This window comes from Protopterus annectens, chromosome 6.part0, assembly GCF_019279795.1.
Source record: "Protopterus annectens isolate FY-2018-M chromosome 6.part0, PAN1.0, whole genome shotgun sequence".
Taxonomy (NCBI): Eukaryota; Metazoa; Chordata; order Ceratodontiformes; family Protopteridae; genus Protopterus; species Protopterus annectens.
Window position 1 is genome coordinate 1,312,688,895 of NC_056737.1, and position 144,179 is coordinate 1,312,833,073.

At 39.4% G+C, this 144,179-nt stretch overlaps 1 protein-coding gene across 1 annotated transcript; it reads right to left on the reverse strand.

The window, feature by feature from the left end:
* Nucleotides 1-895: 895 nt before the first annotated feature.
* RND3 (Rho family GTPase 3) lies at nt 896-99,879 on the reverse strand. Its single transcript, XM_044074879.1, has 5 exons — nt 99,489-99,879; nt 99,088-99,175; nt 19,055-19,164; nt 16,352-16,486; nt 896-2,954 (listed from the first exon to the last, which is right to left on the reverse strand). Exons 1-5 carry the CDS (start codon nt 99,636-99,638, stop codon nt 2,703-2,705), a joined length of 735 nt encoding a protein of 244 aa, XP_043930814.1. The 5' UTR covers nt 99,639-99,879; the 3' UTR covers nt 896-2,702.
* Between the last annotated feature and the right edge of the window lie 44,300 nt (nt 99,880-144,179).

The window sequence follows — 144,179 nt, forward strand, 5'->3', positions numbered from 1 at the left end:
TTCATTCTCAGTTTCTTGTATTCATTAGTACAAATCCCAGGACACCAGCACTGTTAACCCACATCTTTCTTATATTCAAAGCAAAGTTTTAAAATGGTTTACCAACAAGACGGACTAAAATTCTACTTTTGTTTGCTGTGCTCTCTCAATATCCATTACCATCATCTGTGAAACATTGCTGTAGGCAGTTGCATTGCTTACATGATGCCATAAATCATTATTACCTTTCCAGTTGCATCTTGTCAGTTGACTAAGCACTTGTGAATATTCAAAAAAAATTACAAGTTGAGGCAACTCCTGCTGAAACTGTTCACATTCCATTCAGAGTTTGCGTGTAGCTATAGAATTACAATTTGTGACCACCATTCCCATAATTTAGGAGTCTCCCTATTGAAATTCCAAAGCCTATAACTGCATGCTCTGGAACAATGAAAATAATAATAATAAAACACCAAAATGAAAGGGGACCAGTAAATGCTGACAATGACTGTTTTTCTTTAATGTTATTTGTTTACATAGGGGTACTCCCCTCCGCATCCCCAATGTGAGAAGTTGCACCATACACATATCCACTACTACCGTAACTTGGAGAAAAAGGGATACTCAGAGACATATCAGTCTCAGAATTTAAAGTGGTTACCGTAAACAATGGCTCATGTTACCTACTAAAACACATAGTTGCTCAATTTGGACTGCTTATGAATGCAAGCGTTGAAGACCTACGAAGTTTGCTTACTGTCACCTTCCTACAAAAACAAAGAAATTGATTCAGCCACAACTTTAGAAAAGCACAAGTGGGAAAACAGCCATACATAAGAGGATTAAAAGCACTTGGAGTACTTAAATCCATGTAACAAAGGGTGCAACTAACTGTTACACACAAAAAACTATAGCATAACTTGTTTAAAATCTTTATTTCAAAGAAAAAATAAACTTCAATAAATACTGCTGAAACAATGACCAGACATACAAACAAGACATTACATTCTGAAAAAATAATAAAATGATAACCTACAGTTTTATAACAATTTTATAACTTAAATTTTTACAATATTTAAATACAGAAAGCACTTATCAGGGATTCTGTAATGCTGGCTGAAGCATACCTATAAACCAGTCTTAAAGGCATAGCTTAGTGTAGGTTGTGAATGGCTACTGAGATGGTATCTTTTTCAGCAAGCACCGGAGTATGATAGTGGTATCTGGTGCTTGCAAGCAGTTCTGGTTATGTTTCTTTTTTGTTCCAAGTTTTTAGTAGAACTTTAGCTTTAAAAACTGAAAATATTTTCTTCCTTACTGAAAAAAGGTTATTAGATGTGCAACAGGTATGTCTGATAAAGAATGAAATGTCTGAACAGGCTAGTTTTCACAGTAAGATTTAGAATGTGAATTTATAGCTCGGCTAAAATATTTGTTCCACTCCAGCAGAATACAATAAAATTGCTTTAAAATGTACGTTATAATATATGTTGTAACCATTTAACCCACATTACTTTTAATAGAGCTAAAGCCAGTAAGAAATAGATAACACAAAGCAATTTCGTGGAGACTGGTATTCTTTCAAATGCAGAGCCAGAGAGAGTTTAACTGGAAATGTAAAAGGAGCCAGTATAAATTTTGTATGTAGTCCTCTGAATAAACACAGTCTGTTGACATTGACTCCAGTGGGAACAAGCCAAATCAAATATGCATTTCTTTTTCAAAATACACCACTACTCAAACACTCGGCTGATTTGTATGCAAAAATCTCTTCCTAACATCAGGTACAAACTGTGCAGTTTAATAAAAATGAAACACGTTTTCCAAGGGTGTACAATACAGCCATCAAGAGCAAACTATCCTACTTTGAAGCATTGCTTTAATAAGTTTCCGTTTCTGAAGCATTGCTTTAATAATGAATTTAAAGATGCTTTATAACATTTTGTGTGCCAATTTTCTGTCATGAGAAGTACCTGCTTCAATTAATTTCATTAATTCAACTGGGTTAATTTTGTTTGCCATTCCAAAATGCACAGCAACGACAGTCCTTCACAACAAGCATAAATTACATATCTGTAGAGTTTTCAGTAATTTTATCTCACTATATTCTGACAGCTCTGCACTGTACCCCTTCCAGTCATGAAACAAAAATCCATCAGTTTAGTTTTCCTGTCATTTACATACTTAAACCCATCTACTAACTGATTTTTTAATTACTTGAACTTTCAGATTACTATGCAGTTTTTCAATAATTTAGGAGTCCCTTGACCATGGCATTTGGAAATAAGTCCGGTACAAAGTAATGCCTCAACAAATGGCTAAAAAAAATCACTGAACAAGAATCGCACATAAATGACTAGCTCTGACAGACAGCAACATAGCTTTTGCAGACTTCTTTATAGAAGCAGATATATCTTTTCACATTAGATGTATTTGTGTGTTTACTTTTGACCCTTTCGGTTCTTTTTCTCCTTCTAGTATCCTGCAAATATTCTGGTCACAGATGTTTTACTTCAAGACCATTTCAAGCCGTGCTCACCCTATGACATGACCCTCAAGGAGATCTCTCAAGTCCGTATACAAGGTAAAGCAAGTCCTTTATAATGTACTCTCAGTGCATACTGTGCCTACGTATGACTGTGAACATGTCGCTAGTCTTCAACTTCCTTTAATCTAGTTTCATGTTCGACACCTAAAAATTATTTTAACACCAGTTTTCAGCTTCACATCACTACACAGCTCTTTGCTTTATCCTTCCGTAAGTCTGATGTAACTGCGGAGAGTTCCGGCCTTCCAGGCATGTGTGAAATTCTCTTTGTACCCCTTTGTGACTTGTTGCGTTTAACGTGTTTGTTTGATTTGTTTACACATGCCAGTGTGGCCACATGAAAAATGTCCCTCACACTGTTCTCAGACTGTAAAGATGAGCATTCTATATAGGTGGCTGCTCCAACTTGTTTGGACATATTTGCGCCCTGTGGAAAGAATAAAAGAGGTAATTAATAATAATGAAATCATATTAGTGTTAGTATGTTAGTAAAGAATGCACTGGTTTGTGGAAATCATCATGTAAAAGCATACCTACAGTAGTTACTGAACTGTAAATATTGGTTTTAAAATAACCCAAATGTAAATTTAGTTTGAAATGCAAGTTGGAACGTAATCAGCTTTGTGAAGTTGCTTTGAAAAGTTGTTACTGTCTTCTGGTCCTGGTCGTCACTGAAAATGTATTTGGACCAATTTACATACTCAGTGAAAGCTAAGCTAAAATAAATAAATAAATCAAAAACACAGCAATACACAATGGCAATGCAACAGTAATATCACATAATCTGAAGCTGCAAACAATTAGAGGCATTATACTTATAATACCTACAACCCCATCCACGCATGACATGACGCAGTAAACACTATATACATAGAAAAGTAGAAAAGCAATGAAGGAACTGTGTATTACATATCATTACCTCTACAGAAACAGTGCCAAACGTGATACAAATAGGATCATAGGAGGTTACTAGACCAATTGCCTCAGCCTAGCCAAGTTCACCCCATGTTCCCAAGGGTGTCTGGTTCAAGCTGACACTAAAATCAGCACCTATTGCCCCTGTGCAAGAAGGACATAGCTGGAACACCTGGGATGAATTTCAAGCTACCCATCCAATCATCTGCTTTGAAATAGGGCCAATGAGGGGCTTTGTTTAACATGAATAGGAAGCTTGTTCCAAAGGTGGGGCAACATCTTTGAGACAAATCTGTCTCTTCAACAAGTTCTGATGTCACATACCAGGTTAAGATCCTTTGAGAGAGAGTGAAAAGTGTGCCATTTGACTTGCGAATGTGCAGCATTTCCATCAAAGCTGAGTCACTGATTCCTCTGTATGCAAGGCACTGGTTGCCTCTGAGCAGTCTGTATGACACAGAGTAAAGTGACAGTGATTTCAGTCTGTCCACATAAGACAGATCTTGAAGACCCTGAATTTTCTTGTTAACACACCTTTGCTGTCTCTCCAATTGCTACAGGTGTTTGGAGAGGAACATACCAAAGGGAGAGTTGTACTCTATTATTGACCTGATGAGGGAGAGTATGGGGGGGGGGGTTACAATCACTTTTTTTTCTGGAGACAATGCTTTTACTTATGAGATGAGCAATATAAAATGCCCTTCTTACCACTGTGGAGACATGGTGACTGAAAGTTAAGGTTGCTGTCAACCTGTGTGCCCAGATCTCTAACCACTGACTGTGTGCTTAGGACATTGCTATTGATGTGGTAGTTTGCAGAAAGATCACCCTTGCTGAAGGGGATGATAAACTTAAGACCATGACTTTGGCACCAGTCATTACTCTGTGTAAGACCTTCTTGCAGGATGTCAACATTGCTACAGGTTTCAATGATTGCTCCCAGTTTGCAGTCATCAGCAAACTTTGTCAGTCACAGTCCTTTAGAAAAGCCTGTACTTTGGAGAAGTAGATTCCAAACAACAAGGGTCCCAGAACCGATCCCTATGGAACACCACTGGTTACCGGTCTGCTGGAGGAGGTGGAGTCCCTTATTTTACTGTATGAGTTCTATCAGTGAGCCAGTTTGTGACCCACCTGACAATACATGGGTTGCTACCCAGCTGGGTGAGTTTATCAATGATGCCTGAGTGGGGGATTGTGTCAAAGAACTTGGCTAAGACTAGGTAGGCCATATGCCCAGATTTGCCCTCGTCTAGGGCTTTAGTGACTGTCTCGAAGAAATCTACTAAGCTTAACAGGCATGATCTCCCCTTGACAAAGCCAAACTGGATGGGGTTGAGCATTTGCTGATTTCCTATATCTTTGTTAATAAGATCCATGATGACTCATTTCATGGCCTTGCACATAAGGCTGGTCAAGCTAATGGGTCTATAGTTCCCCAGGTCCATGGATGCACCCCCTTTGTGCAAAGGGATGACAGTAGCTGTTTTCCATTCCAGTGGGATGAAACAGCTCAGGCTGTTATTGAAAAGCATGCTCAATGGTGATGCAAATTCCTGTTTTAACCCATGTAGAACACAACCTGGGATGTTGCCTGATCTCACAGAGGGTGTGCTTTTGGCCTTGGAGAGGGCATTTACAACCTGCTCCTCTGAGATAGTAGGTGGGGGTCAGATGTTTGTGATGCTTTAGGGCATATATGGCAGGGACATGGGAGTGAAGTTTTCACTGAACCCATCAGACAGCAGATTTGCTATATCCACAGGTTCTATGTAGTACCACTAACTACGAGTTCAGTGCACATCTGGGCCTTACCTTTGGGGTTACAGATGTAACTAAAGAACACCTTGTGGTTAGCCCTAGTTAGGGAAGCTAATTTGGATTCATAGTTAGCTTTGGAGGACTTCACTGGGAGTCTTATTTGGTTGTTTAATTTGAGTTGGGAGTGTTTCCAGTTTTCCTTCCTGCTCTTAGACAGCAGTTTTCTCCTATTGTATAGCCTATTAATGGCAGTTGTCCACTAGGCAGGCTTTTTTTTTCCTTGAAGATCTTGCTTTGGTTCTATCAGGCATGGCAGAGTCAATACAATTTTGCAGGTGCTTGTATAAAGCATTGTGTGAATAACTAAGCATAGGTGTCTTTTCCATCAGTGGGGGAAGGGGCTATAAAGCTATTTATGTCATCATGTAAGAGGTTGTAATTGGCCTTGGAGAAATTTTTAGTGTAATTGTTGCTAAGGGGGGGGGGGGTCTTGTGTTATAGTTACTTTTAGTGAGAGACTGATTTGTGGTCAGATCTCACCAGGGATGGCCACACACTGGGGGTGGTGCAGCAATGTTGGTGAGCACCAGATCCAGGATGTTTGAGCCCCTTATGGTTGTGTCAACCAGCTGGTGCAGAGCACTGGAGTTGAAGTCCAGGAACATTTGGGCAGGTGAGTTAGAACACATAATTTACCCAATCTATGGACAGGTAATTAAAGTCACCCAAAACCAGGGCGTATGGTTGTATCTTGACTGACTCAAGTAGATTCAAGTAGGCTGAGTGGATGTCCTAATTCATGGAGGGGGTCTTACAGCTTGCAATGACTTGAAGAGGGGTCTTACCTATAGTCAATTGCACCTGAAGTAGTTCAAGGGAATCGTGCTGTTTAACCAATCTAGAGGGGTATTTATCTTTAATGAATATTGATACACCACCTATTTAGTTCTTGGTCTGAATGTTTGGAAGGAAATATAACCTGGTATAGCCAGGGTCCTCTCTGCAGCCTTAAACCAGGTCTCAGTGACTGCACAGATGTCAGCATCTTCCAGGGTGAAGACTGCCCCTAATGAGTGCAGTTTCTGGTTTAGACTCCTAGCGTTTAGCAGTATAATCTTAGGGTTGTTTTTAGAGGGTATTTTTACATCGGGAATTTTGTCTTGTCACATTGCCTAAAAAAGGCACTAAGGGGATGGCAAGAGCCTTAGCCAGTAACCTAAATCCCAAGGGTGACAGATGAAGACCATCTCTGGCAAAGCATCGAGGTCTGTCGAGCATGTCATCCCAGGGTGACAGACACAGGATTCCCTTTGAATGACACCAGAAACTAAGCCAATTGTTGAAGTCAATCATGTTTTGTATGTACTGAGGTATCATCCTAGGCGAAGGTAAAATGCTGCTTAAGGCTAAGTCCATATCAACCTGAGACACATAATCTGAGAGCTCAGTGTTGTCTCTCTTCATATAGTCCAGTGAGGTACGTCTCATGTCATTCACAGCAACATGGACTATGACAGAGCCATAACAGTGCCTGTTGTTGAGAGACATGTGTGATGTGGCAGATCCTGGCATCTGAGAGACATCTGACCATGACCTTTTCCTTATCCAGCCTGGTGAGAGGGACATCTGCGTGTCTCACAACTGAGACACATATGACTGAGATGTTTGTTTTTGTGTTATGCCTTAGGGGCTTGACTGGTGAGACACTGGTGTATGATATATTATGCATACTACATTCTGCAGAGGATGTATTGTGTGAATTGTGCTTGAGTTTGTGTTTGGGAGGCCTCTGATGTTTAGGTAAGCTTTTTGTAAGGACCTCCCATATGTAGGTTTATGCATTTTTGGTTTGAAAGGTGGAGGAGGTTAGGTGTGCATGATGACAACCTGCTTAGTATCAGATGTACTGACTGACTGGTGAGCTACAGAGCCTAGATGCTAGGTTCTTGATATAGATGCATCTCTCATAATGAATTTGTGTAGACTAGAAGAAGTGGGTTGTCAGTGTACATTAAGCAATTTCTACATTACCTCATGATGCCATGTCTACCAAGCTGGCTGGAGAAACTGTGGAAAATTGTTCATCCATAATGCTAGGTAAGTTGATGTGGTCAGAAAACAGGGAGAGGACAGGAAGGATCAGGTAAAATAGAGGACAGGACAAGTGGACTAAAAATATGAAGGACTAATGGGTAGGATCTGTGTTGGTACCTCAGGAACTTTGCTGAGTGTATTACCTGTCAGTGAAGGACAATTACAAGAACTCACTGATGGAGCACCAGCAGAACACTAATGGAAAAATTTCAGGCAAAAATGTTTGAATCTATAATCAACAGTGCCCATTGCTATGCAGCAGGGCATGACGCACAAACACGGTGCTATGTAGTAAATAAGCACAACTGATCTAAACAAATTAACCAATAAAAAGCTCAAAACTGAGCCGTGTTCCAGCAACCTTCAATCAGACAAGTTCTAACTGCACACTCCTGCCACTAGGGTGCAGTAGAACCCTCTCCAAATAAAGATGGCCTGATTTAGTGTTCACATTATACAAACAGAGTTAGATTCAGCAGGCCTGAATCTAGTCTATGTTACAGCAAACAAAGTTACCAATTTCAGTGAAAAAATTTCAAATAAGCAGGCACAATAAGCCTCCAGCCAGCAATTCTCAGCTCAGAAGGGCAGACGCTACCCTCTCCTCCCACATAACTGGTCTGAAGCTCAAGTGCTTAAACCAGAACTAAGACACTTTTAGAATAACAGACACATTAAGCCTTCAACCAGCAACTCCCAGCTTATAATGTAAGCTACCTCTCCTGCTACAAGAGTGTAGACCACAAACCTTCCTAATGTAAAACAACTGTCATGAAGCCCAAGTGCTTAAACCAAAAGGCTCTTAAAACTCCAACTAATCAGTATGAATTTTCATAAGTGATTCAATTCCCTACAACAGAGCAGATCTTTTTTTTGTGTTGGTGCAAAACCAATTACTTCGTTCATGACTTTTCTTTCTACTTCTCCAGCCGCATTGCAATGACAGCACACAGAGTAGGTCAGCTGGAACTTTTCTCCAGCCACAACTTGCAAGCTCTCCTGTGGAATTCCCAAGTTCCTCCAGGCCACAGGAAAATATAACAGGATCATAGGTAAATATTAGGCTTTTATTCTGCCAACTATTACAAGCCTAGCCAATAACTAGAGGCCAGAATCAAACCCTGTAACTTGTATCGGAGAGGCAAAAACCCTAACAGTTATACCAACACCACCACCTATGCCAACTTTGCCCCTCCTTAATCCTTATGTGTTTTATGGCCCCTTTCAACAAAACTTGTAAAATATACATATTACAGACAGTGGCAACACAATTTTACTCTATAATGCTTGCCTTAAGTTTACGCATTACAGGCTTTTGAGTACAGGGACTATAGCTGTTGTGGAGGCAACTTAATGTGATTAACATGCCACAGATAAAAAATATGGAATTTGCTACAGAGAAAATTAGCAAACAAATTTAAGATGCTCTAAAGCTGCACACCAAACACGCACAACAATCACAGAGTTTTGAATACGTACATACAAATAGATCAGCCATGGCAAAAATGCCCTTCCAGCCTGCCAATATACCAAAACAGTTATTCTCAACGTTCAGGTTATTTTTTGAAGAAGCACTACTTTAGACATTTTTAAGTAATTCTGTAATCTATTCCATGTAACAGCTACTGTCTCAGAGAACTAATTAGTACACCTCTCATTCCTATTTAGTCTTCTACATAGGCTCTCTGATGATTACCTTCTACTTTTAGATAACCTCATACATTCCCAGAGAAATGCCTTTAAATGCGCTATACACCTGAATAAGGTCTCCTCTTAAATATCTATATGAGTCACTGTACAAGTTCAGATATTTTAATTTTTCATAAAAAACTTAAATTCTGTAACTGCCTTTAACCAGTTGGTTAATATGATTAGAAGGATATGCAGTGTGGGTGTTGCTTCTATGCTCAGAATGGTGTCTTGCCTCCCCTACCTTTACTATTAGTCTAAATACACCGAGTTGTAAATCTTTTTCCAATATTGTGTAGATTTTATTTTTATTTTATTTATTTATTTATTTAACATCTGTTGACCGGGAATGTCCGACTAGGTTCCACAGAGCCTGTTTTCAGCGGAGGCCCGGGGAGAAATGCTCCAGATGCATGTCTTTGGAATGTGGGAGGAAACCGGAGTACCCGGAGGAAACCCACACGGACACAGGGAGAACATGCAAATTCCACACAGAAGGCACCCCAGCCGAGAATCGAACCGGAGAACCTCTTGCTGTGAGGCGACAACGTTAACCGCTGCACCACTGTGCCGCCCATATTAAGCCCAGATTAAGGCTTGCACTCTAATTCCCAGTGCAGTGTCTGCACTTCACAGTCATGGAAAGGTACTTACTGTCTGCCATTAAGAATGTCTCACTTGCAATCCCCAATCAGTAACTTTTAACACAAATTAGCAACAGTAGTGGTTATTCCATTTGCAAAATCTATAAAACATAACAAAACATGGTAGCTGAGCAAAAGTTGCAACTATACAGAACAGCTACTGGAGGTAACCATTCCACAAAGAGAAGGTGTTAAAAACTACTTACTCCAACATACTTTACCTGGCATAGCATAGCTTTCACTTCAGTTGACACTAAAAACCTCTGACTTACTGTCTGCATAATCACTTTGCTACACATTGCGTAATTAAGAGCTTCATAGGCATTTCAAATTAATCTGGTCTAACCATCAATGCCTTGTCAATGCCCCCTCTTTCTCAAGAAAGGCTAGGCCAATTACTTCTGCTGTAAAATTTGAAGGTATCCATCCAGTCATCACGGTTCTGTTAGAAGGATACCACACTGCATTACTTTACCTACAGGGGCAGTTTATTCCTGAAAAAGGGGTAGGTGCTGCACAATGAATCTTTCTGTCTTCAGCACATTCTAGTTATCTGCTACTGAATCTATATCTGCTACTGAATCTATAGGCCTCTCGTGCTGGTGTTTGCTAAGCTATTAGATTTGGAGATACAGTGCAAAGAAAAATATGGTCTCAAATGTCACATCATATGAAGCACAAATTGCCCCTCAAGAGTCTATAAGATATTGAGAAAGGAGATATAGTTTCTATCCCTTCTTGACAGCTCTGGGTCTTTAAACCAGAAATTATCTTGCATAGGAATTGACGGGGCTTCTCTAGTTGTTTGATATGCTGAGTGTAGTATATCCTGCATTGAATATACCCTACATTTCATCTAATCAGTGCTTAAAATAAGGGAATGAGAACATCTTTAGATCTGGCTGACAGACTCTTGGCTATTAGTTTTGCCAAGTAAAATTTTCTGACTACAGTTGTCACATGAGCGAAGGACTGGGAACTGTCAGCCTAAAGACCCATGTCCCAACTACAGTTTCATTTAGTAGTGGAAGTATTGTCTATGCTACATGTTTAAAGGTTGTTTACCAGACAAAATGGTACCACAATTGTTCACATTTAATTTGAGCACATTTTCAGTACACCAGCTATTAAACAAGGTTTGAACTTTCAGAAGTGTGCAGGCGTCAGAGGAGTCTTGACAATAATGCACACACTTAGTCATTAAGGACTTAGTCAACCAGCGGAACTGGTACTCAAGTTTGCAGATCAGGAAAAGTAAATGCTGAAAAAGAGGGTCCCAGTACAGAGCCCTGGGGGAGGGGACACTGTTGGTTACCTTTCAATCCTTCAGATGAGGTACCTGTCACATGAACTACATATAGCTTTTGTCTTTCAGCAAGTCTGCTAGCCATCATTTTGCCACAGGAGGATTTATATTTAAAGCATTTAGCTAACTCACAATACCTATACTGGGTATGATGTCAAAAACTTTGGCAGGGTCATGATATGCTGTCTGAACAGCATGACTACTGTCAGTAGCCAGTGTGACACTGTCAAGGAAGTTAACTAAATTTAGTAGGCGAAATATCCCTTTGATAAAGCTAAACTGTTGAGGGTCTAAGCCAAGCGATATGTAATATGCAATATGTACTCCACTGCACCGACGAATACTTGTTTATGAATTTCATTTTGATCACTGTGGGCTAGCATCTTGGTTTTCTTTCGTTCTTTGTTTTTGATGAAATGTATGGTGCTTCTGCATCTGACACTTGTACTCCATTACTTAGTACTACAACAGTGAAGACAGTGTGCTTCTCAGTTACTTAGTACTACAACAGTGAAGACAGTGTGCTCCTCCATTACTTAGTTCTACAACAGAGAAGGCAGTGTGCTCCTCCATTACTTAGTACTGCAACAGTGAATACAGTGTGCTCCTCAGTTATTAGTACTACAATAGTGAAAACAGTGTGCTCTTTCAGATGCTGCTGGTATCTGTGCTTCTGCTATTTTTCTGCTCTACCATGATTTGTTTAGCTTTGAAGTGATTTGCAAGGTAAGGATGGTTAGAGAAAGTAGAGGGGTTCACTTATGTGTACCGAGATAAGTATGTTAAAAATATATTAACATTAATTGTAGACATGTCTTTCGTGTCTATCATAGTCCATGTGGGTGTAAATGACCTGAGATGTACCTCAACGGACTATATCAAGACAGAAAGCATGGATTATCTGAATCTGTACCTCAGACAGGTGTGTGCTTTGCACTGAGCAGCATTCTACCTTCACTAAGGATGATGTCACAGCATGAACAAAAAAAAAAGATCAACTTTTACAACTGGCTTGGTTTTTGATGTTATTCCATAGAGATTCAATATCTGTCAGCATGGAAGACATGGTTAACAGAACACATTACTTTGACAAGGAGAGTCTGCACCCGTACCCCCACACACACACACACAGGGCTTCTGGATACTGGCTAAAATGTTATCCACTCCCTTAGAGCATTTTTTAAGCAATGACAAATTGACAAACCTACCGACATAGCAAATACAACCCAAAGGAACGTAGAGGTACTACTGCTCAATGCTTATGAGCCTTAACAAGAAACTCCACACCCTACAAGTTCTCCTCACTCAGGAGAATATAGACATCTGTGCCATTACAGTGACATGGTTTAAAGCCACAGAAACAACTGTGGCAGTGCACGGCTTTAGTGCCTTCCACACATTAGACTATCAATTGCACAGACACGGATTAAAGGTGGAGGAGTCTTGATCTACATTATCAACAAGTACACCTCTAGAGTGGTAAAACAGGGTGATCTTGGAGCTCGTCCATGTGCAAACCACCATAGATAAAGTCCCTTACCATAGCCTAGCAATCTGTGCTCCACTGAACCCCAAGTTTACAGCAAACTATGCAGAATTGCTCACAGAAACAATGTACAACCATGTACATGGCTGAATAGAGACTGCTATACATACCACAATTAAGCCCACAAACAAACCACAAAAACAAATTACACTGGTAAAATCCTAACCATAACAGGGTATACAACCAAAGGAAAAAGTCATGGCCAAAATCAGAAAGAGCAATTCTAATAGCGACAAGAGCTCACTTATTAAACTAAACAGTAAACTAAGTGGACTAATTAAATCCAACAAGGTCAGTTATGAGGTCAACATTGCCTCTCAGGTTAAAGGCAACCACAAGAACTTCTACAGCCATGTCCAGTACCTTTAAGGTAACACAACAGTGTGCTGAACCACCTTCACTGAGCCAGGCGATATAGTGAATCTGCTGGAAATTGAGATCAAAGTTCAACCCCACTGTCCCTGCCACCACCTGTGAAATCCCTAGTAGCATAACCCCCCTTCAAGTATTAGCAGTGGGTAGGTCATGGTGGTGCTCACTAAGGTAAAACAAAAAAACACAGCTTTAATGGGCCCCCACAATATCCTGTCTAGCCTACTAAATAGCTTGAAACATGGCCTCAATGGGCCCCCACAATATCCTGACTAGCTTACTAAATAGCTTGAAACACTGCCTCAATGGACCCTCACAATATCTTGCCTAGCCTAAAACACAGCCTCCATGGGCTCCCACAATATCCTGCCTAGCCTAAAACACAGCCTCCATGGGCCCCTACAATATCCTGCCTAGCCTACTAAACAGCTTGAAACATGGCCTCAATGGTCCCCCACAATATCCTGCATAGCCTACTAAATTGCTTGAAACATGGCCTCATTGGGCCCCCACAATATTCTGGCTAGCCTACTAAACAGTTTGAATCATGACTTATCAGGATCACTTGAGAAACTTACAGCCTCAAAACAAGCTACATACCATGCGACTGGAGGACTTTAACAGTTACACTTCTTCATAAAGGTGGACCATTAACTGACACCAGGACTACAGACCTATTAGTCCTACTAGTCTAATATGCAAAGCAATGGAACAAACTATCATGGAAATGATCAACAAAGACAATGGGAATCTACAAATATTGGACCCATTCCAGTTTGGTTTTGTCAAATGAAGGTCATGCCTACTTAACCTGGTAGACTTCTCTGAGAGGGTCATCAAGGCAGTGGATGAGGTGAAAATGTTGCATGCTGACTACATAGACCTGGCTAAGCCATTTGATACAGTACTCCACTCAAGTATTGTTGACAAACTCACTGAATTAGGCATAAATCTCTACATAACACACTGGACTGCCAGTTGGCTCACAGAGAAGACCCAAGAAGTCAGGATTGGTGAGACCACCTCCACCACGAGACCAGTCACCAGCGGAGAACCTCAGGGCTCCATGTTGGACCCGCTCCAATTTGGCATCTCTTTCTTGGTGGTCAAGGCTAATATTAATGGTGTCTGGCTCACCAAGTTCACAGATGTCAGCAAATTGGGAGGTATCAGACTCACCCACAACATTAACATTCTGCAAGAGGGGCAAACACAAAAATGACTGGTGCCAAAGCCATGGATTAAAACTCAATGCCAAGATGTGCATTATAGTTCCTTTTTGGAAAGCATCCACCCAGGTTAATTACTCCACTTATAAAACACCAGTAAGAGTTGACTGGTAGTTAGAGATCTGGGAACATCTGTAAACAGTAATCTGACCTTTGACCAGCAGTTAGTTAAGGCAGAAAGAAAATCATTCTATGTCATCAAACTTACACTTAAAGGCATGGCATCATAATCCATGGAAGTTATGGTAGAACGTTAACTTGACCCTTATCAGAGCCATCATTGATTACAATGACCCTTCTACCTGTACATGACCAGGCATATGCAACAGTTGGAAAATCCATAGAAATGACTCACCAAGAGAATCCTAGGTATTAATACACTGTCCTATACAGAACACCTTAAAGCTATTTCTCTATACCAAGTATCCTACAGGTTAATGAGAGGTGATCTATGCCTGGTATACAATTCATCCTTAGATTCAGTCCTGATGGACCTTTTGCACATCTACAAAATGAACAGTATCTGAAACACCATACCCAAGGATTTAAACTTTTGCTTTTGACAAAAATAGAACATGCTGGTGAGACAGATGTGTGTCAAAGGATCCCTACACTCTGGAATAAGCACTTCATCCATGTGAAGCAGAATCCATCCCTAACCCTATTCAAGTGTACCTTTTGATGACTGGATGGGAAAAATCAAAACTGCACCTCCGATTTATCCCCCATCATCTCTGACAGAGAATTCTTACTGGTGGCCTCTGTCTAATGGACACACTCTCCCCAAAACCTTTAGCAACCTCCTAATTAACATACCCCGCCAAAAAGACAACCATGTTACACAGGGAGACAACTAGGTTGGGTTGCACGGCTAGGCTTATAAAGGCCCTGCTGGTCATTAAACTAGTAACCTTGCTGGTCATTAGACTAGTATATACCTATGAATAGCAATCAGAAGACTGCATGAATAATTTGCAGTTCCCAGACATTTTATTTTATCCTAAACTGAACATAAGAAATGAACTGGTGCAACAAGTAAAGTAGAAGTAAGCAAACGCTCTATGTCCTGTTATCTGTTACAGCAGAAGGACTGAATGCAGAGTATTTTTACATTAAAATATTTACTTCTTAAACTTTTAAAACCAACTGGCTGAAAGTGCATACCGTTCTGTAAAGATGTCTGGTCTAAAACATAACTTTTAAAGTAGTATATCTAAAAATGACATTGTACTCACTTCAGTTATGCTGCAATGAGTATGCTTTGTTTATAAGATATGTTGTAATAAGTTATAATCTAGGCATCCTTGGTGGTGGGTTATTAGGGATTGTTCTACCAATAAAAATATTCACAAACTGTGCCTCTTTCAGCCACTTCCAATACAAATGTAAAAAAAAAATTAGAGGAAAGGACATTTACAGAACTTAGCACCAACTGTATGTTCTGATGATAATATCTAAAACTGAGACAGTTTAGAAGTTGCTTTGTTTCTAATTCTAAGAGGCAGTGGAAAAGCTAAGGAATTCTGATTAGATGCAGATATGACGTTTCAGCCACAGCATACATGCATACTTTATAAAGAGAGAGTATTAATAGGAAAATGAAATGAAAGGGTCACATTTTGATGGCAACATTTGAGTGGTGTTTCAAAAACTTCTGTTTAACAACTTCAGTTTAACTGTTAGTACACAGTATTGTTACCCTTGTTACCCATACTAAAAAAAGATAGAAAAAATGCACATAATTTCTGTTTCATCAGTTGCCATCTATATTGACGGTAAGTGTTTGTACCTGGCAGCTGATGAATGTAATAGAAGTGGGAGAAACCACACTAAATTAATATGCAAATATGCATATTAATAAGCGTCCATGAAATATTGGGAGTGGAGAGATGCCTCTGAATTTCAGGAGTTTCGAACCTGATTTCTGCATCTGATGTTGGGCGGTATGCCGAGTACTATGCATTTTTACTAACTGCGGAGTGACTGAGGCTTAGCAGTCAAAACCATAACTTACAGTATGCTAAACATCTTCTCTATACTCATACAATGACTGGTGCTCCAGTCTGTAGAAAAACTCACAAATGGTTGACAAACCTGATCAGTATACTTTACTACTTTGACAGACTGTTGCACAAATGAATGACTAGATTCCTTAAAAATCAGCAGGCCCAATGTATAAAACATATAAGCTTGAATGACACCTGGTTGCCTGCATTACTAAAACGAACAAAATTATGAATAAAACTGAATGATATATACGCTACATACCTGGTCGTATGACACCGGTGTTTGTCTGTGATTAGAAAGTTCAACTAGCGTACTCAGATCTGTACGAAGGTCAGACTTGCATCCAACTAATATTGTCTTTGTGTTTGGGCAGAACTCCTGGATCTCACCTTTCCACTGTCAAAAGAAATAAAAGTAATTAGCTGAAGAATTTGTCCGCAGTTGTACTGCATATTTAGAGGGTGTCCTCCATTTTCATGTAGCTTCACAAGTGCCAGAAACAAAATCATACTAAGATTATATAATTAAATCTGTTACTTGCATCATCACGTTTAGAATAATGCCAAGCTATTTGTTTTTCATGTTAAGTGCAGTAAGCAAAGCATTTGTACAAGATAATTTATTTTGGAATGCTTTCCATGGACTCTGGAGGCAGCAGAGGCAGGCTGTTGTTTCTAATATGAAGACATAAGACAACCAGAACTAGAAAAGCATATATTTTGAGAAAATAAAATACATGTCATAAGCAAGAAAGCAATTTGTGGGGTTAAATCTTGGCTTCAGAACTGGCCATTATGGAAAATACAGTGAGAAGCCAGACAAACCACAACAAAACTAAATATTTTAGGTTTTTGTGGCACAATACAATTTCTTAAAATTCCTAAAATACTCTATCAACATACATTTTACACACACACACACACACACACACACACACACACACACACACACACACACACACACACACACACACACACACACACACAATTCTCTGCAATTACCAACATACAAACCAACAAGGTCACACAGACAAACCAATCAGTAAACACTAAAAGAAAAATCTAGCCAAGCTAGGCCTTCTACTGTGTGATTCCTTAAAACGAATTGCATTAGAGGTAAAATGGGATACAGTAGACAGTCTATTATCCAAATGTCAACTATCCGAAATGTCAGTTATCCGAACCAGCCTTCCAAAGTTTTCGAGTAGGAAAAATCATAAAGTCTGAATATGCAAACATTATACATATTCACTTGAGCATATTTTGAGCTTTTAGCCAGCATATGTGTGAAAAATAATTTTATTGTCCACTAGAATCTCTGAATAGTTGAAAAGTGTATTCCTGCATGCAGAAAGAACAAGATGAACAAGATTTTTGACATTTTTATATGCTTCAATTATATGTTTGATTATCCGAACAGTTTGCTTATCTGAACTACCATAGATCCCAATTAGTTCGGATAACAGACTCTCTACTGTAAAAGCAAATGACCCCTTAAGAACATCAGGTGTTACAGATATATGGCAGTTCTGAATGTCCATGGCTTTTCTTCCTTTTTAAGTCTGTTATGGATAAATTCAGGGTTTAAAAGAATTTATACATAACAGACTAAAAAGGAAAAAATTCATGGACATTCACAACTGCTGAAACAGCTGAACATACAGCTAAAACTCCCGATGTCCTTGAGGGGCCATTTGCATACATCCCATGTTACCTCTAATGCAAAAGGTTTTAAGGAATCACACAGTGGAAAGTCTAGCTTGGCTAGACTGAATATAAAACTAGAACAAAACATACAAACAAAAACATATAACCAATTTTTGAACATTAACTATATCCGCCTGTGCAAAGGAGTTCTTTCTTGAAAAGCGTTCACTCTTTTATTTACCAAAACAAGCATTTAGCTCTATAGGAATAGCTCTCAAAATTCAACTGCTATAACAGTTTTTCTTTCTCTTTCTCCAGTTTAGCTATTCTCACTTTGAGTGGGTAGAAAACCACAAATTTGTTCCAGGGGGTTCCACCTTTGCCCCTCATTGACAGAGGAGACAGGTGCTAACTGAGGGTTCTTTTTTGGGGATAAAGTTTTGGCTAGGCTTGTAAGGGCCCCAGGGCCATTAGCCTAGTAACCTCCTGTGATCCTGTGAGTCAGCTCAGAGCCAGTGACTGACTCACGGATATAATTTATACTGCCTAGAAGTGACTGCATATTGGTTTGTGTGACTATATGTAGGATGTTATCTTGGCAGCTCTGATACCAGTTTAGGGCTCCTTCTTCCTCCTGCCCTATCCTGTCTAACTGCTCTCTACACTCTCCATTCATACCTACTTGAAGTAAAGAATAAACATTTTAAGAGTGAGAAAGGTTGGGATGTGTACACAGGTGTTCACGGATAACAATGGCTCAGAATGCTCATCTGTATAGGTCTTTCTTTGTAGATAGAGAAACATTCCTCTGTGGAATTACACATTCTAAATACTTCAGGATTTTACAGAAACATTAAAGAATAAACTCGACTCATTTTCATGGATGGCATATTTCAAATCAAGAAATGCAATCAAATGCATTGCATTACTTTCCAGAAATCTGACACAAAGAAGCTAAAATAAAAATTGATGGATATGGACACAGACAAATATGAACATTAAGTCATCTATACAGCTGCTTTTATTTGTTACCCAGTCAATAAATAAGTTAAAGAAGTTCTACTGAGTTTATTAATTGAATAAACAAGAAATTTCTTCCAAAGGCATACATGATTTTTAAATCAGTTCCACTTAAGCTACACACTAACATTCACTGTTGCTCATTTCACGGTCTTGGGAATCATGTCAAAACAGATGGCAGTTTTGCCATTAACTAATATGAACAGAATTCCATACACGCTGCAGTAGCTGGCATATTCTTATCCAGAAATACAGAACACATGACTAACATGCTCAAATTTATTCGGAAATTACTCACTTTTTTCAGCACGCTGTCAAGGGTCTCTGGTCGACTGATGTCAAAGCATATCAGGACTGCATCAGAATCAGGATAGGACAATGGACGGACATTGTCATAATATGGTGATCCTGCAAAACAAAATGTCTATGAGATATAAACAGTTGAAAACTATTTTTACATCAATAGCTTCAGTGCACTACAGTTTTATAACTTATTTAAAGATCACATTTTTTTTAGCAGTGTCCTGAATGTAACAGAATGGAATTTTAGCTTTGTGTTCTAATGTAAACTCAGCGGTAAGGCAGAGGGGGTACCAGGCAGACAAACAGTGCATGAAATGAATACTTCATATCAACAAGTTCTCACAATCAGGAATTAAATTAGCCATTTATAAGTCAACCTTCAATTATTTATGGCCATTCAATACAACCATGAATGTAAATCACACAAGCCTGTGTCCTTGAATTTTATTCACAAATGTTAAATAGTCATCCTACTGACAACAGCTCATCTGCATACACACCACTCACTGTATAGCTGCAGTCTTCCAGGTAAATACTGGTAGTTGACTACATTCAGAGGTGTCCAATACACTGTTATGAATTGCATAAAGCTTGTTATATGGGTTTTGCTTTAGTTCACACCTACACAACTAACATGTTTTTGAATACCCATCATCTAGAAAGACCAAAATAAAGCTGATGTCCTCTCACAGTCCTAAATCCTTACACAGAGAGAAACACCTTGTGCAAATCATAAGCATGTTCTCACTTACAGGGCAGCTTTGCTTTCATACTCTCAGATTTTAGTGAGCTAAAGGTAAATATTGAAAAGAGTGCAAGCGAGTAAACCCAAAACAGACAGTGAACGGCAAGAGGTCATGACTGAATCCCGGACCATGAGCTGCAAGGTTCTGATATGCAGATTTTACAGTTGGAATATAAAAAAAGACTGACAAATACGCAGTGATTGTTTACAGTGGACTACAGATACTAGTTGGAAATATATTTTACTCTGACTACCTTTTTTCAGCAGAAAGGTGCAACAATGTATTTATAGTATGGAAAATACTAGATGAGGCGCAAAATAGGATTTGGCTTTAATGTCAGAACAGAAGCTTATGTCACCATAGGTTGCCAATGCAGAACAAATGAGGACGTGGGAGGATGGAGTAAAACCTGCAAAATATAAGCTTACTATAATGTTTTTGTAAGGCAATATATAGTTAAACTAAAGCAGAGGTTAGATGATGAAAGCTGTAGGTGCACACAGAAAAAATAGGACTACCTGAATAATTACATAAAGAAGTGCAAGATGTTCCCAAAACAAAACAGAAACAGGTCTGCTGAGTCCCTATAGTTTGGACAACTAAAATGAACACAACAGTTATGAGACTGCATATTTCAGATTTGTAGCTTTTGAGTACTGCTTATTTCATATTTGTGGCTCTTGAGTATTTTGAAATATGTCAAAGGAAAAAATATAAGAAAAGAAAGGACAGAGAGTTTGCAATGAATAGATTAAAATTGCTGTGGATAGCTGCAGGAAAAACATCATGAAAGTCCAGCAGTAAAACATTCTGCAAGCTACCACATCAAAAAAGGTGACAAAGATGAAGAAAGGATAAGCCATGGCAGACAGCATGGGCTGTCACTACTGCATTTAAACTTCCCCTGACTTGCATTTAAATACAACAGCAACCAGCAACATTTGAAAAGCATTTGTAAAAAGATTGCCATGATATCCAGGAAGAAAGTAAAGAGAGAAACAATCACCACACAGTAAAAATGTACATGAACTAGGTAATTATTTCAGGATCAACTCAGCGCTGTTAGCAAGGAAACATCTAGCTTTAAGTCTCCTGCCAAAATGCCTTAAAAGTATATAGCAGTGAACTCATATCAGGTCATGTACTTAAATAGGAAGCCAAGGATTTTCCGACTGCAATATTCACAGGAACCTGTCTATATTATAACTCCGAATGATTAAAAAAGAGAGAACGCTCTTTAATCGACCCCTTAAAACTGAAAGCACTAAATCCCGAACACAAGGAACTGCAATTTTTTTTCCCAGGGAAAAAAATCACTGGGCCGTTTTTGGGACTTTGACATTGTGTGATCTCAGAGTTGGTATATTTAAGTAGGGGGATTTATTTTGTGCTTGGATTTTTTTTTTCCCTGGGGAAAAAAAATAGTTATTCCATGTCTTTGGGATTTAGTGCTTTCGATTTTAAGGTGTCGATTGAAGAGCGTTCACTCTTTTAATCATTCAAAGTTATAATATTGACCCCATAGGAACATACTACGCAAGCAACCATGGGGACCATAAGATGCCTAGCCATACAAACATATAAGCAGACCCTTTTCAACAACTTAACAGTGCTCACCTCCCAAATCAAGCAGTGCTTTCGACACATGATAACCCTGGTGTTAAAATGAAAGCAGCTGCAAAACTGCCATGGATTAGCTTAGAGGCTTCTCTAATGAATAAACTATAAAACCCAGTTATGAACCAAACACGTTTTAATTATTGTAAATGTTTTGCATTGTACAATTGTGAGTTGGTTCAGTGGAGCAAATTACATGAATTTCAGTCTACAAAGAAGTGAGTACAAAAGCCAGAAAATGTTATCTGTAGCCAGCATGCTTGAGCAAATAAGGACTGACCCTGGGAGATCCAGTGTCTATTTTGAAAGCATGACCTATTATTTCTATGATTTTAAAGAATATTCGTACACATCATATACAAAAACAAATGCACTGTTGAAAATGCACACTGGCAAGAAATTAATTCCTATGGGTATGATTAAAGTTCTAGTAATGTATGAGGACATCATAAATCTAGGACACGTATGTATGTATGTATGTATGTATGTATGTAAGGAGTCAAGTAAAAGACAACCTTCCAGATGGAATGAATATGGAAATATGTCACACTGCTCTGGTTATGGCTGCATTATTCTAAAATGAGGGCAGTGAAATTTTCACCAAAATGTAGCTGTTAACAAACCACACAATTACTCTCTAAACAGGTAAATGGCTTCAGCTATAAAATAGCAAAAACAAAACAAACAAAAAAAGTGAGATTCGTAACAAAATTGTCTGACAGTTGGCACAGAGGACTAAAGCTCTGATATTTTAATGAGTTGCTTCCTGTGCCAACAGCACAGGGTTTGAATCTTTCCACCAATATGTGTGCTGGTGACCACAGGTATGCACTACAGATGGACAAGTTTGTATCCAATAAAGAAAGGATTCTGGAGTCATGTTCCATGGAGACAAGACAGTTCTGATGTTCACCAGCCAAGACAATGAACCATGCCTCCAGACAGAGGGGGGACCCCAGTATTTCACTGAGGCAGAAAATGTACAGTTTTGTACCTATCATAAATGTAGATGTTAGAGTGTATTCACTGCTGCAGTCATTACACTTGGGTTATCCTGCCGTCAGGCGGTCCCGCAGTCGGCCAGAGTTCCAAAGTCTTGGTCCGGCGTCGGTTGCTGTCGCTTCTTCCTTGATGTCAGTGCGCCAGGGGTATATAAGATGCAACCGACGCCATTTTCTTCAGTTTTTCTTGCCCAAGATGTCAGATGCCCCCAAATAGGTAGGCAATACATATTGCTAATAAAACATACATAAAAAATAAAAGCAATACCTTCAGTTACAAGCAAATACACCACATAGGTTGTATAGGGTAGAAAAGGTATAGATAAGTCCCAGCTAAGAAGTGGGGATGGAGGGAGGATAACCTGGACTGCAGCAGTGAATACACTCGAACATCTACATTTATGGTAGGTAAAAAACTGTACTATGTTCATCATGTTTCACTGCTGCAGTCATTACACTTGGGTTGAATCCCAAAGCTGAGGTATAGTGGCTGGGTCTATATAGGATTTGGGGTGGCTATGAGGCCCTGCAGAACTGCAGTGGCAAAGCCAGCTCTGGATTTAGAGTAAATAGGCAAGTGGTAATGCTTGGTAAAGGTGTGCACTGAACTCCAAGTTGCAGCTTCCAAGATACCCTTGGTAGGTACTCCTCTAAGGTAGGCAGTTGAAGTGGCTGTTGCCCTGGTGAAATGTGGCCTAATGTTGTTAGGTACAGTTTTTCCATGCTATGTGTAGCAGAAATGGATACAGTGTCCTATCCACTTTGAAATGGTCTGCTTTGAAATAGCCTTTCCCTGTGATCCTGCAGCATATGCTACAAACAATTGTTCAGTTTTCCTGAAAGCTTTTGTTTTGTCCAAGTAGAAGCATAACTGCCTGTGTATGTCCAATGAGTGCAGAAGTCTCTCCCCTTTATTCTGGGGATTTGGATAAAATGTTGGCAAGTGAATAGTTTGGTTAAGAGCCACACTGGATACCACCTTTGGCATAAATGTAGGGTTTGTTCTTAAGGAAACCCTGTCCTGATGAAAAATGATGAAAAGGTTCCACTACCATTAGTGCCTGTAACTGAGACTCTTTGTGCTGAGGTTATTGCCAGAAGCAGAGCAGTTTTCCATGACACATATTTTAATTCTGCTGGATTGGCTGGCTCAAAAGGAGGTAAAGTTAGCTTTTCCAAGACAAAGTTGAGGTCCCAAGTTGGTGTTGGTGCTCTCCGGGGTGGTCTTATGGTTTTAGCCCCTCTAAGGTACTGTTTTAATAATGGATGAGAGAAAATAGGAGGATCCATGTTGTAATGAGCTGAGAGGGCAGAGGCGTGGATCTTAATGGATGAAAAGGATAGGCCTTTGTTCAGCATCTCAGTTAAGTATTGTAATATCTGAGGAATATTTGGAACAAGAGGTCAAAGCTTTGAGCCTGGTTCCAAGCGCAGAATCTCTTCCACTTTTCTGAATAGGATTTCCCGGTGCTGGGCCTCCTGGCATCCAAAATGACATCCATAACAGCTTTAGAGAGAGGTGTTGGTTGCTTGGCTAAGTAATCTGCCATGCAGCCAGGTTTAAGGTTTTGAGCTGGCTGTGCAGGATCTGATTGTTTTGTTGAGTCAGAAGATGAGGAATTGGAGGTAAAATCCATGCTGGGCCTTGAGCCAAGTTCTTTAAAATTGGGTACCAGTGCTGGCGTGGCCCGTCTGGGGCAATCAGGATCATTTTTAGCCTTTCTTGTCTGGCTTTTAGGAGTACCTTTGAAAGGAGAGGCAGTGGTGGGAAGGCATAAACTGTTAGGGTTTTCCAGCTGAACGAGAGAGCATCCACTTTCCATGCTTATGTGTGGTAAATCCTTGTGCAGAATTTCTGTAGTTGGCAGTTCAGAGGGGAGGCAAAAAGATCTATGTCTGGGCACCCCCATTTTTGTGTTATCATGCTGAATACTTGTGGATTTAATTTCCACTCGTGAGGATCCATGATGTTTATGCTTAAGTCATCTGCCAGAGTATTTTTCTTTCCTGGCAGGAATTGTGCTTACAGATGAAGTTGATAGGTCAGTGCTGTGTTCCACAAAGTCATGGCTTGTCTGCAGAGGGGATAGGAATGAGTGCCCTCTTGCCTGTTTATGTACCACATAACTGTGGTGTTGTCCATCTTTAGTAATAGTTGTCCTGGATGCAGAAGGTCCTTGAAAGCTGTTAGGGCATTTTGTACAGCTAGCATCTCTTTTTGATTGATGTGAAGATGCATTTGGTCTGCGGCCCACTTGCCCTGAATACATTTTCCTGCCATGTGTGCTCCCCAGGCGTAATCTGAAGCATCTGTTGTTAGTGTCTGCCTGGCTGTGGGTAAAGTGAAAGGCTGTCCCTTGTTGTGGTGACATGCCTGTGCCCACCATCGAAACTCCTGTTGTAGGCAGGGAATAAGTGGTATTACTGTTTCCAAACTGTGACAGTGTTTGAGTCCAAACACTTTTTAGGTACTATTGTAATTTCCTCATATGCAGTCTGGCATATGGTATTAGTAGTATGCAGGACGCCATGAACCCCAAGGCCTGCAGAATTTTTCTTGCAGGGAGTTGGGTTTTTGTTGCCATCACTTGAAAGTACTGAGTCAGTTGTCTTTGCTTGTCTGGCATGAGATAAGCCATCTGGACCATTGTATTTAAGCTGGCACCCAGGAATATTATCTCTTGTGAGGGCACTAGTTTTGACTTCTTTTCGTTTACTGTGCACCCTAGGCAAATTAGCAATCTTTTTACAAACGTCAGATGCTTTAGAAGAATGTCCTTGCTCTCTGCTTGAGTATGACAGTCATCCAAGTAGGGATATATTTGAATTCCTTTTTGTCTTCAAAATGCAATTACTGGTGCCAGGCATTTTGTGAAGACCCTGGGCACAGTAGATAAGCCAAAGGGCAGTGCAACGAATTGGTAATGCATTGTGCCAGCTATGAATCTGAGGTATTTTCTGCAATTTTGTCTGATTGGGACATGCAGGTATGCCTCTTTGAGGTCCAAAGTAACAAGCCAAGCCTTCTTGCCCAGCATGGGAAGAAGTTGCTGTAGTGTCAACATTTTGAATTTTGGAACATCCAGGTAAGTATTTAGAGTAGATAGGTCCAGTATGGGTCTCCAGGCTTTGTCCTTTCTGGGGACCAAGAAAAGTCTTGAGTAAAATCCTTGTCCCTGTTGTGGCACTTTTTGAATAGCTCTTATGCCCATGAGGGCTGTAATTTGTTTTTGTGCCTCTGCCCATTGATTTTGTGGCAGGTCTGGCATTCTTTTTGGCCTTGGTAGAGTGTGAAAGTGGAACCTGTAACCTTGAGACACAGTAATCAGAACCCATTTGTCTTGGGTGATTATATACCAATTTTGTGGAAAAAGTGGGAGCTGCCAAAAGGTAAGTGCTTGGCATTTGAAGTGGGAAGTCGTTTCCTGTAAGGTTGTGACTTGTCTTCTCCTCCTTTTGGGGTAGAAGCACCCCACTGTCGTGGTCTGTAAGAGCCTTGGGGCTGAGATCCGCCTCTTGGGCGTCTGTATCTGTCTCTTTGTGGTCTGTCTGACACTGGAAAGGACCAATTTTTAGAAGGCCAATTTCTGTTAAATCGAGGTGGCTGTACCTGTAAGAAGTCCTTCACTGTTTGCATAGATTTTGCCTTATCCTCCATTTTCTTTAATACCTCTTCTGCCTTAACACCAAACAAGATATCATGCTGTAAAGGAGCATCCAATAATTTTGCCTTAACATGATCAGGTAAACCTTGTTCTTTTAACCAAGCATGCCTTCGAATCACAGATCCTGTAACTGCGGCTCTAGAAGAAGCCTCTAGTGAATCAAAACCACATTGCACAGTATGTTTTCCCACTTGTTCAGCTGCATGCAACAAATCCTGCATTTCCTTATAGTCAGGACTTTCTGAGCTTGTAGGCATTTTCTGTTTTAACAGAGACATTAAATATTGTTGCTATTTAAGCATGTGGAACTGGCAATTTAAAGCCCTTACTGCTAACATTGCAGAAGTGTAAACTTTCTTCCCCCATCTATCTAATGCTCTAGAATCCCTGTCAGAGGGAACTGGATTTTTAGCAGTGGAAGCTTTTACCCCTTTGGGACCCTGGGAAATAGTTTCTGGGTCAGCAGCAGGGTTTTTATAAAGAAATGTGAGAGACTCAGGGACTCTGTAGTACCTATCTGGCTTGACTGGTGCTGGGGGCAAAAAGTCAGGGGTTAAACTGGATTCAGAGAACACATCATCCACAATATCTAACACAGGCGGAATAGCAAGGGGCCTGTGCTGAGGCAATAAAAGAAAATCTCTGAGCCTTTTCTTGGATTCTGAATAATCCTGGCTCTCCCAATGGAAATGCTTCCTCATGGTATGTAAAGTTTCCACAAAAGAGTAATCCTTAGGAGGAAAGGCAGAAGGGATTGATTCTTCAGCATCAGAGTCCTCATAGGGGGTAAAGAGCATCCCTGGTCTGAAGAGGAATCAGAAGAAATGGAAACCTGGTCAGAGGAATCCTAGTCTGTATCCTGCCTAGGCCTTTTATCACGAGGGGGATGGGAACCCCTGATCAGAGTAATTAGGTCTTTGGCCATTTTGAGCATCTGTTTTTTAGGCATGGAGGCCTGTCCAGGTGAATGCTGTATTTGTTTCTTTGTCTTTAATGGAGTTTTAGACTTGGTTATTGTTTTGATGGTAAGCTGTGAAGGTCTGAAAACACCCTCAGAAGCCGATGCCTGCTCAGCGGCTCTGGACCCATCTGAGGGGTTAATTTCCATAGGCCCAGTACCTTGAGTTTCCAGAGGCCTAGTAATCTCTACGTGGGAGTTGGAGGCAGCCTGTGGCTCTGAGGTAGCGGGTGTCAGGGGCTGTGAAAGCGACTCTCTGAGAACTGGCGACTGGCCTAGAAGAGGCTTCATCGTCAGTTTTGGACCTCGGATGCCTATCCTTATCTTTGTCTTTGCGTTTTTTGTGTATTTCGGTCGTCAGCTGTTCCGACGGCATATCATAATTGAACCTTCGGCCAAAATAATGGCGAGCAAAATAAAACCGACGTTTAATAGTGCGCTTGTTAAATCTAGCACAAAACCGACAACTAGTGACATCGTGGTCTGGGCCTAGGCATGGAATACACTAAGAATGAAAATCTTTGTGAGGTATTTGCTTCCCACAAGAAATGCAATTAACTTTTACTGACATCAGTCTGAGGCAAGAAAATGTTTCCCCAACGGGGTACTTAGCTTTATTGAAGACTTCGGTTCTGAAATTCAAAAATCTCAGAAGTCGGCCGACCGGCACTTGGGAACTGCTTTTGCTTCGGGCACCGCACAGCTAGAAAGACTGAAGAAAATGGCGTTGGCTGCATCTTATATACCACTGACACACTGATGTCAGGGAAGAATTGACAGCAACTGACGCCGGACCAAGACTTTGGAACTCTGGCCGACTGCGGGACCGCCTGACGGCAAGATAACCCAAGTGTAATGACTGCAGCAGTGAAACACGAACATCCAGTGGACTTTGTTAGGGAAACATGATGCTAGCAAAAACAATTTGCAACTACTGACAGAAGACATGAGGCTGAAGTATTGTTTCCCTGGTTTGCATGGAAGATAAGACCAGCTAGGCTTTGAAGACGTTCTACCGAGAAGCTGAGGTACATTTAAGCAAAAAAAGTGTGCATGAGCACCCTAAGTATCTTCCTACAGTTCAAACAGCAGTATCTTTCTGTTCTGATATACCTGCAGTTAACATTGTGTAGTCCATCTACAATGTACAAACTACAGTTTGTGGGTAATCTTTTGAAGAACTAAGGGAAACAGGAGACAGAGTCGTTTAAGCATCTTATAAGAAATGAAGTCCATCTGGTCAGATCTTGCCCAGAAGGATGTAAACCAGAATAAACAGACACAATACAGTGAGAAAATGATACTGATTCAAACTGACATCAGGATGTTTTTTTTTTTCCTTTTTTTTTTTACTGCAGGAAGGACTGTTAGAACTTACTACACCCAAAGTAGCTAGAAAAAGAAATGCACAGAATAAACAATGCAAGAAAAATATTTTCTAATAAGGACCTGCAGTTTATCTGTGTAAGAGACTGGATAATCTTAGACCAGTTGCAGGGCCCTTACCCTTTATCAAATTCTAGGTTTCACACATAAAATGCTGGAGCCATTCCATGAAATTATAACACATAAAAATGGGAAAAACAGTACTTTGCAAACCTCTACAGAACTATTTGATGTAAGTGAATACCTATCTTTCAACAGAGAAATCCAGCAGATATCAGAACTAATTTGTCCCCTGTGGACATATTGGCTGCAATCAGTAATACCTACCACAGTTAAATGGTCCACAGAGTACCACCCAAATACAGGATGTGCCCTGGCACTGCAGACAGCTGGCCTCTTAACCCCCAAGTAACCCAATATTCCCTCATATCACCAATGCTGGAGGGTGATTTAAGATAAGGAAATACATACCCACGGAAACAAAGATAATACAATAAAGTAACATGAACTCTTTCATCTTAGGTATTGTAAAGGATTCATCTCGTTAGGCATATGGGCTAACTTATTAGGGGAACCCAGACTTCAAGTCAAACTCCAGAAAAGACTAGGCAGGCCATTCATCTGTGTTCTAGAAAGTGATCTAAAGACTTTTCATTTTATAGCTACTTGTGTGGAGGAAACACATTTTAGTAACCAAGACAGACGGAAAAAATAAGAAAACAACAACCAGTAGTAATGACCAGTCATTACACTTAACTATTAATAAAGCATTATACCTGTAGACCAACTCCTTATGTCCTTTTACAGTACCAATATTTCATATATCTTGCAAAATTATGTAAGGACCACGGCAGCTTAGAGCAAGTGCAGTTACTGACACTTCAAAAAAAAAAAATAAAAATTAAAAAAAAAAAAAAAGAAACCATAAAATGAACCTGTCAAAGTTATGTAATAAATGGCCTGTTCGACTTTACACATATTCATAGGTAAGACATTAGCTGCAAATATCTCTCTAGGACATAGAATATCGATACAAAAGTAAGTGACTTAATAACAGTCACCAGGGATGCAAATGGAAACATCTGCACTAAAAAAGTAGAAAAATCTTCATTGGCATTTTGTAATTTCACAATGTTAAAATCTTAACCTGAGTAACAGTGTCAAATTCCCTACCTGAAAAGTGCATAACATATTTCTCATTATGTTTGTCCCCCACGCATAAACAATTCTCACTTATTTGCTATTTGTTTTAAATCAGTTTTCATTATTTTCTTCTTGTACACAATCAGCTATTTTCCCTTATTAAAACCTTGTGTAAACCTCTATCTGGTAGCTAGAAATCTCTTAGTAATCTGGAGAATGTTTCATAGTTTTATGTACCGTCCCACATTCTTCACTGCTCAACTTCAACTCTATGGAATATTAACTTTTCTGAACCCTTATTTGCTCTTTAACCTCTAAAGTCATCCATCTGGAAATTCACATCCTCTTTATTTATTTGATGGCTTGCAATACTGCCTCTACTACATATTAGCCCTTTTGTATGCCTTTAGACATCTGTTTTGTTTCAGCTGCACGGCATTGCCTTGATTCCTATCCAAATTTTGCTCACTTTTTGGATTTTCTTTTTGTCCAATATTAACTCAGTATCACCCTGCAGAAATCTTAATAGTTTAAACTAAAATATTCCTTTTGCCTCATGTTAAGAAACAAAGAAAACCCTGATGAAAAAATTAAAATAACCTCACACTGTTATTACTTACCACACAAGATCAGACACCAGCCATTACCTGACAGCTAATCAGATTTCTTACAAACAACCCCAAAGTATAAAACACAAAGTCAGTTTTCCAAATTGACTTATCCAATTAGGTGCATTACCACAAAAGGACGAGAGTATTTACTCTGTCTCCCCTGGAATCTTGCTAAGATAGTGGTAAGTATTAGTTAATGATTTGTAATAACAGAATATTAACAGTCAATTTCTTTACTGAAATTTCCTGTAAATTAGTGCTTTAAAAACATAGATACACATATTTTTATTTAGGTAATCTGTAAAATAATCTGTATAACCATTCTTATTATTCAAAATTTATACCCGCATCATTTGATACCTCAAAGGTAACATATTTATTTATTTACTGGGAAATTTTGACTTGACACAGGTCCTTTTTCAGTGGAGGCCCAGGGAGAAAAATCTCCACAAGTAAGTGCCAAATTGAGTTATAGTACTGATCATGTCATACAATAATGACAGAACAAAAGATACATAGTAATAACAAACATTAAAACAGCATTAGATACTAGTAGCAATTTGGAGAAAACAGAGTAAATAAAACTTATGTAATCAAGCTGTAGTGGCAGTAGTACCAAGGTCTAACATGTTCACTAGCAGATAATTAAAGGAGTAGTATATTATTTGCGTAATCTGTATGATCATTGGTATCTGTATATATATCTGTATAACCATTCTTATTATCCAAAATTTATACCCACATCATTTTATACCTCAAAGTGTGTTACAATGTTTTTAACTTTTAATTTTAAGAGAATTATACTTTAATGCAACAAATATAAACCTGACAGAAAAAAAAAAACACATTGAATTACATACAACATTTCTGAAATAGCTCACTGATTTTAGGGGGGAGTCTTAAGAAAGTTGTACACAGGAGAATCCTATGACTGATTTACACACAGTATACATGCATGTATAAATATGTGAAGTCAGAAAATCTCTGCTCTTGTGTTTACAGTTTCTTTGTACAGAATATTGTCAATAAAGAGAGAATTAATTATGTTTGTAGCAGCTTCCTGAGAGGCTTCTTTTTCTGTGCTTGCAACTTGATCGCTCACTTCGCCTTTGCTTGACAACCTGTGCTCAATTCATTTGTTCATTTCCCACCTTAGATCACTATTTGTTGTGATAATATGGGCTCAAAATTAAGGTCTCAAAGTGTATTCGGAATTGTATTAGCAGCATCTTAGAGAAACGGCAAAAGATAATACGTTAAGTGAATGATCTTTTTCCAACATGTTTTTCCAAGATTTGATGATCTCAGAAGGGGAATAAGGTGGATTCTGGACTCTGGGCTTATTGTGATTTTGTCAGTGTCAGGATGGTATAAGATTTCTGAAAATAGTTTAGCTGTAATGTGTACTCAATGTACTACTTTTCTGGAACTGTTACCATACAAATCAGTTTAGATAATTAGATTATTTGTCAGACTAACATTATCAGTGACTAAATGACAAATGATGTATCATTTGTTACATTAATCACACTGCCAGTGGCAGAACCATACAAGTGGAATGTATATGCAGGTAGTGACGTCATTATGGTCACATTTAGTGAACCAAGTTAAGCAACAATACAAGATAATACACTGAATTCAGACATGGGCTACAGCGGCAGTTTTCAAAATAAGATTTTTCATATGATAACACATCATGCATCTATAATATTAATAAGGGCATGACTTAATGGCATCTTCACATACTTCACCCAAAAATGTATCTCATGGAAGAATTTATTGAGACAGTACTGAATCTAAAGATAGTTCAGATTTTTCAGCATCTCACTTTAGAAATTCCAAACAATATTTTAGGATTCCTGTCTGAAAAAACAAATACTTGCTACAGGAAAATTCTACACATTAATTAAATCTAAAACACTGAAAAAAATAGGAAAACCTTTGTTAAGTCCCATAAAAAGTGATGCCTACAACAACAAACAACTCACATTAAAAATGAGCAATTAAGTGGCTATATCTCCAAACTGTAATAAATATTCTTCCCAAAAATCTAAAAGCTTAATTTTCTTTATGAAGCTTAAAACAATATTTTTTCTATCCCTCCCATTTACCGTACTCCTTTACAGAATTACAGTACCCAGCTCTCGCAGCTCAGTGCAGTTAATATCATCATCGCCATTGTCATGTATCTTACCATACTTCATTCTTCAGGCCGTTGGGAAAACAACCCAGAAACAAAAAACATATTACAGCCACAACCAGGGTGAGATGAAGGGAGCGAGCTGCTGGGGAAGTGATCAGCTGCTGCCAATAGGACGTGAAAGCAGAAAACAAGTCGCAGGCGATATTGCAGCTTGTTAATGAATGCCGATAGTGCAGTAGCAAGTTACAAGCAGCTATCATCTTGTGTTTAGTAACCATAGCAAAGACCTTAGATAAGCTTTATTCCTAGATATAACTTTGAGATGTGTTTGTTATCTCTACATGGAATTAATTTTGTTAATTTTTGAATAAGGTATGCATTTTGGTAGCATCAGTAAAAGAATGAACCAAGTGTGATCATAATTGGTATAGGCAAACATATTAAGTTGACAACAGCAAAATGAACTCTTGAACTCTACTATTTAATACTTACAAATATCTGCATAAACTCTCCTCTTAAAAGAGACTCTACAAGTTCAGATATTTTAGTCTTTAACTCTCCACAATCCTACATCTCTTTTTTGTTGTGTCTTTCGGCTTTTCCCGGTTAGGGGTCGCCACAGCAGAACTCCGGTCCGCTAATGATTGGCAGTGGATTTTTTACATGCAGAGTTGCCAGCCCTGACACACAACCTTCAATGAAGGTATGCCCATTCACGCATGTCTCCACATAGAAGACGCTCTAGCTGAGAATCGAACAGGACGTCTTACTGTAAGGCGACAAAGCTACCGCAGCACTACCACCGCTAAGTAAATCTCCTAATACTGAAACCGTGTTACCTGTAGGAAGCAAAAACTTTCTTACCCCCACATTTACATAATCTCTGAATTCAATAGGCTGCTACACTGGTTGAGTTAAACACTTTATCCTTTTTTAAATGTTACGTCTAACCATGCTGTGATAAAATACATCTATTCTTGTTACGTCTTACAGCTCTGCAACATTCACAGTGAGTCCCATTTTGTTAAGAATTGAAGCCTTTGACTTGGGGACAAGTAAATTCAGAACCCCCCCCTCCCACACACACACACACACACACACACACACACACACACACACACACACACACACACACACACACACACACAACCATACACATAATCAGAAAGTTATCACAGTGCAAAAGAATAAAAATAAATAAACTGAAGACGCCAGTTAAATTAAGCAGAGTACAAGAAATAACCTAATTATGGAAGGCAACTGAAACCCTAAATAGTGCTAAAATAAAACAAGTCCAAAATGAACTTTCTACACATAAAAACTGAAATGGATACATACAAAATTATTATAAGGATTATCAGAAGAGAAATAACATCTAGAGCTGATCAGTTTAAGACAGCTCAAGTGAACCTGACAGACCAAATAGGACTTTAGGGAAACTTCAAATGAGTCCTTCTTTTGAGGCAAAGCCCCAAACATCTACATCTGCATCCACAATACCTGCTTCTACTTATCTATGCAATGGGTTGCCAAACTTTGAACAGATTATATAAAACCCAAAATACTGCAAATTTTGCCAACACTATATCTCAGTCACCTTCATCACAATGTCCTTCATCTAAAGAGTAATCAGATATTTTATTCCTTCAGACAAGAAGGAAGGAAGCGAGGGAAAGCATGTCACTCACAAATGATAAAAAACATGTTACATGTTCTTAGAAGAATCTTTGAATTAGAAAAAAAGTACAACACCTAGTTCTCCAGTTCAATTCTTGACTTGTGTGCTTTCTCTCCATTGCTCTGTCAATTTTTTTTTTTTTTTTTTGCTGAGTGCTCCGGGTTCACCTCATATCCCAAAGATGTACTGTAATTGAAAAGGCACTCCTCTAATTTGTCTGTAGGTGTTACCGCATGTGAAAACGTGTGTGTGTTTTCAGAATGCATTGCGATTGGTTTGAGCCTTGTTCAGGACAAGTGTATACAACTTACATCTACTGAATGTTGGGATAGGCCTTGGCTCCCTCACCACCCAGTAACAAATGAAGTGAACAAATTAATGAATGGCTATAACTCAGCTTGGCACTTGAACAGATGGCCAGCTAAACTGCAGTACCATATGATGCCAACAGTTTCCAGTATAAGAATTTTGTGGTAACGTGCCACTGTTCATTTATCTTTAGGATTAGGAGACCATCCAATCAGCCATCCCAAGAAATGACAAATGCTACCAAGTCAATGTTAGTCAACTGGTCCTGGGTCCTATACTTCTATTCACTGTTTAGCAATTTTAGTGCAATCCCAATGAAGGTAACCATTACATAACTGTACCAGAGCAGCAGATTGCAACACTACACAGCATCAAGTGCTTGTGTTGGACCTTAAATAAAAAAATAGATAATAATAATGCCTTTAGCTACCATTAATATCCTGTAAGGACTAAACCACAATACTAGTATTTATAGTATTTATAGTACAACCATTATAACACAGAAAACTGCATCTTAAAAGCAAAGATGGTGATGAAAGCTGTGCCAGTTCCCAAACCCGGATCCCTGGATCAGAAGAGGGGTATGATAGTAAAGAGCTACAAGATCCATATAAGATCCAGATGAAAACCCATATACTTGTGATGTTTATACAGTTAACCAGCAACAGACCTGGTCAGGCAATTCCTGGAGTGGCTGAAAGATTTAAGCAAATGCACTAGCAATTAATCAAGAACAATGTTAAGAAAGCAGTTACATCTGACAAACTTTGAATATTGACAGAATTTTTAACAGTAACATTGGGATTGTTAATCGGATACCACAATTGTAAGTATTTAGAAATTATTTTTGAAAGCAAATAACCTAGCCACATGGTGACAAAATGACACCAACTTCATTACCTTCTGTTAGTGAGCAATGATGAATTCTATCTTGTATGCTCTACAAATTCAACTAGCACATCTATATAGTTTTTTTTGACATTACACAGCATAAATTTACATTTTCTGCTTATTACATAATGCAATGTAAATTGCTGCCACATGACATTAAGGCAACATTTATTTGGTTAGAAGCAAATAGCTACATAGGATCATATGATTGCTTCTGTCCAAGAGGAACACAGGTGGAACCCCTGGGGTGAATTTATGGTTACCCATCCAATTGTCCAGATTGTATTTGAAGAGGGCCAATGAGGTGCTCTGTTTGACATGAAGTGCAAGTCCATTCCAAAGATGTGGTAACCTCTGTCCCTCCAGCAGGTTCTATTAATGCCACATATGTTAAGGTCTTCAGAGCGAGTTACCCGTGTACCATTTGACTTGCGGATATGCAGCATTTCTAATAAAGCAGAGACAAAGACTGCCTTATATGCAAGGCATAGATAATCTCTGAATAGTCTGTATGAAATTGAATAAAGTGACAGTGATTTCAGACGACCCACATAAGAAAGATGCTGAAGACCTTGAATATTCCTTGTGAGGAACCTCTGGTTTCTCCAATTGCTGCAGGTACTTGGAAAGGTACATACTAAAAGGGGTATTTTACTCAATCATTGGCCTGATAAGGGAAGAGTACAGAGAGGTTGTAACTTCTTTTTTTCTGGATGCAATGCCCTTACTTATGAGATCAGCAGTATGGAATGCCCTTCTTACCGCTGCGGGACATGGTGTTCAAAGGTAAGGCTGCTGTCAACCTGTGTGCCCAGGTCACTCACCACTGAGTGGGTACTTAGGGTGTTGTTAATGATGTGGTAGTTAGCTGAAGCATCAGATTACAGAAAGGAATGATAATACATTTTTTTGCATTAAGATTAAGGCCATGACTTTTGCACCAATCACTTGTTTGTGTAAGACTCTCTTGTAGGATGTTGACATCTTCTGGATATTTTATGACCACTCCCAGTTTGCAGTCATCGGCAAACTTTGTCAGCCACAGACCTTTAGTTTTAGCTTGTACAAAGTAAATAAAATGGATTAAAACTATTATCACGAAGTAGTGAGATGCTCTGTTTTTTGGGACTATGCTACTGCTGGGTAGGAGGCATATGTGCACCACGCTATGTACACAATGACTAAAAGGAATACAGACCCATTTGTGCTAACAGTACTTTAGGCAGGATGGGAAACTCCACACAATAAATACAAAAGGAATAAAATGGCTTAATAACAAATCTACACATTAGAAGTTTTTTATGCGTACATTGTTCTGCTCTAGCCACAGTCTGAAATGTGTTTGTGTGCTAGAGTTTACATTTATGCTGCTCTGTCAGATGCTCTGCCTTCAATAATGATACTAGCTCATTATGTTCCCTTTAAGTTTAAACTAAGATATAACAAATGGGTTACTAGAAAACAGAATAATAATGGAAACTTTGTACACAGTCACATCATATTATGATCTCAAAATTGGTTTCAATTATCTTCTCTGGCAAGACTCTAGGTAAGAAAAACATATGGATTTGTTTAGTGGAAGAGGTCTATGCACTAGGAGTTGTTTTTGCAACAGCTAACATATTTAATTCCCTTGACAGCCACTTTACTGAACGATTTTAATCTGACCAGCAAAAGTAAGGCCAGTTTAAGTAAAATGTTCATGATGGTCCATAAAAAGTAGAAGGCAACAGATTTATGACAGCTAGTTTTTGGTAAAAAGGACTCTACATCAAGCTTTTCTTCTAACTTCTCAGCTATTTTTAATTAAAGAATGAGTACTCTTTTAGAAAGAAAGCCAGATGCATATTAAGGAAACTCACACCATATTTCCTTCTTTAACCTCACCCTGATGGTTTACAGATGTGCGTAACCATAAAACGAGGCAAGCTCTACACAGCAAGATGCTGATGCTTTCATGGCTCCAGCTGTCTTCTGCAGAATGGAATTAAGGCTCTCACAATGAAAAATTATTTAATCTGAAGATACGCTGACTACTTTAAAAGCATTTAGATTCGAGTAATACAAGAGATTGATAGCAATTGAAAAGCTTAACCTCATGCATTACAATCAATATAATTACTCAAAATTGCTTTAGACAGGATTCTTGATGCAAGATGAACTATTTCATGTTAGCGCACTTGAGAAAGCAATTGTGTCCAGCTTGTCAATATAGTCCATAATAAACAGTTATACAGCAAGTTAATGTCTCCTGTGTGCATCTGTACAAGACAGACACAGTGCAATCCCCTGAAGACTTGAACAAGTGTTTTTTTTTTATTTATTTAAAATGACTAAGAATATGATAAGATGAACAGACACTGATACTAGACTGGCAACTGATAATGCTTGTTACCATTTTCTGCAGTTCTTAAATATCCTGAAGCCATTTTTTGCTATATTTTCAAATGCAAATCCAATGGACCTTCACACAAGCAAAATAATGCACCATAGTTGAAATGCAGACAGTAAGAAGACTTTCCAATGGAAATAATACATCTCTGAAAGACAAAGGAGTGAGCAGATAATTTAGCAGACAATAGAATAGCAAGTCATTCAAAAAAGTAGGAATGTTTGTTCAACTGTAACATAAAACAGAAAAGACCACTATTCAACAGAAACACAAAACACATTACTAGATGCATCATAATTCTCAGTGATGAAATTCAGGAAGCATTAATTTTACAATTCCATCCATTTCTATATGGGAAGTTTAGCTTTGGGAAGTCTACCTGAAGGTATGACCCCCCCACCCCCATAAACAGAGAATCACACTCAAGATTCTCTAAAGCAGCAGTTCTCAGAAAACTTTAACATTGTTTTGATTTGTGGATGCATTCCATGCTATCCATCCACGGAAAGATCTTAACCTGTCACTTTTTTGAGATCAATAACCTAAAGATCACCAAAAGTTCTGGTGACATTAGCATGGGAATAGAATATATGGAAACATTTAGAAAAATGGGTCAGCTATATTGGCTGATGGCATAAATGCTTTGAAATGCCAGAGATGTCACATGTAATAAGATTTGGATATACAGCAGAAGAGACATTTAGCTACAGTATATTTTTTGCATGTAGCATTGGGGGAAAAAAGACAAGTGGAAATCTGAATGACATAAGACAATAACACCACAAATTAAATCATAACTATTTTACACATGTAAAGACAAGAACATAGATATTACACAGAGAAATTCACAGAAAGACTGCAACAAGGAATTTGAAACTGACAAATCCTGGTCATCCATTCTTTAAATGTCACCTGCCTAAGTGTTTGTGTGAGTCTGAATGGAAACTTTGAAATTTGTGAGGAAGCAAAAATAAAACATGTCAAGGAAAACTATGTACACCTTTAGTGGTATGGTGCAAAAGTTATTTATTAGAATTTCCGAAAAGACAGTGGATGCAGATAGGTCAAAAACAGAATACAGATAGAGTAATACATAGCGTGAAGATAAAAAGGACAATTACAAAAGGGAACAGAGAAGTTTAGGAGACAGGCGGAGAACAAACCCAGGAACCGCATATAAAACACACAAAAAAAAAAAACACGTTTTTCAGAAAAACTTGACCATTCTGCATTGCTAATGCCTCTGTATCAAAGTAAATGGTTATTAGTTTAAATTGTTATACCCCAAAATGCTCTGAAGGAGGCTGCCATGGCCAGGAGCAGCTTTAGGTCAACTGGCAAAAGGGCTCCATGGTGCCCCCCACCACACCACTCGGTGCCCCCATCCTGGTCTACCTACACCAAATAAACACTGAAAAAGTGTCCCTGCTAGAGTGGCACTCTAGGCAGCCTCCTAGTTGGCCTATGCCTTAGGCCAGCTATGGCCATGGCCAGCATTATTTTGGTTTACAGTCAATGCATTTGCCTTCCTGATGTCACATGAGAGGGACAGAAAGAAATCCTCAAGATAAGGGTATCATTTACTATAGTTTTCTCTTGTCAGTTGACAACATTGCTGTGACTGCTTAGTTTTCACTTTTAGCACCATCTCTGTTGCATCATTTTAAGGAATGTTTGAATGACAAGCTTTAAAATGTAGCTGAGTTGTTTGTTTCAAAGTAACAACTGCAGTTCAGTGTGAAAAATCTGACCCCTGAGGTGTTACTTGGGCTGATTTGGTTTGTGCTGCATTTACAGTTTTAAATATTGTAGTTGGAATCAAAGTCTTTGATGTTAATCTTCTTTCCCCAACCCCAGAAGAAACACACTTTTTTAGAAATTACAGTGCAGAAAAAATGCAAAATCATATAGTGACAGAAAGTTAGAAGAGTTAGAATAACACTTGCAAAGGCTCCAGGACCATTAGTCTAGTAGACACCTATGAACCTATATTTGCTTTCTTTCTTTGTGGCAGTGAGTTTTATTATAGGGAATGAAATTTGCATATGAAAACTAAGCTTGAAAGCCCTGCTTTGTTCAGATTCTGGGCTACACTACTTATCTGAGGTGTGACACTAGAAATTTGCAACTGATAAGGCACATTTGAATGTCACGGTTTTCTTAATGGCAGTGTTATTGGGATAAATTACCTAACTTAATTACTATGCCACTCTTAGTAGCTGTTGTGATCTAACATATGAGACAAATGCAGGAAAGAAAGGCAAACATAATTAATAAATTATGTTTTTTCTGTATGTGAAGTGTTTAATCTTGGACTACAGGGAAGGAAAAACAATTTTTGGAAAGAAAAATGGACATTTGGGTGGAGTTCTCTTTTAAGAAAACAGTGAAACAAAGTTGCAAAAAAAGAAGAGGTACAGTGCAACATAACAGGCTTAGGAAACAGCAGAAGGAATATAAAGATATAGAAATGCATAAATGTGTGATATATGGAAGGTAAACAATAAATATACAGTATCAAATTTCTGCAACAGTAAAGGATGAGGGACTGAATGACTCAGAGAGAGAGAGAGATCAAGAAATGGAGGAAAAGCAGCAAGTTTTACAATAATGTGAAGTATCCTCCAATTCATAAGAGGAGATGAAAAGATCATAGTGTAACCCATGTTAGATGGTGTGCACAGAACACCTAATAGTGGTGACTGTGAAAGCAGTACAGCTAATAACAGGAAGTTTCAAAGACATGTGTCTGGGGGGTTTCTTTCCGGGCCTCCGCTGAAAATTGGCGAACTTCCAAGCTGGACTTTCCCGGTAAACAAATGTTAAATAAATAAACAGTGGTCCTTGGCACTTAGCAAGGTCACAACAGTTTGAGGGCAAGGCTTCCAGATGATTGTAGAGTCCTAACAGATTCACACAGGATTCAGGAAGACCTTCATTTGGTAAAAGCATGCTTGGGCAAGGAAGGATTGGGTGCCAGGTAGAATCACAATGGAAGAAGACCTCCATACTGCACCCTGTTAAGACTCTTACCACGCTATGACTTGCAAAGAACATGCAACAGTCTAGTCAGCAGTTTACAGTTTAATTACCATTAACAGACTGTATAGTGGTGTATAAAAAGGAAACAGAATAATAGAGACACTGTGCACCTGATTTCTTATCTCATTGCTCCCCAAGTCTACACTACTTGGGAGTTCCACTACACTTACACACTCACACACACTCACACACACTCACACACACTCACACACACTCACACACACTCACACACACTCACACTCACACACACTCACACACACTCACACACACTCACACACTCACACACTCACACACTCACACACTCACACACTCACACACTCACACACTCACACACTCACACACAAACACACAAACAAACACACTCACACACAAACACTCACACACAAACACACAAACAAACACTCACACACAAACACTCACACACAAACACACTCACACACAAACACACAAACACACAGAACCCAGCAACAAGTGGTTTTGCCTGAAACCCTTCTTCCCTAACCCATCTGGGATACATGTCCACTGACCCCACCAACAAATATATGCTCTAAGAAAACTGTAGTCTTTGATGACACCTAATGAACTAAAGACTTGAGTGTTATGCCCTCCTCAGTCTGGTAAGCAGTGCAGATCCCACTAGCCCTTGTTCATCCTGCTTTCAGCCTTTATTCGTGTTTTTTTTTTCCACACAGTGTTAACTCACCTATCTCCCCATCTGGCCATCAAAGACTGGTGTCTCTAACCAAGCCCAATGAACCCCATCATTTATGCAAGTGTAGATGTGGTAAAACATATGCCTAACCCTTCTTTCAGTGAGTCATTACTGAAGACCAGTCCTAATGCCGTCTGTACCTCAAAGACCAGTGACTTCAGACAAAACCAAAGGCCAGTAAAACAGAACATCCAACTTCCTGTGGGTGAAGTACTAGCTATACAGGCTCCAAAACCTTAGTATATTGAGCCACGTCACAACATTAGCAATTTTTTTGCAACACATTTCTATATCACACTATAGAGTCATTTGTAGGGATGCTACATAATGTCACTTACACTACTCTATGCTTCACTTAACTGCACCCTCCCCTTCTTGGTACCAGACACCACTGCCCTCCAGTGTCTGAGACCACTACCATCCAGTGGCAACATCTAGACTAGCAAATGGTCTCTACAACCGGCTTTCAATCGATGAGCAACAGCAGAACTTGAATTTGTGGGAAAGAGCCAGTTTACTACTGAATAAAGTTGAAAGCCATGAGTTAGTAAAGGTCAACAACATTAAAATAAAAGAGGCTGTCTATAGAAACATTTTCCTTAGAAGACAGAGTATATGAAGCACCACAGGGTATACAAGCATTAAGAGAATGAGGATATTTTATGGCAATTCAACCATTTCAACAGACTGGATTGGCACTGATTAAGTTAAATTTTGCAAAAGGTGGCAAAGTCCTACATAAACTTGTTTAGAAAGTGTGCTACCCTTCTTCCCCCCAAAACTAAATATTACAAACTACCACTGGGGTCTCCAAATCTGAAGTAGAAATTTTAAATCCTTTGATGGATGCTCACTGAATCTGTTATTTGTAATCAAAGAACTATCCATGAGACGGATACTGTTAACTCAAAGCAATACCTGAAAATGGAATTTGAGACTGTTAAACAGGTGTTAATATAGATCAATAATGAATCCCCTTCAATATAGTACATATTCTGCAAATGACTCAGATACAAATATCTGTAAATGTTCATGTTACGACTACAAACACAGGAATTATGAAATGTGAGGGGTGACCAATAAAGCTTAATATGTAGAGAACATCCATTAATATGATCATGACGAGATTTGTGATTAGTCTTTTTTTTCTGAAACCCTTACCTGAACTGAGAAAAATCACCGTGTTCATTAGAGAGGGGTGGAGTTAAATAATACCTTCAGCACATAAGAAAGTTTTGTATAAACCAGTTATAGAGCACCTCATCATAAAAAAGTAAAAGAAAGAAAATGGCCAGTGAATGAGCACCAGGTGCTTCCATGTCAGTAGGAAAGGACAGGCTTAAATTAAAGTGTCTCTAAGGCTGTTTCTCCAACAGGCAAATCCCTACCTTAAAGTTACACCAGTAAGTAAACCCTAGACAGTGACACTGTTTACATTTGTCCAGTGAAGGACACTGACAGCAGGACTAAAAATGCAGAAGAAAATTTGGTAGACAAATGTGTAAGGATGAAGGCAGCGATCTGCATATTAAACATACTCTGGCCAGTCTGCACATGCACAATGGCAGCGATCTGCATATTAAACATACTCTGGCCAGTCTGCACATGCACAATGGCAGCGATCTGCATATTAAACATACTCTGTTCAGTCTGCACATGCACAATGGCAGCGATCTGCATATTAAACATACTCGGTTCAGTCTGCACATGCACAATGGCAGCAATCTGCATATTAAACATACTCTGTTCAGTCTGCACATGCACAATGGCAGTGATCTGCATATTAAACATACTCTATTCAGTTTGCACATACACAATGGCAGCGATCTGCATATTAAACATACTATATTCAGTTTGCACATACACAATGGCAGCAATCTGCATATTAAACATACCTTTAGGGGGTGAAAAGGGGGTAAAGTTCGCACTGAACCTGTTGGCTAATATGTTGCCGATATCAGTTGGTTCTTCTTTTACTCACTGGTTTACTTGAGGAATATGAGTAATTAGCTACAGTTCTGAGTGTTATCTGCTCACTTTCATTATTTTGGGAATCTATCTGCGATACCACAGGGAAGAAAGACATTTGTGAAATTTGCTGGCTCGTGCTGCAAAGAGATAATGCCCTGCGACCTGGATGACTTAGAACTGACTACTGACCCTTGTGGTGGACAAAAGGAAATGCTCCAAGTGTATTGGCTAATGTTCTTCCCATTAGACTACAAGTGCCATCTCAGGTCTTCACTAAAAATATGCCTCAGGCCAAGATGGATCTAAATGTAAATGAATTGACAAACACACATCACAACGCTGATATCAAAATGGAGCTTCATGTAAATTACTTGACAAACACATCACAACGCTGATACCAAGATGTATCTAAATGTAAATGACTTGACAAACACACATCACAATGCTGATATCGAGATGGATCTAAATGTAAACGACTTGACAAACACACATAACAATGCTGATATCAAGACGGAGCTTCATATAATAGAAAAAGACAAAGTTGAAGTGGTATAGAAGAAGAGCAAAGTATGTAATAATGGTTTTCTCTACATATGCTTTCAAACTGTGTACAAACCATTATCATTTCTAGGAAAGGAATTAAACATGGATAAGGCAAACAAAACTCAAATCATTATCCATTTTTTGACTGAACAGCTATGTTCAGTGGAAGAGGAATCCCTTCATAAAATGTGATCCAGAAATAACTTTTGAGAACATAAAGACTGCCACTCAGTCTCACATACTGCAGATGGTAGAGGCTGCCATCAAAGAGGAACAAGGTCAGTAATCATTATCCAGTATGGTTACAATGTTTCATTCATAAATATAGTACCTTTTCTGACTTAAATGTGTGTATGTGGACCACTATCTTACCTAAGCTTTGAATCCTATCCATATGATAAAAAGTACTGCTTGGGTTAACTTGTGAGCATCTGCCAAATAAATAAATAAATAAATATAGAAGAAGCATACAGCATCAGATACATACAGTTTTGTCTTCTTGTGATGAAGTGAGTTTTTAACAACTTAAATTTCTGGTTGTATAATCAGGAAGGAAATGTATTAAGCTGCATTTTATTCAAGAAGCCTTCATCACCTGCTATATATTGCTCTTACATCAGAGTCATATAAAGCAACAAGGAAACCAGGCTTTTCCTACAGGAAAAAAATAAAAAGACCACCGAGCTTCACAGTCCAGAATTAGACATTAAGAGGAAAAAACCCTGGTGTGAACTTTCAGATAGTTCCTGAGAAGGAAACGTATTTCAAGTGATAATTACAATAAAACTATGAATAGAAAGGTATCCTCAGAACTTGGCCTACAACATTTGTTCCCATAATGCAGCACTTATGAGTCATTTAAACAGGAAGCCTATGATTTAAGCACAACCCAAACTCGCTAAAAATACCATCACCGGGAAATTACTGTGTCATCATTGCTTTAATGACATCAATGAACAGAAAATAAAAACGTGGATCACCATTTTCATTCATACATTCCCAGTTCTGCACAGTACCTGAATTATAAAAACGTCCACTGTATATGTCAAGGTAGGCACTCAAGTGTACAAGATTGCCTTGTTGTTATAAAAGTAATATGTACAGCAGTCATCTTCATGTAGTTCAGAGACACTTCTATCTGAAATATTTCAATACATTATTGCAGTATCCCTCTGTAACTCAGATCCCAGAGGTCCAGTTATATAATTCCCAAAGTAGCTACTTATGTTGCACTAGGATTAGTTATACCTTTCTAGCCACCCATGCACATAAAAACAACTGGGCTAAAGTCATATCAAGCTTCAGAAGGTTGACTAGTGTGCACTTCAACTTAAATATGATGAAAGAAAAGCAAAAATGTTATGTCCCCTCCATCTAGATCTGCTTGGGGCAGGGGGGGGTGTTCTGTGTCTACAGCAGATATGAAACCATATGATTTCTTTGATGGTATCCGGAGTATGGAAAGTAATCTGGGTCAGCAAACAACCACCTGGCATGAAAAACATCTGGAAACCAATCTTCCATTTGCTAAACTGCATTGTCACATTTAGTCTTAGTTTAAAGTCAAAAGGAATGTACTTCCACATTTCTACCTGCCATTTTACAAAATCTGTACAAGATCAAACTATCATGATTTAAAAATCCTGCCCGGCTTAATACGACAGGGAAGAAAAGGAGGGCCCCCTTCTCTAGCCAATGGTGTGTTCATTTTGAAATGCTTGCATAAATAATTTAAAATGCCAAAGTGCTTTATTTGAATTTGTTTGCCATAGTAAAACTGTGAAATGGGCTTAGTGACGTCAATCTCAACCCAAAAGCTTAGTTCCTAAATTTGCACATTAACAGCTTGTTGCTAATTGCTCCTATAATGGGCCCAATTCCAAAACACTTGCTCTCAGTGTAAGTGACCACTTACACTGACAGCAGGCTGAGAACAAATCTTTTGGAATCTAGCCCCCAGTGTAAGCCTGTTTATACATAGGTCACTTACACTGAGAGCAATTCTTTTGGACTCTGACCCAGTATGTTTGTATCTCTCTCATTTAGTGATGTGCATGTACACTTGCACACTCAGTGTTTGTAGACGTGGTTCTGTGAGCATATACTATACATAATGCACACACACACACACACACACACACACACACACACACACACACACACACATTAAACACCAAATACCAAACTACACACACCAAACCGCACACATCACACACCAAATGCCAAAAAACACACACCAAACACCGCACCACGCACCAACACTTTGTAGGACATCAATGGCACAAGTTTCTTACACTGCATACAGAAAAACAAAAAACAATTAAAGACAGGGTTATGTTTAAGAACATATATGTACAGAGCATCTGTGAGCCTAGACCAGCAAAATACATGAAATGCACACAGCAGTTAAGACAATCACAAATTTCCCATCTTCAGTCCTTAAGCTGACAAGCACTTATATGTACTCAGACATCTCTGAACACTAATGAAAGGCACTTAGCTGTGGAGTATCATTACATTGTTCACGCAGTGTATGCTAGCAAGCAATTTTACTTAACAAAAAAAAAATACATATATGGGTCTACTTCAAAACATCTAAAACCCATAACATCTAATTTCATAACATTGAGACCAGAACATCTAAAACCCAAAACATCTAAAACCCATAACATTGAATTTCAAAACATCTAACACTACAAATCACAAGTAAATAACATCCCCTCCACATATAACGACACCAAACTACCAAAGACACTTGTGGGGGGCTCTGCCCCTACACCCCCCAAAAATTAAATATACCAACTCCAACATCACACTACAGTGGGAAAAAGTTAATTTCCTAGCACCACTGTATCAAGCTCCCTGTAGAAACATAGTAAAAGTGTGTTTGGTAGTTTGGTGTCGTTATATGGGGAGGGGATGTTATTTTCATGTGATTTGTACTGTTAGATGTTATGAAATTCAATGTTATGGGTTTTAGATGTTTGGGGTTTTAGATGTTCTGGTCTCAATGTCATGAAATTAGATGTTATGGGTTTTAGATGTTTTGAAGGAGACCCATATATATATATATATATGTATGGTTCTACCTGACTTCGTCGACAGCGCAGAAGACCGACATCGGAATCCGGAGCTCCAGAAGATCGAAAGTGAAGAAGACCGACGCGAATCGCGAGTGGCAGAACATCGACAATGCAGAAGACCGACACCACGGATGACAACACCAACGCCGAGGATGCCGACATGGGGAAAGGCTGTGTGAGTATGCGGTAGTGACGGACGTTAGGGTGCGAGGCAGGTAAGTGTGGAGATTGACGGTCTGTGGGGATAGGGGTGGGTTAAGTGAGTTAGGGTTAGGGAGCGATAGGGGTGGGTTAAGTGAGTTAGGGTTAGGGAGCGATAGGGTGGGTTAAGTGAGTTAGGGTTAGGGAGCGATAGGGGTGGGTTAAGTGAGTTAGGGTTAGGGCGATAGGGGCGGGTTAAGTGAGTTAGGGTTAGGAGCGGGTAGGTAAGTGTGATAGTGACGGACCTTAGGGTTAGGGTAAGGTTTAGTGTGGGCTTGTAAGGATTTTGGTGTGCTTGTGTTGTGTGTGTGGTTTGTGGAATGGGGATGTGTTTTGTTTTTAATTGTTATTGTGGTGTGTGCAGTGTATGGGGTTTCGTGTTTGTGTACCGTCGGTTATTTCGTTGTCGGTTATGTGTGGTTTCGTGTTTATGGACTGTCGAATATGTGGTGTCGGTGATGTGGTTGTCGGTGTTGTGTGGTTTCGACTATGTCAGGTAGAACCATATGTATATATAAAATAAATAAAAAAAACAGCAGTTCTACAAAGAACACTGAACACAAATTTCTTAAGAAAATCTTTAGGTTTGCCAGCTGCTTCAAACACAATGTACAATAAAATTAAACAGTCAATGTTACAAACAGCAGGTGTCAGCAATCAGCCACCTGGCATATGCTGTTTTCTTTCCTATTGTATATACTAATTACTACATGTCAGGAAGCAAGAAACCACACTTCCTTCTTCAGATTAAACTAGATCAGTTTATGTTTTATTATAATACGTAGATTTTATTAGAGACTTTGCAGGAGGAATATCATATGTCTGCAAACCCATGGTACTCCTTGCGTCCATAAGTCCAACATTGTCAACTACAATAGGCTATGATTATTTAAAACATAATAATTTTCATATACTATAATTCTACAAGGATTTCCAGTGTAACTTTCAGTGATTAAAGTGATTCTGTTGTCATTTCTAGTGCCTCTGTATTTAAGCAAAATTAACAGTTTCTAAATACAGAGCACAGAATAAAAACAAATGGCTTGCTTTATTTGTAAAATAAGTTATGATAAATGAGTGTGCTATCCTAAAATGCCAAATGAAATCCTGCGTTTTTCCTACAGGTCTCTGTTGGACCACTTATGAGTTGGGCAGCTCTACATATTGGGAAGACAACACAGTATGCTATGTGAGATGCCTGCCCTGGGCAAAGTTCCAAACTGATCCTTATTAAAGCCCCACATGTAAGAGAATAATGTTATGTCCAGGTTCAAGGAGCTGAAGACATTGTATTGGTAATGGGATTGTTTCTTCACTTCATAAGCAGCAGGCTGGCAAAAAGTATGGCTGGAGGTATGGAACTACACTCAGAAAGGTATTATGCTATTAGCTAGAAGTAACTCTGACAGTTCGAAACCCAGCATGTAGATAATGAAGTCTTGTTCTGTTTCAGAGGTTTAGAAGGATGGCACCGAGATTTTTTCAGAGATGACACTGTATAATTACCTACATCAAACCCAGTGAGGATAAGTACCCATATCAAACCAAATGGGGACAACTACCTATATCAAACAGAGAGGGATAACTACCTATATCAAACTGAGAGAGGATAACTACCTATATCAAATCCACTGGGGAAAACTACCCATATCAAACCGAGTGGGGATAACTATCTATATCAAACTGAGTGGGGATAACTACCTATATCAAACTGAGAGAGGATAACTACCTATATCAAACTGAGAAGGGATAACTACCTATATCAAACTGAGAGGGGATAACTACCTATATCAAACTGAGAGAGGATAACTACCTATTTCAAACTGAGTGGGGATAACTACCTATATCAAACTGAGCAGGGATAACTACCTATATCAAACTGAGTGGGGATAACTACCTATATCAAACCGAGTGGGGATGGCAAAATTACTAATATTTCTAACTTTACAGTGAAGTGAGGTGAACGGAATCTGTAACTATTTAATGTTCTGGATCAGTTCCTATTGTGTGAAACCTCGAGCATACACACAAAAAATGTTAGAAGATGTGCCTTCTGGTTTGGAGCTATAACCATCAGAATTTAGCACTCCATGCTCTGTGCACATTGAGGAGCTGAATGAGATGGACATGGCTTTACTCTAGGACCGATTACTAGAGTCTCAAGAAGGGCTAAAGGGAGCAGTAGGGACCGAGATTCTGTTGGACCACTTACAAGTCTTTTTGAAACAGCTACACCCAAATCAATTGCACCAATTAGTGTAAGAACAGACCTGTAAAGTTTTGATCAGTGCATTACTGGATAATGCTTATGCTGAATGGAAGCACACATTACACTGAGGCCACAGCTGAAGCTGCAGAAGCTATGTAAATAGAGACTGCATCCTTAACAGAAAGAACTAATACCACAATGGAGGGATTCTTACTGGGGAAATATATTTCACTAAAGACATTGAATATACACAGGGTAGCCACACTGCAGGGGTCAATTTGAGATTAACACAAGATAAACCTGATTAAAGGGCAGACTTTATGATGGGTGGCTAAGAGGGAGATATCAGGCAAACAACAACTCTGCATCTCAAGCAAGTGGAAGGAGGGTGGATAGAGTTTTTGATTCAAGAAAAAGTACAGTTTTGTACCTACCATAAATGTAGATGTTCGAGGATCCCCATTGCTGCAGTCCTTACTATTGGGGTATAGTCCGCATCCAGTCGGCCCGAATACCAGAGTATAAGGCTGACGTCGGTCAGGGCGCATTAGACTGACGTCAGGGTACTAATGCGCATGACCGACGTCATATCCTCAGTCTTTTCTTGCCCCAGATGTCAGAAGACCCTAAAAAGACAAGGCCCAAAATACCTGCACCAAAAATATGTACAATATATACAAGAATATATACAACAAATATCAGCATGTAACCTCACCTACACAACCACCCCTAAACACAGAGGGGAAGGAGGGAGGGTAAATTGGACTGCAGCAATGGGGATCCTCGAACATCTACATTTATGGTAGGTACAAAACTGTACTATGTTCTTCGTTCCCCATTGCTGCAGTCCTTACTATTGGGTAGAATCCCAAAGCAGAGGTAAGGGAGGCTGGCTAATCATAGAGAAGCAGGAGCTGACAACATGCCTTGCAAAACAGCTGTGGCAAAACCAGCCCTAGACTTAGAGTAGATAGGAAGGTGATAATGCTTAGAGAAAGTATGCACTGAACTCCAAGTAGCTGCTTCCAAAATATCCTTAGTTGCCACCCCCCTTAGAAATGCTGTTGAAGTGGCAGTAGCCCTAGTGGAATGAGGCCTAATCCCAGCAGGAATCTCCTTGCCATGATGGGAATAACAAAATGCAATGCAAAAGCCAATCCACCTAGAAATAGTTTGTTTTGACACAGGCTTGCCCTGAACTCAAAGCAAAAGAAACAAACAACTGCTGAGACTGCCTGAAATCCTTAGTCCTGCTTAAATAATAACGCAATTGCCTGTGTACATCTAAAGTGTGCAAAATCTTTTCCCCTTTATTTTGGGGGTCTGCATAAAAAGTAGGCAAATGAATAGCTTGGTTTAAAGTCACACTAGAAACCACCTTAGGCATAAAGGAAGGATTAGTACGTAATGATACCCTATCCTTATGGAAAATCAAAAATGGCTCTACTGCCATAAGGGCCTGCAACTCAGACACCCTTCTTGCAGAAGTAATAGCCAACAGAAAAGCAGTCTTCCATGACAAATATTTCAATTCAGCAGTAGCCGCAGGCTCAAAAGGTTGTAGAGTAAGTTTTTCCAACACAAAATTGAGATCCCAAGCAGGAGTAGGAGCTCTACGTGGGGTCTTATATTCTTTGCCCTCTAAGAAACTGCTTGAACAAAGGATGCGAAAACAATGGTGGGTCACAATCATAATGAGCTGAAATTGCTGCAGCATGAATCTTAATGGAAGAGAAGGACAAACCTTTGTCCAATAACTCAGTAAGGTATTGAAGAGCCACACTCAAATTAGGCTCAGAAACCTGCACATTCTTTGCTGTACTCCAAAATAAAAATCTCTTCCATTTTTCTCGTACACTTTCCTTGTACTAGGTCTTCTAGCTTCCATAATCACATTTAAAACTTGTTGAGGAAGTTGAGACCTGCTGTGTTTCAACACAGAATATGCCAGGCTGTTAGATGAAGAGAGTGAAGCTTGACATTGAGCAGATGACCATCCTTCTGAGATAACAGATGAGGAATCAGAGGTAAAGGCCATGGAGGCTTCCTTACCAGACTCCGTAGTAGTGGGTACCAGTGTTGCCGAGGCCAATCTGGAGCTATCAAAATCATCCTTGGCCTGTCTTGTCTGACCTTTAAAAGTACCTTTGGAAGAAGAGGCAGAGGAGGAAAGGCATACACATGAAGGTTTTTCCAACTGAAAGACAGAGCATCCACTTTCCAAGCTGTGTGATGAAACCCCTTTGTGCAATACTGTGGCAGCTGGTGGTTTAGTGGAGAAGCGAACAGATCTATGTCTGGAGTTCCCCATGACACTGTCAATTTTGAAATACATGAAGATCCAGTTTCCACTCGTGGGGATCCATGATTTGTCTGCTTAACACATCTGCTAAGGAGTTCTGTGCTCCCGGCAGAAACCTTGCCTGAAGAGTTAGTTGCAAGCTTAGCGCAGTCTCCCATAAAATCATTGCTTGCCTGCATAGAGGATAAGAATGTGTTCCCCCTTGCTTGTTGATGTACCACATGACAGTTGTGTTGTCTGTTAGAATCAACACCTGCCCTGGAAGAAGTAACTCCTTGAAAGCCATTAATGCAAACTGGACTGCTAACATCTCCTTCATGTTGATATGTAGATGCTGTAGTCTGGCAGGCCACTTGTCTTGTATCCACTTTCCATTTAGATGAGCTCCCAAGCAATGTCCGAGGCATCTGTCGTTAAAATCTGACTGCCTCTCTGGCGGTCACAGAGAGTCCCTTGTTTAGGTGACATTCCTGAGCCCACCACAAAAATTCTTTTTGAAGGCAAGGTATTATTTGAATGACAGTGTCCAAATCCTGGCAGTGCTGTGTCCATACATTTTGAGATACCATTGTAGCTTCCTCATATGCAGTTTGGCATTGGGAAGCACCAGAATACAAGATGCCATGAACCCTAATGCTTGAAGGACTGTCCTTGCAGTCAGCACGGACTGATGAGATAGTTGATGGAAGTAAAGTGATAGACTCTTTTGTTTGTCCGGGGTTAAAAAGGCCATCTGGGCTGCTGTATTCAGTCTCACACCCAGAAAGCACATGTCTTGAGAGGGTACTAGACTGGACTTTATTTCGTTCACAGAATACCCTAGGCATCTTAGCACTGCTATGACATATTCCAGATGCTGTAGAAGGTCTTCCTTTTCTTGAGCCAGAATCAGGCAGTCGTCCAAGTAAGGATAGATTTGAATTCCTTGAAGCCTGAAGTAAGCTATCACTGGAGCCAGAACCTTTGTGAATACTCTGGGCGCAGTAGATAAGCCAAAGGGCAATGCAGAGAACTGATAATGAGAATTTCCAGCTCGAAACCGCAGATACTTCCTGCAACTTAGCCTTATAGGCACATGAAGGTAAGCTTCCTTGAGATCTAAAGTTACCATCCAGTGATCTTTGCCCAGCAGAGGTAAAAGCTGTTGTAACGTCAACATCTTGAACTTTGGAATGTCCAGAAAAGTGTTGAGGAGAGATAAATCCAAAATTGGTCTCCACGTGTTCCCCTTCTTTGGTACTAGGAACAGGCGAGAATAAAATCCTAGGCCCCTTTCTGATACAGGGACTGGCTGAATGGCCCCCATCTGGAGTAACTGAGAAACTTGCTTGTGAGCCTCTTTTCTTTGTGGAGGAGGAACGTCTGGCATGCCTTTGAAAGGGGGCATTGTATGGAAATAAAATCTGTAACCGTGGTGAATGATATCCAACACCCATTTGTCTTGAGTAATTAAATCCCAATTCTCTTTGAAAAGAGACAGTCTTCCTCCCAAAGGAGCTGCCAGGCGAGAATCTACTGGCAGCTGAAAAGACAGGTCATTGGGTCTGTTTACGAAAGGACTGACCCCTGCCCTCACCAGAAGTCTGAGCAGGTGAACTCCTGTTCTAGGCCTAAAGAACCCTGAGCCCTGCCCCTACCACGTCTAGACCTACCCCTAGACTGGGAATCATAAGCAGGATATGTCCACCCCTTAGCAGGCCAATTTCTACTAAACTTCGGTGGCTGTACCTGCAAAAATCTTTAACAGTTTGCATAGACTTAGCTTTGTCCTCCATTTTCTTTAAAACTGCTTCCACAGGCGATCCAAACAACACATCAGACTGTAAAGGAGCATCCAAAATCCTTGTCTTAACATGCTCAGCTAAATTCTGATCCTTCAACCAGGCATGCCTGCGAAGAACAGAACTAGTAGCAGCCACCCTCGAGGAGGCCTGTACAGCATCAAAACCACATTGCAAAGAATGCTTACCCACTTGTTCAGACACATGAACCAAATCCAGCAATTCTTTACACTCAATACCTTCCGCCAAAGCATCCACCTTAGATTTTAATTGTGAAAGGAGATAATTCTGATATTTTAGCATGTGAAACTGACAATTCAATGCTCTCATGGCTAGAGTGGAAGAAGTATACACTTTCTTTCCCCACCTATCCAAAGCCCTTGCCTCTTTATCAGTGGGAACAGGATTTTTAATCACAGAAGCTTTAACACCTTTAGGCCCTTGAGAAATAGTTTCTGGGTCCGCCCTAGGACTCTTAAACAAATACTTATGAGCTTCGGGCACCCTATAATACCTATCAGGCTTAACAGGAGCAGGAGGCAAAGAGTCTGGATTTAGGGAAGCCTCTGCAAAAACATCTTCCACCACATTCAACACAGGAGGAATAGCTAAGGGCCTATGCTGGGGTAAAAACAAGAATTCCCTAAGCCTTTTCCTGGAATCAGAGTAATCCTGGCCTTCCCATTTAAAGTGCTCCCTCATGGAATGCAGAGTCTCTGAAAATGAGAAATCCTCAGGAGGAGAAGCTGTAGGAGTGGAATCATCCACATCAGAATCAAAATAAGTAGGATACTCCTGCAAGTCTTCCGCAGAAGACTCTGAAGCCTCTGAACACTGTTCAAAACTATCAAACTCGGTTCCACCCTAGGCCTCTTATCAGGCGGGGCATAGAACCTCTAATCATAGTAATCAAATCTTCTGCCATTTTAAGCATATGTTTCTTAGGTACAGAACCCGAAATGCTAGGAGAAGCCCCCACTGAAGCTGAACTAGGCCTACCTCTCAAAGAAGTTTTGGCAACAGAAGGAGAGGCTCTAACTACCTTGGGAAGAGAGGGAAGAACAGTTACCTGAGAAGCCCCTCAGCCTGGCCTACCTCCTGAGAAGGCACATCCTGTAACAGTAAAGTTTCTGCCTGAGACTCCATGGAAACTCCTGGCAAAACCTCTGGCTCCACTGAGCCTTCTAAAGAACCGGCGTCCGGGACTGCCGGTTCATCAACCCTAGGCTTCGCTGTTTGTCCTTGCGCTTCTTGGCGGGCGCCGGAGCATCCGGCGGCATTTTATAATTGCAACGCTTCCCAAACACTAACCTGGCACAGTCTAACCTCCTCTTAATAGTGCGTTTGTTAAACCTAGCACAAGAGCGGCAACCAACAACGTCGTGCTCAGGCCCTAAACAAGGTATACACAAGGTATGGTAATCCCTATGAGGTATCTGTTTCCCACAAGAAATACAGTTATTCACTTTTTCTGACATCCGGTTAAATACTGAGGCAAGAAAAAACCAAAATGTTCCCCAACGGGGTACTTAGCCAACTCTGTTTCGGTCTGAAACTCCGGTTTCGGAAATATTTCAGAACGCCAACCTGCACTCGCAAAATTGCTTCTGCATCGGACCATGCGGCAAAAAAGACTGAGGATATGACGCCGGTCATGCGCATTAGTACCCTGACGTACTGACGTCAGTCTAATGCGCCCTGACCGACGTCAGCCTTATACTCTGGTATTCGGGCCGACTGGATGCGGACTATACCCCAATAGTAAGGACTGCAGCAATGGGGAACGAAGAACATTCAGCATTCAATAAAATGACATGCACCCATATATGTGTATGTGTGTATTCACACACACATATATATATATATATATATATATATATATATATATATATACATATACATATACATATACACACACACACACACACACACACACACACACACACACACACACACACACACACACACACACACACACACACACACACACACACACACACATCAATACTCTCTAGATCAAGAGAGGTCATTGTGCCCCTGTACTCTTCTCTTATCAGGCCCATGATTGAGTACAATGCCCCATTTGGGATGTATCTTACCCGACACCTGCAGCAGTTGGAAAGACCCCAAAAGTTCCTCACCAAGAGGATAAAGGGTCTCAAACATATGTCATATGCTGCCCGGCTGAAGAAACTCCAGCTCTATTCAGTCGCATACTGCCTACTCAGAGGTGATCTGTGCCTGACGTACAAGGCCATGTCCAATCCGGAATTAATGGACATGCTCCACCTCAGAAAATCCAAATCCATCAGACCCATGAGAGCAAGAGATTTGAACCTCAACACAGAAATAAATAGGACGTGCTGGAGGGACAGATTCATAACCCAGAGGCTCCCTACACTCTAGAACAGAATCCCAGTCCATGTTAGGCAGAGCCCCTCACTAACTCTCTTCAAGAGAAATCTTGATGAGTGGATGGGAGATCGTAGGTTTACCCCGGGGGTCATCTCTGTGTCATTACTAGACAGAGGCACAGTAAACTAAACCCTAAATGGGCCTAGTATTCTCATCCTAAGGGGTGGTGAAAGCCACACACACACTCTGGCTAGGCTTATAAATGCCCTAGGGCAGATAGCCTAGTACAAACCTATGAACCTATGACTTACACACACATACGCATACACACATAGGAATACATGATTTAATTGGTTATATTGTTTGGTATGAAAGTTAAAATCAAGCTAAAAAATTAAATCAAATGTTATCACAGTCAAAGAAGTAAAACAGGTTCCTTTTCAGATTACTAACCCAAAACTGCAAGATCTTCATATCAAATTCATCTGAAAGGTGATACTGTTAAAATATTTCTATAAGTTAATTTGTAGAGTGAGCATGCATCAATTAGGTAGTCAGGTGACGGGTTCGCCCACCTGCCTCACCTTACTCATGCATGCTAACCCTAACCCTGAACATTAACTTACAAAAACCCTTTCCCTAACAGTGCACTACACAATACAAGGTTTAAGCATGCAAAACAGTACATCTATTTCTATAACATAACCCTTACTCTAAACATAAAACCTAAAACACAGACACACACACACACACACACACACACACATTTATCTTTTTACAGAGGCTTAACACAGAATGTCACACATTGCTTTTGACATAACACACAAAAATATATATGTGAATACACATATATATGTATATTCACATCAAGAGACATTCTTACTAACTCTCATACAACATGCTCTCCTAACCTTTACTAACACACTAAATCAATTCAGGAATGAAGGCAAACTTGTCTCCATCTTCACAGACATGTCAAAAGCCTTCGATACTGTGTCCCATCACAAACTCCTCAGAGAGCTATCCACATACAAAGTCAGTCTCTCATCACTTGCATGGTTTCACAGCTACCTTACCAGTCAGCAGGCTGTTTAATGGCAGCAAGATCTGACACCCCTCCTTGTTGTCACCATGGTGGTACCACAGGGTTCAATTCTTGGACCTCTACTCTTCACTATTTTTACAAATACGCTTCACACTGCTACATATCTTGCCTCCATTATTCAGTATGTTGACGACTGCACACTAATCTGTGCAGCTCCCACATTGCAAGAACTCAAAGTAGCCACACACCAGTCCTTTACTGCTGTCAAATCTTGGTTAAAGTACAGTTTTGTACCTACCATAAATGTAGATGTTCGAGGATCCACATTGCTGCAGTCCTAACAATTGGGTAGTCCGCTGTCCAGTCGGCCCGAATACCAAAGTATATGGCTGACGTCGGTCACGGCGCATTAGACTGACGTCAGTACGTCAGGGTACTAATGCGCATGACCGACGCCATATCCTCAGTCTTTTCTTGCCCCAGATGTCAGAAGACCCTAAAAAGACAAGGCCAATACCAAAACACACCAAACATACCTGCACCAAAAATATATACAATATATACAAAAGGTACCAGAATATAATCTCACCTACACAACCACCCCTAAACACAGAAGGGAAGGAGGGAGGGTAAATTGGACTGCAGCAATGTGGATCCTCGAACATCTACATTTATGGTAGGTACAAAACTGTACTATGTTCTTCATTCCACATTGCTGCAGTCCTAACAATTGGGTAGAATCCCAAAGCAGAGGTAAGGGAGGCTGGCAAATCATAAGGAAGCAGGAGCTGATAACATGCCTTGCAAAATAGCTGTGGCAAAACCAGCCCTAGACTTAGAGTAGAGAGGAAGGTGGTAATGCTTAGAGAAAGTATGCACTGAACTCCAAGTAGCTGCCTCCAAAATATCCTTAGTTGCCACCCCCCTTAGAAATGCTGTTGAAGTGGCAGTAGCCCTAGTGGAATGAGGCCTAATCCCAGCTGGAATCTCTTTGCCATGATGGGAATAACAAAATGCAATGCAAAACCCAATCCACCTAGAAATAGTTTGTTTTGACACAGGCTTGCCCTGCGAACTCAAAGCAAAAGAAACAAACAACTGCTGAGACTGCCTAAAATCCTTAGTCCTGCTTAAATAACAACGCAATTGCCTGTGTACATCTAAAGTGTGCAAAATCTTTTCCCCTTTATTTTGGGGATCTGCATAGAAAGTAGGCAAATGAATAGTTTGGTTTAAAGCCACACTAGAAACCACCTTAGGCATAAAGGAAGGATTAGTACGTAATGATACCCTATCCTTATGAAAAATCAAAAAAGGCTCAACCGCCATAAGGGCCTGTAACTCAGAAACCCTTCTTGCAGAAGTAATGGCCAACAAAAAAGCAGTCTTCCATGACAAGCATTTCAGTTCAGCAGTAGCCGCAGGCTCAAAAGGTTGTAGAGTAAGTTTCTCCAACACAAAGTTGAGATCCCAAGCAGGAGTAGGAGCTCTACGTGGGGGTCTTATATTCTTTGCCCCTCTAAGAAATTGCTTGAACAAAGGATTTGAAAACAATGGTGGGTCACAATCATAGTGAGCTGATATTGCTGCAGCATGAATCTTAATGGAAGAGAAAGACAAACCTTTGTCCAATAACTCAGTAAGATATTGAAGAGCCACACTCAAATTAGGCTCAGAAATCTCCAAATTGTTTGCTGCACTCCAAAACAAAAATCTCTTCCATTTTTCTGCGTACACTTTCCTTGTACTAGGTCTCCTGGCATCCATAATCACATTTAAAACTTGCTGAGGAAGTTGAGACCTGCTGTCGTTCAAAACAGAATATGCCAGGCTGTTAGATGAAGAGTTTGAATCTTGACATTGATCAGATGACCGTCCCTCTGAGACAATAGGTGTGGAATCAAGGGTAAAGGCCATGGAGGCTTCCTTACCAGACTCCTCAGTAATGGGTACCAGTGCTGCCGAGGCCAATCTGGAGCTATTAAAATCATCCTTGGCTTGTCTTGTCTGACCTTTAGAAGCACCTTTGGGAGAAGAGGCAGAGGTGGAAAAGCATACACATGAAGATTTTTCCAACTGAAAGAAAGAGCATCCACTTTCCAAGCTGTGTGATGAAATTCCTTCGTGCAAAACTTTGGCAGCTGGTGGTTTAGTGGAGAAGCGAACAGATCTATGTCTGGAGTTCCCCATGACACTGTCAATTTTTGAAATACATGAAGATCCAGTTTCCACTCGTGGGGATCCATGATTTGTCTGCTTAACACATCTGCTAAGGAGTTCTGTGCTCGGCAGAAACCTTGCCTGAAGAGTTAGTTGCAAGCTGAGCGCAGTCTCCCCATAAAATCATTGCTTGCCTGCACAATGGGTAAGAATGTGTTCCCCTTGTTTGTTGATGTACCACATGACAGTTGTGTTGTCTGTTAGAATCAACACCTGCCCTGGAAGAAGTAACTCCTTGAAAGCCATTAATGCAAACTGGACTGCTAACATCTCTTTCATGTTGATATGTAGATGCTGTAGTCTGGCAGGCCACTTGTCTTGTATCCACTTTCCATCTAGATGAGCTCCCCAAGCAATGTCTGAGGCATCTGTCGTTAGAATCTGACTTGCCTCTGGCGGGTCACAGAGAGTCCCTTGTTTAGGTGACATTCCTGAGCCCACCACAAAAATTCCTTTTGAATGCAAGGTATTATTTGAATGACAGTGTCCAAATCCTGGCAGTGCTGTGTCCATAGATTTTTGAGATACCATTGCAGCTTCCTCATATGCAGTTTGGCATTGGGAAGCACCAGAATACAAGATGCCATGAACCCTAAGGCTTGAAGGACTGTCCTTGCAGTCAGCCCGGACTGAAGAGATAATTGATGGAAGTAACTGGAAAGATTCTTTTGTTTGTCCGGGGTTAGAAAGGCCATCTGGGCTGCTGTATTCAGTCTCACACCCAGAAAGCACATGTCTTGAGAGGGTACTAGACTGGACTTTATTTCATTCACAGAATACCCTAGGCATCTTAGCACTGCTATGACATATTCCAAATGCTGTAGAAGGTCTTCCTTTTCTTGAGCCAGAATCAGGCAATCGTCCAAGTAAGGATAGATTTGAATTCGTTTTAGCCTGAAGTAAGCTATCACTGGAGCCAGAACCTTTGTGAATACTCTGGGCGCAGTAGATAAGCCAAAGGGCAATGCAGAGAACTGATAATGAGAATTTCCAGTTCGAAAATGCAGATACTTTCTGCAATTTAGTCTTATAGGCACATGAAGGTAAGCTTCCTTGAGATCTAAAGTTACCATCCAGTGATCTTTGCCCAGTAGAGGTAAAAGCTGTTGTAACGTCAACATTTTGAACTTTGGAATGTCCAGATAAGTGTTGAGGATAGATAAATCCAAAATTGGTCTCCACGTGTTCCCCTTCTTTGGTACTAGGAACAGGCGAGAATAAAATCCTAGGCCCCTTTCTGGCACAGGAACTGACTGAATGGCTCCTATTTGGAGTAACAGAGAAATTTGTTTGCGAGCCTCTGTTCTTTGTAGAGGAGGAATGTCTGGCATGCCTTTGAAAGGAGGCAAGGTATGGAAATAAAACCTGTAACCGTGGTGAATGATATCCAGAACCCATTTGTCTTGGGTAATTAAATCCCAATTTTCTTTGAAAAGAGACAGTCTTCCTCCTAGAGGTGCCGCCAGGCGAGAAGGAACTGGCAGCTGAAAAGGCAGGTCATTGAGTCTGCTTACGAAAGGACTGACCCCTGCCCTCACCAGAAGTCTGAGCAGGTGAACTCCCTGTCCTAGGCCTAAAAGAACCTTGAGCTCTGCCCCTACCACGTCTAGACCTACCCCTAGACTGGGAATCATAAGTAGGATAAGTCCACCCCTTAGTAGGCCAATTTCTACTAAACTTTGGAGGCTGCACCTGCAAAAAATCCTTAACAGTTTGCATAGACTTAGCCTTGTCCTCCATTTTCTTTAAAACTGCTTCCACAGGCGAACCAAACAACACATCCGACTGTAAAGGAGCATCCAAAATCCTTGTCTTAACATGCTCAGCTAAGTTCTGATCTCTCAACCAGGCATGCCTACGAAGAACAGAACCAGTGGCAGCCACCCTGGAGGAGGCCTGCACAGCATCAAAACCACATTGCAAGGAATGTTTACCCACTTGTTCAGACACATGAACTAAATCCTGCAACTCTTTACACTCAATACCTTCCAGAGCATCCACCTTAGATTTCAACTGTGAAAGAAGATAATTCTGATATTTTAACATGTGAAACTGACAATTCAACGCCCTCATGGCTAAAGTGGAAGAAGTATACACTTTCTTTCCCCATCTATCCAAAGCCCTTGTCTCTTTATCAGGAGGGACAGGATTTTTAACAACTGAGGCCTTCACACCTTTAGGCCCCTGAGAGACAGTTTCGGGTCTGCCCTAGGACTCTTAAAAAGATACTTATGAGCGTCAGGCACCCTATAATACCTATCCGGTTTAACTGGGGCAGGAGGCAAAGAATCAGGATTCAGGGAAGCCTCTGCAAAACATCTTCCACCACATTCAAAACAGGAGGTATAGCTAAAGGCCTATGCTGGGGTAAAACAAGAATTCCCTAAGCCTTTTCCTGGAATCAGAGAAATCTTGACCTTCCCATTTAAAATGCTCCCTCATGGAATGCAGAGTCTCAAAATGAAAAATCCTCAGGAGGAGAAGCTGAAGGAGTAGAATCATCCACATCCGAATCAGAATAAGGAGGGTACTCCTGCAAGTCTTCAGTCAAGACTCAGAAGCCTCCGAGCATTGCTCAAAACTCTCAAACTCAGGTTCCACCCTAGGCCTCTTATCAGGAGGGCATAGAACCCCTTATCATAGTAATCAAATCCTCTGCCATTTTAAGCATATGTTTCTTAGGCAAAGACCCTGAAGCACTAGGAGAAACTCCCACTGAAGCAAAACTTGGCCTGCCCCTCAAAGAAGCCTTGGAAACAGAAGGGGAGGCTCTAACCACCTTAGGAAGAGAGGGAAGAACAGCCACCTGAGAAGCCCCCTCAGCCTGGCCTACTTCCTGAGAGGATACATCCTGTAACAGTAAAGTCTCTCCCTGAGACTCCAAAGAAACACCTGGCAAAACCTCCGGCTCCACTGAGCCCTCTAAAGAACCGGCGTCAGGGACTGTCGGTTCTTCCCTCTAGGCTTTGCTGCTTTGTCCTTCGCTTTTTAGCGAAGCGGCGCGGAGCATCCGCCGGCATTTTATAATTACAACGCTTCCCAAACACTAACCTGGCACAGTCTAACCTTCTCTTAATAGTGCGTTTGTTAAATCTAGCACAAGAGCGGCATCCAACAACGTCGTGCTCAGGCCCTAAACAAGGTATACACAAAGTATGGTAATCCCTATGAGGTATCTGTTTCCCACAAGAAATACAGTTATTCACTTTTTCTGACATCCGGTTAAATACTGAGGCAAGAAAAAACCAAAATATTCCCCAACGGGGGTACTTAGCCAACTTTGATTCGGTGTGAAACTCTGGCTTCAGAAACTTTCAGAACGCCAACTTGCACTCGCAAAATTGCTTCTGCATCGGACCATGCGGCAAAAAAGACTGAGGATATGGCGTCGGTCATGCGCATTAGTACCCTGACGTACTGACGTCAGTCTAATGCGCCGTGACCGACGTCAGCCATATACTTTGGTATTCGGGCCGACTGGACAGCGGACTACCCAATTGTTAGGACTGCAGCAATGTGGAATGAAGAACATCAGACTCAACTAATACTTCACCCAAGTAAAACAAAAATTATGTTTTTTTCTCCTGGTAAACCAGTCGACTCTTCATCTTTGTTCCAAGTATATTCCTCCAACAACACCACAATAGCTACTGTATCACATGCAAAATTACTGGGAGTTATCATAGACAATACAATGAAATCTGACATACACCTAGCTCAGATAATAAGGAAAGACACATATGAAGCTAGGCTCACTGTACAGAAACAATTTCTAACTGACAATACAGGACAGGTTATTGCTAGAACTTCTGATTTCTACCTTTCTATATGATTCCCCAATTTTCACCAACTTAAATAAAACAGATCTAGTAAGACTCAAAATCTGCTACAATAAAATATAATTGCTACCCATGTTAGAACCTGTTCCTAGGCTTGCTTTTAAAGTTTGACATTGCCGTGTTCGACTTTCCGTTGAACATAGTGCAGTCGACCGAGTGCCATTCGAAATAATGATAGTAAACCGGCAATATACATACATATGTATGTATACACACACAGACACACCTATGTGGGAAATGAATAAGGATGAATCTCCCTTTGGCCAACATTTGACAACATTTAGTCTGCTGCACAAATGATTATCAGGTGTGCAAGATCAACAATCTAAGGGTAATATTCTAGACTGTGCAATCTTGGGAATTAGTATACATATTTAGCAGGGGAAGGGGTGGGGGACAATGATGTTTTACTCTTTTTTTTTTTACACTTTGTTTTGCATGCGCAGTAGCTTGTCGACATTTGCAAAGTCAGTCTTTTGTGGTTGATCTTGTAAATGTCAACATCTGAGTCATTCTTTCTTCTTCAGTAAACCCATGCATTTATATCACTATGTAATCTGTACAAGATTTCACTACCGTTGAAAAGGTTTCTTTACTTAAACTGAAAAAATATATTCTGTCCAATTCTTAGTAACATCTACATGAGTAAAAGTAAAACACTGTAATAATGACTCACGTTTCTGGAAGAAAATGAAATCACACAGATCACAGCACAGAGAAAACCTGAACTAAATAAAATGCAGGATTCTAAATATGGAATACTCCATGTCATATTGCCCATCTGACATCTCATGCTGTTTACTTGTCTGGGATTCGGTCATTGTGTATCCATACAGCCCTTTTATGATTAATGATTCCCTAATTTCACCCATTCCAAAGATGGAGTGAAGGTGTCTGGGTTTCTTTGTTTCTCCATGCCCTTTCTTTCTTGCATGCTGATATGCATCTGCTGCTCCTCCACCCCAAATCAGCATTCACTGCTTTATTTCAAATCTCCTATTGATAGGGAGGGGCTCAGGCAATCCTGCAACTAACATAAGTACCCCAAGCTGAATACCATTTGGCATTAGGGAATTTCCCTTCCTTTAGGGCTTCAGAAATGCTTTTATAATGTCTCATCTCACTAAACAGTCTGCTTTATTAAGAACAACCCATTCGCCTGCTATGCTGCCGAATGCAAGCTGGGCCCTGTGTCCTCGATTAGGGGCTTGCTAAAGCCAAAGACAATGCTATACCATGGATTTTTTTTTTTTTTTTTTTTTTTTTTTTTAGCAGTCATAGTTTTTTTTTTTTTTAACTAAAAATGCAACCTAAAACTACTTGGCCTCAACATTAAGCAGCTTATTTAAAATACTATCAATCTGAAGAATTGGTATCGCATGCCACAGTCTCCTGTTTTTAGTCAAATAATAAAAAAATCCTTCAATTTTCACAGAACAATCCTACTAGAATTGGGAAAAGAGCCAGATGGGAAACTAATGAAGCTTGTGTATCAGCAGATGCAGCATGAATAATTTGATTGCAGGTTTTTTTTTCTTTATAATTTCAGCCTGGTTTTAGCCACCAGAATTTAAAAACATAAGTAAAGAGCTGTGCAAAAAAGAAAAGCAAGTGGCCATAAGCATCTGAACAAGTGTCTTAGTGAAAACGTACTGCCCACTCGGCCAACAGAGATGTTACCAGAAGTAAATTCTCAGGCTTTTGGACTCGTGATCAAATCATTTTATCTGTCACTTTGCTATTATATTATTCATTCAGCCATGGTACTAGTACAGAAACATTATTTGTTCTGTCTCTTTATGAAAAAGGTCCCATGTTTTCCATTTATGGATGCTCTAAATAAAAAGTAACAAAAATTCTACCTTTTGTCTATAAAATGTTCAGTCCCTCTCGCTACTGTAGCCACAAGTAAGCTATACCTCCACCAGTCTGTAGTTCACTAAAGTCAATGATTAAAGCTACTTCAAGAGCAGGAGTGGTAACAGTTAGCCAGATCAGGTTTACTCACAAACCCAAAGCTTTTAGCACTTAAAGGCTAGCACAAGTTCTATAAAACTACATGTGAATCACCAAAACTTTTCAAAGTTCTTTGAAGTGCTTAATACTGAAGTTATTATTAATATACTATTCAGCATTTCTGGTCTCCGTTTCTTTTAATGCACTCAAATCAACAAAATATCAGCAAATCTTGTAAAGATCTATTAAAGACTCAGAAGTTAAATTACATACTAGATTTGTATGTGTGTAGATACGCAAGGAGGACACAGACAGAAAAAAACCCTTTAAGCACAGCGCAAGACAATTCATATTTTCCTGGCTCTTATCATCAGAGCTGAAGCTATATCACCTAATGCCCAAGTGTCCATTCCCACTTTAGTGTCCTAATCCCTCAGCTCCTCAAGTGAAGAGTAGAGAAAAAAAATTGGTTTACTACACCTGTGGCAGCTGCCCCTTTCACCCAGCCTTGTTATGTTACTCTTTTTTTTATCACACTCTTGTCAAAACAAGTATCAGAAAAGATGATTAAGTTAACGGCAGTGGGACAGTACTTAAAAACTCTTAAGATAACATGCTTGATAATATAAGGGCAAAAAGTATTTTCCTCATCACTGCTTTTCATTGTTTTGTGGACTTTCTCCTTTCCCCGCATTATGCATACCAACTCCACTGTTGTACAGGGAGGGGTATCAACCCCCCTCCAACACAAACCCATGAGGCACCTTCTGCAGGAAGCAACTTCTTTTAAATGTTTGTATTTTACCCGGTGATTTCCATGTGTTTGCACTTGGACTTGTGATCCTAGTACCTCTGCTACAATGTTTCACACAGGCAATTTTAGGGACAGTCACATCCTGGATCGGTTATGTAAACAGTACAGCTGTCAGCAAGTTGCAGAATAGCAGGACAAGGGCAAATAAAGTACGCATTTTTATTTCAGTAAACTGCCACTATATCAGCTGCATATTACTGCTGTCTTAACTCCAGGTGGACTTTCATAGTTCACAAAACAGCAGCTTGCAATGAGATTATGGCACAAAATGTAGAAAGCTTTGCCTCTGTTCACTTAGCTCCCAGGTGATCCTACTTGCTTTATAACACAACTCTCATTTCATGGCTTTTGTATACTGCCTAAAGCCTTTCTTATTGCCATGCTGTGTTTTTTTAGACAGAGTCCAGATAATGAACAACCCAAAGTAACAAATATATCAAATCCAAAACAGGACCATATTAAGGTGGCACAGCAAACTGCCAGACCTTTATGCACTCCTGCATTTGGAACATATCCATATCTGTATAATTAATGAAACCTGGTTTAAATGTTCAGAGAGTACTCCCTACACAGCTGGATTTTGCACTTACCATGCATTCAGCACTGGTGGCAACTGTAATGGCATTTATATATTTGTTAGGGACCACGCCGACTCTAGACAAATTTCTAGAGTCCAACAAATGGAACTCATTGACCTCAAAAATCAGACTAAACAGGAATATCTATCAGTTTGTAGCCTTTTACAGGACATCTGTGTCTCCTGAAAATTATACAAGGTTCCTAAATGTACTGAATGAACTCTCTATAAATAAGATGTCCATTATTTTGGGAAACTTTAACTACCCCTCAAATAAACTGGAGAACCTATACCTCCAATGTTGGATATGCACACAAGTTCTTAGACTTTTGGAACAAAAACTTCCTGGACCAGATGCTCAACAACCCCACTAGAGGATTCTCATAGTATTTTTCCCTGGTTAAGTCCTATCCTAAATTAGTTACTTTCACATTATAAAGTTCTAAACTTACTGAAACAAATCTCAGAATTCATGAATTTGAAATGTACTAATCTCAAATGTTATGATGAAGTTTCAGGACTGAGATAAAACGGCATCACTCCAACCCTTGACACAGCAGTCAGCTTCATCAAGGAATTCTACTTCCATTTAGGTAAATGTATAATAATGGCAGTCACAAACAAATAAACATAATGGGAATTTTAAAAATAATCACCCTGTTGGTCCCCAATGTAAATTTTCTCTACAATAAAAGAAAATAGCATTCATTAAAGTATACAGCAGATCAAGACCCAAATGTCAAGGAAAACATCAGAAAACTAAACATGAAAAACAGTAGTGGGTCTACTAATGTAGTCAATGAAATTAGATTAGCATTTGAAGCTAAGGGAAAAAAAAAAAAAAACTTCTTTAGCTATGTTAGAAAACAATCTACCCAGTAGAGACATTACCAGTACATTAGAATATCTAGTCTACAATTCATGGGATGAAGTAATGGCCAGAGAAATAAAAACAAAATTAAGAAAACCTCCTAACTGGAAAGCCGCAGGCTCAGATGCAATACCTAACTTCTGGCTAACAGTATTTATACATCTTTACACAAAGATTTAGTCTAGAGTAACTATTTACATGTACATTCCAAAACAGTTATCAGGCTAGTTAACTGGAAAAATTATGCTACTCCTTAACAGTAAGCCTACAAGCCATGCTACAAACTATAGACTAATGAACTGTCTTCCTACGATGTACAAACAATATATACTGCAATCAATACTGGGAGCTTATAATCATTAAGAGAACTTGATCATGGCAACAGAACAAAAAAGAGAAACAAAATAAATCCATATGAAACAAAGGATCAATTTGCTGCTAAAAAAGTCATAATGGAGAAATGTAAAAAGGGGAAAAATCCAAATATGGCATGGACAAACAAAAAAAATTGATAGCATCTCACATTCATGGATAAAAAAAGTGCTTAAAGATGTACAACCTACAGTATATCCTACATTCATATAATGCATTACAGTAACCATGAAACAGTGGCAAACCACTTTGTAATTTAGTCATGACAGAGGGCAAATTATTATCCAGGGACCTTTGATATTGCAGGGCAATTCTTTGTCGCCACTGCTGTTTTGTCTTGCCCTTAACCCATTAAGCTGTCTACTAAAACAGATTAGGTCTTGATTATAAATTGACTCTCAGAAAACATCCAAGTGTAAAAATGAACTGCTTTTTTGTGGATGACTGAACTGTATGATTAATCAGATAAGAGTTAAAAGCACAACTGCAGGTGGTTAGAACTTTCTCTGATGATATAGCATCACTTTGTCTTGATAATATATTGTGCAAAACCAAAATTTAAAGCAAGAAAGTTACAGTACCAAAAGAATATCAGTCTGGGCCAGGAAGCTGATATAAAGGAACTTGAGCAGGAAGGAGTGTATTCATATTTGGGAATGGATAAATGATCAGCTAAAAAGCACAAACAAATGTGAATAAAACTCAGTAAGGAATACCAGAAGGATAAAACTAATATTGAAAACAGCCTTGACATCTTGGAGCACAGTCCAAGCTATAAATTTGCTCTTCCTGTTTTAACTTGCAGTTCTGGTGTGATTGACTGGTCCCAAAAGGTATTGAACCAGTTGGACAAAAACAAGAAAAAATGCTTCACGCTTGGCAAATGATGTATAAATATCAGTGCATAAAGTACAGTTTTGTACCTACCATAAATGTAGATGTTCGAGTGTATACCCTACTGCAGTCATCACACTTGGGTTATCCTGCCGTCAGGCGGTCCCGCAGTCGGCCAGAATTCCAAAGTCTTGGTCCGGCATCGGTTGCTGTCGCTTCTTCCCTGATGTCAGAGTTCCAGGGGTATATCAGAGGCATTCAACGCCATTTTCTTCAGTTTTTCTTGACCCAGATGTCAGGTGGCCCTAATAGTTGTATATATATATATATATATATATATATATATATATATATATATATACATATATATATATATATATATATATATGTATATATCTATAGCTATCTTGAAAAAGGTAAAACAAAACCCTTAGGCACACCACAGAGGTTGTATAGAATAGAGATAAGTTCAGCTAGTTTTAGAGGGGATGGAGGGAGGGCTACCTGGACTGCAGCAGGGTATACACTCGAACATCTACATTTATGGTAGGTACAAAACTGTACTATGTTCATCGTGTTACCCTGCTGCAGTCATCACACTTGGGTAGAATCTCAAAGCTAAGGATGGGTGGAGGAGTCAAACAGGGTTAGAGGGGGCTAGAAGGCCCTGCAAAACTGCAGTGGCGAAGCCCGCCCTGGTCTTAGAGTAAAGTGGTAAGTGATAATGTTTGGTGAAGGTGTGTACTGAACTCCAAGTTGCAGCTTCCAGAATATCCTTGGTTGGTACCCCCCTGAAGAAGGCTGTAGATGTAGCTGCTGCCCTGGTAGAGTGTGGCCTTATGGTAGCAGGAACTGGTTTTCCATGTTGGGTGTAGCAAAAACGTATGCAATGTCCTATCCATTTGGAAATGGTTAATTTTGAGATGGCCTTTCCTTGTGATGCTGTAGTATAGGATACAAGAAGCTGGTCAGATTTTCTGAAAACCTTAGTTTTATCCAAGTAGTAACGTAGCTGTCCGTGAATGTCCAAGAAATGCAGGAGTCTTTCTCCTTTGTTCTGTGGATTTGGAAAGAAGGTGGGAAAATGGATGGTTTGATTTAGGGCCACACTGGATACCACCTTAGGCATAAAGGAGGGGTTAGTTCATAGAGAAACCCTGTCTTGATGAAAAATGAGGAAAGGCCCTACTGCCATTAGTGCCTGAAGCTCTGAAACTCATCTAGCTGAAGTGATTGCTAGCAGCAGGGCAGTCTTCCATGAAATAAACTTTAGGTCAGCTGAGAAAGCTGGTTCAAACGGAGGTATCGTGAGTTTTTCCAGAACAAAAATGAGGTCCCAAGTAGGTGTTGGTGCTCTCCTGGGAGGCCTAATGTTCTTGGCCCCTCTGAGAAACTACCTTAAGAGTGGATGTGAAAATAAGGGAGGATCCGTGTTGTAGAGAGCAATAATAGCTGAGGCGTGGATTTTAACAGATGAAAAAGAAAGCCCTTTGTGTAACATCTCGGTTAGATATTGCAGAATCTGAGGTATGTCAGGCTGAAGGATATTTTGGCCTTTAGTTTGGTTCCAGGTGCAAAACCATTTCCATTTGTCTGAGTAGGCTCTCTTGGTGCTGGGTCTCCTGGCCCCCAGAATAACTTCCATAACAGCTTGTGAGAGAGGAGCTGGCTGGTTACCTAGGTGATTTGCCATGCAGCCAAGTTTAAGGTTTTGAGCTGGCTGTGTAGAATCTGATTGTCTTGCTGTGTGAGCAAGTGGGTAATTTGTGGTAGAATCCATGGTAGGCCATGGGCCATATTCCTTAATAGTAGGTAACAGTGCTGGCGTGGCCAGTCTGGAGCAATGAGTATCATTCGGGGTCTCTCCATCCTGACTTTCAGTAGCACCTTTGTGAGAAGGGGTAGTGGAGGAAAGGCATATACTGTTAGTATTTTCCAACTGAATGAAAGAGCGTCCACTTTCCAAGCTTGTTGGTGAAAAATCTTTGTGCAAAACTTTGTTAGCTGATAGTTTTGAGGGATGGCAAACAGGTCTATGTCTGGGAGCCCCCTTATCATTGTGAATACTTGTGGATCCAATTTCCATTTGTGGGGATCCATGATGTTTCTGCTTAGGTCGTCTGCCAATATGTTCTTTTTTCCTGGCAGGAATTGAGCTTGTAATTGAACTTGAGGGCTGGCAAACAGGTCTATGTCTGGGAGCCCCCACTTTTGAGTTATCATTGAGAATACTTGTGGATCCAGTTTCCATTCGTGGGGATCCATGATGTTTCTGCTTAGGTCGTCTGCCAATATGTTCTTTTTTCCTGGCAGGAATTGAGCTTGTAATTGAACTTGGTAAGCCAGTGCTGTGTTCCACAAGGTCATTGCTTGCCTGCATAGAGGGTAGGTGTGTGTGCCCCCTTGTTTGTTTATGTACCACATTACTGTGGTGTTGTCGGTCCTTATGATAAGCTGTCCTGGATGCAAGAGGTCCTTGAAGGCTGTCAGAGCATTTTGTACAGCTAGCATTTCTTTTTGATTGATGTGCAGATTCCTTTGATCTGCTGTCTATAAGCCTTGAACGCACCATCCTGCCATGTGTGCCCCCCAGGCATAGTCCGATGCATCTGTTGTCATAGTTTGCCTGGCTGGGGGTAGGGTGAAAGGCTGACCCTTGTTGAGGTGACAAGATTGTGACCACCATAGAAATTCCTGTTGAAGGCAGGGAATGAGAGTTATCATTGTTTCCAAGCTGTGACTGTGTTGAGTCCATACACTTTTTAGGTACCATTGTAATTTCCTCATATGCAGTTTTGCAAATGGTATTAGTAGTATGCAAGATGCCATGAAGCCCAAGGCCTGCAGAATTTTTCTTGCAGGGAGTTGGGTCTTTGTTGCTATTGTTCTGAAGTATTGAGTTAATTGTAGTTGTTTGTCTGGTGTCAGATAAGCCATCTGTGCCATTGTATTCAAGCTGGCAACCAAGAATGTCATAGTTTGTGAGGACACTAGTTTTGATTTCTGTTTGTTTACTGTGTACCCTAGGCAACTTAGAAGATGTCTTACAAAAGCCAGTTGTTGTTAAGAGAATGTCCTTCCTTTCTGCTTGTATGAGACAGTCATCCAGGTATGGGTATATTTGAATTCCCCTCTGTCTGCAGTATGCAATTACTGGTGCCAGGCATTTTGTGAAGACCCTGGGTGCAGTAGATAAGCCAAAGGGCAGTGCAGAGAATTGGTAATGGGTTGAACCTGCAATGAAACGGAGGTATCTTCTGCAATTTTGTCTCATAGGGACATGCAGGTATGCCTCCTTGAGGTCCAACGTTACTAGCCAAGCTTTCTTGCCCAACATGGGAAGAAGCTGCTGTAGTGTTAGCATCTTGAATTTGGGTACTTGCAAGAAAGTGTTTAAAATTGAAAAGTCCAGAATGGGTCTCCAAGCATTGTCCTTTCTGAGGACTAGAAAGAGCCTTGAGTAAAATCATTGGCCTTGCTCCTGTGAAGGTACCAGTTGGATGGCTTTCATGTCCATGAGAGCTGTAATTTGTTTTTGTGCCTCTGCCCATTGATTTTGTGGCAGGTTTGGCATTCCTTTTATCCTTGGCAAGGTGTGGAAATGGAATCTGTATCTGTGTGAGATAATGTCTAGGACCCATTTGTCCTTTGTGACGATGCGCCAGTTGTCTGCAAAAAGTGTTAATTTTCCTCCCAAGGGAGCTGCCAAGAGGGTCATTGTGTTTGCCTTCTAGTGGCTTGGGACCTGTCTTCTCCTCCCTTCTGTGTTGAAGTGCCCCATTGGCGTGGTTTGTAAGGGGTTTGTGCTTGTCCTCTGCCCCTTGGGCGCCTGTATTTACCCCTCTGTGGCCTGTCAGAAGCGGGAAAGGACCAATTTTTTGTTGGCCAATTTCTGCTGAAGCGTGGTGGCTGTACCTGTACGAAATCTTTGACCGTCTGCATAGATTTTTTCTTATCCTCCATTTTCTTTAAAACCTCCTCTGCTTTAACCCCAAATAAAACATCCTGCTGTAGGGGTGCATCCAGTAACTTTGCTTTAACATGATCAGGCAGAGATTGTTCCTTTAATCATGCATGCCTACGTATAACAGACCCAGTAACAGCTGCTCTGGAGGAAGCTTCCAAGGCATCAAAACCACATTGTAAAGTATGTTTGCCCACCTGTTCAGCTGCATGCAACAGAACTTGCATTTCCTTGAGTTCAGACTGTTGAGGGAGCATGCCCATCTTTTGTTTTATTGGAGACATAAGGAATTGCTGGTATTTAAGCATGTGAAATTGACAATTTAGTGCTCTCATAGCTAGAGTGGTAGAGGTGTAAACCTTCTTCCCCCACCTGTCTAGTGCTCTGGAGTCCCCTTCTGAAGGTGCAGGATTTTTAGCCATAGAAGCCTTAGCCCCTTTGGGACCCTGGGAGATTGTCTCTGGATCAGCAGCAGAGTTTTTATAAAGGAATTTGTGAAAGTCAGGCACTCTATGGTATCTATGTGGTTTGGCTGGAGCAGGAGGCAGAGAATCTGGATTTAAACTAGATTCTAAGAAATCATCTACTATGTCCAAAGCAGGGGGGATAGCAAGAGGTCTGTGCTGGGGAAGTAAAGAAACTCCCGGAGCCTTTTCTTTGAGTCAGAGTAGTCCTGACCTTCCCAGTGGAAATGTTCCCTCATGGTGTGTAAGGTTTCCCCCAAGGAGTAGTCTTCAGGGGGTGAAGCTGAGGGAATTGAGTCTTCAGCATCAGAATCTTCATAAGGGGGAAAAGAGTAATCCTGTTCCTCAGGAGGAGCCTGAGGAAACAGACACCTAATCAGAGGAGGCATAATCCTCCTCTTGTCTAGGCCTTTTGTCGGGGGGGGGGGGGTTGGGAACCCCTGATCAAAGAAATCAAATCTTCAGCCATTTTAAGCATCTGTTTCTTAGGCATAGGGCCTTGACCTGGAGACTGAAGTGTAGGCTTTTTTGGTTTTAGAGGAGTCTTGAGCTTAGCATAACATTTAATGGTGAGGGTAGTCGGTCTGAATACACCTTCAGAAACCGAAGGGGTTTCTGCAGCACCGGCTTCCCCTACTGCGATGTCGCAGTAGAAGCTACAGCTGATGTCAACGTAGTATAATTTAACCGTGGACTCAGACATATGCCAGGATGATAAAGGCAGTTATTGCAATAACAGCCATTTACTCCTTGACATAAAGTTAATTTGTTTCCTAAAACCATATTCACTCTAGGATATTTTCATAATCCTATGCATCCTGGGCATACGTATGCAACAGGCCAGAAGGAAAGATTGCTTTAACCAGTATCCCAAATCTTCTCTGAAGAAAGTCCAGAGCAAAAATAAATACAGATGACTTACTCACTGCATCTCTGACATGTCACAGCGTGATTGCCACATACAAAGGGCCAAGAGCTCATCCATATCAGCCTATCTCCTATCACTCTGTTCAGCAGTTCATGCTATACATGTTTAAAGCTGCTCCTATATTTACTCCACAAAAACTTCTCAAGCAAGTGTAAGGTTATTATACCCTTCCATAAGGCAAGGCCCTGTTCTAATTTTTCTGGCCCCATCCTCTCATATCACTGCCTCTTTATGTATGGTTATCTAATAGCAGAGATTTCTGCCAAGCACATTTATCCTGTTACTGCATCAGAACATTTCTTTCATGCACTTTTCTTTACTCTAACATGCTAGTTGCACACATCAGCAGCATTCTCAACATCATCTTCATACTTCTCTTCAATCTTGTCATCCACGATTGTTTTTAAACAAGGTTTTCATTTCATTAAAAGATTCATCATTCTAGTGCAAGAATCTGGATACAGGATGACAAACTGAATCTTCCTCAAAGCTTTGCCACCGTGCCCAACTGCAAAACTGTAGCTATTCTATCAGGTACCCTGGGACTCCACTATTTCATACCCCTAAGCCAGGGTGAATGACAAAAAAAAAAAAAGAGACCACAAATACAGCTGAAGAAAAAAGCTCCTCTACTTCTCAAACTCATGTTGAAAGTAAATGAAACATACTGGTTCTGAAAATGTATCAAGATTTCCTAAAGCACAGCAAGGAGTTTCTGCATTTAAGCATGCTGGTGATCAGCTACTATGGCTACTTAGAATAGTTTTACTGCTACTGGCAATGCCACTTCAAGGACAAATGGGGAGATGATTGCTCAAATGCTTGTATCCAGGACAACTGCCCCTCTCCCCCCGCACTTGCTGCTTGCTGCAGTTGAGATTCAAGGGATTCTATACAGATGCAAAGGTGCACAAAAAGTCACATTTTAAGGCAATGCAATTAGCACGGCTCTGTGAGACAAACCAGAAATATGAGTACCAACACTACACAGAGTCTACACTATGAATTTGTTTTACCAGCTAAAATGTTTAACTCAAGTGTGCCAGATCACCTTTTCACATTTACCTAACCCTTGGTAATAGGTCATACCCTGTGAAAACCTTTGAATAATTATACATACAATGAAACTACACAATATCTGTGCCATCACACACGTTTGATAATTTCTTTACGATTATGTTAGATGAGCATATGGCTGCAAATGAATCATGCCCTCATGTTTAATATACCAATAATTTCATAGCAACAAAAGTGGCAAACATTGGGAACAAAAATGCATGACTCACAATCATTTTGAGATACAGCTGTCCCTGAAATCAGACATCCAGAAACAGCATAATTAATTGCTATCTGCTGAAAGCAGAAAGACAACTCCCTAACTAGTAGGTTACCAGAGTACACATTCCACTCCACCCACATCCGCCATGTCTGGGCAGAATTCTCATGTCTGATGTTTTGTTGATCAGCGAATGTCTGTCTACAGCACAGTAAATCATGACTGCCAGAAATATAAAGTGTATGTATATATATATATATATATATACATACATATATATATATATATATATATATATATATATATATATATATATATATATATATATATATACATACATACATATATATATATATATATATATATATATATATACATATATATATATATATATATATATATATATATATATATATATATACATACATACATACATACACACACACACACACACATGCGCGAAAGAGGGAAAGAAAAAAGTTCTTTAGGCATAGAACACAACACACACAACACATACTCTGCTCATGTGGAGCCTCTTAATAAGTATTTCTGTTGCACATAAATCAGTGCAAATACATGATCAAAACTTGACTGAACTAAGAGGAAAAATATTGTCTCTGAATCTTTTTCATAATTCACCCTTTTGCACTGCTTAGTGCCTTAGAACATACCTGGGGCATCTGTAAGCTACCTATACTAAATACAATCTAACAAATCTTAAAAGAAAAAAAAAAAGAAAATGCAAAGTTATAATGAATGAAAATGCAATAATTTATTTCAGAAATGTTACTTATATAACAGTTTTACAAGTAGCCTTTCAGGTAGACCCTGGCCTGAGGCAAAAGTCATAAAGTACCTGGGTACAAATAGCAAACATTACTGGTTGAAAGCATGTACCAGTTAATTGCTTAGCAAGTTGAAATATGTTCTGGTGTACAACAGATAAGACAGTTACAGAATTTCTGATCGAGTAACAATGGAAACATCAGTACATCTTCTTCAAAAGAAAAACAAATGAGAGTATTTCTGTTTAGCATTTTCTGGTTACTGTCCTTATGACAGCAGTTTTACAGAAGACACTTATCTTTGTCTCCCTTTCTGCATGGAGACTTGCTTTGAGATACCTCATGTTATGTGCCAGTAGCAGCTGTTTGTGCGGCATCAATTTTGGGTGTGTGCCAAGTACTGACTGCATTTTGATGAGCTGTGTATACAACAAAACCCATCTGTCTAGTATTCTATCTGCCTGGCAATGCTAAAGAGCTTTGTTGGTATCCACATTGCCTTAGCTATTGAATTCACAAACTGTCATCACTTTCCATGGGAAGTCTGTGTAATTAGAAAGATGGGGTTACAATAGCAACAAATGCAGATGCTTTGTTTATCTAACACTGTTAAAGCATCCAAGCACAGACCTCCTGCATCTGTTAGCTGTCTGAAGCCAAATTTGCAACACTACTAGACTGTTAACTCCCTCTAACGAAGCAAGCTACCCTCTCTGTGAATATCTGTGAAATTTCCTTATTAAATACATTTTGCTGAGTGAACATTCTGTTAAGGATATCACTAGCATTCAGGAGGTAAGGAGAGCATATGTATCACATTCATGCTAACATGCTGAAGACTGTCAAATTGGCAGCAACTGCCAAAAGGAAAAGGAACATCTAGTTAATTATTAGTAGGTTGGAACCCCAATTTCAATACTCATCTTATTAGATTTTATGAGGTGGGTTGTTGTCCACAAACTGAGAGAACAGAAATATGAACAATTTCATAACAAGTGATCCTACAAATAACATAACTAAAGGCTGGTGTCATAAGTTATGATTAGATGTTGAGAGGTTGAAAGAAAAATATTTAACTGGTCACTTCAAATGACAATATTGTCTCTACTTATGTCCTGCTACTACAAGGTAAGAACTTGCATTTCCACTCATGAAGTCATCTTGCTGATCTAAATGGCAAAATTGTGTGATGGAGAAGAGGGGGTTCTGGGCTGTCTGACGAACTGAATGAAAGGGGTATATCAGATTACTTTTCTTTTCATAGTGCAAGAACTGAAGCAAAGGGAGAGAATGACACAAACTGGGCAAGGTTCGATTTGGCATGCGTCACTCCACTATGGGAGGAGTATTAACCTCACTGGGACAGGCACCTCTAAGCCCTTTATGTGAAGAGCTAGGTAGAACTTGGAGCCAAATGTTGTTTTCACTCATAAGAAAACCCCAGTAGATAATGACTTGTATACTCTGGCTAATTAGGCACCCAGCAGTCTCACCCGTGTCTATGAGAATGGGCATTCCAGCCTCCTTCTATAGGAAGGGACACGATACTGGGAATTGTATGAAAACTGTAAACAGAAAACTAAAGAGAAGACAAACACTGCATTATACCTTTTATTTTGTTGTGGAGTTATTTTTTATATCTATATACATATATATCTATATATATATATATATCTATATATATCTATATCTATACATCTATATCTATATATCTATATATATCTATATATCTACATCTATATCTATATATCTATATATATATCTATATCTATATATCTATCTATATATATATATATCTATATATATATATATATATGTTGCTGTTGTTTGTCTTTCGGCTTTTCCTGGTAAGGGGTCGCCACAGCGGAACTCTGGTCCTCTAATGATTAGCAGTAGATTTTTATGAAATGCCGAGGTGCCAGCTCCATGCCCTACCTTCAATGAAGGCATGCCCATTTACACACGCATGTCTTTCGAATGCTACCCAACCGCGGGGAGGACATGCAGACTCCACACAGAAGGCACTCCCAAGCCCAGCCGAGAATCGAAGGGGAGAACCTCTTGCTGTGAGGTAACAATGCTACCGTATATATATATATATATATATATATATATATATATATATATATATATAGAGCCCATTAGACCCAAGTGTCATACTTCAGGGGTGACCAGGTAGCACCATTTGGTTAAGTAAATTGCCCAGAGTGACAGTGGGCAAACTGGTGGCATCAAGCTGTATAACACTTGAACAGGAAGCAGCTTGTAATAGTTCACAGCCTTCATTCTCTGAACAGTCAGTGACAGACGAATGACAAGCATTCAACGTTTTTAGCTCCATACTTTTACTGTAGCAGGGATACTGTTGCAGAATTGTTTTTCTACAATACAAACTTAAATTGTTTCATCTTTCTGTTATGATGAAAGACTTGGTGTGAAAGAAGTTTAGTGGCTCATTAAGACTCTTTAGTGAGTCTGTGGTGCAACAGAATAAAGCCCTCACTGCACCCTTAGACAAACAGTGTTTGATTAGTGGCATGGCCACTGGAAGGGCCACAGGTGAGGATGGGATTGGGCAGCTAACAGCTTTCCCATCCTGAAGCAAGATGCAGCCTAGGTTCACTGCATTAAGCAGCATTAACACACTGAAAAGCTTTGTGCCACAGAAGTCAGGAATTTTCTTAGTCAAGAGGTCATGCATTCATGGAAGCCAGTTTGCACCTCCCGATGACAGTGACTGTGAAGTTGGCCAAGCTGCTGTTAGGTGAGAGGAGTTTGGGCACACTCCCTGGTTGCAATATTATGCTGCATCAGTATTCGCAATCTCATCATCAGCCTTGGACATGTGCCGGGCAACCCTGGAGGAGGCTAAGATGGTGCCATTAGACCAGATGAATGAGAGGACCTTGTGGCAGCTGATAGGGGGAGTCATGTCCACCTGCATTCCATATTGCAAAAAATCATAGCAATATCAAACTGCAATGACTTTGCCAAGATGCTGACTGACTAGATGCCAGTGTCAGACTGTAGAAATACCAACAAGATGTGAAAGCAGGTACCCTTACTGACATAGTGTTGCCAGAAAAAATGGACAACAAATGTGTAGTAAGGAAATTCAGTTCCTTAAATAGCATAGCCATTTGATGCCCCCTATGGCAGAACAAATTAAAGAATCATTTGATAGCTTACTAGCAGTCAATAAGTGATCACAACTGCAGTCACCCAACCTGTCCAATTGTACAGTTCACTCACTTATTCACACATGTAGTGCCGACTGCACTTTGATTCCTCTTGCATGCAGCATTAATTGCGTCCTTTCCGTCATTCAAGCTGACCCTTCTTGAAACGTAAACCACACGGTGCTGTTGTTTCAGGCAACTTAATCAAATTTGCAGTATTCAGTGCAGTGAGTATGCTTTTCAAGACTGAGAAAATATTTTTAACTGAAAGAGCAAGGCAGAAATCTGCTATACTTATTCCACTGAAAAGATATTTTTCACTTTTATTTATGTTTCACCACATGATCCAGGCAATTGTTGTCCAGCCTGCTCAGGAATGTGTACCCCATTAACTGACTGCTGGCAGATGTTAATGATTTTAAAAAGGAAAGTTAGACATCCTTCAATATGTCTGTTAGCTGTTCACCTAATAACAGCTTATAAGCTGTCAAACTTCTTTTTAAATGTTTGTCCCCCATACAAGTTGGTTCCTGTGGTAGGTGCCCTACTGAACCTCTCCCCTTGCTATAGCTCTTGTAGAAAACATACATACCATGACAGACAAAGATTAGTAATGAAAATACAGATGATGAACAGAAGACTGAAATACTACTCAGTTAAAATAAACTGGAAATAAAAATAGCATATAAAAGAAAATTGCCTCGAAAAACAAAACACAGTAAGCAAAATGCAGATAATTATGAATTAAGACAGAAAATCTTCACAAACAATGAACTTTAAACTCACTGTTAGTCAGGACTGGTGCTGTACAATCAAATTACTAGTTATGTTATGACACCTCACAATGACATTAAGATATCTGGACAACAGACAGATTCAGAAAAAGAAAGTGGACACTGGACATGCCTCTTAAGTTGATACATTTACATGGTTAGGTCTCTGTAATATTCAAACTCTTCTACAACTCTTATAATGACTTCAAGCTTGTTTCAGTTTTCAGTAAGCATACTAATAAAATAAATAACTAAAATGAAATAAACTGTTACAAAAAATACTCGAGCCATTGAAAGTGTTCAGTGTCCATATAAACACAATGTGCAGTACACATGACAGTATAGAAGGGCATTGTTAAGGATGCACAGGTGATGGTACATGTGCATTCCTGACTATGTGACATCAACTTCCCTCTTCTAATAATGTTCTCATGTTTAGTGTCACTATCAGCCAATTACATAAGACTCGTGGCAAGGAATGTCATCACTGCTGTTCCCAGATAAACATGTATAAAATGCGACATTCTACAATGTAACTTGTCCAGGATTTCCATTCTGAAACCACAAAGTAAGACTTCTTGACAGACACAAATAACTGCATATCCCATTAGCTAAACAACCTAATATAATCTATATATGATCTATTTTCAGGAGAGACCTGATGTTATTATTATTTTTATAGGAGAATTTGGCCAGGCTGCGGGGGTGGGAGGGTCACCTGATAAGCACCAATGGCTCTTTAACCTCCACCTAGATTACCTCAAAATCAGGTGGATAGGACCTTGATTTATGGTCTCATTCAAGGGAGGGCACCTCAGAAGTAGCACACATCCCACCGAAGCCCTGCGTGGGGAAATGAAACATGAAGTGAAACACCAGTTTATTGAACAGAAACTCTGCAGCGCAAGTGGCTGAGACATTGACAGTGATATATATAATTGTAATAGTATTCAGTCATTTATGGTTTTCTTGCGCATTTTTGCGCAACAAAAGATTAGAAATGGACATATAATAGTAGCCAGAGGAATGTCAACAAGTCACTCAGAAATATGCTGTAATGATTTATCTTTCCTAAATACAAGTTCAAGGGGAACAAATTCTGAGGCTTGGCATAAAATGAACCTTATCTTGTGACTAGTGTAGCCTTTGTTGTGACTGACATGCCCGCATCTGCATCCACTTATCCTAAGTCAATTCAATTTTTAGTATCTTATAACTTTCTTTTAAGTTTTCCAGATTATTATTCTCTAACACCAAAACACCAAGACTAAAGTCTTGGTAATAGTGCCAGTTAAGAATTCTGCCACTTCAAAGCTCAGTTTACAGCATCAGAAAACTACTCTGTATTCTGAAGAGAATGTCGATTTTCAGTTAATCATCTAAATGGTATGTAGTACAGTGCTTCTGAAAACTGCATCCCCAACAGGAGTGTGAAAATATCTGATACTGTTAGTAAGGGGATACTGTACTGCTTTTAAATACTGCACAGATCATAACCTGGAAACTTCCATACGTAAATTTTGTTAAACTTGTGTTTCTTTAATATTGACATTAATAGTATAGAATATTCACCGTTCTTTACTTTATTAGCCATAGCAGCAGATAAAGCTTCCTCAGTTCACTTTCTACTTTAACTTAAGACACAAGCAAATCCCTGTGCAACTGTGAATTTTAGTTTAATACTTAGTTATAGCTTAACTCTAACATTTATGTCCAATTGCTTTCCTATTTTGCATGAACATCTGATTGATCATAGGTTTCAAATGCAGTGTATTTTTTTCATTGGCTACCAGGTAAATTAACTGGTCAGGAGATGCTTTAAGCCACAATCCGCTTCCAAAGAAGTAACAGGATATACAGATTACAGCCAAACTATTATGCAAATATTTTCAGATACAGTTATAGACAATTATAATAAAGACTCTCCAATGCAGTCACACAAAGTAGTATACTAAAACAGAAAATTAACAACTTATAAGCAGCTGTCATAAGAAAAACATACTAACTTAAATGACACAAGAGAAATTCATTTCTTGTCTCAATGTACTTGGACTACTTTAAAGACTAAGAATTAATTTTAATTTTACAATTGCGAAATAAAAAAAATAAATAACCACAATCGAAGTATCCAGTTTGTCAGATCAGAAAGATATTGTTTAAACCTATTTTAAGAGTTGGTACACCTAGGTTTCTGAATGACAACTGCTTAGACCTCTAAAATGATAACCTTAATGATGAAAAAAGATTTTTTTCAGCATTGAGAGAGTTAAGGTTTAACTTTTTTTTAGCATTGAGAGAGTTACAGTTTAACTATTTTTGTGTATGGGCCTGTGTTTTTGTTACTCAAACACTTACTGTCTAACTTATATTATAGATGACCTGTACTTAAAGTGAACAGTTGAATGTCTGACTCCCCCCTCCAAACCCCATTTTACCATCCTAGTGTAATTCAAGGCAGCCAAACTCCACCCTATTTGATTCACGCATTCACTTTATTTGTGTTATTCTTCCGGTCAGATTCTGTCACTTTGGTCCTTTTATACCATTTTCTGCAGTCTTCTTTTGCTTAAACTAATGTGTCAGGCTTGCCAGACAGCCTGACATGGAAAAAAAAACATGCCCACTCCTTAGGGGAATAGTGTAACACATCCTTCTGGGTTTCTATAGCATCTCTGGCTGCTACTTCCTTCAATATTGCATTTAGTGCTTGTTCAGCAGTAAAATATCCTTTACAGAGTAGCCTGTATTACACTTTAACAGCATATAATGCAAAGATCCTCACTCTATATGTCTAATTACATATTACGCAAATACAGACAAAGCCCTCTGCTTAGGCACTGTTCAAATCATAGAAGTAACTCAATAACATTAGTGCTTATTCAGGACTAAATACTTCCAGCATACCATGGAGAAAATAAACCTTGGAGGTATAATGGTGATGATCCAGACTTATATTCACCTGCTGTAAAAATGCAAAAGGCAGCCTCATGGGCCTTAAGGAAATACACCTCTACCTTTTCCCAAAGATACAAGGTTCTAGTCCTTGGGGATGACAACTGGAGACCACATCCTTACTCAAGCAGAAACAAGTTGTAGTAATCATTCTAACAACATCAGCCATGATTTTAAACACTGGGAATGGCTAGAAAAAAAGACATTACTCCAGATCTGTGCAGCTACATTTAAGTATTAACACTCAAATTCCATTTTTACTGAAGTTAAAATTGGTTGGATATATACAGCAAAAACATCTTGTTATTTGTTAAATAATGGATAAAAGTTTTACAAAAATTATGTATGGTGCACCAACAATTTATATATACTTTCACCAAACAAAATAATTGCTCATTAAGAAACAAAAAAGGTTGATTGTGCATGTCCCTAAGCATGACCAGAACAAATCATATTAGCATGTTAATATAAAACATAATCGTTATTGACATCATTGTGTTATCACTTTATTTTATTTTATTTTACATTTGTTAACCCGGAGAGTCCAACTGGATTACAAGTCCATTTTCAGTGGAGGCCCAGAGAGAAAAGCTCCAAGAGAACAATTTTTTTACAAAACATAGTTTTAAGGACAGACTTTTGACGTACAATTTCCATAGAAGAGACTTTGACATACATATTAACTAACAGATAGGATACATCCTATTAAATTTTAGAAGATATTCCTAAGTTTAGGATTCCTGTGATAGATTTACTATCAGAGTTAATGCAGAGAGATGTAGAATAAGGCTCCGAGAGAGCAGATGATGCTTGCTATAGTTGAGAAGGATAACAAATTCACTTACAATATGTCTTCTCCTGGTTTTAGTTGCTTATGGAAAGCACAACATTGCTGGGGTAGTTTTCCCTAACTCCTGGAGAGATGGGGTGAACAGTATTAGATTAACAGTTCTAAGTGGGTACAGTACTATGACTGGTTGGCTTAGCAGAGTTACTTAAGTTAGCTGAAGTGTTCTAATGAGACATTAGCCAGGGGGGATATCAATGCCCTGAAAGACATTTTTTCAAATATATATTTTTTATCCATTCTATAAAAATAGACTACATTTAAAAATTACTGCTATTATAAACCATAAACTGAAACAATATAAACATAACTTAAATAGGACAAACATTTAGAACTTTCTCCACCAGCATGAGGATGGCCCTCCATCACAGACACATCCCTACCCAAATTACAGGCAACACAATTTGCCTGTACCTTAATCAGATAACACACATGGTGGGTGTCGCTCTCCAAAATGCTCCTTTTTTTTTCCCTTCAATCATTTACTGACAGACTTAAAATACATACATACGTGTATATTTATATATAGAAAGAGAGAGCTATGCACATATCTAATAAAAGAAATTACATGGAACAGAATAACCCTAACCAAGGTACATTGGTCAACATGTGACTATTTTTAGACACAGTCCAAATGATGTAATTCACACTTTATATATAAAATACAAAAGTTTTAGAGAATTACATGAAGATTAACATATAAATGTTAACATTTCTTCCTTCCCATAATTTGACCTCTTTGCCAGGATAAAGCGATATTTCTGAGTCAGGACACTACTTTATCCTGGAAAAAGCACCTACTATAACCAAGGTCTAATTTCCTTCATGTGGTACGTCTGAAAAAGTATGTCAGCAAACAAAAACATTAAAATGGCAAAAAATAAAAAGACAAAGTATTATGTTTTCTAGCACCATAGCTACAATTATACATTTGTAAAGACACTTAGCTAACGTTTATCAAGTCTGGCATTGCCCTGACGGTTCTTCTGTAACCACACTGTCACAAACATCCTTCAACTATTTCTCACTCACTTTCTTACCCTGCCTTTGTACATGTCCTGGTACAGTTTCTCAATTACTTCCTGTACATGCTTCTGCAGCTCATTTCTGGTAGCCCCAACGCAGTCCATTGCTTACCATGATCTGGTTATACTCTACAGCCAACTCATGCTGACCACTCACTTGTAAGTGCAGTACTTTATATGCCCTGAAACTGTTCCGCAAGTGTATTCTTTCGTGACTGTTGAGCAATGTGTTCACTCTACTTAATACAGAGAGAACATTTAAGAATGCCAACCCACTTAGGTTATTAACCCTGATTTTTTCTTCTGCTCCTCATGCCTCTCTCCTTGCGCTTTTTTGCTTTTGCTTCTTCTTAAAAGTACTCAGTTGCATTTATACTGCTGCAATTATTACTGCTTGGTAGTAGCCTGATTAAATTGTAACTGCTATTCTAAGCCTTTTGGTTTAAGCACTGGGATTCAGACCAGTTATTTTACATTAAGAAGGTTTGTGGTCTCCACTCTTGTGGCAGGAGAGGTAGCTTACATCCTTCTAAGTTCGGAGTTGCTGATTGAAGGCTCAGTGTCTTGTTATTCTAAAAGTGTATTAGTTCTGGTTTAAGCACTTGGGCTTCAGGCCAGTTATTTTACATTAAGGTTTGTGGTCTGCACTGTTGTGGCAGGACAGGTAGCTTACATCTTTCTAAGTAGGGAATTGCTGACTAAAGGCCCAGTGTCTGATATTCTAAAAGTGTATTAGTCCGGGTTTAAGCACTTGGGCTTCAGGCCAGATATTTTACATTAAGAATGTTTGTGGTCTGCACGTGGGAGGAGAGACTAGATTCTGCCCTTCTGAGCTGGGAATTTCTGGTTAAAGGATTATTGTGCCTGCTTATTTGAACGGTTTCTTTCTGAAATCGGTGCACCTTGTTTGCTGTAGCATAGACTAGATTCAGGCATGCTGAATCTAGCTTTGTTTGTATAACTTGAGCACTAATCCAGGCCATCTTTTTGGAGAAGGTTCCCCTGCACCCTAGTGGCAGGAGTGTGCAGTTAGAACTTGTCTGATTGAAGACTGCTGGAACAGGGCTCAGTTTTGAGCTTTTTTACTGGTTAATTGGGTAATTTCTTTAAATTCATTTGCTCGTTTTCTATTGTTATATAAAAAATTGCACTTTATTAATCTGCTTTTACTGTATTTGTGTTTCTATTTGCTACTGTTATATTAAAAAAATACACTTTATGCATCGCCACTTAGCTGGGGCACCATAAAGTCTGCTCTTCAAAATTTCCCTTAGAACTAGCCAGTTGTTTTTTTTTTTTAGTTTTAGCACACAAATCAGTTTCTTTGAGCTCAGCACTTGTTCAGAACTCGTAAGCACTAAATAAGCTACAAATTACTACAGCACTCAACTTTCCTCACTTGTCTAGAGGAAAACAGTTTTTAGTACTTAATAAATAAGCACCTATCCATGCATGTCTAAGGGTCAGCTCCCAGTGTTTTCTCCTGTGAATGAATCTGGGCATCTTGGGGCAATGCAGCAATTACCTCATGTACACAGACAACCCTCTCCTCCCACCACCCAACACTACAACCTGTGAGAGATGCACTTATATAGCCAAACTGGAAGCAAAGCTTTCTTTACCCAAGACTGGACTAGACAGTCAAGAGGAGAAGGTAAACACTTGCACCACACCACACATCACATAGTCCCTCAAATCCTACACCACCAAAACAAACACATAGCAACACAAAATGCACCTACATTCACAGAGGCTCTCAATAAAAATCTGCTCAAGCAACAGAGACCTCCAAAGCAGAAATGCAAGCAGCCTCCACCCCCCCCCAACACAACCCAAATGACACATAACCCACAAACTCAGTGTGCCACTCAACCACAGCCCATAAAGCATAACAATGTACCCAATACTCTAGTCATAGGTGACTCCATAGTCTGGCAAACTGATGTTCCACTCACCAGGCTAAACAAGGAGAAAATTACTGTCAGCTGCCTGTCGGGTGCCAGGATCCACCACATAATGCACGCACTCAGGTCACTCCACAACAAGTACAAATATGACTCGGTCATTGTCCATGTTGGAGTGAATGACCTGAGACATACCTCCCTGCACTACATGAAAAGTGACATGGAGGAGCTCTCCGATTTTGTAGCCCAGGCAGGTATGACCCTAGCCCTGAGTAGCATCCTGCTATCACCCAGAATGATACCACAGTACAAGGACAAAATTACTGACTTCAACAACTGGCTAAGCTTCTGGTGTCATTCTAAGGTGATCTAGTATCTGTCTGCCTGGGATGACATGATCGACAGACCACGATGCTTTGCCAGAGATGGCCTGCACCTGTTGCCCTTGGGATTTCAGATACTGGCTAAGGCTCTTGCCACACCTATGCTGCCTTTTTAGGCAAGGTTCAAATGAGAAATTCACCACTGTAACAGGTACAAGCAAGCAAAATATGAGGGTAATGCTACTCAATGATAGAAGTCTAAACCTCAAAATGCATTCACTCGAGGCACTCCTTAAAATGGAGAACATCGCCATCTGTGCAGTGACAAGAGACCTGGTTCAAGGCTCCAGAGAGCACCCCTGCATTACCAGGCTATAATCCATACCACACCTTTTGGACATCTAACCTGGACCGAAACACTAAAGGTGGAGGCGTGCCCATATTCATTAAGGATATCCACAGCTCCAGGCTAGTTGCTCAGCATAATGCATCTGAGATTATCCAAGTGCAACTAACTCAGGGCAAGACCGCAATCCAAATTGTAACTTGCTACAGATCCTTCACCATGCCTCAGGATTCCCAGTCCTCATTTCTTGATACATTGGAAAATATTAGGGTACAACCCAACATCATAACAATGGGCGATTTCAACTACCCCATCATTAACTGGGAAAACTACTCATGTACCAACTCTTTTGATCAACATTTTCTGGAATTCATAAATTCCAACGCCTTGGCTCAACTTATCCACACCTCCACCAGGGGCAGCAATATCCTAGACTGGTCATTACCAACATGGGCGACCAGTGTTCCACACCAGAGGTCAATTCCTAGTTGGTCAGATCAGACCACAAGCTAATCACCCTAGACATCCACATCCCACTCTAACCACCCATTAGGGAAACCACCGTAAAAAAATTCTCCAAAGCCAACTTTGCACCAAGACAGAAATGGCAAACTTTACAACACCCATGCAGACGGACAATAGAGGTACGACTGCTGAGTCCTACACAAATGCACTTTATAAGCACTTACACGAGTGCATGGATCATGCTATCTCTAACAGAACCAAGATGCAATCCTCCAAAAAAAGGAAGCCAATCTGGTAGTCCCCTGCCATAAACAAACTCTACAACTGTTGCAAAAAAAGAGCAAAATCCCATGACTGGAGGAACTCCCTGGTCAGCCTCAGTAAGACGCTGAGATCCCTCATAAAATCCTCCAAAGCTAGTTACGAAAACTAAATTGACAGTGATTATAAAGACAACAACAAAGCATGCTATAGCTATGTCAAGAATTTCAATGGCAACACTCAGATCTGCTGAGTTACAGCACAATGGCACTAAATATACAGAACCAACTAATATTGCCAAAATCCTGGCAGATAGGTTCAGTGCTAACTTTACCACCCTCTCACCCCCTAAAGGGCCCACCTCTACACTGGAAGAATGCAAAGTTCCTGTAATTACTGCTGCACAGGTAAAAAACACACTCTCCAAAGCAAAGAACACAGCATCCATGGCACCTGACAACATCCCAGGCTGCGTTCTACATGAACTACAGAATGAACTGGCACCCCTCTAAGCACCAGGTTCAATCACAGCCTCACCTCAGGCTTTGTGTCCACTAAATGGCGTACAGTGACAGTTATCCCACTCTACAAAGGGGGAGCCACCACGGACCCCGGGAACTACCACCCCATTAGCCCAACAAGCCTGGTCTGCAAGGCCATGGAACGTTCATCACAGAACTTATAAACAAAGACATTGGTAATCTCCAAACTCTGGACCCCACCCGGTTTGGGTTTGTAAAAGGCAGATCATGTCTCCTAAACCTGACAGACTTCTTTGAAGCAGTCACCAAAGCGGTAGAAGAGGGTAAGGTGGTTCAGATAGCCTATCTAGATCTTGCCAAGGGTTCTGACACTATCCCCCACGCTGGAATTATAGAAAAACTCACTACACTAGGTATAAATCCAGCTGGCAACCCATCTTGTGACATATGGCTCACTGATAGAACCCACACTGTGAAAGAGCAGACTCCAAATCCGACTTCAGACCACTGACAAGTGGAGTACCACAAGGTTTAGTCCTGGATCCTCTCATGTTTGGTATCTACTTTTCTGATGTACAGGCTAACACAGAAGGTCTTTGGCTAATGAAGTTTGCAGATGACTGAAAACAAAGAACCATAATCAAAACTCCTAAAGATGTGGACATCCTACAAAAGGGCCTCACTAAGACAGATGCCTGGTGTCAAAGCCATGGCCTCAAGCTCAATGCCAAAAAGTGCATTGTCATCCCCTTTGGTAAAAACTCTGTACCCATGAGCTACCACATAGGTGGTAGTCTACTTAACACCAAAAGTGTGATAAGAGACCTTGGGACACAAGTGGACAGTAGTCTCTCCTATGATAATCACATTGCCACAGTAGTCAGGAAATCCTTCTACATGGCACACCTCATCACAAAAGGCTTCTCATCCAGGAAAAAAGAGGTCATTGTTCCCCTCTACTCGTCACTCAGACCCATTATAGAGTACAACGCCCCTTTTGGTATGTACCTCACAAGACATCTACAACAACTGGAAAGGCCAAAGAAATACCTCACAAAGAGGATTACTGGCTTCAAACAAATGCCCTATGCAGACTGTATCAAAAAACTCCAGCTTTACTCCGTCGCATATCACCTACTCAGAGGCAATCTCTGCCTAACATACAAAGCTATGTCAAACCCAGAGCTGTTGGATATGCTCCACTTAAAGAAATCCCAATCCCTCTGAGCTACACGCTGTAGGGACCTAAACCTTGTCACCACAATAAATAGAACATGCTGGAGGGATAGATTCCTGTCACATAGACTTCCCATACTCTGGAACAAACTATCTATATCAAACAAAGCTCCTCATTAGCACCCTTCAAGAAAAATCTTGATGATTGTATGGGAAATAGGAAATTCACCACGGGGATCACCTCTGTGGCTCTGCCTGACAGGGGCACAGGAAAATAAAGCCAGGGTACCCTATTGGCTAGGCTTATATAGGCCCTAGGGCCAATAGCCTAGTACCTACCTATGAATGTATGAATGTATACAGGCACCTCTTGGACAGATGGGTATACATGTCCACTTCTTTTCATTCATACTGATGTTGCCGCTATAGGGAAATGATTTTTTAATGGACCCTATTGCATCAAGTTTAAAACTGAAAGTTCGTGAGGTGGTATTCATGCATGACTACTATAAATGGAGCCTGGTGCCGATTTATTTGTAAAGTAGTCATTTAGTGACTCTCTATCCAGCTGTACAACATCTGTATTGTTGCCAAACCTAGACAATGCATGTTCCTTGATGTACCAAGACCTAAACCAGGCTCACATTTCAACAATTCTCTGCTGCAAGGTCAGATACCAGTAAAGGAAACTGCTAGGCTCTCACTACATCAGAGCTACTTAGTACAAATCCAGACCAATGCACCAAACCTCTCCTTTTTGTGGGCCACAGAGCCCAAATCTTCTAGTCTAATCAGTATACCAACTGCAGAGTCGTCCACACTAGCATTACCTTCTTGTTAAATCACCTTTGAAATAAATATTGCGCACTACTCCTGGAAATCAGTTTTTATGTGCTAGCTCAAATTTAGCACTTTCTTTATCATAAAACACCTTCACATCCTTCATATTAATTTCACCAATGAGATCTGAGGATCTGTCATTAAGGTTTTTTTTCAGTTCAGTGAACATAGTCTAATGACACATGTATAGCTGCCATAAAGTCAGTGGCATCCAGTACCCTCTTGGCACCAGTGGCGTCTGTTTTCTTTAACCAGATAATTGCCAATGCATCCACAGACCTCGATGCATTTTGGAAGCTATTACAATGTTTTAATTTATCTTACAGAAACTATATCACCTAACTACACAGCAGGTAGAGAAAAAGTGCTCATCTCTTAAAAGGGCTGTGACATGTCCACCACATTCATGGACCACTGACTAAAAACTTCAAACAACCAACAGACAGCAAATAACTGCTCAGGACACATTGTTATTTTGTTTTAGAAGTGAGAATCACGCATTTTATACAGCAATAGGTAGCAAGTCACTAACAAGTTAACAGGTATGTGAAGTAATCAACTGCTTAATATTATAATGCAACGTGCTACCATGGATGCCAGCACAGTTCTTCAAAACTCTACTAATGATACAAGTAATCACATAGTAGCACTCTGTTTATGTCATCTCACATTAATAGTTTCAAAGACTGTGGAAAGATTGAGGGCCTTTGTGAAATATCAAAGTATTCAAAACCAAGAATTTTGGTGGATTCAGAACTAGAGCTAGCATCATTTCTTCTCACCCTCAAGGTTATGATGACTTGTTCAGGGACTGTTTACAGATGATGCTTCAGTCTCCATTTAACACAAAACATCAAAAAGTCACCAGAAGAAGGTTTGTAGCTAGCAGTCACAGTAAACTGTTTATAAAGCTGACCGCAACCTACTTCAAGTGGACAACAGCGTACAGCTAAGATCTCAGAACTAGCCACACCTCACCATTAATACCATGAATGAAATTACCCTGACTCTTCAGATCACAAAAAAAAAACAAACAAAAAAAAAACACGGATTTGTCTAGGTCGTATGATTTTTGTTTTTCTACACCAAAAGCCGAAAAAAGCCCATAGGCACTATTACCATAGGAACACAGATTAGGCTTCCTAAGATCCTCACAGATCAAAAGTCAATCGGCTGCACAAACAAAATTAAGCTTTTTACATACATACTATTTATTGCATGTTATACTGTACACTGGAAGCACATCTCTGAATAGTTTGCAGGCTGGATGACGAAGCCAGAATGTCTATTGTGCGAGAAAGTGCAGGTAAACAGACTTAAAAAAATAAATAAATCAATAAAAAAAGAAAAGTATGCTTTTGCGCATACGTGCTTACATGCGAGTATGCATTACTGCTCATTTGGAGGGAATCATTTCAGAGATGCAGATGTGTTTAATGCACTTCAATGTGGATCAGGCTCAGTGAGTGATCATCTAATGGGTCTATATTAGAACACTGAACATTCAAAATGTCAAGTGTTCTAATATCAACCCGTTTTCAGCTGAAAATATCAAAGAAACAGAAAACCAAATTTTTTCCTAGGTAAAGAATTTGGTTGTCCATTTCTGTTGCTTCGGTATTTTCAGCGTTCTGGTGGAAAGTTACTGGTCGGGTTCAGGTACGTGTGAGATTGTGTGGACGTGAGGGTTAGGGTGGGTTAGGTGAGTTAGGGTTAGGGCACGGGTGAAGTGACTGTGCGATAGTGACAGACGTTAGGGTTTGGGGTTAAGGTAAGTGGATAGTTAGTGGTGTATGTATAGTTTAGTGTAGGGTTAGGTGTATGTGTGTGGATTGCTGTTTGTTTGGTGTGCTTGTGCTGTATGTGTTTTGGAACAGCAAATTTTTTCCCTAGGAAAAATATTTGCCGTTCTGAATGTTCAATGTTTTGAATTTTCGATTGATAAGGTTCAATATTAGAACACTCGACATTTTGAATGGTCAGTGTTCTAATATAGTCCCCATCTAATGACCAAAGAGGATGCTACTTTTAGTTTATGGACTGGAAGCATTTTTCCGAAACAGCAAAACAGGCTACTGAGGGGAAACCTCTGCCATGAATACAGAGACTCGACAGACCCTTTTCTGTCAAACCTATTACACATTCACAAGTCCAATGAGTGTTGGAAACCCCTACTCAAGGTATCCAAATCTTATTTTATTATTATTATTATTATTATTATTAATTATTTAACATCTGTTGACTGGGAAAGTCTAACTAGGACAGATCCTATTTTCAGTGGAGGCCCAGGAAGAAATGCTCCAGACTGTGGGAGGAAATGAGAATACCTAGAGGAAACCCATGCAAATACAGGGAGGACACGCAGAGTCTACACACAAAGCACTCCAGCCAGGAATCAAACAGAAGAACCTCTTGCCATGAGACAAAAATGTTAACCACTGCACCGCCCAAATGATGGTTCTATTGGGGACTGAACCCAGGCCCTTCTGCATGTTAGGCAGATGCGATTACCACTACACTACAGAATTATCAGAATATGCTAGAGGGATAGGTACATATCACAGAGATTACCACTCCTTTGAAACCTTAGAAAGCTAAGTATGACTTCACACATCTGGATTGATAGAAGTTTTTACTGCTGTTGACTTATCAATAGAAAAAACAAATTAATCATTCTTAATTTAAAGCAGGAACAGCTTTATTACGTACTTCTGAACTGTTCACAAAAGCCTGGGGAATACTTAAAAGGAAGGTGTAAAAGCACAGTTGGATGATAGAGATCATCACAGGGCACACACCACAAAAGTTTAGAGACTACAGTTTAAACATCCTTAATACTAGAGCCAACTAGCATAAAAATTGTACAGCATCCAACAGCATTATACATTTCTAATAACTTGAAGGGTACCCATGTCTGACATTTGCCCTTGCACTTCTTTGACAGACCAGTAAAATGAGAAGTATGAGAAGTAAGGCCCGTTATGTACTTACTCAGGGATGCCCTCCACCACTGTTATGTACTTATTCGGGGATGCCCTCCACCACTCTCTGCATAAATACCATGTTAAAGAGAAGCAGCCTTCAGCAGTTGATGCCATGAACATGGGAATTCCAGGTTTATACTAGGGGTGCTATAGAAGAACAGAATTAAAATACGCATCATGGCTGGGAGTATTCACGACTATATGCAATTCTCAACTAGTAATTGTATCTAATCCTTTTAATCCCTATGGTTATTATTAGAAATCATAGTGCTTTACTTCAAATTCATTCCCTAAAGACTGTGCTTCCCTTTGTTCTGGGGGCAGACTATGACGTTAAAGTTTGTGGAGAAGAATGTTCCAGATTAGTGATTCAGAGAATGAGCCTTTGCAGATTATATTTTATACCTAGCTCAACATTCCTACAAAGGGTGAACCTGACAGGAGAGAAAGCTGTGCTAAGAGAAAGATTAACTCTTTTCTGCCAAAGATGCAGACAGGCTGTCACCTAAATTCACAAGAGTTGTGTAAAGTAGTCAAGAAATCAGCAACCTTACTGGCAATTTTGCAGCAGTTAATATTAGCAGAACATCCTTCTACATGACTGCTCAGGACTCGAGCTGATGACCTACTACACTAGGTCAACACACAACCTACTGACACTTAATGAAAGTGCAGTACGCCAAGGAACTGTCAGTCATCTGAGGCCTACATATTCAGGCTGCAACCAGTCCCTGTTTATTTTTTTTTTGGGGGGGGGGGTGCAGCACAATGTATCTTTTCACTGATCCATTTTTTTTAAAAATTACTATTGAAGCTCTACAGTCTTCATTAAGAGCACATGGAAAACTCAAATACTCTGTGGAGAAATGCTTTTGTAACTAGTATCCAGTATTTGATTACAATATAAACAATAAAAATTGCAAGGAAAATGATATATAATATGCTGGATTAATTTTAGTGACAAACAAGTAGCTCTTCAGGACAAGACATAGAAAACAGTAGTCACGTCTTGTTATCGATCCATCAGATTCAGTTTAGCTGCATGCTAGAAGTCATGCCTGGTTCCCACTGAATCTGTGTCTGATCTTACTGAGAACAGAAGATTGCTGCTTCTTTCACAGTTGATAGCTGGAGCCTGTGACACACAATAGTTTGCATGCCTCTGCAGGTTTACCTCAGGTTTTTCATTTTCTAAAGGCTGCCTCTAGTGGCATTATATAGTACAACCTAGATTTTGTACTACAGTGTTTGATTCTGTACGTCTGCATTCACATTTGACCCACAAATCAAATGCAGCCGCAATTCTGCTTTGATTCTTTGAGATTAACAGCTACATTAAATCAAACGTGGTAAAGCTCAGTCACAGTTGCACGAAAGTATAACCAACTTATTATATAGTTTAAAGAGAACGAAAGGCTTGGCACAGGATCTGGGCTATGTCTTTCCGATTTCCAGCTTACATGTTCAACAACTTCTACGTATTTCCTTCAACAGCAAACTTACTCTTGAGTTTCAGGACCTGGCTACATGCCAAAGGAATTCTTGCCACTTAAATAATAATGCAATGATTAAGACTTTTATTCGTACTGAAGTACTGCTGTGGAAAGTTTGCATGCCTTTCCATGTAATGGTTCAACTTTTGTCGTGTTTACTGGATTGTTACAGTTTGGTTTACAAAAAAAGGTGCCGCAAACGTGGAATGCCTGCCACTGGATTTTTAAGGCCATTATTTAAAGTGTCTATGTTGTACTCATTCCATTTCTCTCCCATGTGCTGCTAAATCCTGTGCACTACAGTTATGTAATCATGTTTAATGTTGAGACAAGACGATTTAGGTGTGCACAAGACATCCCTTGGCAGTCTTTCCTCCTTTGAGATGCAACACTAAGGATGAATTTTCCAGAGTCATTTGAAGTATTGTAGTTCTTATTTGAGTTTTATTATCATACCAAAGTTAGTGCCTTAATATGAAATTCAGTTTTGTTCCTGTCTAGTTCCGATAGTTGAGAGGAAGTGCTTCACAGCAACCATGAAGATAATTCTGTGCTCTCCTTAACTTCTGCCAGCTTGCTCTCTGAATCATTATGCAATGCTCATATCAGAGGCTAGCAGGATAAGGTATAAAACACACTCCATATCTCTATTTAATAAGAAAGCCGTCTCTGTCCCAGGCCAGCAATGAAAAGGGAGATATTCAAACGGATACTTCAGGCTAACAGCATTTGCAACTATAAATATATACAACCTGAATTTTAGAAAAGAGAAACAGAGACAAGTAAATGAAATAAAAAGTCAGAGGGGCAGAAATGTCATACTGTAGCCACTGCATGAAGATACCCTTGTATATGTAGCCAATGAACAATGACAGAACCAAGGAAGATACTGAACTCAGTGTTTCCAAGTAGTTGGTGATTTTTGGTGATTTTGTTAGTGCTGATTGAGGGACAAAAACACTGGTGGTTATTCAAGAAAGTCATTAACATTTCTAAAGGCACAGACTTTATATTGTTTATTTTTTCATTTATGCACATTTTGTTGACCAGTTTAACCCTGTCAAACTTGTAGTCTCTTTTCAGTGCAGACCAGAGGTGATACTTGTAACGACTGGGGGAATTCCTCACTCTTTGATAAGTGCCACAGGTGTTTCTACATCCATTTGAGTTACATTTAACTCCAGCAAATGGACCTTTGGTTTAATGTCTCATCAAAAGGACAGCACACTGAGGAGTACAGCACCCCCGTGCTACACTGCACTACCAATACTGAAACCCGTCCGTGCTACAACACTGCAGTATAAACACTGAAAAATGAATCAAAACACCTGGTGTGGTAATATCCACAACCTTCAGACCCTCCAGCACCTAAGAAAAGTGTGCTACACTTACACAGGGCCAGCCAATGTGCAAAAACACATATTCTTGGAAAGTTTAAACTAACAATTTTTAAGTGACACCATAACTTGCACTATATCTTGTAAGATTAAACTGCAAGTGGTTTTGTCAGCAATCCTAGTGTTGCTTCAAACAGTAAAGTCAGTATACTTTGTAAGAAAGAATAACTAATTATCTGTCAGACTTCAGCAAGCCTTGCTTTCTTTCACACACAGGTTCTTTGCAGGACATGCCCAAGCAAAGTCAAGTTTGTAACATGCTTCAGGAATGTGATTGAGATGCAAAATAACTTAGCAACTTTTAAGTACTTCCACACCCATACAGAAAATTCTGACAGCTTCTGAGAATGCCTAAGGACATCATAAAATACCTTACATGCACTCCAAGAGAAAATGACTGTCCTGTTTACACTTGTCTGAGTATTGATGACTGTACTAATGTCCCCCTCATATCATTTGACTTTATTATTTGCATTCCAGCAAAACAATCTAAAGGACTTCAACTGCGCAACATAAGCTCTTCTCACAGGCCACAGATAATACAGCAATTCAGTTCAGTTACAAGAAAATAAAAACACAGAGAATCAAGAAGGATTTTATTTTGAGCAGAAATGAAGACATACAAAAGGTATCATGAATAAAGTATATCAAAATCCTGAGCAGGGATGTAATGAACAATGTCACAGTAAAACACACATACACACACACACACACACACACACACACACAATTACAGCTTACTCATACTTTATATATTGCTTCCCAAAAGCTGAATGGAATACATGACACACAAGAAACATGGTTGGGCTACCACTGAAAAGGGATTTTAAAAATAAAACTTATTGGTTTTAATTTGTTGGTTATAATTCTAAGGCTTTGAAAACCTGAATATGCTTCCCACTCATGACACTTGGATACTGCTAACGCTGCATGGGATATGGTGTGGAAGGAAATACAAGCTTTACTTTTTTTTATTTCAGTACAGCTGTTCCAACATAAAAATTTTACAACTACATAAACTTTGTTTTGTAAATCTATGTGATACCATTAAAATATCGTCAAATTTCAGGTGTAGTTTATAATAGGCAAAATGATAAATTACAACAGTAAGTTTTACTAGGCATCACACACACACACACACACACACACGTGCATAGATAACAAACAAGCAAACACACACACATAATTTTCATTAGCCAAGCAAATGAAAACTGTGGCAGCCAGGAAACACACCCAGGCCTCTGGAATGTATGTGTGTGTTGTACATGAATGTGTACATGTGTGTCCAGTGACTGCAACAGCTGCAGCCATCTTCACACCTCAATAACCAACCTTTCAAAGAAAGGCTATTTAAAGAAATTACAGACCACTTGCGATCTAGGAAGCAAAAGTGGGGGGAAAAAAAGAAACATGCAATGTAAACAAAAATAAAAATAAGCAAACCAAGAATTCAGGCTTCTGAAAGACAACCCACTGAAATATCAGTTAACTCTACATAAATAGGGTTCAAAATGCCATTTAATTTCTTACACATCTGCCTAAACTTAATGTGAAGCTGCATTCCATGCTCAGTACCATGAACAATTAAAAACTCTATAAAGGCGACAGAAATGCATTTAGCTACACATCAACTGTTAAGAGGAGTCTCTACTAGGAAATGTACATATGATTGTGAACACACCCTAACAAAGCACACAAAAACATAAAAGATTAACATTACACAGGATAAGAACAAAGAACTGTTATTCTTGTATTAGCCATGAAAATGTGAAGGATGTACAACTGACATCAGTATTCCCATGTAACCATCTACAGGTTAAGAAATGTGCTTACACCTCACTTATCTCCCAGAACTTCTGGACTAATCAAGCTGGAAAATTTGCGTTGCATAAAACACAAAATGACTTACCAACCCAAACAAAGGGCAGGCAGGTTCACATAAACAAGCTATACAAGAAGGGTACGGATCTCCCCAGCCTACAAGAATTCAGCAAAGTGGTACATCTTGCGCAGCCTTTCTTTACCCACGTTAGGTGTGCAGTGCATAATTATTTCTGTTGCGGCTGGAATGCTTCCGTTTGTCAGTTAACCCTGCACTAATGCCAGAAATGAGGGGTACATTCAAAGACAGTTTTCAGAAGTGTGTGCACACATATATACTAATTGTAAGTCATCATAAAATCTTACAGAACAAAGTTTAGTTTTGAACAGACTTCCATCCACAGCGCCGTCTCCGTCTCTCTCACACACACACACACACACTATCTTCATGTCCACCTGCATTCCATCGGGGCAGCCATGAAGTTTGTTCATTAACAGTACAGTGCAGGTCAGGTTTCTAGCCAAGATTAAGTTGCAATTCAGCTGCTAAGGTCCCCGACACTAGCTCTATAACTAGCAACCTCAACCCTTTTAAGTACTAAGGAAGCCCGTATCACACGAATAAATCACCGCCGTGTCAGGGCATAACCTACTGGGTGGCCATCAGTCAGTGTATAGGCAGAGCGCAAATCACGCAAATATGGGCATGCAAGGCAAAGGCGCAGGAGTGAATGCTACAATCTGCTGAAGCACAAGCGTAATCAGATGGCTTTATTCTACGGAAGTCTCTATCATTCACAGTCGTGATCCAGAAGCAGAATCCGGTTCACAGCCATGGGGTCATTACGGATTTTCACTTTTACTTACAGCCCAGAAAGATGCTGAACATCAAAATGGGATTCGTGGTATGTACAAAGAACTAGGTAGATTTGCATAACAAACACTGGGCTAACAGCCCAGTTATTAGACTCAGTCACACCCGTGTTGCTGTATCTCAAGTACGATGTCCTTGCAAGTTTCACATCTGTGTACCAAAGTGCATCCCTTAATTTCACAAGCCCGTTTTACTTTCTTACCTGATGTGTCCCACAGACTCAGCTCTATCCTCTGCGTATCGATTTCAAAGCTGGCTGTGTAATTCTCAAACACAGTGGGTACGTAATTCTGAATAGGAAAGAAAAAGGCTACGGTCAACCTCCACATACATATATGCATGAAGCTATCAAGTAATAGAAACTAACCCATAAGAAGTATTAGCGACTTCGAGAAACATTTGAAACAAAATTTCAAACTGGGCATATATGTAAAGGTCCATCAGCAGTACAACTTAGAACTCGAAAGAAACCCAAATGGAGCTAACGGATAAAAATCAAATTAAACAACACACCAACGGGCAAGAAGACCCCACAAATCAGAAACCTGACTCTTTAGTTCCCAAGTCTCAAATCCAGTTAAGTCCAAGACTCCAGCAACATACCTCTGGGAAGCAGTCCTTAGCAAATACATGCAGCAGAGCCGTTTTTCCACACTGACTATCTCCAACAACCACGATCTTGCATTTCACATTCATATTAGAATCCATCACAGATTTACTTGACAGTTTCTGACTCGGTCCCCTCTCCTTCATTGATAAGATTAACAAAAATTAAGTCCTGTAAAGTACACACAAGAGTGAAGAAACTTAGGTATCTCCAGACCCCCTCAGAAAATAAAGTACTAGGGAGGCTTCCAATCTCCAACTTTGCCTTAATTCCCCGCTGGCTTTGCAGTCTGTGCGTAGCGCTTATCCCAGCCCAGTACCTTCTCAGCTCCGCTCGGCTCCAGCTGCATTGTTTGCAAGTCTCGCTACAGCGCTATTATATACTTCAAGTATACGCCAATCCCCTGCTTCCTTTGTGGGGAAAGGATCCGCCCCATCTCTTACTGAAAAGAACGTTCCTACACGAGCTCATCACTTTGTCTATATTGTTACAAGGTGCGCCCTCTAGGGGAGCTTGCTACGTTCGTAGGGTGTATCGCTTTTCTGATACAAGAATGTACCTAGTAGGAATTCCCATTGTTTAGATGCATGTATCTAGGACTCTTTCTGTCGTTTTCCCCGTTTTCTTTCTGGTTACTGACACCGAGAGTCTAGCAACAAAATCTCTTTTTCTACGAGCTAGTAAAATTTTTCTTATTGCTCATGCACTTTTGAAGGAAATGTTTACCAAATGATATTTCCGACGCACTTTGCTATCATTAAAAAAGCTGCGGATGCTGCTTTCCTGTGGAAATGCTATTTGCGCATGCAGTTTGCTTGCGGGTTGTGCTGCTGAAGCCATTACTAGACCACAGATAAGTCAACCCTTTATAGCCTGCGCGCTGCGTTGAGAAAACTGAGTAAAAGCCTGAACAGAATACGTGCAACTTTTCTAGTTTCATTGCTTGCCAACCCCCCACCCACACCCATTCATGAAGGATAGGGCTTATTTGTAAAGGGAATGTTCAGTGTGCTAGGCTTGAAGGATACTCAAATGGTAGTCTAGCAAGTAAGTGGCGGCTGGCAACAGTTATCTGTGGAGGGCTACGTCCCAAAGTGTTTGTGTGTGTGTGTGTGTGGGGGTGGCAGTAAGGGGCAGATACAGATAAGTGCATAAGGCAGAACCAGCATGGGGAAGGGTAGGGAAAGTAGAGGTGCTGCCTGTACGTGGGATTCTGCAGTGAAGGGGCTGGACTGTCATTACTGTAGGAAAGCAATGCAGAATGTTAGTGCAACATACCTCTCACTCTTAGAACAAAAAATCTGGACAAAGCCTAAAGTAATGCGGGCACAAAGGCTCAAAAAATGGGACAAAATTTAAATATTTCTATTATAAACTTAGAAAGTTGCTAGAGTAACATGATTTGTATTAGTATGCATTTCTGAAGGATATGAAGTCTGAAACTCAAATGCATGTTATTCAGTGAACTCATTCCTCAATGATTTGCCAGTAAAACAAAATTTTATGAGGAAGAGGCCAACAGTATGAGGTAAAAATCTTGACAATTTAATCGAGAGATCTGCACGATGCTTACATTAAATAAAGTGCATTATGTATAAGTAGAGGTGAAGAAAAGTGGATTTTCAAAGTACTGTATTCCAAAGGACACTGACCTCCATGGTGGGGCAGACAAGCAGTACTTGCTTTCTTATCTGTGAGCCCAGTATACCTCTCAACTGTACACATTTTCACAGAATGCCCAGATTTTTGCCTCATATTTTTGTGTGTTCTTCCCAAAATCTGTACTTTTCTGGCAAATATCTGAGGATTTAAATAATTAAATAATGACAAACATTTGAGTTTAAGATTTCACATCCTTCAGAAAATTCATGCTAATGCTAAACCTATTATTCTATCAACTTTCTAAGTTTGTAAGGGCAATATTTAAAATCTGTCCCTATTTGTCCCCCCATTATTTTAGGCTTTGTCCAGATTTTTTGTTCTAATAGGTTGAGAGATATGGCCCAGCTACCTCAAGGCCTACATGTTCATGCCACAATGCCACTCTTTGGGGAGAGATAAGCTTGTACTCAATGGATAGCTGCCTGCTTCTGCTTTGCTTCACTACCTGAGAGCAGATAGGTAGCGTGTGTGTGTGTGCACGCGAGTGCGCGTGCGCGCGTGTGTGTGTGTGTGTGTGTTCAGCACATGGAGGTAGCTGATTGTATAATCAAAGAGTATTGGTCTTTCTGTGGTCATTTACCATCACTTAGACCAAGTGATAGGGTTTATGAAGTAATGATTAAGCAGACTTTTCTGAAGCTGCAGAATGATTGCTATGAACTTTGAAGTCTCGCCAGAACAGTTTTTATTTTTGGCTTATTTTAGATTACGTAGTAAAATGAACTGTGATACTTGTAGAATTTAATAATTTAGAATATGCATGATAACTTTTGTAGTCTGCTGGGCAGGATATCTTTCATGTTGATAGGATTAGTGACTATAGCATTTTTTATTTTTTACTGATAAAGGTTTTGAATGATTGGGAGGATTTGTCATGCTTGTGCACTCACAGGGGTGCACACTTTATTCGAGCAGCTTGCTGATTCCCTGAGACCTTCCACCATGGTAACTGTAAGGTACTGAGAGAGAGCACATTTAAACAAAAAGGTAGTTGTAAATGAACACTGACCCACTGTCCACAACTATGAATGCAGAACAATAACATGTGATAATCCCTGCCTGTGCATTTTATTTAGTTAACATTTGTTGACCAGAAAAGTCCGACTAGGCTCCACAGAGCCTGTTTTCAGTGGAGGCCCAGGGAGAAATGCTCCAGACGCATGTCTTTAGAATGTGGGAGGAAACCCACGCAAATGCAGGGAGAACATGCAAACTCCTCACAGAAGGCACACCAGCCAAGAATCAAACCGGAGAACCTATTGCTGTGAAACGACAAAGTTAACCGCTACACCACTGCACCACCCATTTGTTTTTTTTTTTTTTTGTTTTTTGTTGAAGTATTGCAATGCAGTAGACAATATTGATGATAGACTAATCTAAATTAGGATTTTTGCAGTTTCTGGTATTGCCAAAACTGTAAAATCAGACCCAGATTTGTTATTTGAGGGGTTGAGCATGTTTCCTTACATTACACATTTGTTTACTTTATATATTTCCAGCAGGGGTAGCCAAAACATTCAATTTTGTGCTCACAATTTCTTTTTACTGCACCCAACCCACATGACATTAAAAATAATGTACATATCTTTCATTATGTTGCCACCCCTCACGTACACATCATTTTCTGTGTTTCCCTTCTAAAACTATTTTTTTTTTAATTAGCAATACTCTCTATAAGTAAGTTATGTACCTACTGTTAGACACATTACTTTAGATATTTGTAAACATAATATAGCCTGATGAAAGATAAAATGTTGGAGTAATGCAAAGAAAAAATGTGCTTTGTCAAGTACAAAGAGTATCCCTAGCTACACCCTTAACTTCCAGGGGTGGTGGGTGTGGATAAATGCATGTAGGACATAGAAGAACCTAAATATACCTGGTAAATACAAAGCCTTCCAGTTTAGCAGAAATTTATTTCTTTAGTTGTCCCTTGGTAACCAGGAAAGTCCGACTGAGACTATGGCCTGTTTTCAGTGGGGGCCCAGGGAGAAAATCTCTACAAGTTCAAAAACATTTAAACAGTAGTCGATGAGTAATTATAAACAAGTGGAGAAAAGCTCTGCAACAGATTAAATATTTTACAATGAGCTGTGGAGAAAGGCTCCACAAAACAAACATAAATTTTACAGTAGCTGATAAGTAAATTATATACAAGAGGAGAAAATTCCTACAAGACACTTTGCAGAAGTGAATACCATATGTCAAATAAACTGATATATAGCTTTTCAAAATATTGACTATATTTGTAATAATATATGGAGGTGAGAAATAACAGAGTGTTCCGCTGACAAAATAGGTAGAATAATAGAATGAGATGCGGAGGAGTAAGGAGCAGGAGGGAAAATGACAGACATGGAAACAGAGCTTATTATTAGAGAGATGAGAATGTCATGGTAGGACATTAGGAAAATAAATAGTAGAAAGCGTCAGCTGAAGAGGTGGGAGAGCGTACATTAGTAGTTTGGTGTTATTAAAATGAGGCCTTCTTTTGTTGTTGGACCATTACTACCTGGTCAGATTTGAAGGTGTTAGTGAATAAGAATAAGGATAGCTATGTTGAGTTGGCGGTCATGCATGTGTTTTGAGGGTAATGCAGGTACATGCCCAGGTGTCAGATAGATATATATTTTAATCCTAATGCAGCAACAGCTGTGGAACAGATTACAATATTGCTGAGTAAGTTAGAAAAAAGTATTGACTTAGGACCAGTGTCAGCAGGGACTACTGCCTGAACTAGAAAACATGGGCTGTAGAAAACATATGGAAAAAAAAAACATGTTGGCAGTACTGGATATGCGTCAGTGGCCAGTTGAGTTGTAACTTACCAAGAGGGCAGCAAGACAGATATCTAAGGGTTAATATATGGATATTTTCTCAGTGTTCACTAGGTAAGAAATCATCAAGACTACAAATCAGATCACCCATCTACTCCTTCCAAACCAAGAACAAAGGACTACTCATTCATTCTGGCAAAATTGCCTTAGTTATTGGGGAAAAAACAAAGTATTTTCCAGACAGGGGTTAAATATTGAAATCAGCTACATGCACAGAGTCACAATGAGCATATCACTGTAGACTTTGAAGCAAAACTTAAAAATATGATTCTTTATATGCATGCAGTTGCTTCAAAGGACTGTGAATAATACATAAATGCAACCTTTTCATGACAATTTTCGTACTTTATGTAACATGTTAATGCTGTTTAAACTGAAATCCTAATATGTCCTGTTGTCTTATTTTATGTCCACATATAATTTAAAACTCATCTAACTAACTGCATAGTATGCTATGTGTAACTCTGTCATGGGATAAAACACATTAACATGACTCTGTCACAGGCCCAGGTAGCCACTGACAAGTGCTCATTGACCAGACTACATACCCAGCTCACAAACAATAAATAAATGAATAACCACAGAAAGGACAATAAGCAAAATGCTAGGAGAGAGCAAAGCAGGAAGGCACTGAGAAGGAAAACATAAGATAACGGGGTACAGATTTTTTCTCTCTGCACAGTAGCATTGGAAGAACAGTCTCCAAAGTGATGTGAATGCAGTTTTATTTATTTACTGTAATTCTTGCTTTGATTACCAGGAAAGTCGGGCTGGGCACAGTTCCCATTTTCAGAAGAGAGCCAGGAAGAAGTACTCTATTTTACAAAATGAGTAGCCGACACATAACACGAGTTACATAATAAATGTACATACACAGAACAGCAGCGATAAAGTGCACAACTAATCAAAGCATGATTCTGTAGACAGAGATACAAAAAATATTAATTAATATCAAACACATAACAGTCAACAGTTATTTCACAACAAAATCAAGCTGAATTCAAATATTAAGTAGGATTCATTGAGATGTACAAGGCTAATGAGGAAGGTCCAGGTGATAGAAGTGACTATGAGAGACAGAGATATTAGCAAAGGAGGTGAAGGGATATTAAAAAGAGAATGTGACAGTATTTGTTTTATTATGGACAGTTGGACTCAGAGGAGATAGAAAAGGCCAGTTTCCTGTTTTTTTTTAAGACATTTCCCATTTCACTGAGTCCATGCAACTTTGGATATAGCAAATACAGAAAAAAACAAGGGGGCAGGAGAAGCCCTTACATTGCTTGTGCAGTAGCACACATCTAAACTAGCAAAATAATTGCATTATAGTCTTTTGAATAGCTTTATACTGCACTTTGTTAATCTGATGATTTTCCATACATTAAATATTTATGTTATATGTTTATCGACTAATTTGAAGGGGATATTTCATTATAGAAGTAGTTGGACATGAAATTTCTCAGGCTAGTTGAGTTAAGAATGATGAAGGGGTTATTGCAGTTTGTGGTTTCATTGTTTGAGCATAGTCATGGATATGCAGAGTCAAGGGACATGGTGGACAGGCAGGGAAATCAAAGGACAATTGCTTCACCTGCAATATTGGACACTATTTGTATATTAGGTGTAAATACAGACATGGTTGCTTGGTATGTGGGAAGGTTATTCATATGATCGAGGTATATTTTAGGCTTGATTGCAACACAGCAAAGGAGAGTTGACTTTTCAAGGAAATAAGCAAAATATAATTTTCCTGGCCTACCCAATAAGAAATGAAATTATAATCAAGTGGTTAGATAAATATCCAGACAAGAAGATAGCTGCCTTTATGTTGGAGGAGTTTTTATAGAGTTTCACAATTCCAGCTAAGACGCTGAATGGTAGTGGTATTGGAGAGTGATGCAAGGGAATATTTGAAATAGTAAGGGCATGGCTGGAAAATAAGAGATGTCCAGGAAGACTGTTAGGACCTTTCAACAAGCTACTTTGGCAGAACATTAAAGAATCCATGATACATTTGCCTTACTTGGCAAATCCAAATTAATACACAACTTTCACATCCTGAAAGACAGCCAGTAAAATATATTAAAAAGGAGAAAGATGTATCTGTAACTTATTCATCTTTTGATGATGCAGTGGAGAAAGTGAAGGCAAAATGAAGAGCAGCCTCACTGCCTAAGGCCAACACAGAGTTGAGTTTTATGATCTTATACATGCATATAAAAGATCAGGGCTTTTTGGGTTGCATTTGAAGGTTCTGATACATGGACAGATGTTTGTCAGTACTGTGCTCTGTAGCCTGTGCAGATTTAGGAGATTCAACGCATCCTTTCACTGGATTATGGCCTAAATTACAAGCACCAATGGCAAAGTGAATTATGGGATTCAGTAGAGGAAGTAAGTAGTATTTCTACCAGAGGTCAGTCAGAAGGGCCTTTGACGTAGAATTTATTTCTGAGCATAGCAGTTGACAGTGTAGCATGACACTGACATCTTCTGAGGGGAGAAAGTGAGGAAACTGGAAAGGACTTTGCTGGACATAGCGAGAGCCCAAAAACTTACAAATAGCTGCAGTCACTAACTGAGTTGCTGAATCCTGTCTGTAGGGTAATACGAGTGGGGAGCTCCTTCACAAGTTTGTTACCAAAGGAGGCGAGCTCTGCCAGGTCACAGCAAAGGATGTGGGTAATAGAAAGAATTAGGAAAACTGGAAGTAGTAAATAATCATTTGCAGGTTTAAGAGCATAAGTCTGTTACAGAAATAAGCATGAAGCAAGGAAAAGGCGCTACTTCCAAATGTTTTAGGAAGACTTTGTTTCAAAGAGTAGCATAAGGAGTGCCTATTCTGAGGGAAATGGCTACAAGGCATGGTGAGCAGGAGGTTAGTCAGTATTAGTGATATGGCATTCTTCCCAGTAGTCGGTTTGGAATTTTGGATTCAAAAGTTGAGAAATCACGTAGTTCTACTTGGATTAGACAACATGAGGTTGATATATACAGTTAGTAGTCAAATGGGTGGAAAAGGAGTAATGGGTAATGTAATAAGGCATTTTATGCCATATTACTTTAGGAAATTAATGCACTACCAGAGTGCAGCATGTTAAGGATCTGGATAAGTTCATAGCTGACTATGTTTCTTGTTCTAGTAGGCCTGATTCAGGATGCTGGTCCCAGATGTAGCAGACAGGTCTGACCAGGTGCCTCATCATTAAGAGGGCTGTTAGCATGCATGAATGAAGTGATGGCAAATTCTTCAGGATGAACAAACACTATCAATCAGAATGGAATGCAATCCTTTTGTGAGAACCTGGGAGCCTTAGAGTTGGCCTGTAAAATGGCCCATTCATGTGGAATAATTCAGGACCTATAGGTTCATAGGTTAGTACTAGGCTAATTACTCTTGTGGGCCATTTTAAGCCTAGCCAATTACCCCATGTGAGAATCAAACCCTGCACCTTGTGTCTGCAAGGTAAACACCTTAACCATTCTACCATCCTCCCACCTAGCAGCTTTCAACTCGGATACCTTTCTTACAGAGTTCACAGCAATCAGTAAAACTGTTTTCCACATTATGAACCTCAAGTCGTTCAGATCATTTGGTTCAAATGGGGCATGTGCTAGCATCTATAACACAAAATTAATATCCCAAGAAGTGGCCGCTGGGTTTCTCGGAGGCCTCTCATACAAAAACCCTTTCAAAACATTTTGACTAGAGAATGCACTGAAAGAGAAGGATTCATGGGCAAAATTCTTGAAATGGCCAATAAATGAACCTTGATAGAGGAGTAAAAAAGGCCACAAGATAGTAACTCACACAGACATTGTAAATATACTGAATAACTAACCCTGAATTGGTGCTGGTTATGTTGTTAGCACCAACTAGAAAACATTTTCCATTTGCTCATATAACGTTTTCTGGCAGCAGGTTTTTCTTGCCTCTTTTAGTACCCTTTGCATGTCCTGAGTAAACAGGTGCCTAAAGGGAGCCAGGCAGTAAACTGGATATTGCTGGAAAGAGTGGAAAAACATACTGGAACATTCCTGCTCCAGGGAAAAGACATCTGTCTGCCAGACCTTCTTGCATGGAGTCCTGGAGCAGAATTTTACCAACTGAATGTTCTGAGAGGAGGCAAAGAGGCCTACATGGGAACTCCCCACAATGGATCAAGTCTTGGAAGACCCCCCTCGATCTAGTTTCCATTTGTGTGGGTCTGCCCTAGTCCTATTCAGTGTGTATGCCACACAGTTTTATTCTGACAGAATGTAGTTTGCTTGTACAGTGGGATTGTGTTCTGAAGCTATATCTCAAGCTAACATGGCTACTCTGCAAAGGGGGTACAAACTGGTCATTGCTTGTTGATGTACCGCATGACCGTGGTATTGTCTGTAACAACTCAGAGAGGTCCTGGGGACCCAAAATGATTGGAGAGTTCAGTTCCATGATCAGGGCAAGCATCTGCTTGTATCTGTCCTTGGTGTCCCACATAGCTTGCACTTTTATCCCACGTGAAACTGCATTTCTGGCAAAGTCCGAGGCATCTGAGCTGACTGACTTCACTGGGACATTGAGGGAGAAGGAGAGACCTGGGTTTAGGGAACTCTATTGTCTCCACCAAGTGATTTCTCTTCTGAAAAAACAGAATTGAGATCTAGAAAGACAAGGGTGTTGGTGTTGGGACCAAAGAGACTTCAAATATCACAGTCTCTCTCATGTACAGTCTTGCTAGGGTATCTTGAGAATCATAGAAGTCATGAGACCGCAAAATCCTAAGATATTCCCTCACAGCTACCAAAGTCTGAGTCGAAATCCCTAAACGTAGATTTTAATACAGATCTATTTTTTTTTCCTGTGGAATCAAAACTCTTAACTGTGATGTCTAGTTGACAACCCAGAAACACAATCATGTGAGGAGGAGTCAAGAAAGACTTTTGAATGTCCTCTTGGGATCTCAGATTGTGCAAGTGATCTCTCACCGAGGATATACTCCTGATACTTTAAAAAGATAATCAAGTTGTCAAAATAAGGAAAAATGTGGACACCTTGTAACCTGCAATGAGCTATCAATGGAACAAGAACATTGTGAACAATCTAAGGCAAAAAACTGATAGTGTGATCCAGATAGACAAAACCTTAAGAAAAGTCTGAAGTCTGGATAAATAGGAATGCGATAAGCACCTTTTAAATCAAGTGTTACCAGGAAACTTGAATAAGGAAGAAGAGGAAACAGGTTGTAAAGTGACATTTTTAATACAGGCACCATCACAAATAGGCTTAGGAAAGATCAATAACTCATCTCCAAGCATTTTCTTTCTTTCTTTCTTTGGCACTAAAGATACTCTTGAATAAAACCCCTTTCCTACCTTGGAAGTGGGACTGGTTTTACCCCTCCATAGAACAGCATGTGATGAAGTAAAGTGGCTTTTGTTTAAGTCAGTTCTGATACAAAGGACCATGAGTTAGAAGGACAACATGAAGGCTTTTCAAGGGAAGTATTTGTTACATTTGGGCAAGGCACCACCTTAGGAAAGTGTACAAAATGTGGCAGGTAGGCCACTGAATTTTCCAGGCATTATGGGTGGAATTACTGAGGGAATCTGTAATTGTTCAGGATGTGCTTTCTAACAGTTCTCTGTGGGCATTTAGGATACAAATGCTGATGCAAACCAGTCAGGAGGCAAAGGAGCCCATAGGTCTATCATATGCCAAGGCAATGCCATTAGTGGATGGAGGTATGCATGTTGCTAATAAGTTGAAAGACAGACCGAAAGGACAAAGTGTAATGAGCAGAGGTGCACTCCCCAAAGGGACTACAAGGGTATTCAGTGCCAGGGCATATGAAGGGATAGACAAGGTTATTTTTTCTGTCATGCTTAAGGAACTTAATTTCTAAAGTATCAAATTAAGAGGATTATGCAGGAGATTAAAAGACATTTGTTAGATGCAAGAAAATGTGCACTATATTCAGACAGTTGTGCCTTAGTATTACATGACATGGGCAAATGATGATGGTATAATGGTTAAGGTGCTTACCTCAAAGACACAAGGTACAGGGTTTGATTCTCACTTTGAAGCCCAGGTTGCTCAGCTAGTAGAACATTAGACTTTTAATGTGAGGGTCCTGGGTTCATGTCCATGTTTGGGTGTGCACTTCTTCCCATCAATGTGAAGCAGACTTCTTTCATAACCCAATTCAGGTGTAACTTGGACAATTGGATGGGGAACAGGAAATTTGTGCCTGGTTTGGTGCATATGTCTTTAATTGACACAGGCAGCCTGTAAATAGTTCATCTCCCAGGCCCCTACTTGTAAATGTTTCACCTCCCAAGCTCCTGTTTACACTTATCAAGGGTACCAGAACTTGTGATATTTACCCTAATAAACATCTATGAACCTATAAGAAGGGCATTGAAAGATACAATTAAAATGTGCCCATCTCAGATACAAAGCATAATAGTATAATCAGCTATTGTTACTTTGTCTTTCTTTTGTTTCAGTGTGTTACTTGCTAGTAAGGGACCATATGTCTGTTAGGTCATTTATGCATCAAGTGATTTAGACAGTGGGTCCAGCATGAGAGAATGTGTGTTACCTAGTGTGTCAAATGTCTGATAGGAGTTTTAGGGATGAAATGGCAGTAAGTCACGATAGAAGTAGATTGACAAAATAAGTGCTGGGGCCTGACTTATATAATATTGTCACATTTAAGAAGAAATTGTTTATGTGCCATCTTGATAAAAAGGCACCAGTAACCAGGCAATCATTTCAAAGTAACCCTGGGCGATGCTGTTGGGGTCAGAGATAATTAAGAAGATGAAATGTTGAAAGGTCACTTCTGTCCAGGCACCAGGAAGAGTTAGGAGAAAGGTAAGCATATTTATATTCAAGATGATGGCAAAATATGCTGGCAGTTTCATAATATTGTTCTATTCATTTTAAAGTAAAATGGTTGCATTTATACAGCAAAGATGGAGTGTATTTATCAAATCAAAGCATACAGATTTCCATGAGGGATCTGAGTGCTGCATTATGGTAGATGTTTTGTGATCTATTCTAAAACACAGGGCTTACATAACACCTGCCTTCCATGGCAGGAGGCAAATAAATAAAGGACAACAAAATGCAAAAAGAAAAAAAAAGAGGCATGGCACCCAATTTCTCAGGTTGTTCTCAACAAGCTGGGGACTGCCCCAGTGGTTAATCATGTGACTTCTTAGCCAGTTCTCTCTTGGAGATGGTGATATAGTCTGTTGTGAAATATGCTCCTTACTAATTTATAAAATGTGTATGAAAATGATAACTAAGGACAGGTACAGATGTCTTAATCTTTGTTTTTGAATGCTTATATACCCCATAAAATGTACTTTGAGGTCTCAAAATCCTTTATTTTAGTGTTTACACAATTCTGTGTCAGCCATATCACCATCTGATGGGTAAGCCACTCCTATGTGTTACTCATATCACACACATACATTACTAGATTTGAACCCCTGTCTATCTAAGTACCCACTTCACAAAACTTATGTTAGCTACTCACACCACAGAAATTTTACTGCAAGTGTGAGACAGCACACATTTGAAAGAATGACTACATCATGTTGCAAGGCAAATGTTTGGCTTAAATGGTAATGAAACAGTTCTGGGAGGCCTCTCCCTGTGTAAAAGTTTTACCTGAGTAGAAATTTACATACCAGATCTGTAGGATAAGCCAAGTCTTACCTATCACTATAGACATGCACACTCTCATTAGTCATTGTTGGCTTCAAACACCTGCCTAAGTTTGCAATCTAGAAAACTATGTATTAGTAACTCAGGCCACAGAATAAGTCATACTACATGTATGAGGCAGAGCACATTTGAAGGGATGGCTTCATCAATATGTTGTGAAGCAAATGTTTGGCCTAAAATGAAAAATGTTTCACATGAGTGTAAGTCCACACCCCAGTCCTGTTAGATAAGCCATTCCTACCTATCACTAAAGTCAGACACATCTCATTAATTAGTAATTGCTGTACTCAAACATCTGCCAATGTAAGTCCACAATCTATAGAACATTACATTAACTGCCAACACCATAGGAGAATTCTTATTGCAACTGTCAGACATCACATAGTTGTAGATTGCACGACATGTTTAAGTGAATAGCCAATGTATTGTGATATACAAAGCAGCAATGTGTTAATCACAATTCACAATATACTGTAGCAGTAACTTGTACACCACATCATTCACATAAACTGTTGTGCCATGAATGATATCTTTCTTGTGTCACATTAAGCTATGTTAAGCAGTTATGAGATGGATGATTGGTACAGATGGCAACCAGTAGGATGCCATCCCATACATACCTGATTGTCCACCTCAAGATCATTGCATGAAATTCTTTTTTTCGTGGGGTGGATTACTTACAAGTCCTTATGATGTGTGTACAGTACAAAAGGCAACTACAAGTCATACACAAAAAACACATACACTGTACTCATAATACTACTCAACATGTATGTGTCCAATTACACCACTTCAATGGAACACAATTGGGTAATGTGTTTCAATGTTGAAATCATTTATATTATGTACTAAGTAGACAATTTCACAGTTAACTCACTATTATCTTTACTACAATAAGTCAATAAATCATACACAGGTAATACAAGCCACTGATATTACTTACATACTGTCACAGTCAATTACTCAAGTGCAGTGCTGGCAAGCTCATTTACATGACTGATGGCAAAGTAGCAGTGCATGAGTAATTAGTTTATGAGCTTTTTTTTACGTAGAACAGGGTGTAGCAGTGACCATAATGCTTGATGCTTGAATCTTACAGTAGAAGAGCACAGGCATATAGACATTTATGTTTCTGAGGCATTTGGTGCAGGCAGTACAGGGGTTGAGTAAACAATGCAGGCAGATTATGACCAAGATGTGCTGGGTGTCTCTGCTGCCTGTGGTGGCACTGCAGCAGCCGCCTGTGTAGGGATGGTGGTCAATGCCCCTGCAATACCCATGATCATGTTTCAGCAGAAATGATAGTTCATAGGTTCATAGGTAGGTACTAGGGCTAGGCTATTGGCCCTGGGGCCTATATAAGCCTAGCCAAATGGTACCCTGGCTTTTGTTGGGTCTATATTATAACATTGAATTTTATAAAGTTCGAATGTTATAATATCGAACCAGTTTTGTCGAACGCTGAAAACAGCGAAGGTGTAGGACACAGAATTCTTTCCCAGGGGAAATAATTTGGTGGGCCGTTGCTGCGGCTTCACTGTTTTCAGCGTTCGATATGTTGGAATGTTACGGGTTCAGGTAAGTGTGCGATTGTGTGTAGGTTAGGGTTAGGGGGCTGGTTAGGTGAGTTAGGGTTAGGGAGAAGGTCAGGTAAGTGGGCGGTTGTGAGGACATTAGGGTTAGAGCGCGGGTCAGGTAAGTGTGCAATTGTGTGTAGGTTAGGGTTAGGGGGCAGGTTAGGTGAGTTAGGGTTAGGGAGCGGGTCAGCTAAATGTGCGGTTGTGTGTAGGTTAGGGTTAGGGATGGGTTAGGTGAGTTAGGGTTAGGGCGCGGGTGAGGTGAGTATGCGATAGTGACAGACCTTAGGGTTAGGGTCGGGTTAAGGTAAATGGATAGCTAGTAGTGTATGTAAAGTTTAGTTTAGGTTTAGGTGTAGGATTTTAAGTGTATTTGTGTGGATTGCTGTTTTTTGTGTGTGTTTGTGTTGTGTGTATGTTTCTTGGAATAGCGATTTTTTTTTCCCTGGGAAAAAAAATCGCTATTCTGACTGTTCGTTGTTTGCGGATTTCGGTGTTTAGGGTTCGATATTATAACATTCGATCTTTGTAGATTTCGATGTTATGATATAGACCCGCTTTTGTCACCCAAGAAAATTATTTTCCTGTGCCCCTGTCAAGCAGAGCCACAGAAGTGATCCCCGGGATGAATTTCCTATCTCCCATCCAATCATCAAGATTTTTCTTGAAGAGTGCTAATGAGGAGCTTTGTTTGATATAGATAGGTAGTTTGTTCCAGAGTATGGGAAGTCTCTGGGACAGGAATCTATCCCTCCAGCATGTTCTGTTTATTGTGGTGACAAGGTTTAGGTCCCTAGAGCGTGTAGCTCGGAGGGATTGGGATTTTTTTAAGTTATTAATGCACAAAACATACAAAAATAAAATGGTGACAGCACTGTTCACCCATATGTGGGATGCCAGTTGCACTGGTGACAGCCCAGTTACAGTCTTTACTAAGCTATTCCAAGCTTCGGTGTTGTACTGCAACCTGATGTAGTCATCCTGCAGAAGTCTTCAGCTGTAACGTTTAATAAACAACCAGCAAAAATCATAGACTTCTCCTCACTCCCCCCTCTGTCTTCTAAATGGAGCACTACCCTCACCATCATCTGGCATGTCTTCTCAATGATCTCTGGGAAAATGGAAGGGAATTGGCTCCAAGTTCAGGTCTGTTGTGTACCAGCATGTGTGCAACGAAGGACAAGGCAGACAAACTTATTTGCATGACAGAAAGGACAGACATGGGCTAGAATGAAATGTATGTATCATTTCCTCAATGTTCACTTTAAGTGAGAAAAATGAAAGTGGTACTTGGCCATGTTCAATGTACATAGAAATCCTCTACCATGACTTCAATAAGCGTTGGTTAATGTTGATATCTCAGATATATTTTAAATTGTAAATTGTCTCCTCTGGGCATGTGCTCTGATCTGGTTTATGGCATTCATAATGCAAACACTGTCACAAACAAATATGACTTGAAAATCTCCATGATGTTGTTGTTCACATGTAAATGTTTAAATATTATGCAATGCCTTAATGACGCCTATGAAATTAATAACTGTGAGTGATAGCACCGTGGAATCAAACACATGATAAAAAGAAATATGAACTTCTGAAATTTGTATGCTAACTATTGATACTACAGGGAAGTGTCATTTCAAGGGTGTAAGTTGATTTGTACAATTTTGAACATGACTGAATGTACACTTGACAACCATGTAACTGTTGTAGTTTGAGATATTCCTTTACTGGAGTAATAGTTTTAGTGAAATATGTACTCCTGTGGAAAAGTATTAATTGCACTGATTTTTTTTTAAATATCTTCAGCTGATGCATGCTGAAGTCATGTTTATTTCCATGGCCAACTACAAATTCTTATCACATGCATAATTATTTTCAGATTTATTTACAGCAGAATCTGAACTACCAGTTCCCTTACAGTCATTCCTGTATACTAACAGTGTCTGGTGCCAACTATCATGCAAAGAGTAAGAAAAAATTGTGTAACTGTTGACTTTGGTTGATGACCTGTTATTTTCACTGACATCATGATACAATTTTGTTAAGCACATATTGAGGAAAGTGCCATACAGTGTTTGCAGAAGGTGGAGTTCTATACAGCATATGCCATTACAATGTACACATGGGATAATGACACATATATTCCACTGAAGCCATGGTCATAGATATTTTTTAGTGATGTAGTCGTCATATTTCGTTCTTCATTATCTGGCCAGTTTTACTGCCTCATAGTTTTGCACATGCACTATTTTTCACATCATGCACATAGAAATGTGTTTTTACTATAATGACTGATATGAGTACTGCAGGTGACACAGATCGCATAAATCTTGCTTAGCAGCCATTATACACAATTGTGTTGCAACAATCCCCTTTTACATTGCATGTATAGCTCAGCTTAAAATACATAAAATCACAAACAAAACACGAGTGTATTCTGACTCATAAAGGTCAGCTGTCCCTAATGTGGATTCAAACCTTGTACTTCTTTTGCTTTTATTCAGATTATACTTCATCAACATGTTGAGTCACTGAGAAAACTACATGACTGATGTATTTTCTGCAGTACTGTTTGTGTGCCTCTGCAATACAGTGGCTGAGCACTGCACTCCAGACAATGAATACACGAGTTTTAAACTTGACAACCCAGACTATTCTTTTCTGGCAATTAATTCAGGTTAAGGCTGTCAGTTGTAATTCCTGTGGTACAGGGTTTCATTCCCTCAGCCATTATTTGCATACTGTTTGTACTGTGTGACCTTGAGCAAGTCACTTAACCAGAAATTGCTCCCAAGCCACCCCTGAAAACGATTGTGTGTCCAGTGGGCACTGAGGTGCAATACAAACTACTGCGCAAAGGATGAAGTTAAAAAAAAAATCTTAAATCAGTGTGATGATTCCCCCTGCACCACCTTAGTAATTGGTACTAACCCTGACCCTAATGTAGTCCCTTCCCACAACCCTAACTCTACAGCTTAAGGCCATTAAAATCTTCCCGTAACATGGCCACTATTCAGACAAATTTGAGGCTAGTGTTATTGGGGTGTTTAGTTGTATTATCATGAGAGGAAGTAGTCGCCTCTCTCATTATTATTGTATTGGAGGCTTTTTGTGTCAGCTGTATTGTTTTCATTTTTTTAAATTCAGTATCATGAATGATTGAAGTGAACTTTGTTGGTGTTTTACATTCAACATAGGGCAGTTTTATATATATATATATATATATATATATATATATATATGTGTGTGTGTGTGTATAGATGTATAGATACACACATACCACACACACACACACACACACACACACACACACACACACACACACACACACACACACACACACACACACACACCAAGAAAACCAGCTCCAACAAATATGCAAATCCACCCCCATTCCCTCCCACCCCAATATAATTTCCTTTATACCTATCCTTCCTGCCTCCGCAGTGGTGGTGCTGTGGTAGTGTTGTCACCTCACAGTAAGACGCTGTCCGGTTCGATTCTCAGCTAGAGCATCTTCTGTGTGGAGACATGCGTGAATGGACGTGCCTTCATTGAAGGTTGTGCGTCAGGGCTGGTAACTCGGCACGTAAAAATCAACTACCAATCATTAGCGGACTGGAGTTCCGCTGTGGCGACCCCTAACCGGGAAAAAAGCCAAAAGACACAACAACCTATCCTTCCTGCCTAACCCCACCCCTAACTCTCACCCTTCCTGCTTCACTGACAAAGCCCACAAACCCCCACTAGGTCCCGTCCTCTCTCACACCTTTACTTAGTCCCCACAAACCCACACTAGGTCCCCCCTCTCTCACACCTCTACTTAGTCCCCAACTTTCTTCCATACACACCCCACCCACTGGCTGACACTATTTTCTCTCCTACCACTCACATATAACCTTAGACTTTATCCCTTCTACCTACCAACACTACACCCAACATGCCATTCTCTAACCAGATACTCCTCCTCTTACCTCCCTTGCTAGTGCTCTACTCCCTTTCCTCCTACAACTTCCTCCCCATACCAATTTCTAACCAGATACTCCTCCTCTTACCTCCCTTGCTAGTGCTCTACTCCCTTTCCTCCTACAATTTCCTCCCCATACCAATACACTCTAGTCCCACAATCACTTATGAAAAGCAACCAATACACCCTCAGCAATGCTTCCATATCTGCTCTTTAGTCTTTTTTTTGGATGCTCCCCTCCCAAAAAATCAAAATTTCCCCACCCCAAACCATCTCATCCTTACACAAAATAAACAGATACACTGCAAGCATTACTACCTCCCCAAATCTCTACTACTATCTGGTGATATTCATCCAAGTCCAGGTCCAAGCTCCTCTCCTTCATCCAACTATGCCACCTCTTCATACTCTAATGGTTCAACTCCTCCCAAAAACATGTATCTTTCTACTCTATGAATACCAAGAGTGTAGTTAATAAAATCAGTGAATTCCATGCCTGGATTGCTAACTATAGCCCTGATATTGTCACCCTGACAGAAATCTGGCTAAAACCTCCTAACCCTGACTGTGATATCCTCCCCCCAGGATACAATATTCTAAGGCTAGACCGTCTTAAGAAAACATGGGTTAGAGGGCCATTGTCTACTTGGACCACCTTAGTCTCACCAGGATGAACAGACCCACTCCCTCTTTTTCACCTGCTAAACTCCTGATGGCTAATCTGAAACTTAACTTCACAACCATCACTGTGCTAGCTATATATATATCCCCCCTGGCAACAACATCACCCTTCTAGAAAATCTTTTCTCCTACTTTTCCGAACACATACACAATGAAACTATCCTTCTTGGGGATGTTAACATAAGCTGATTAAACCTACAGGCACCTAACTCCACTTCATGCATTAACGGACATGGCTTTACGCAACTAGTCTCAGCACCTACCCACACTAACATATCTCATAGTCCTAGTACTCTAGTAGACTGGATTTGAGTCTCCGATCCCCTAAAGTACCATAACCCCAAAACCCTATCAAACTCCCTAAGTGATCACTCTCTGTAAAAGTGCTAAGATACACATCTCACTTCTCAAGGCCACATAAATATATCACCTGTCATAAACTAGCAAATTTCTGCCCTGCAACTTTTAATGACCTCCTCCCTAGAATTAACTGGTCACACCTAACCATACTCCCCTTAGATGAAGCTGTCCACTACTTTAACTCTACCTTCCTAAACATCCTTAATTCACTTGCTCCTCTCCATACAGTTAGAATCAGAACTAATACAGCCCCATGGTTAACATATGATACTGCACAATAATGAAAAATATAGACAGAATGTGGAAACTATGTCTAAAAACTAAACTTCCTGCCCACTTGCTAAAATATAAAGAAATTAGAAACCTGACTAAAAAGCACATTATTAAAGACAAGAAGGACTACTACCTCAACCCCCCATCACTCAAAAGTCCAACTCTAAAAAGTTCTGGAACTCACTAAATCAAATTCTGCACCCAGGTCACCCTTCTGCCCCCAACCCATACCCAAATACCACACCTGTAGAAAGCCACCATTTTTAATACCTACCTCACTGAATCCATATCAAAGATGGTAAAGCCTGTCCCCTCCTCTACTAGCTCAAATGATTATTCTACATCACCCCCTACTCTAAATTCTACTAACTCTCTCTCGAACCTGTTCCTACCAACTATATTGTCTCTACTCTCCAAACTTAAACCCTGTTCCTCTTTTGCTGACACTCTTCCACCCTATTTCCTACTGATAGTGTCTGAGTCCATTGCTATCCTTGTATCTAGCCTAATAAACTGCTCCATCTCTGAATTTAAAGTCCCTTCTACCTGGAAAGAATTCTACACTTTACCCATACTTAAAGGATGTAACTCTACCAAAACTTCCAACCTCAGACCTATTGCTATACTCTCACCTCTTTCAAAAATATTAGAAAAATGCTTTCACAAGCAGGTCATGCAACACCTATTACAAGAAAACTTGATCACTCCCACCCAGCATGGCTTTTGCCCACAACATAGCACTGCAACTGCCCTAGTATCCTTCATCAATACAATTTCTCTGGCAAGAGATAACAATAAACCTGTCTCTTGTCTTTTCCTCGACCTCTCTAAAGCCTTTGATACTGTCTCCCACTCTCTTCTTTTAACCAAACTGTCTAACCTCAACTTCTCAACTGCTACTGTTACCTGATTTTTCAGCTATCTCTCTGATCATAAGCAATCACTGAGATGGCTCTCAGCTCTCTCCCTTCTCTCCCAGGAAAGATGGGTCCCACAAGGATCCATCCTTGGCCCACTACTCTTTAACATCTTTACTAATCTTCTCTATACCTCCTGCCCCCAGTCATCCATCATACAATATGTAGATGACTCTACAGTTATCACCATCTCTGATACTCCCTCAGATCTTACCTCTGCTACCCAAGAATCATTTAACTCTGTTGAAACCTGGATTTCTCAAAATCAGCTTATTCTTAACCCCAAAAAACAAAACTCCTACTTTTTCTTCCTAAAAACCTCACCCACCTCAAAACCAATTTTTCCGTACTATCCCTTGATAACACCTCCATCACTGTTGAAAATAACACAAAACTTTTAGGAGTCGTAATTGATGACCAACATAAATTTGACTTGCATATAAAAAACTGTATCAAAAATGCATCAAAAACTTGGGCTTCTTTATAAAAACAAAAGGTTCCTCACTAACAAAGCTAACATTTCTCTCTCATGCCTACCTCCTACCTAGCCTATTCTACAGCTCTCAAATTCTTACAAATCTAAACTCCACACTACTAGCCAAATTAGAGGCAACTTACAACAAGATAGCTAGATTTGCGGCACAACAAACCTACAAATCTCACCATTGTCTTTCCCTAAAACACCTAAACTGGCTTGAGCTTCTCCACCAGCTACTTCTCTCCCAACTCCTCATAGTGCACGCAGTCCTTTACTAGAAATCTTTCTTTATCTCATGTTACAACACACTAGGCCACTACGCATGTCTGACCAAGACCTGCTACAAATACACAAAGATCAAAATAGGTCATAACCTCTATAGCTACCTATATCTTTGTACAAACTCCCACTAGAAATCAGGTCCCTTAAAAATATTAATCAATTCAAAGATGCAGCAAGAGAATATCTACAATCTTAGTGGTCCTGCCTCCGTACACAACCTCCCTAAACCCTAGACAGTCCAACTATTGCCCCATGTATACCTCTACTGACATGTCTTTATATTATAAATGTCTCTAACCTGGATATTTACTGTTATTGTACAACACTATAACAATGGAAAACTGAAATTGTTATATCTGATTGTTTGGTACACTTTAGATTGACTATCTTCTGCAGTGAAATACTGTAAATTGTATTTTCTGATTGTTTTTCTGTGCTGACTATTCTCTGCTAAACCTGTTTTGTGTAGTCATTTGTTTTTTTTCCAATTAAACTTAATGTAATATTGTGGAGCTTTTCTCCCTGGGCCTCCTCTGAAAAAGGGCTACTCAACTCAGTCAGACAATCCCGGTCAACAAATATAAAATAATAAATAATAAAATAAAGAAATAAATTGCCCAAACGGAATAGCAATGACAGAAAGAAGTGCAAACTTAGGTTTCACCCTTAGGCATTTTCAATGCGATAACATCCACCTATCTACAGTCATTAAATATAATTAATTAACATCAGATGTCACTGTTCCAACCACTCAAAATACTTCCATAATTACTTTATATGAAATACCACTCAGTATAAGTCATTATTTATTTAAACCCATTCACCATGCAACCCAGGTGAAAACATAGCCCCTAATAAAACAATCCACCTCCTTTTATTTATATTTAAGAAATCATGCAATTATTTCATTGACAGTCCACCCCACACTTTATCTATACCTATTAAGACATGAATTGCCCCTTCATGAATGAGTTAATGTTTATATAAAGCCCTAAATTCTCATTTACATCTGATGTCACTCAAATGTAATGCAATCCTTTGCTAAAGGAATATGAAGTCTGCCCGACATAAAAAGAGCTGCACTGCCACACAGCCAAATAAATAACCCACTCAATATCCCAAATATATACTGGGGAATTTAATGATTCCATAATTAAGATGTTGGAAGTTGGAACACGTGCTTCCAAAGAATGTGTTGTTTTACAAGGATGAATTGTATTTACATTTGAAGGAAACAGCAATAGGTTCTACTTTTGCACCAGTATACAATAATATCTTTAGAGGCTATCTGGAGCAAAATATATTATGAACAGTTCCAGTAACCTGTATTTAGAACATATTAACATGTAGAAGTTATATCTAGACTGTTTTCTAGTGTCGAGTGCTGAAAAATAACTGTTGTCTGATTTTTTGGGGGTTTTGAAAAAGCAATACATGTGGTATTAAATTTACTGTAGATATGAGTATCACAGAAATTGATTTTTTGGATGTCAAATTTAAGAAAGATCAAATGGTATTGTAACAACAGGGATTTTTTTTGTAAACCTTTCACTAAAAACTCTATTATTAATGGCCCATATTTGTCATCCAGACCATATTATACAAATTATTCCAAAGTCACAGTTCATAAGGTTGAGGCATATTTGCAATACCTAGACTGGGTGTATTCAAGAGTCTGTACAATTGAGTAGCCGCTCAAAGAGGTGATCTTATGACCCTTTGGTTTTGGATAAGATACAACAAGAAGTGAAGAATTTGGATAGAACACAGTTATTGAAATATAAATATCAAGCTAATAATTCCCAAACAGTTAGATTTATTGCAACATGTGAGACAAATAGTTCTAAGACAAAATTCATAGTGGACATGTATTGGTATATGCTGTCCAATGATTCATTTTTTAGTAATATAGTGTCAGATAAATATAACATTAGGGAAATGCACATATTGTGCATATGTTTTAAATATAAAGAGCTTCTCCTCAGTAAACACCACTAAAATTTTGTATATTAGAAATAGGATAGATTGTAATACCAAGTGGGTTATTTATTTGGCTGTGTGCCAGTGCAGCTCCTTTTATGTTGGTCAGACCTCATGTTCCTTTAGCAAAGGACTGCATTACATTTGAGTGACATCAGATGTAAATGAGAACTTAAGGCTTTATATAAACATTAAATCATTCACAAAGGGGCAATTTATGTTGCTATAGGTATAGATAAATTGTGAGGAGAAATGTCAATGAAAAAATTACATGATTTGTTAAATATAAATGAAAGGAGGTGGATTGTTTTATTAGGGGGCTATGTTTTCAACCTGGTTGGATGGTGAATGAGTTTAAATAAATAATGATTAATACTGGCTGGTATTTCATATAAAGTAATTATGGAAGCATTTTGATTGGTTGGAACAGTGACATCTGATATTAATTAATTAGACTTAAAGACTGTAAAAAGGTGGATGTTATCACATTGAAGACGCATAATGGTATGGTGAAACCCAGGTTTGCATTTTTTTTTGTCATTGCTGTTCTGTTTTGGAAATGTAATATTTTTGTACATTTATGTACTTGTTGGAGCTGCTTTTCTTGGTGTGTGGTTGGATTTTTGTCTCATACTATGCTTCTGGTTGCACAAGTATTTTTTGTAAGGATATGTATGGATATATATATATATATATATATATATATATATATATATATATATATATACACACAATACAGACATATATTTATTTATATATATATATATATATATATATATATATATATATATATATATATATATATATATATATATATATATATATATGTGTGTGTGTGTGTGTGTATATATACAGTACAGACATATATTTATATATCCATATTTATCTATACATAATTACCCCACCAGCTTCTTCTCTCTCAGTTCCAGATCATCCATTCTATCCTATACCAGCCTTTCTACTGCCCAGCACTATCCCCTCTCATCTCCCATTATTCTCCCTCCAGACCTCTCCGAAGCTCTAACCAAGACCTACTACAAATCTACAAACCCAAGTCTAAATTTGGACACAACATGTACAGCTATCACCCCACTATTGCCTGGAATAGCCTCCCACTAGAAATCAGGACCCTTACACATTCAAACCAATTTAAGACAGCCACCAAAGAGCACTTTAAAAGTCACTGGTCCTGCCACTGCACTGTCCCTCCTTACCATCCCCTACTTCTCATACCTTAATCTACATTCTGCCCTTAACTCAATCTTCTCACTAGCTCTCTCTAATCTTCCTTGACTACTCTTTCTACTGTCTTCTAAAATGTATTATGCAAATCGCCTCTGAGAAACATTCTATTGTAATTGTCTTGCCTTCAGGCAACTACAGCATGATAAAACTGGGTTTTTTTAACCACTTTCCCCAAATACCATACACAGCTTAATGACATATTTATTTTTATACATCTTGAAATAGTTATGCTATACTCCTGATTATTGACACTGTATAACATTTCATTGCTACTTAATGCCTTGTAATAATCTTCTAACATTGCTGTTTAATGCTAATTTATAATGAAAACTGTGTAATATGTTGGAGCTTTTCTCCCCGTGCCTCCGCTGAAAAAAGGCTCTTCAGCTCAGTCGGACAATCCCAGTCAACAAATGTAAAATAAATGTAATATATACATAAATATAATATGAAGGTAATATGCTGCTTAATGCTCGGCTCATACCAACCTGAGACATGTTGTGAGAGAAATCTATAATGTCTCTCTGCATATACCCTAGGAAAGTATATCTCAGGTCATTTACACCTACATGGACTATGATGAATCAAACAGTTAACCTGTGATGCAATGACTTGTGTGCTTGCTTAACTTGGATGATCCTGGCTCCAGATAGGCAAATAACTGTTATGTTCTCCTTGTTCATCCTGGTTAGAGGCACATAAGTATGCCTTAAAGTGGAGTCCCCTGTGACTAGAGTCCTGGGAAGTGTGTTTGATTGCCTTATGGGCTTTGTATTTGGGGATCCACTGAGTATAGCTGTACGTGTAGTGTTAGGTGTTGCTTTTGTTAAGTGCTTTTGGATTTGTTGAGGATAACCTTTGCTGATGGGCAGTCTAGGAGGACTTTGTTATTTTAGTAAAATTGCAAAAAAAAAAAAGTGCCTCAGCATACATTACTCTACTTGTATGTGTTGTATGCTATGTGTGTTGGGTATTGTGTGCGTGGTTTGTTTGTGTGGGACAGTGTAACCTCCACTGGCATTGTGTATGTGCACCTCTTGCCTACTGTATCTGTGGTTGTCAGTAAACATGAGACAATTGTAACATTGTTTCAAGACACCCATTTCCACCTGATTGGCTGCAGAGAAGTTAGGAAATTGCATATCCATGTTGTCTGGTCCTCTAATTCGTGATCTACAAGGGTGTGGCATATGGAAATTAACAGAAGGCTATTAAGGGTGATTTTTTGTGGGGGGTTGGAGGCAGACTATGCTATTAAATACTAATTCTTCTAAATATAACAGCATTGATATTCAACTCACAACCTAGCTGCTCTAAACTTGTCGGTGCCTAAGGTGTTTTACAAAGTACTGCTTTATGGGCACTTCTGTAGGGAAAATTTGCTTCTAGATGTTACATCCATACAGGGCACTGGCATGATAAGCAGTTACTCACAAATGTGCCAAATTTATACTAGTACTGATGGAACAGAAAACTGACTTCTTATCCCTCTAGCCAATAAAATGTCTAGAGTTGGAGCTCTTTTGCATGTTCCCCAACTCAGATAAACCAGGTAAACATTTACTGACATGAGATGAATAATCCCAATCCTCTTAATGTGAAAACACAGCAAAACAGTGTGTCATTTACAATGCTACCACAAACAAACTTAAACATAAAGAAAGGCACAAGGAGAGACAATAATTAATTAAAGATATTAACAGCAGTGTCCTTTAAAAAACAACTGCCAATCATTAGCGGACTGGAGTGCTGCTGTGGCAACCCCTAACTGGGAAAAGCAGAAAGACAAACAACAACAACAACAGCAGTGTCCTTTAAACAGCTTTTAAAACTGTGATTATTCAATATAAGTCCTTTGCTTTGTGGAAATGAGCCAAAAGTCACTCTACTGTGCTGAATTTATACACTAAAAACAAGGTAAACTGACTAATTCTCTCTCTGGCCAATAAAACAACAATACTCAGGGCTCTCTAGCGTGTTTCTCAACTTGTATTAACCAGGCTATCACCTACTGCCAATAGATGGAAAAGCCTCAGTCCTCTTGATGTTAAAAAATGGAAGAGCTTGCTGGAGGATAACAATGCACAACTTTATCCAACAACTAGGTAGATATAAAATCAGAGCAAGCAAATCAGCAGAATGGACAAGAGGCAAATGTACTTTTTCAAAATAAGCACAAGGAAAGGCAAAAATAATTCAAGATATCAACAGTAGTGTAAAATGGGGGGGCTTTCAAAACTCAATTTACAGTAAGGGTGGGCAGGTTAAAAATCACCAAGATTAAAAAACAGAGAAGAGAATGGAAGGGTGGGAGGGAAAAAAAACACCTGCAGGGGAGTCAGACAGTGCTTGTAGTTTTTGTAGGCCTTGAATCTTATCAGAGAAGACTAGGTCACAGATATACTCTGTGCATTTAAGCATCACTCAAGAAACTTTCATGTTTGAGGTTTCGATGAAATTTTTTCATTTTATTATGTTCACAACTCTTTGACTGTAAATATTGTTGTGATTATTTTACAAATTGAAAATCCAACAAAAACTAAAAAAAAAAAAACAAAAAGAAAAGAAACAAGCTAACCAATGAAAAAACACTTAAAATGTAATTCATAGGTAATTTTTCTGTCTGCCACCTAAAATGAAAACACCAGGCTAAACAGACTTCTCAAAGCAGAAAACAAAATGAAATAGGTAACGCAAAAGCAGTTCAATTAGTTTTTATGTGACTACACATCATATCCAAAAACAAATAGGATTACTTTCCTTGCTTCTTTGTTTCAAATCACCATCAGGAAGTCAAAGAGTGCTTATGGTTTGGTAGGCCTTGAATCTTATGAGAAGACAAGGTCAGAGGTATACTCTTTGTATTTAAGTATCACTCAACAAACACTCTAACCAATGGAAAAAAAACACATGCAATGTGAACCCTCAGGTAATCTCACTAAATGCCACCTAGAACATCAATTCACACAGATTTCTGAAAACAGAAAGTAAAATGGAACAGGTAATACAGAAAACAACTCTATCAGTTTAAGCAACTACACATCATACACAAAAAGGAATGGGATTATTTTACTTGCTTCTTTATTTCAAATCACCAGCAAGTTGTCAAATAGTGATTCTAGTTTTTGTAGGCCTTGAGTCTTATCATTGCAAGATGCCAGAATTTGCTCTGGGTATCAGTGCAGTCTAGACTGAGACTGTCACCCTTTCCTACTGTTTTGTGATATTTGGAGTTTGTATATATAATAAACAGGGGATTGGGGGGCTGCCTCCACATGGGGTGCAGGGAAGTTTGTCCTCTGCATAAAACATTTGTGGTGTTTTTTTTTTTTGTGTGTATCAATATAGCCTCCTTACAATATACAATAAAAATATACAGTTTTTGATGATAAAGGGAGTTGTTTTCATCTTTTATTTTTGTTGATAATGATAGCCCAGTATAATTTTTATTGGAACTGAACTCCCTAACATGACATCATGAAAGACTGAACCCACAATGCTTCAGTACTTTAACTCATATCTAGGCTATTGCATATTTAAAGCTAAATGCATCAGAAGGAGTTTTTACTTCCTACAATAATTTATCAACTTGGTCTTGCAAGTGTAAGACCTTACACTGAAAATTATCACATGTGATAGTCTAGTAATCATACTGCAATGTAAGTCAGAAACTGCTTTTCCTAAGAGGAAAGTTATTTTTGTTTACCCATAAAGCTTTGTGATTGCATTCAAATAATTGTCCACTTCCTACCATGACATAATTTTGTGGGTGTGGTTATAGAGAAAACTGAGTAAACAAACAAAAAATATTGAACAACACACTATAATTAAATTTTAAAAAACACTTTCAGCTTTAACATGAGGAGTTTAACTGGGAATGAAAATAATTGTAAAACACAGATGCTTCAGAACATGACCGATATACGTTAAAGTCAATACATGGCATCTTGATCAAACACATTAGTAGTAAAAAGACACAAGAATTTGACATCTGTACTGGGAGAATGAGGGTCTACACAAATATTGTACTGTGCCAATAGCATCACATATCTGCAGAGAGAGAGACAACTCTGTGATATGACAATGTAAGCAATGTGGCATGACACACAGCAGATTGGGCACTGTCTGTCTCTTTGCAGGAGAACGTCTAATAGGAAACATCTGTTAAAATTAGAGATCATATGATGTTACTAGGCTATTGGCCTTGAGGCCCTTACAAGCCTAGCCAAGAATTTATCCCATATTCCAACAAGTCAGCACCCGAATGCTCCTGTCTAGCAGGGACACATGTTGAATCCCAGGGGTGTATCTTCTGTTCCCCATCCAGTTATCCAGGTTGCACTTAAAAAGGGATAATGAGATACTCTACTTGACATGGAGAGGGAGTCTATTCCACAGATGGGGCAATCTCTGGGACACAAATCTGTCCCACCAACAAGTCCTATTGATGTCACAGACCAAGCTAAGGTCATGCGTGTGGGTTACTCAAGTGGAGCTTGACTTGTGGATATGCAGCAGTCCCACCAAGGTGGAGTCTGAGATTGCTTTGTATGCCAGACAGAGGTCACCTCTGAGGAGTCTGTATGAGACTGAGTAAAGGGACAGGGGCTTTTAGCCTATCTGTGTAGGGTAGATGTTTGAGGCCCTGGATTCTCCTGGTGAGGAACCTCTGCAGTCTTTCCAGCTGCTGCATGTGCTTTGTGAGGTACATGCAGACTGGGGCATTGTAGTCAATAATGGGTCTTATAAGGGAAGAGTACAGGGATGTTATGACCTCCTTGTCCCTGGATGAGATACCTTTCCTAATGAGGTGGTCTATGTAGAAAGTTTTTTATACAAAGCAGGCAATATTGTGGTCAAAAGTTAGGTTGCTATCACACTGAATGCCCAAGTCCCTCATGACTGATTGCATGCTTATGACTTTGTTATTAATGTGGTAATTTGTGGGGACATCAATCTTCCAAAAGGGGATGATGATGCATATTTGACATTCAGTTTAAGGCCATGTTTCTGGTACCAGTCATTTGTTTGGGTGAGACCCTCTTGGGGGATGTCCACATCACTAGGAGAACTGATGACAGTGCCCAGCTTGCAGTCATCTGCATACTTAGTCAGTCATAGCCCACTGGTTTTGATCTGCACCTTAGAAAAATATAACTCAAACAACAGAGGCCCCAAGACTCATCCCTGGGGTATGCCACTCATTGCAGGTATACTGCTTGAAGTTGCTTCCCCTATTTTGACTAGGTGGGTTTTATCAGTGAGTCAGTTTACTACGCATGTTGTAACATATGGATTGATGCCTAGTTGAGAGAGTTTATCTATTATACCCGAGTAAGGAATAGTATTGAAGGCTTTGGCCAGGTCAGGTTAGGTAGTATACACCATTTTTCCCTCGTCCATTGCTTTGGTGACTGTCTCAAAAAATTTGACCAAATTTAACAGGCATGACGCCCACTTGACAAAACCAAACAGTGTGGGATCAAGTCTTTGGAGGTTGCCAATGTCCTTGTCAGTGAGGTCCATGATAATCCATTCCATGGCCTTGCAGATCAGGCTAATTAGGTTTATGGGTCTATAATTTCCTGGGTAGGTGGATGCTCCACCTTTGTACAAAGGGATGACAGTGGCTTTCCTCCACTCAGCTGGGACAAAGCCGGTACTCAGGCTTTGGTTGAATATGGTGTCTAATAGTGCTGCATGTTCTTGCCTGAGTTAATGTAGGATGCAGTCTGGGATATTATTGGATCCCACGAAGGCTGTATTTGTTGCCTTTGAGAGGGCAATGATGACTTTCTCCCTAGAGATAAGGGGAGGGGGCAGGTACTGAAGACATCCTGATTTACTGATAGGAGGGACAGAGGGGTGAAGTTTTTTACTGAACCTGTCTACCAGCATGTTGGCTATGTCAATAGTGTTTGTGTATGGGGTGTCCTTGACCACCAGTTCTGAACAGATCTGAGTGTTTTCTTTGAGACAGTGGACATATGTGAAGAAGGCCTTATTATTATGTTTAGTAGATGTGGCCAGTTTGGACTCAAAGTTTTCTTATTTAGGCTATGGAGAGATTGCTTCCAATCAGGCACTTGCTCCTTTCTTGGTCCAGGACAGCTATTTTTTCCTTTTATTATAGAGTTTATTTATTTCAGATGTGTACCAGACAGGCTTACTCTTCCTTGAGGAGGAGGATTTTGTCCTGTCGGGTATTCCTGTTTCCATGCAGAGATATAAATGCTTGTATAGTACTTTAGTGTAGGTTTGGACATTTGTGTCAGTTCCTATGGAGGGGGAGGGCGTTGTAAAGCTGTTTATACCTTCCCTCAAGAGGTTGTAATCAGCTTTTGAGAAGTGTTTTGTTTGACCCTAGCTGGGGGTGGGGGCAGGGGAGATGGTGACTTTCAAAGTGACCACTTTGTGGTGGGATCTTACCAGGGAGGATGATACTGTAGGGATACTGCAGTGGTTACTCATGTTGATTATTACCAAGTACAATATATTATTGCCTCTTGTGTCTGGTCCATGGCATTTGCATTGACAAAAATCAAGGAATTTCTGTGCATTTGTATTTTGGAATGAGTAGTTCTTCCAATCTATGGCTGGATAGTTAAAGTCACCCAGGATCAGGGTAAAGGGTTGAATCTTGATAGATTCAAAGAGGTCCAGATAGGTGGAGTATGCATCTTGAGTCAAAGTTGGGGTCTGTAGGTAGCTATGATTTGAATAGGGGTCTTGTCAACAGTTAAATGCACCTGGAGTGTCTCTTGTGCATCATACTGTTTGACCAGCCTGAGGGTGTGTCTGTCTTTAATATATATTGAAACTCTACCTCCATGGTTTGGAGTCTGAATGTATGATAGGATGAGTAACCCAGTATGGCTAGGATACTCTCTGCAAGCTGTGAACCAGGTTTCTGTGACTGCACAAATATCTGCATCTTCCAGGGTTAAGAATGCTTGCAATGAGTGCAGTTTCATGTTTTGACTCGTAGTGTTTAGCAGCAAGACCTTTAACTTATGTTTTGATGAAATTTTCATGTTGGCAGTTTTCATCTCATGGCATTGCCTAAAAAAGGCACTATGGGTTGCAAGAGCCTTTGCCAAAAGCCTGAAGCTCAATGGAGATAGATGCAGGCCATCTCTGGCAAAGCATCATGGTCTGTCAATCATGTCTTCCCAAGCTGTCGGTACTGGATCCACTTGGAATGACACCAGAAACTAAGTCAATTGTTAAATGTACATCTAGATTTCATTGTAGGTGTGGGGGTTGTAGATATTGCAAATGTGTGTCCTTGTTTCACAACAAGCAGTCTTCATGTGAAAGTTCCACCTGCCAATGCAAGTTATGGCAGTACCATGATGACAGGGATGACACTACAGAAATTTATATGACACAGACACGTAATGGAAGGACACACTGCACACTGGCATCACAGTCAAAGTATGGTGATATTTATATGACACAGACAAGTAATGGAAGGGAACACTGCACACTGATGTCACACTCAAAGTATGGTGATATTTAGGGTTCTATATTAGATAAATGAATGAACACTTAAAATGTTGAGTACGACATGCTCAACAGCTTTTAAGCGAATGTTCATCTAAGCAAAATACCCAGAATATCGAAACAAGGAGTTTCGAAAAGTTATAGTTGGCCAGCCATCAGTAAGCCAATGGTCAACAGCTAAAATGTACTTTACACCATTACAACCTCCCAAAAAAACAAAACAAATACAAACTGACAAACACAATAAAGTGGGGGGCTTTGCCCACCACACCCCCTAATGTGGGGGTGCCCCCCCCACCCTCCCTACTTAAGTATACCAACTCCGAGATCGCACCACAGTGGAGGACTGTCATAGCATTACACAGGGTGAACGACAAGACCACACCATAGCTGAGGACTGTAAGAATGGCTAGACAGGGTGAAAGTTCTGACGTCAGCCATTGGCTTCCTGATGGCTGGCCAAATATAACTTTTTGAAACTCCTTGTTTCAACATCCTGAGGTTTCGCTTAGATGAACATTCGCTTAAAAGATGTCGAGCATGTCATACTCGACATTTTAAGCGTTTGTTCATCTAATAGGGAACCAATATTTATATGACACAGACAAGTAATGGAAAGGCACACTGCACACTGAAGTCACAGTCAAAGTATTGTGATATTTATATGACACAGGCAAGTAAAGCAAGGCCACAATTCACATTGAAGTCAGTGTGAAAGTATGGTGATATTTATGATCCTACTTTCCTGTTTGGAGCTACTTGTTCTAACATAAACCCTCCAACATGTCTCCAATGAGGTGGCATCTCACAGTAGCAGCGTGGCGATCACAGCACATCATGGAATTTTAGTGTAGATATGATTTAAGGATGAACATCACAGGGACAAAGTATACAGCACACCAAAGTACAAATGCTGTGATGGTAGTCAGCAATGTCTGTGCGACTGCAGCCACAGATGGTGAAGTCTGCAACATGATAGGGTCTCTTGTTTGCCAGTAGTTTGCATAAGATATTTCTCTATTATACCCAGCATCTCCTTTTGTGGAATGGTGACAAAACCTGTACAGCTGTCTCCCTGAAGGTTTCAAAATGGTTCATCCCATCTATCAGGACTGTAAGAAAATAATGGAGACCAACAACTGTGGACCTACATTGCTACCCTACCCAAGCTGGGAAAACATGTTATCATGCCTATCCTGGGTCATGGCAGTCATCTCACATTCTCCCCACACTGACATTCCCATCAGTTGTGCATAGTTGCTTGCATACTATGGTATGTTTGGGGAATGTGCCATGCATTAACCATATAGTACTTGTGGGCAGGTTTGCAATATTACATTCAGTAATTACCACACACAGGTAATGGCAATCACTATTAAATGCACCATGCTTCAGTACACATTTGGCGCTGCATCACTATCAAATGCACTATGCTTCAGTACACATTTGGCACTGCATCACTATCAAATGCACCATGCTTCAGTACACATCTGGCGCTGCATCACTATCAAATGCACCATGGTTCAGTACACATTTGGCGCTGCATCATTATCAAATGCACCATGCTTCAGTACACATTTGGCGCTGCATCACTATTAAATGCACCATGCTTCAGTACACATTTGGTGCTGCATCACTATCAAATGCGCCATGCTTCAGTACACATTTGGCGCTGCATCACTATTAAATGCAACATGCCTCAGTTTGTATTTTCTATCCTTTATAGGCATACCATCCTCAGTAATGTCTGTGGTGCTGGTGAATGTGTATCCCTCTGTTGCCTACCTTTTTCTTCATGTGCATCTAACCATCTTCTGCAATGTCCTTTTTTCTTGACATTTGCTGGCTGTCAAAATCCCTAACTGGTTGCACACACCTCTCCACTATTGCTAAAATATCACTGGAGGACTTTCTTTCCGATTGCACACACCTCTCCACTATTTCTAGAATATCACTGGAGGACCTTCTTTCTGGTTGCACACACCTCTCCACTATTGCTAGAATATCACTGGAGGACCTTCTTTCTGGTTGCATACACCTCTCCACGATTGCTAGAATATCACTGGAGGGCCTTCTTTCCGGTTGCACACACCTCTCCACTATTGCTAGAATATCACTGGAGGACCTTCTTTCTGGTTGCACACACCTCTCCACTATTGCTAGAATATCACTGGAGGACCTTCTTTCCAGTTGCACACACCTCTCTAATATTGCTAGAATATCACTGGAGCACCTTCTTTCCTTCCTCATTGTATGTGTGATCCTTACAGGGGACACCTCCTCTGGCTGTGGGTGATTTTGATGTGCAGTACTCCTAACAAGCCTTTTTCTTGCTGCTGTCTCCAGAATATAGTTCTACCCCTGCAAATGGATGATCTTTTAATGGGACATCTCCAGTAAGTATGTCCATCACTTTGCCATTCACTAATTTCCCATTCCTGATGATTAATTTACCCTTCACTCATTACAATAAACTTCTTTTTCTGGCTCATAATAGTGGGGTAAATTGCCCCCATCTGTTCTGGAACGCTATTAATAGTATCTATGTCATTATACATTTCAAAATCTACTCCTTCAGAATTCATGGAGTTTAAACTATGGAAACCCATGTAGGACACATTTTGTAGTCTGCTGGATTGCGGAGAGTATTGATCCGACTTGTAGACTTCTATTCCGAAAGAAGAAGAGATAGGATGTCTCCTTAGGTAACAGGCTAGCATTTGGGGAATTTACACTCAGGGAATGTACTCTTTTGACCAATATAACGTCACCTAGCTGAGCATTCAGGGAAGTTATACTTCAGGAAAATGTTTTTCTGGCAAGCACAGCTTTTCCAAACAAACTTTATCCATTGTGTTTCTTATTAATTTAACATCTACTGTTATGCAATCATGATATATACAGACACACCTATCGTCCTTATTTTAAAATATCTTTGAAAACTGTAAACATAGATTTCAGTGCCACATATGTATTATCTAAAAAATGTTTTTAACTAAGCCAAATTAAAAATGAATAGTGAATATGTTACTTGATATGGATATCCAAGAAAATGTTATGATACTAACTGTATTGTGTTTTCCGGCACTGTAAGATGAAATCTGATGAATGGAATGTATATGCCTACAAAACATAAATATGTATCACAGAGACTAACTTTTTGTGCCCTATTACTATTGCAGTTCTCTAAACTATCACCCATAAAAGAGATTTATAGCAGTGGTTAACAAAGTTATATCTGCTATAAAAAATTAGTAGGCTCTGGGATATGTAAGATCTGCTTTAACAATAATTATGTAGGCTATATTTAGCTATCAAAACACTGCTGGTCAAAGTCACACAACAAAGTAGGTTTCATAAAGGGGGCAAGATCTCATAAATAGGTCATTAGAAAGCCTGGCAAAGCACATTAAGTTGCAGGCAATTTAGAGCACTCATACGTCACTCAACATGTCATTGTCACAAACAATGTGGCAATGCCAGGCCTTGCAGGTTCTGACACCCTCTTGCTAACAATTATGATTATTTGTGGCACTTTTAGGAACAGACACCACTATAAGCAGCCCAGAGGAAGCACAGCAAGTTTTTTTCTTACTTTACTAGTGCAGACAGCAGAGTATCCAGCTACCAAATGATTTAATGCAGATTTTTTATGAGATTTTAATTAAAACAACACTAGTTTGTTAACTACCAGTCCACAACTGTCAAAGAAATGAACTCCTGCAAAGCAGTCAAGTGCCACCAGAAATCATATAAGCAGCTTTGAAATCAAATTAGTAATTATTATAATTATTTATACCTGTTAATTGGGTCAGTGAGGTTGTCCAATGAATGTTTCGGTTAAAACATGAATCAAGAGATAGTTACAGACTAATACAGATATTACAGTTACTACAACCTTTACATTAATATAAACATCACAAGTTTCATAAACTGAATACTATAGAGTAATATGCAGTATTGCAGTATCATTAGTGTTAAAGGTTTATAATTATTAAGATTTCATAAAGGAGCATAAATAAAAAGAGGCTGTCAGCAGAGTCAGTGAAAAATACCATGATATATATGTAGGTCACATATTTTAATTACTTTAGAATAACATTTGCTTTGCCTTTATTTATTTATTTATTTATTTATTTATTTATGTATTTATTTATGCATATGTTTGCATTTGCACTTGCTAACTGAGTTGGGAAGCTTGAATACTTAACACAGCATAGCAGAGTAATGCAAGCACTATTCCAGGAAAACAAATCGAATTTTAATTGCATCACAAAAAAATCCACACAAAAGATTAACCAGTGTCACACTTGTGATATAATGTTAACCTGCCACAACCATATGTAGTAGCTTTTAAAACACGGAATATAAATAAGATGTGATTCACAATTCATTAAAATACAGTAAAAGTACTGCATGAATTCTATATGTCAAGTCACGTCTATCTTTTAGGGGCAACAGAGGAGACTGTATGCATTTGTTCACTTTAGCATTTCAGGAGATACTACATTGAAAGCTGGGGAGCAAAACAGATAAAGGGAATATAGAAGAAAAGGAAAGTTCCTCTGAGTATTTGTTTCCAAAATAAACTGATCTGCCACAAGATGAGGTGGCTGGAATAAATAAGGTAGATAGAAAATCATAAATTGCTGTGTTGTTTGACTAGGAGCTAAATCGTGATAGGAATGTAAAGTGTAAGAAGATATAACCGTAGCTGGTGAGAGATGAGATTTTTGATGAGAGTGGCATTTTAAATTGTAGTTATTTTAAACTCGTTAGCAAATGTCTCATGATTAAAGAGAAGGTAAGTAAGAAAGGTAGACAGCACAGTGGTGCAGTGAGTAACATTGTCACCTCACAACAAGAGGGTCTCCTGTTTCACTCTCAGGTGTGGTGCTTTCTGCGCAGAGTCTACGTGTCCTTCCTATGTTCATGTGGGTTTTCTGTAGCTACTGTGTTTTCCTCCAGTATCCATATGCCATGAGGTATGCATATTAAGAACTCTAAATTGTCCATAAGTGTATGAGCAGTACATGTGTGATGCAGAAGAAAGGCCTATCAATCTATTTCTATTCCGTACTGGCCTAGTAAACTTTGTGGATGATGGCAGCTATTCATGGGGGTTAGTGAATGAGTCAGATGTGAATCATAAGCACAGGGTGAATAAATAGAGTAACAGTTGTTTCATATGTTTTCTCTTGTTCATATATGCTAGAGAAGCAAACAAACTCAGAATAACAGGCCTTAGAGGGAGCAATGAGTTACCTCAGAAAACACTTTGGCCAGATGCCATAACAGGTAGCCTCAAACAACAGCAGAACATGGTTTTATTTCTTCTTTTTCAAGGGTAGGCAGTTCAGCAATGCAGACAGCTTCACATAAACTCATACAGATCTGTTATGGAAATTTAATTAAAATAGCAATCAAGCAATAATTCCTCTACTTTCCTGATTGTAAACATCAGTCCATCCAGCTCACTCAGATGACTTTCTGTGGAATACTATGTTGGCTAAATTATAAGGCTGACATAATGTGAGATATAATGCAGCCAAGGTTTCTCAGAAAATTGAAATGTTCTCATTTGTCCCGAAAAGTACTAATGGTATGTAAGTCGTCTTCCTTTCAGTAGTCTGAAGCTAATTATATACAGTTCCATTTATGGCTTTTATTATTAAAGATGCCATTTTTAGATAAATAAAGTTATTTTAGAGCTTAGTATAGTATCATGCACTAAGTTAAATTGCTGGGGTAAGATTATACCCAGTAATAAAGTGTAAAAGCTATAAATGAATTGTGCATGCTTTCACATGGTCTTTCTGGAGGAAGATCTCCAACCATTCCTTGGTAGCCCAATGGACATCATGCTGTTTAAGTCTGGGGTATCTGATAGGAGCTACCTTGCTCATATATTGTCTGAACATGGAGATAAGGGAGATAAATCACTCCTTATTATAATTAGGAACTGGAAAGAAGCTAAGAGGGGTGAAATCACTTTGAGAAAAGATAAGAATCAAATGGGTTCTCAGCCAGATGTACATGGAGTGGTAGTGAAATGACAAACCTCTCTATGATCCCTAAGTTTGAGACTGGTCACTGAAAACATGAGCCCTAGTTTCATCTGCAGATGTGAAGCTTAGTTTGCATTGTAGAATCGTACAATTAACTCTGGTAGAAAAAGCGCTACCCGATGAATATTTTTCAAACTCTAGGATAAAAGAAAAGAAAAACCCTGATGGTCACAGACTGATATGTCCCATCAATAATGTCATTCCTTTGGAATAATTGCCTAATCAAGAGAATGCTGTAAAAGGATAACCCTGAGCACAGTCATTCTACATGATCCCTTCAGTTCAGGGTATGAATGCAGTCATTCATTCTACATGGTAACTTCAGTCCAGGGTATGATGAGCATGGTCATTATATATGGTAACTACAGTCCAGGGTACATTCTTAGTCACCTCCCAGGAGAACTGACATTTCAAATATTTACCTTCCTGAGGCAGGATATTGTTTATGTCATGAAGCTTTGCTACCAGTTTTGCTTGCATGACTATTCTGTACAGGTTGTAACTAGTTATAGATATGAAATTTCTATCTGTACATGTCTTAAGTAAGGATTCTGAGGTAACAAAAATGTCTGGCTTATATTGGCTCATCCAGGCATGGGCATTGCCTACTTGGTTATCCACGCTCATCATATTTGCATGAATAATCATTAGCCATCTGTATTTATCAATGGTGGGGGGTCGCAAGAGAAAAAATGTGAAACAGAGAAGACAACAGAACAGAGGCTAGAGTTCGGCTGGATATTAATCATGCACTATTTTGATAAAAACAAAAAAGTGAATGAAGGCAAGTATTTAGGGGACGAAACAGGAGTATTTGTTACTTGAGTTGCGTGTCACATCTTTTAGGAGGATTGAAGCAGTAGAACCACAAAATGACAGCAACATGCTTGGCTTTTACAGTGATGAGAATGGAAATAAATAACAATTTTATAAAGAGGTGATGATGATAGATCACTTTTGAAAGCTTGTGGACTGACAATGTAAAATTGTAGTGTTTCAGCTGCACATATCAAACACTACAGGTTTTGAATCACATAAGTGTACATGGACAGACCTTTGTGACTCAACACTGATAAAGTTGCCTGCTAACTTTATATAGAGACATAGCATTGCACCATGGTAACAGAAAGGGCATTTCTTCAGCTGGGCAGAAGTAAGCCAGTTAAATATGTTAACACAAAGATATGTGCAACACTTGTGAGTCTGTCCTCATACTAAGTGAACCAGTCAGCAAAACATAAATGTGTGTGTGTGTGTGTGTGTGTGTGTGTGTGTGTGTGTGTGTGTGTGTGTGTGTGTGTGTGTGTGTGTGTGTGTGTGTGTGTGTGTGTGTGTGTATGTCTGCTTGCACGCACGTGTGTGTCTATACAGACATGCATACATACATACATCTGCCGATATTAGAAACCTTCCATAGCTTGAAATATAATTATTCTCTTTAGTTTTTGTCATCTGTTCTTATGAGGTAGAATTGTGGTATGTGTCTACCTAAGTGAAGATTTAAAAGGGACTTGTCCTCTTAGACATGGGTAAAGATGGACATGTTAATATCAGTCATGTATATAGATAGATATGTATGTGTTTATAAATGCATAGAAAGATTGTAATATCATTGTGTTTATTTTTGTGTGGGGCAGCTTTAGTACAATTTTGGAATTGCAAGCTTTTCACTTCATCAGTTTTGAAGTTCATGGTTTAAAATCCTGTGATTCAAAATGATTAATTTCAGAATGTTTTATTAATTATCCTTACCAATCTCAGCTACTATCTATCTGCCAAACTAGAATGAAGCTACAGTAAAGTAGTCAAATTCGTAACCAACAAACAATCTAGATCACATCGCTGCCTCTCTCCAAAGTAACTAAACTGGCACAAATTAAATAATTCTCTACTGTACTAACAGTTAATTTCAGCTTTCAAACTACTGCACATCTCTGAAAAATTCCCATCCCTTCACTCCATCATTCAACCTTGCACCCTTAAAGACCTCTGAGCAAAACTGACAACCATTACTCTCCATAACTAAAGCTAACAACAGTGCAGGATACTCCCTGTAGTCACACTGCATTGCTATTAGCTGGAATACCATCCCACTCCACTTAAGAACAATCTGGAACCTGAAAGACTTTAAATGCCAGCTGAAGCAGTACCCGATAGATACATGGCTCTACACCTGCGTCATCCCTGTTTAAACCAGTACTTATATAGATATAAGAATTGGTGCCATAACTATCTGCTGCACAAAACATAATGCACTATTATCACATCTATACACTCCTCCATTGTCTCATCTTCTTTATCTTCCTGGTGCCTCCTCCCTCCCTTCCTTTCTTTCTAACTCTTTATCTTATCTTCCTATGTCCTACATTTTGAACAATTCTTTATAGTAACAATTATTTTACATAAAACCCTAACAATCTATGCATACTGATGCTATTTCACCTTCCTGTATTAAAAAATATTCACGTACAACCCATGTAACTGTTATTTTTAATCAAAACTGTTTTAAATGATGTAACTGATGTTAAGAACATCTGAATAATGGAATTGTTGCTCATGAATGAAGCTGACTGTAAAGGAAGAGATAATGGAAATAATTCCCATAATGCCTGGGTAATAGAGCTTTCCTCCCTGGGCCTCTGCTGTAAAAAAGACATTGGTCAGTGGACTTTCCCAGTAAGTAAATGCCAATAAATAAAATACATAAATAAATAATTCCAATGGAAGCAGAAGGTTCCAGAAGGAACATTTTCTGAGGGCAGGAGTTAATAGGTAAAGTAATAGTAAGGTAAGAATTGCAACTTCAGCAGACGAGATGTAGGAAGGACAGAAGACAAGTAGAAAAAATATGGTCAGATAAGAGACCAGGAAAGATGACACTGTAGAAATCTGTAAGATGGGAAGTCGAGCTGAGTAAAGGGAAGGTAATCTAAAGGTCAGAGATGGGGGTTAAGAAGAAAGGGGTGGACAGCAAGTGATCAAACTATGTAGCAGACCTCAGAAAAGAGCATTGATGAAGCAGTAAGCCAAGGCAGTAGGCTAGGAGGTTAGTGAAAGGATCTGTGTAAATATAAATATGGGTTTTATAAGATGTGGGAATGGATACAGTCCACTACACATGAAGACACCACTTTCACAGGTGCTTTGGTTAGTTGTTTGATAATAATGGTAACAGTCGTGGCCCACAGGAGAAACCTTTTCCACATGATTTCAGACAAGTGTATATCAGAGTCCATAGAAGTGAAGACTTAGGTCCAGGTTAACATTCTACTTCCTAATGTCAGTAACATGGGGAAATTTCCTGATGAAGACTATTACAGAGTGAAATACAACCAGGAAAGGTATGATAAAGACCAAGGGACTCATATTCTTTATAACAGGAAGAAAGACTGGATAAAAGAAGTCAGGATAGAGTAAGAGGATAATATGAACAGAAAAAAGGAGAATTAGAAGTAATAAAATTACTATCTAAGACAGATACAACACAGAAGAGTAATACCCTGTAAGTAAAACACAAAGTAAAGAAAAGATAGTGGCAAGGTGCTTATTTTTACCTAACATAAGGGTATTAATATAGCAACTGTAACATCACAATGTTTAGAACCAAAGTAATAAATCAAGAGCTATAGGAGTGGTAGTGTGGGGTGCAAGGAATGTGTTCCCCAATAACAAGGTGACTAAATCAGACAGAGTAAAAGAAACAATAGGAGTAAATTAAAATACTTTTGGGTGCCACTGCTGTCTTTATGGTGATGTCAGTACAAAATGTGAATCACTACGAGGAAGCAGTATGAGGGATATGCTAACTGTGGTTAAAACTACCCGGTGATCAATGTGCATGCAGCATTTCCACAAATAAACATAATGACAGCCCTTTAGGTCCATCACTGGTGACGGTAAGACTCACAGATTTAGAAGCAACAGGAAAACAGCACTGCACAGTGAAAAGACAAAACGAATAACTTCAAGGTATGAGCAGCAATGCTTATCTTATGAGATTCAGATTTCATAGGTAACCTATTGCAAATAGTATTTATTGACTCATTCAAAATATAGGAGACTGCTTTTTCCCCTCAGACTCTTTACACTACAGTAGTGATTGTATTATGTGTATATATATATATATATATATATATATATATATATATATATATATATATATATATATATATAAAATTGTCATGCACTATGTTATGGGATTAAAATGTTGTGTACACAGAATATCCTTGCAGACTCCGGGAAAATGTACTACATACACTATAACCAGACATCAGACTTGAACCCTGAGCTGTGAGGCAGAAATCTTAGCCAACAAGACATTGCTGACAGGACAAAACACAACAGGCCTTTACAGAAATTGAAACATGGCTGGCTAACTCCCAACTTATTCTTAACTCGAGAAAAAAACAAAAAACTTATGATCTTTCAACCTACCAGACCACTAGATCCCCTCCCCTCAGTTCTACATCACAGCCAATAACAACACAATAATTACACCTCAACCATCCACCAAACTACTAGGAGTCATTGTAGATGATAAGCTAAGGTATGACTTGCATATATCACAAACTATTAAAACAGTCCACAAAATGGGCATCCTTTACAGAAACCACAATTTTTTAACAGACTCCTCAAGAGCTACCATAGCCAGAACCCACCTACTGGCAACTCTATTATACGCTTCACCCATCCTGATCAACCTAAAAAAACAAATTTAGATAAATTAAATACATGATATAACAAAATAGCTAAATTTGCTACTGGATCATTACAAAGGTCATAGCACTGTCTACCTCTCAAAAAACTCTCCTGATAAACTACCTCAGCTTCTTGCATAAAGCCAGTTAATCATGGCTCATAAATTACTCTATAACCCCCCCCAAAAAAAACTCCCACTCCAAAGCATACTACAACCTTACTCTAACACTCAAACACTACGATTATCAAATAAATATTTACTACAAGTCTTTAAAACTAACAACCCTGCAGGAGACTCCTTATACTCTTCCTATATCTCAACAATCTGGAATTCCCTCCCCCCATAATATTAAAACCACTGACAGTACACATCAATTTAAAAAACTACCCAAAAATGATCTGACACTTGGTTCTGCTCATGCAGCACCCCTGGCCGATTTTCTGTTATCATAAATACACTCTCCATTAATTATTCAACCTGTCTCTTAGACAGTGATTTTATTTGTATTATGATTTTTCTTTTATTCTTCTTATTCTTAAATGTGTGATAAATCTAGAATTATTTTCCCTTTACAAATGATATAAATGAATACTCATAGGTTCTATGTTAATAATATCACTATGTTAAGTTCCTTATCTGATGTTGTATCTACTGTTAGACTTGCTATCTACTGTAACTTATGTTGTATATACTGTTTGTCATGTTGTATTTAGTGTTATTATGTAGTTCCATATCTGGTGTTGTATCTACTGTTAGACTTGCTGTATCTATTGTAACTTATGTTGTATATATTGTTTGTCATGCTGTATTTAGTGTTATTATGTAGTTCCATATCTGGTGTTGTATCTACTGTTAGACTTGCTGTATCTATTGTAACTTATGTTGTATATATTGTTTGTCATGCTGTATTTAGTGTTACTAATGTAGTTCCATATCTGGTGTTGTATCTACTGTTAGACTTGCTGTATCTATTGTAACTTATGTTGTATATATTGTTTGTCATGCTGTATTTAGTGTTACTAATGTAGTTCCATATCTGATGTTGTATCTATTGTTAGACTTGCTGTATCTACTGTAACTTATGTTGTATATATTGTTTGTCATGCTGTATTTAGTGTTACTAATGTTGTATGTATTGTTTGTCATGCTGTATTTAGTGTTACTAATGTTGTAAGTACTGTCACTTTTTGTAGAGCTTTCCTCCCCAGGCCTCCACTCAAAATAGGCTCTGCCCACTCGGACTTTCTTGGTAAAGAAATGTAAAATGAAAATAAATAATAATAAATTGTGTTGCCCATAAGAGAAGTACTAAAGTTTGGTTACTAGGTTAAGTGATGCTTTTAGCATTATAAATGAATAATTGTCTTGTAGTAACTTTTGCTGTTATTCATATAAATGTATGCATTCTCTGACTGGTTTTAGTTAGAGCTTTTTGAAAGATCATGCGATAGTTCTATTCAGTATAAATGGTACACTCACCTGCAGGCTTACTGAGACTCCCCAGGCATCAATGATGGGTGAAACTCCATTAAATAAATTCCTTATTACTCACAGTAAGCCTCTTGAACAACATTAACATTCTCTAAAATAATTAAAATAGAACTACTCAGGTTCAAGAAACATCAACATTACACGTATTTCAGTATAGGGCTGGTGGAATATTGGATATGCTGCTGTAACACGCTTGCAATGTTAATGTTACAGTATAGGGATGAAATAGAATCAATGACTAAAACAGACTCTTGCTTGAAACTTGAAATTAGTCACTAACAAATCAGTAACAGATGTAAACGCTAACAATGATGTTACTTGTCTCAACTTTCTAGGTATGGCATTCCAGACATTATCAATATAATAGTGGCAGTTAATGTGGGGGATTGCATCTGGCTCTTGCAGAATTAAAACTACCAATTTTTAATAGGGTAATTTTGTGGGACCCTGTATGTAGATTGAAAGCAGTTTCAACAAGTGCCATTTCAGGGAAAATGTTTCTCCAAAAGCACTTTCACGAACAAAGGAGAATTCTCTTTACTGCACTGTTGTGCAGCCTTAGAGTGGGAATATTTATGTCATGGGGCACAGAGGTGCAAGGAGACTTGACACATGAAAAAAAAATTGACTCAAGAGTTTTTACTGAAAGTGCTTTTGGTGAAACATTTTTGGCTTTTAATATCGTGGAAGAAGGTGTCAAGATATTGACATGCTTCCATTCCTGTTGTTTAGGGTTTGATTCCCTTATTCTTAATTTGCTTACTGTGTGACTTTGAGCAAGTCTCTTCACCAGAGATTGCTGTGGGGCAATTAGGTGTTTGGGCTAGTCTTCTTAATGGTCTTCAGGACTGCATGCCTTGTAACTATCTTTGAATTTCTGGAGGATTTACAGCTTTGGTACATCATCAGATTATAATAAATCAGAAGTTTTAGTATTA

Excerpts from the sequence above, each read along its gene's own strand:
- RND3 (XM_044074879.1), bottom strand. The coding sequence starts at position 99,638 with ATGAAGGAGAGGGGACCGAGTCAGAAACTGTCAAGTAAATCTGTGATG. Across the intron at positions 16,487-19,054 it reads TTGACAGCGTGCTGAAAAAA|TGGAAAGGTGAGATCCAGGA; the intron begins GTGAGTAATTTC and ends TTCTTTTGACAG. Across the intron at positions 2,955-16,351 it reads CACCGGTGTCATACGACCAG|GGCGCAAATATGTCCAAACA; the intron begins GTATGTAGCGTA and ends TTCTTTCCACAG.